General features: G+C 37.8%; 2 protein-coding genes across 3 annotated transcripts; both read left to right on the forward strand.

The window, feature by feature from the left end:
* Nucleotides 1–20,271: 20,271 nt before the first annotated feature.
* On the forward strand, nucleotides 20,272–96,482 carry SPINK5 (serine peptidase inhibitor Kazal type 5). Of its 2 annotated transcripts, XM_057307310.1 has the most exons (34): nucleotides 20,272–20,389; nucleotides 21,693–21,718; nucleotides 25,946–26,073; nucleotides 27,745–27,817; nucleotides 43,325–43,452; nucleotides 45,274–45,337; nucleotides 46,231–46,358; nucleotides 47,864–47,927; nucleotides 51,381–51,508; nucleotides 53,293–53,380; nucleotides 55,442–55,569; nucleotides 56,836–56,917; nucleotides 58,531–58,658; nucleotides 60,422–60,503; nucleotides 60,847–60,974; nucleotides 63,709–63,757; nucleotides 65,434–65,561; nucleotides 67,144–67,231; nucleotides 69,829–69,956; nucleotides 70,604–70,667; nucleotides 71,702–71,829; nucleotides 73,548–73,647; nucleotides 75,018–75,145; nucleotides 78,254–78,326; nucleotides 79,212–79,339; nucleotides 79,492–79,570; nucleotides 83,171–83,298; nucleotides 84,080–84,152; nucleotides 85,250–85,377; nucleotides 86,244–86,340; nucleotides 90,032–90,162; nucleotides 92,545–92,635; nucleotides 95,996–96,048; nucleotides 96,176–96,482. In XM_057307310.1, the coding sequence occupies exons 1-34, from the start codon at nucleotides 20,335–20,337 to the stop codon at nucleotides 96,231–96,233; spliced, it is 3,282 nt and encodes a 1,093-aa protein (XP_057163293.1). In that variant the 5' UTR covers nucleotides 20,272–20,334; the 3' UTR covers nucleotides 96,234–96,482. The 2 variants fall into 2 exon arrangements, with proteins under 2 accessions (XP_057163293.1, XP_044239957.3); XM_044384022.3 differs by lacking the exon at nucleotides 95,996–96,048 and having other exon boundaries at nucleotides 20,278–20,389.
* Nucleotides 96,483–122,664: 26,182 nt separating this feature from the next.
* On the forward strand, nucleotides 122,665–126,066 carry SPINK14 (serine peptidase inhibitor Kazal type 14 (putative)). Its single transcript, XM_026498425.1, has 4 exons — nucleotides 122,665–122,734; nucleotides 123,752–123,795; nucleotides 124,928–125,064; nucleotides 126,021–126,066. Exons 1-4 carry the CDS (start codon nucleotides 122,665–122,667, stop codon nucleotides 126,064–126,066), a joined length of 297 nt encoding a protein of 98 aa, XP_026354210.1.
* The last annotated feature ends 18,113 nt before the right edge of the window (nucleotides 126,067–144,179 follow it).

Consider the following 144,179-nt stretch of genomic DNA (forward strand, 5'->3'; position numbering starts at 1 on the left):
GTCACAGTGTGGAGGCAGGTATGTTAGGAAAACTTGACTTACTGGAAGATTAGGTCGAAAGGAGTCAGATAAGAATCATAGGTTTTGGTTTGAGAAATATATTTACTGAGATACACTCAGGATAGGTGGGATAGGTAACAGGGTACAGTTAGGGTTCAGAGGTCGATGGGCTCAAGTCTAAATAGCTGAACTGTGAATACTGTATGGCTTATTTTACCATTTTCCTTTAGGTGTACGTTTAAGTTGTTATTTTCTTAAGTTGTTATTTTCTAGAGCTATACAACTATCATACTTTTATGTTTAGGTTAGTGAATTTGATCTGTTATATCATTGGCATAAAGAAGTAGATTACAGATTAAGATATGCACTTAAAATAGTTGTGGACTCTCTACCTTGCTCTTCAGAATGGCTGTACGGGTTTCCACAAACTCTTCCAGCATAGTCAGTGTCTTTCTTTTTAAGCTTGTAAATTCAAATTACATCCTATTTCAAGTTATTAAATATTCAGGACCCTCTCTGTGGCCAGCTAATGCTAAATATTTTGGGGGGTTGCTGGCGAGAGGGTTATCAGAGAGAACAAAGAATGAAATAATAATAATAATAGCAGCAAATACTTGTTGAGAGCTTATGATTGCCAGGAACCATTCTAAGTATTTTATATGTGTGCTAACTTATTTAATTTTTTTTTTTTTAAAGATTTTATTTATTTATTCGACAGAGATAGAGACAGCCAGCGAGAGAGGAAACACAAGCAGGGGGAGTGGGAGAGGAAGAAGCAGGCTCATAGTGGAAGAGCCTGATGTGGGGCTCGATCCCAGAACGCCGGGATCACGCCCTGAGCCGAAGGCAGACGCTTAACCGCTGTGCCACCCAGGCGCCCCTAACTTATTTAATTTTAATTATTTATTTAAGAGATAGCTATTATTATTATCCAGAATTTCCATGTGAGCAAACGGAGACAAGGAGAGATAAATTAACTTGTCCAAGCTTACACAGTTAGTGGCTGATGTAAATCCAGACAATTTACTTCCAGAATCCATCCTTCTAATCATCACATTCTGTTGACAATCTATAAGACACCTGATCGGTGAATGTTTTATTTATATAAAGACAACAATGTGAGATAGCCTATGTGGTTCAGATGTCAGTCTGTGTAATAGTTAGGGAAAAATACGTGTGGGTTGAATAAGTCTATATTGATTTAGTTAAAACTCGGTTAAAGTATTGAAAGAAATTTTTTCTACTTTCTGCATCTCTGCTCAGTGGCCAGAAAATCATCTCCCTCATTATCACCATCACTGCCAACTACTGAGTGCCTACCGTGTGCCAGGCCCCGAGTTATAAACAATATAGGTATTAGCAGCAATCCTTACATTACCATCACATTTTCACAGATGGAGCTAGGTTAAGTGAAATGCATAAGATCCCAGAGATATGAAGTGGCAGAGCCTGTATTCAGTCTCAGTTTTTGTGTCTATGACTAGCTTTAAAATCTTTAATCTTTCTACAGTGACAAATGGAGGGTCAAGAAGACAGATTCAAAAGCTAGGTAGTCAAGGTCTAAGGATTCACACAGATTCCCATGTATTCCAACAGGTAAGCTGCACACAGATAATGTGGTCTTTGAAAAGCAAAGGTGAATAGGAAGATTTTGATTCTGAGGCTGGGAGGAGTTCCTGGAAGATTTTTGTGGATGAAATCACAAGGTAAGATTTAAAAATTAAGACTTTATTTTTTAGAGCAGTTTTAGGTTCACAGCAAAGTTAAGGGAAATGTACAGAGATTTCCCGTACATCCCCTGCCAACCTGCACACTCATAGCTCCCCCACTGAAGTGGAACATTTGTTACAGTTGGTGAGCATAAGATATCATCACCCAAAATCCGAAGTTTACGTTCTGGTTCACGCTATGTTGTGCATCCTGTGAGTTTTCAGAAATGTGTAATGACATGTATCCATCGTTATGGTATCATACAAATTATTTTCACTGCCCTAAAAATCTTTTGTGTTCTAATTATTAATTCCTAACCTTACCCCTAATCCCTGGCCACGACTGTTTTTTTGACTTTTTCCACAATTTCATACAATTGGAATCTGACAATACCTATCTTTTTCAGATTGACTGCTTTCATTTAGTAATATGTATTTAAAGTTCCTCAATATCTATTCATAGCTTTTTCTTTCTAAAAGCTAATTTCTTTTTAGACTGAATAATATTCCATTTTTTGGGTATACCAATTTATTTATCCATTCACCTACTGAAGGACATCTTGGTGGCTTCCAGATTTTGGCAATTATGAATAAAGCTGCTGTAAATATGCATTTACATGTTTTTGTGTAAAGGTAAGTTTTCAAATCTTTTGGGCAAATACGAAGGAGTGGTATTGCTGGATTGTATGGTAAGATTGTGTTTAATTTTGTAAGAAACTGCGAAACTGTCTTCCAAAGTGGCTGTACCATTTCACGCTCCCACAAGCAATGAATGAGAATTTTCATTGCTTATATCCTAGCCAGCATTTGGTGATGTGTCAGTATTCTAGATTTTGGCCATTCTAATAGGTATGTTGTGGTATCTTTGGTGGTTTAATTTACATTTCCCCGATGAAATATGATATGGAGCATCTTTTCATATGCTTGTTTGTTATCTATATATATATATATATATATATATATATATATATTTGGTGGGGTGTCTTTTAAGGTTTTTGGCCCATTTTAAAATCAGATGGTTTCTTTTTTTTAAAACAGATTTTATTTGTTTTTTAGAGAGAGAGAGAGAAAAAGGTCATATGCATGAGAGGAGGGAGGGGCAGAGGGAGAAGGAGAGGGAAGGAATACCAAGCAGACTCCTCACTAAGCTTAGAGCTCGTCATAGGGCTCAATCCCATGACCCTGAAATCTTGACCTGAGCCGAAACCAAGAGTTAGATGCTTAACCAACTGAGCCACCAACTGCCCCCAAATCATACTGTTTCTTATCGTCGAATTCTAAGACTTCTTCATAGGAATGTAGATTGGTAGTAGAATGTAGATCACTGTGCAGGATTTGAGACTGTTGGGGGCATCAAACGTAATAATTAAGGTGAAAAGGTTTTAAAATGTCTGGGACCAACATTAATGACAGAAACTATTTTGCATGAACCAGAGAACACATAATTGTAAACACATTCAAGGTATTTAAATTTTTAAATCTGAGAGAACACAAAAAGAAGTTGCCCTTATCAGCAAGTATTCACTGTCTTTAGATACTCTATCACGTATTGTAGTTACCAACGTGTATGAGGCTCTGTTAACTATGTGTCTTCTCAGTTAACTACACACCTATGAAAACAAAAACCAACTCATAATTTAATCATTAAAATAATGCGTCAAATGGGTGATCAAGTCAATATGCTAGAGGAGGTCACTGCAGGGAGTGTTCCCAGGTGGACAGGAAGTCTCTCTGAAGCAGCTGGGGCTCCTCTCCACTTCAGTTTTAAGGTAGCAGCCAGATTCCCTGATTGATATTCTGCTCCCATGATAACATTGCAACATAAAAGTTGGGAGGGAAATGAAAAATCAACTAATCCTACTCCCTCAGTTCACAGAAGTGGAAACTGAGACTCAGAGGGTGCGATTTTTGTGAAATCTAGCTTTTTGGATGATGAAATTATCCTCAATTCTAAATGTTTCTGGCTTTCAGATTAGCATGTCTTTCCTTTACTACAGGGAGTTTTTAAGTTGGGAGACCACTGAAAGAATGAGCTTTCTCATGTTTATGTCACTGTTTATATACTGGCAATTTGATTTAAGTTGAGTTGTGTGCCTTAAATGCTTTTTAGAACAAGGCGGGGTGGAAATAAATTAGCAAGTGAGCAGAAATAGAACATGAGTAGTCCTGGATAAAATGACACTCTTTAAATCTAAGGAAATCCTATATGATGAATCATCTTCATGCATTTCACATTATAATTTGACCTTTGAGAGTCTGATAGATATTAAACACAATGTGATTTAAGTCTTAAAAAGAGGGTGGGTGGGATCAGGAGTGAAAAAAAGAAGAGAAAGATCATGTATTGAACATCTTTTATTTGCCACTTACAGAGCTAGATTTCATTTAATTTTAATCCTCACACTATTCTGTGAGATCGACGTCATTATTGACATAGAACTTCTTATTAGTGAAGTGCCGAAGTTCATACAGCTGGTAAGTGGAGGAGACAAGCATGTGTCCTTTCCTCTGCAATAGTTTGCTTTATATGATTTCCAGATTGGGTGGGATCGTAGGTTTCTGTATCTGCAAAATGGAAATGATATTACCTTTCTCATTTATCTCCCACATTGGAACAAAAATATGAAGATATGGGCTAAAAATATGGAAGTATTTTGAAAAATGTCACATTATTATTTTCAGTAGAGGTGTGGGATAACAACCCACTGGAACTTTACATTTATTTGGAAGGCACCACAATAATGTGGGCTCTGTAGTCACACATTTCTAGGTTTGAAGGCAGTCTATACCACTGTCTAATTTTGTAATTTGGGATAAGAATCTGAGCCTCAGTTCCTAATTTTAAAATGGAGATAATAATAACTTATAGGTTTTTTGAGGAACATTAAATCAGATAGTGGTGGAAAAAATTGTATTAGTTAGTTGTCTTAAGTTCCAAGGAGAAGAGGTTTTACCCAAGGTACCTCTAGTAACAGGAATGTATTGTGAGGGTAACATGTGACAATAAAAAAGAAGGATCCCGGAGGGAAAATGTGGTATATACATACAATGGAATATGATTTCATCAAGAAGGAAATCCTGTCACATTCTACAACAGAGATGAAACTTAAAGACATTATGCTAAGTGAAACAAGACAGTCACAGAAACTTACAGAAACAGAAAGTAGAATGATGGGTGACAGGGGCTGGGGGTTGGGGGAAACGGGGAGTTGTTCAGTGGATATGGAAGTTTAATCATGCAAGATGAAAAAGTCCTAGAGATCTGCTGTAAAACATTGTGCTTATAGTTAACAATACTGGAGTCTTAAAAATGTTTTAAAAGGGTAAACCTCATGTTATGTAGTTTCTATCACAATAAAAGAAAGAAAGAAGAAAGAAAGAAGGACCCTAGAAGGACCCTGGAGGGGCTTTGGTTCACAATCAAAAGCAGTTCAAATAAATGATCCAATAGGAAAGACTGAGAATGTGCTTCAGGGACCTTCATAGACAAGGTACCAGAATTTTTTTTTTTAAGGTTTTGATATTTCATTTCACTCAGAGCATAGTTATAAGGGAAAAACTCAAGTGTGTTGGACTGCTATGCACATGCTTTCATGTTTAGTAATCTTACAATTTTGAATTCTGTATTTTGTAGAGAGGTGTGTCAATATATTTGCAATGCTTAGGACACCTGCCTTCATCTCTGGGAGTGATGGATTTTCTTGCCATCCCTTTCACTTGTTCTTCTGACACCACTATCCTGGCCACAGCTACTTTTCTGTATCTTATTTCTTTTCCCAATTATTGGTATGTTGATTCTTTCCATTTTACACTACTCAGATTCCAGCAGGGGGGATTATTTAGCTAAAATAATATCCATTGCCCCTATTATGCCCAAGCCCTTGTGCAAAGTATCCTCAGCCTATGGATTGGCACCCTTGGACCACATGTCCACCTTTGTCTGATTAGTAGCCGTGCCTCCCCATTCTGAAAGAACAGCCTAGAGCTTCTTTTTCCTCAAAGAAATTGGCTGGGGCAATTTTTTGTAGACATGTCTGACATCATGGAAGACAAAATCACTATTACTGTCATTATTTGAAACTAGAAGTTTTGGGTCTATTCTCAATATGGCATAAATGAGTAATCTCTTTTCTAAGAGGACAATGCAGTTTGTCTGAGGCCAAATGACTTGTAATTAGTAGCCAAGGTTGTAGTTTTTGTCTCTAGATTTCCATTTCCAATGTTTCTCCTATACAAGGTATTATCATTGTGATATCAACATTGTTCTTTTAAAAAGATTTTATTTATTTATTTGAGAGAGAGGGAGAGAGAAAGAGAGAGAGCACAAGCGGGAGTGGGGGAGGAGCAGAGGGAGATGTGGGGATCCACGTGGGGCTTGATCCCAGGACCCTGAAACCATGACCTGAGCTGAAGGCAGACACTTAACTGACTGAGCCACCCAGGTGCCCCTGAGAATCAGCATTGTTAAAGAAAACTAGCATGTGGCAACTTTTTCTTAGCAGTACAAATCTGTTATTGCATTCGTCACATTAGATGTTTATGCCACTGAATGTCTGGATAGATAGTAACAGGTACCAGTCAATATAGACATACAGGTATACAGGTACATTTAAAAACCACAAGCTTGCAGTGTTCTTTTTAAATAACTGATAATTTTTCATTTTACTTTTTTCAAAATATTATTCATAAAGCTTGCCTCATTTTCAGTAAATTGCTAAGTCAGTTCTGTTTTTCAATGTCATTTGTGTTAACTTTGGCCAAGTTCTTTCGTTTAGATTTTATTTATATATTTGAGAGAGATCGCTCGTGGGGGGAAGGAAGGGCAGAGGGAGAGGGTGAAGCCAACTTCCTACTGAGCAGGGAGCCTGCCATGAGGCTCAGTCCCAGGGTACTGGGATCATGACCCCAGCAGAAGACAGACACTTAACGGACTTAGCCACCCCGGCGCCCCATCTTTGGCCAAGTTTTTAGTATTTCCTTATTGATTGTATGTAAGTGATAACCATTCCCACTGATTACATTCTCTAACTTATAAAGATATATTAGATTATTGTTCAATTTGCATGTCAGTGTGTATACTCAGAAAATATTTAAAGCAGAATAATCAAGATATTTATTTTAATAGAACATTAACCCAACCCACAGAGTTCCTGTAAAGAAAATATTTGCTATTTAGAAATATCATGTAGAAAAAGCCATGAGAAATAAAGCAGAATGAGACTCGAGATTTAGGTATTGTGCCTTTTATATTTGGGTCCCAATATCCTATTCTAATTGTATCTATCATTATTTTCATTCACCTTTTATTACAGCCTAATTAAACTCCACAATATCACTTTTCCTCCAAATATACTTCTCCTGAACCTCACCTGCATGTCTTTATGTTCAGATCACTCATCTCTAATGGCTTTTGTCAAATTTTGTATCTCCTATATATCTTTTCTTAATGTTTCAGCTGATAGTAAATTTTCCCAATCCAAACTCCCATGGTACTTTATCTTTTGCCAGTTATCCCTGTTTATTTCAAAGTAGAGCTATATTGGGAATTAGCCTAATCTACCCTATTAGATTAGAAGATCTTTGAGGGCAAGGTTTATAGCTGATTCATCTTTAGTAACTTCCACAGACTTTGAAATTGATGATCAATAATGACTCAGCAAATCAATTAATAATTTTAGTTTATTTGCTACTGAAGTGAGTACAATAAATGAATCATCTTGATACAGATAATGGAAAATGAGAAGTAAAGTTTAAAAATGAAGAAAGAGTATAGGAAATCTCAGTAACATGTTCAGTGAGGAAAGATACAATTCTTCATAACATGAGTAATATTCAACTGATACAGAATTCAACATACTCAGAGCAATTGAGATGTGGGAGAAAATGTAGCAGGGAGAAAAGTCCACATTTGGCATCACTATGATTTTCAAACTGTTTATACCTTTTCCCTCTTTCATTTTGATCAATAAATATGTATATAACTTCTTTGCATGTACTCCCTGTACTAGATAGTAGATATACGCCGGTGATTTAGAAAGTTATCCTCTCTGTGCCCTTGCTGTGATGAGCACTGGGTGATGTATGGAAGTGTTGAATCAGTATATTGTACACCTGAAACTAATATTACACTGTATGTTAACTATACTGGAATTTAAATAAAAACTTAAAAAATTAGAAAGTTATCTTCTATGTAATGAACCGGGAAGCTGGGTGAGGCACACTGGTCTTTCCCTTTCTACTTGAAAACAAAACACTTTCAGCGGTTACATATGTGATGCTTACATTCATGATCTTATTTGAACAAATTTTGTTTGAACATTGAATTCAATATAGCAAAGACAGAAACATGTAAGCCCCAGAGAAAGAACAGAAGACCTGTAGGAAAGTTCTGAAGGAGCAAGAAGGGAGGAAGTTAGGGAAACAGTCTTTGGAGTGCAAATTTGAGATACACCATAGTGATAACAGTGAAGAGAGTCAGAAATACGAATAAACCTTTAAAGTGTGTCCAACTGTGAATACGTAGCTAGCTTGGTGAAGTTTCAGCAAAGGTGAGAAGCCACTCAAAGAACATCCTTGGAAGTTAGATCTCTGAGGAATTGGACTGCAGAGATGCTAATGACAAAATAATGATTGGAAAACAGGGAGGAAAGGGATAGAAAGAAGGCCAAAGTAAAATATCTAGTATTCTACATCTTCTCTTGAAAGTGTGTCTCTGGCTGAGACAGGTTATTGATGGATTCAGGATTTGTGCATGCATTCTGCACTCTTGGAGAAGACATGGTTTTTTAAATCAGAAATGAGAAACTGCCTAATCTAGTAAATCATTAAAAAATAAATATTACTTGGCTTTTCTCTCGGTACCCTTATACCTTCTGTGTGTCATAGCAAAATCCCTTGTTCCAGAAGCAACTGTCTAATCACCAAGATAATTAATAAAACTTTTAAACTAATTCTGGTTAAGAAGTATAGAGTAGGGGGCGCCTGGGTGGCACAGCGGTTAAGCATCTGCCTTTGGCTCAGGGCGTGATCCTGGCGTTATGGGATCGAGCCCCACATCAGGCTCCTCTGCTATGGGCCTGCTTCTTCCTCTCCCACTCCCCCTGCTTGTGTTCCCTCTTTCTCTGGCTGTCTCTATCTCTGTCAAATAAATAAATAAAATCTTAAAAAAAAAAGTATAGAGTAGGGTTTCTGAACATCTCTATTGGAGTTTTGGACTGGATAATTCTTCGTTGGGGGTGGGAGGTGCTGTCCTGTGCATTGCAGTACTGTTTAACAGCATCCTGGCCACTATCCATTAATGCCATAGAACATTCCTAATTGTAACAACTAAAAATCTCTCCAGACATTGCCAATGTCCCCTGGTTGGGGTAGGGGGAGGTAAAATTGCCTCCAGTTAAGGTAGAGTAAAGCTAACTAAAATGTAACCTACAGTCAAACCCATTGCACAAAATTCTGCATATGAGATGAGTCTCAGTTTATTCCCAAAATACAGGGTGATGAAGGAAGAGTCAATATCAGAATCAGGCATGAGTAGGTGATTGAAAAAGTGGTGTGGGAGAAAGCACATGGGGCTGGAAGTCAGGAGATGTGGAATGAGTTCCAACTCTGTCACTCTCTAGCTGTCTGTCCTTGAATCTATGGCTTCCCCTCATTGGCCTTACTGATAAAATGAAAATATTTGAATATACTAGAATGTGCCAAGACCCATTCCAGTTCAAAGACTACAATAAGTTTGTGACCATTCATAAATGTTCACCTGGTTCTTTGGGTACTGAATTCTCTCAAAGACTGTAGACTCTCTTTAGGGCTGAGTGTGTTCTTGTCAAGTCTAACCCAACAGGTTCCCCCCCGCCCCCTTCTATTTATCTTTCCTAACAGGGCTCATTGCTATATCTACCCTTGCTGTTTAATTCTGTGAGAAATGGAAGGGAAGAGTGTGCTCTGCCTAAGGCATCTGTTTTGCCTCACAATATTCATTTTTTTTTTTTCCTTTCTAGAGAGGAAGCCTAGGGCTAAGCAGTTTTGGTTATGCAAGCACTTTTTGCCCAGCTCACAAATGTAATCCGAGTGGGCAAGGAATCAAGGGTGAACTTCCAGGGAAATTGTGGAGCCCAGTTCTCTCCATTTGCCTCTCTTCCCAGAACACAAACATTGGAGGATATTCTGCATTTCTGCCATAAGTAGGCTGCCATTTTCCATTGCATCACAACTTTAAGATGAGAGATGACTGTGACTCCCAAGAGTTGTTTTCAGAGCACACCAGTTAATTAGGTGACAGACAGCTGGGTGGAGTGATACTTTATTATTCTAGATGTCTCCACACCCAAGATGGATTTGGCCTGGTGCCAGCCACCCTCAGAGCAGTGGCATCTTACTATACAACCACACCCAAATGACAACAAATTATATTTTTTAAGAACTAACTTTAGTTAAAATTGCATGTATTAATTAATCTAAGGGCAAAAAAAAAAAAAAGAGTGTTAGCTCTTCCTTTCCTTATTCCCCACTCCCCTTCTTTTAAAGATTTTGAGATGTAATGAATTAGCCTTATAAGTGAATATGATCAAGATAAGAGTTGAGGCAGCTTGAGGCGCACGGTACCAGTGTGGATCAAGAAGATCAATGAGCTTTTGCTTAGCACCTTACAGCTCATGGACTACTTCCACTTTTATTATTTAATTTTATCTTCATGACAAAACTGATTTGTAGATGGCAATATTATTTGTATGTTTTAAATGAGAAAATGGACTCAGGGATAAAAATAAACATGTTTAAAATCACACAGATAAGTTATGGGACCCAGTTTTTTTACTCCAAATCTTATGCTCTTTTTCACAGTGGTTCCCTAAATGACTTGATGATAGAATGTTTTCATCGAAAGGGTCATCAGTTAATTCACTATCTACTGAATGCTGCCATGTACCAGGTATTGCTGACTTTGAAGACAATATTTTAAATTTTTTTTTGTTTATTAGACTTTATTTTTTAGAGATGTTTTAGATTCAGAGCAAAACTGAGTGGAAGGACAGAGGTTTCCCATATACCTCCTGCCCCCACACATGCAGGGTCTCCCCCATTATCAACATCCCTGCTGGAGTGCTGCATTCATTACAATTGATGAACCTGTCTTGACACATCATTATCATCGAGAGTCCATAGTTTATTTTAGGGTTCACTCTTTTTTTTTTAAAGATTTTATTTATTTATTTGACAGAGATAGAGACAGCCAGCGAGAGAGGGAACACAGCAGGGGGAGTGGGAGAGGAAGAAGCAGGCTCACAGCAGAGGAGCCTGATGTGGGGCTCGATCCCAGGACTCCGGGATCACGCCCTGAGTTGAAGGCAGATGCTTAACTGCTGTGCCACCCAGGCGCCCCTCACTCTTTTTTTTTTTTTTTTAAGTTTTATTTATTTCTTTGAGAGAGAGAGAGCATGGGCAGGGGGAAGAGTAGGAGGAGAGGGAGAGAGAATCCCAAGCAGGCTCCCCACTGAGCATAGAGCCTGATGCAGGGCTCAATCCCATGACCCTGAGATCATGACTTGAGCCAAAATCAAGAGTCAGACACTTAACCGACTGAGCTACCCAGGTGCCTCACTTTAGAGTTCAGTCTTGGTGTTGTAGATTCTATGGGTTTGGACAAAAGTGTAATAACATGTGTCCACCCTCATAGTATCATATAGAGTAGTTTCGCTATCTTAAAAATCCTCTATGTGAAGACGGTATTTTTATTATACAGGTTGGTATACTTAATTAGTAAAATTTAATTGGTCTACCTTCTTTTTGTCCCCATTGTCCATTTTCCAGTGTGCCTCACACCTCATCAGTAATTTAGGAATTTAATCCATTATTCACAGTCTTGCTTCAGCTAAAAGTGAGGACTGGAATTAAAATGCAGACTCCCTAATTCTACATTAGATTCTATTTGACTATATTCATGAACTTGCTAATGAGTTAGAGGTCTACAAGGAACTCATAACAATAGGAAAAGGCAGTTCCCCCACCCCCATCCTCAGATGGGTGATAAGACATTTCCTTTCTTTTAAAGGGGGAAAATATTTGAAGATTTAAGAGCTTAGAATGAGCTGTTTGGTTTCTGACCTGTTTGCAAAGGTGTCACTTTTTCATGTCTCAAATAACCTGTCAGTCCATCCAGCCACGTGTGGCTATTGTTCATTGAGGTTGACCCAATTCCTTGCAAAGGCCTTACCACCTAGAGTACAATAAGCTGTCCAAAGGAAGGGGCGCTGATGAGGAAATGACTCTTCTACCCTGGAGGCTATTCGTTTGTGCCCCTAAAATTAGGCCCTGGTTTTTGGCATTTCCCATTAAATATTCAATACTTTCAAAGACCCAGGATTGGATTTCCCCACTGTGATCCCTAATTCAACATTGTCAAGAGACTAACAAGACATTTCTAATAATATCTAACACTGTGCCTCTCCATACACCAGGTATCATTTTAAGTCTTTACATGAATTACCTCCTGTGATCCTCATGGCGGTCACAATTCTCAGTTTAGCAGTGAAGAAATCGAGACAGAGAGTTGAGATAAATTGTCCCTGGTCACACATCAAAAAAGCCAGTTTCTGAACCCAAGTAGTGTCACTGCAAAGCTGAACACTTAACTTCTAAGTTTTATGTCCTTCTGGCTCTCAAGTAGTCTTCACTATATGATTTGCACTGTTACCAATATAATAGTTGCTTTAGGTTTTTCACATAATCATCTCAATCTGCTCAACAATGCTGTCAAGTGGATGATACTCTTATCATGGTTTGCCTGAGGTCAAAATGCCAACAAGTCTCACATTTCCAAAAAATCACTGGTCTATGGTGCAGTTTGGAGAACTGATCTTCTCTACCCAGACATTGTCTGGCTCCACCTGTAGATGGTTCAGGAAAATCTGAAACATTTTATTTCATTTTGGCTGGAATCTTTTGTGCTCTCAATATTTTCTCCTTCTTTTCTTTTTTTAATTTTTTTTTTTTTAATTTTTAAGCAATCTCTGTGCTCAACGTGGGGCTTGAACTCATGACCCCGAGGTTAAGAATCACATGCTCTACTGACAGAGCCAGTCAGGCACCCCTCTCCTTCTTTTCTACCCTTGAGTAACAAAAAATATGGAGAGTAAAAAGAGAAGCATGTATTCAGAAAGAAGTAAAGAGAACAGAAGGACACCACATGCATTGAAAGAGAAAAATAAATATTTAAAAACAAAGTAAGAATTATGCATCTGGTTACAATGGAGTAACAAGGAAAGGATATTTCCTCCCACCTGAAACAATTTAAACAAAACAGAAAAATGACATAGTTTTCTGACATTGGACATGGAATAGTGCAGGTCAGTGATCCCTGGGAGAGGGAACAAATGCTAAGTAAGCTACACATAGAAAACACAGGTAGAAGCTACCAGTCTCCCTGAGATGCAGATACATAGCTGAGAGTTGGGGAGAACAAGAGAGCTAAAGAAGCATAAGTAGTATTTTCTATGTGAGAGAAAAAATAACCCCTATCCTATACCGTAGACTGAAACTAGTTATTGCACTTTACAAGGCTGTTTATGTGGCTGGCAAATAAATGTCCACTATTTACAGCTCCTTGCTCAGAAATATTAAAATTACTTTTAAGGAAAAATATTTTCTTAACTAAATCAGTTTTTTAGTAAGGATTTGGAATCTGTTAATATCATGCAGAAGATATCACTCAAAATAAACCAAAAAACCCACTAAATTAAAAATCATTCCCATATTCAATTTTAATTGTAACTCCCGCAGCTCTGTTGGAGATATAGTAAAAACTGAAAATGTCAGATAGAAGAAATTACCAGAGCAAAATTTTGGTTCTCATAATTATTGAAGGAATGATTCATTCTGATTAGTTGAATTTTTCAGATGGGTGAGTTTATACCTTTTTAATCCCAGTTCATTTTTTTAAATTGAGCCTGATTTCATCAGGGAATCCCCCTCCAGGGGCTAAAACCTGTGTTATAGGTTAGCTTTACTCCATGGACATCTTTTTAAAAAACACTTTCACACTGGGGCATCTGGGTGGCTCAGTCAGTTAAGCGTCTGACTCTTGGTTTTGCAGTCGTGAGATCAAGCCCCGCATCAGGCACAATGCTCTGCACAAAGTCTGCTTCAGATTCTCTCTCTCTCTCTCTCTCTCTTTCCCTTCCCCTCTGCTTTCCCCCACCCTGCTCGTGCTTTCTCTGTCTCTCTAAAATAAATACATAAAATCTTTAAAAAATAAAGAATAAAAACACTTTGACAGATTTGATTGAACAGTGATTTGTATTTTTTCCACCTCTTCCACTAGATTATAATCTCATAAAGATCAGAGATCATGTCTTTTTTATTCAAAAATTTAGCACCAGGCTCTCAAACAGTACCAGGCAAATGTAGGCATTTAGTCAATATTTGTTGTATTCATGTGGGGAGTATTACGGAATCCATTGGAATACCTTAACACTTCACTGTGGACTTACATTTTGAACGTTTTAAATCACATTTTAGGAACTTGGTCCCTTACCTGAGAACTCTATGATTTCTATTCATTCCTTTATTTCCTTTTTCTGTCTAATGAATCAAGATTGTGGCATCAATATGTTACTTGATCGAATGAAATCTAAATCTTAAGACCTAGATATGACTCCCAGGTTAACCACCTACAAGCCAGGTGGCTTGGTGTAAGTCACTGTGCACACACCTCACTGGTATTTCTCTGTGTGTCCAAATTTCTTCTTCTTATAAGGTCACCAGTCAGTTTGGGTCAGGGCCCAACCCTAATGGCCTTATTTTAATGTAATCATCTCTTTAAAGGACCTACCTCCAAATACAGTCACATTCGGAGGTACTGGGTGTTAAGGCTTCAAAATATGAATTGTGGAGAGACACAACTGAGACCATACCAGTTGAGTGTCTGAGCTGAGTTAATTACAGGTGCAGGTGATGTGGTCTCTACAGTGTGTGGTATTTAAGGGCATGGGCTTTGGAGTTTGACTGCCTTTATTTGCAATGACAGTTATCAGTTGCAAAGACTACTGCTTACAGGCTGTATGACCTTGGGAAAGTTACAGTATTTCACCAAACCTCAATTTCTTTACCTGTAAAAAAGAATGAAATATTTACCCTTTAGGTCTGTTGTTATACCTGTCAGTAAGTGCACAATAAATGCCAGCAAATATATTTCTTTGCAAATAGTTTTATAAAGATTTATAAATCAAAAAACACATAAATTATCTTATCCAAATTTTGCTTATAGATATAACAATTTTGTTCTTGCTTACTGTATGCACAAACACATATAAATATTTCACACATAAAATTTGCAGTATTCTTTCCCCAAAATTCCTTATACTAGCTACTTCAAAGTTAATTCACTGTGATTTTTTTCAAAGGACTGTAGCTCCATGAACTTGTTTCCTATAGTTAAAGTGAATCCTAGGAGACTTTGGAATGTATGAATTTCCAGGTGATGGGCAGTGTGGAGTCACGTAACAGAGGTTCCTGTAACATCAACCGTAGAGATGTTGTATTTAAGAACCAAATATAAACTAAAATGCAAAACTTAATCCAATTAAAAATTAGATATTGAGACTTTCTTGTTTTCTTAATCCTAATCTAATAAAAGCAACAATTATATCTATAAATAGCAGGTTCTGTGATCCAGCAGTGCCCATCCCATCTTGTTCTTAGATAAAAAGAGATGTTTATCTCTATAGTTTCTTAGCTTTTGTAGACAAACAGAAAGGAATTCTCAGAGAGGGAGTGAAGTTAGCTGTGAACAGAGAAGTGCAAGATAAGAAGGTGTGTAAAGGCTATTTTCCAGTTAGTGTCTTTCAAAAAAGAGAATACAGACATGCTAAATTAATGGGGGAAAATATGAGAATTCTAGGAAAGGAAATTAAGAATTAAGAAAATAAGAAATAAATTATTTCATCTTCCAAGATCTGTTAGAACATACACTTTTGAGTCATGATCACAACACACTTCTTTTTGCCGTAGTCATTATAAGTATATGGGGTGTGTGTGTGTGTGTGTGTGTGTGTGCATTTGAGCATGCAAGAGAAGGTATTAGAAGAACAAACTACATTAGCAGTAGCACGCTGTCACTAGTTTACAGAACCGTAATGTCTGGATTCTCTCTGAAGCCCCTGTAAGAATCTGGGTTAGCCACATTGGGTGTACAAGGTGAGAAAGTGGCAAGGCTGGGATTACTTTCCTCACTCGTTCCTGCTCTGGGGTTCATTCATGGTACCATTTGGAGCAGGTAAGAAAAGGATAACACCTACTTTGCTACCTCACGTCATTGCATAAACAAATCAAGAGAGCTAATAATGGCAGATCATTTTGAAAGATGTAGGTGATCTTTATCTATAATATAGTTATTTATTAAACTATTGTGATCATCAAGGGTATCTGTACATAGGAAAAGAGAAGATTTGATCAACAGTCTGATAACTTTGGATTTTGGAAATCAACCTCTATGTTCAGTAACTAAACTAAACTACAAAACCTTGTTTACTTTTATAGTTTTCTCATCTCTTCCTTCTGTGTCAATATCCTTGATGTGAATTCAGATTCTGGGTCACTTGATAAATGTTCTGAATTGTAAAGTTTGTACTTCTTACAATCTAGCTCCATTCTCAAAAAAAAAAAAAAAAAAAAAAAAAGGTTCTACATGTCTGATGAATAATTAAAAGAGCCAAAGAAAAAAGATGGAATTTGGAATTTAAGGAAAAGTACTCACACTCGCCGGCTTGTCTGGTTGTCAGGTCCTTGTGTCCTCCACTCCCACTGCCCGCTGGGAACCTGTCCCTAAGCGGCAGGGGGGTGGGGAAGCCAGCAGGGGTGTGTGGGCTTCTGGACCCCTAGGCCCTAGAACACGCAGCCCTTCCCAGACCCACAGCTCTGCATGTCAGTCCCCAGCACTTAAAAAAAAAGAAGAAGAAGATGTGGTATGTATATACAATGGAATATTACTCAGCCATCAAAAAGAATGAATTCTTCCCATTTGCAATGACGTGAATGGAGCTAGCATGTATTATACTAAGTGAAATAAGGCAATCAGAGAAAGACAAATACCATATGATTTCACTCATGTGGAATTTAAGAAACAAAACAGATGAACATAGGGGAGGGGGTAAAAGAGAAAGAAGGAAGCAAATCATAAGAGACTCTTAAATATAGAGAATAAACTGAGGGTTATTAGAGGGGAGATAAACAGGGGTGGCTAAATGGGTGACGGCTATTATGCAGGGCACTTGTTGGGATGAGCGCTGGGTGTTGTATGTAAATGATGAATCACTAAATCTTACTCCTGACACTGATATAACATTATATGTTAACTAACTAGAATTCAAATAAAAACTTCAAACCAAAGAAAAAAAGGAAAGGCACTTGGACAGTGAGGAGACGATGAGAGAATGTGGAGATATGTTAAGGGCTCAGGAAGAGCTAAGGAAAAAACAGAAAATGGATAATTTACATTGGATACAATAAGATGTACAAGATCATTTCTCCTCAAGGGGCAACAGGTGTCAGTGAAGTCAGGAGTGGAGGTAGGGGCCAAAGGGGCTTACATGGTATCCCATATCTTTAATGCCTTTGTCATTTAACTCTGATTTCTCTGGTGCGAATATTGCTGACCCTGCTTTCCCTGACAGGCATTTGCCAATCTACATGCTTTAACCTTAAGTTGAAACTTTGCTTTAGGTGTCACTCTTGTTACCAGCAGCGTTTTCATCCAACCACGGTGTTCCTGTCAGTAGGACATTTTCACTCATGTGACTGGAAGAGATGGTCATGCAACATTGTAAAATAACAATAAAGAAGAAACAGTTTTCAAAACCACACACAAAAAGCACTCTGATAACCCAAACCCCAATTTTCTAAAATCTCAATCCTATTCATTTGAATTTTGTAGTTTTTAGTACATGGAGTGATTAACAGAGTATGCAATGAATCACCTCTGGATTTAAAACATTCCTGAAATGAAATGGAGAAAGAGTCCTGATGCCAAGAGGCAGCTGACTGTCCTTCCAATACTGGGGGTGCTCCTTGAATCCTCTTTTGGCTCCCTCTCCTCATAGAAGAGGTTCTCAGTTCCACGCCTCTTATTCATCATTTCAGGATGTCCTGGGTGTCAGTAAGGAGCACTTTTCCAGTAAGAAGGAAACCAACTCCTCAACCTTTCCTCATAGCAGAGATTCTTCAGAGCTACGGTAATCTTTTAGTTCTTTTGTTCTACCCTCACACCACTTCCACTCCTGGGAATACTATCCATTTGGGCTAGATTTCAGGTTCATCGGAGGATATTACACAGTCACCAATTCTACTGTAAGGAGTTAAGCTTTCTTGCCACCAATGATAGAGTGTATTGTTGGGACTCACTTCATATGATCTGACAGAGCAGATAAAAAATAAAAAATTAGTACTTGTATGTCAATATTTAGAAGACACTTTTACAGAGAAAGCTAAGGAATCAATGCTGATTGAAATCTTGCAATGCCCTTGACAAGTTTTAAACAGCAAATGCTTTGATTTGTTTTAGGTATTGTGGTTTAGAACATAATAACAATGAAAAAGAGGACTTTTGTCTTGACTTTTTAATTTCACTTTAGAATATTTTGAGGATGTCATTACATGCTGAGTAAGCTTAAAATCTATTGGTGGGGTTAATGTCCAAGAGATGTTGCCTTTTCTTGTATCTTTGAAATTACCTAATAATACAACTACATCATTGTAATGACATAAAAATGCAAGACCAGCTATCACTAACTATAAAACTTATCACTATTCTCAAAATTGTTCTAAGCCTCAGATACATACACACACACATACACACAAATTACCTCTAACTCTTACAACAATTTTACAGTGTAATTTTATCACCCCTGTTTTGCATATTGGGAAGCCGAGGCAGAGAGAAGATAAATGACTTGCCCAAGGCAACATAGCTAGTAACCGGTGAGTCAAGATTTGAACCCACGTCTACCATACGTCAAAGCCAGGTTCATTTCCATTACACTGTGTAGTTGCAAAGACAGGAATAGAAACAAATTTCCTGACTCCCTGTTCCATTCTCTTTCTATTAAGCTATGATGGATTCAGTTTTCTAATCTGTAACAATAATGTAGTGTGAACTTGCTTTCCATAGGTACTCATTTTACTAAACCATTGGAAAGAAACAAAGCACAGACCTTGAAACCAATGATTACACTTTTAGAGGAAATAAGTTATTTCATAAAAAAAAAGAAAATATTCTGGGTTTGATGGTGTTCAGAATATTGACATCATCCTCAAATTGTCTAACCTTAGATCAGTTTTCTAGAAGAAACTACAAAAGGGCTTTGATGCCATAAAGGCCCAAACTTTCCTGTTGTGGATGTGGAGACCCTTTGGAGGACTGGAATCAAACCATTTGGCTCTGCCTTTTGCATAATATTTCAGGTGATTTCTTGAGCTATTAGAGTAGAATTAGCTGGTAAACAAAAGGCATTACTTGTAAAATGGATGAAGGAACTAAGGAGAAGATACTTCCTCTGGAAAAATGTTACATTGATAAATTTATATTTTTAAGTATTTAATTCTTTTCTTCCTGGGAGACTAAATAATGAGTCAGTATTGGAGTAAAGTTAATTTAGGGGGAAATTGAGCCACGCTTTTCAAACAGTAATTTAGGGAGTGATGGGCTATAGAAAGTTAAAGCTTGAGCCTCTAATATTTATGAATACAATGTTTGATTAGACTAAAAGATAAGGCTTTAGGATAGAAAATATCCTTCAGATTGAGAATTTTTGAAAGTAGTTATGTGCAAACTTCGATTTCACATAGTTTCTGCCTTTATCAATGTGTGATGGAAGCAGTGTATGGAGTTAAAAAAAAAAAAAGTATTGAACTGTGGTCTTCCTCAAGTACCACCTCTGCCTCTTCCATCTAAACTATGTGCTCTTGAGAAAGTCATTGTCCCTTTTCTGAATTTTGGCTTTCCCATGTACTCAATGTTAAAATCTTTCTGGGTTATCTCTTTGAGTTGTTCACTCTAACTTGTACGTGAGTCCGTGGCACTGAATTGAGTCCTTTCAAAACACCTGCAGATGGAAGCACCAGGAATTCTAGCTTCTCTTACTCTCAGCAACTTTCTCCAGAGGTGGGAATCTGTAAGTCTCGACTTGACTAGTAGGATAACCCATCTGTCTTCTTTCCTCCCCTCCCACTTATGAAGGGAGCCCAGTTAGAAACATGTTTGTCTGCAAAGTTATGTCTGGTCTTGGTGAAGGATTCAATTCTTACATAGGAGTATGGATCATTAAACTTTAATAGAGTTCTTGGACTCAATCTATTGCCTTTTGGGAGAGGTATCATGAAAACATATTAGAACTGTGGAAGTAGACACTATCTGTTCAAATCTGCCACCTTGACAGGATGCTAAAGGATGGAAACTAAATTGATGTGGTATATTAAGTCTAGCATGACCTAGAACAACTGGTTTTGTAATGTTGGTTGTTATTATGGGTGTCACCAAGTATATAAAAAGTGAGCTGCATCGCCATGGGTTCAGTCTTAGAGCACCAGCTGGTGAGCAATGCACGGAGCCGACTTGTAATTGACTTACATCATCTTCAACATGAAGATAGCCAAAGTGCCAATGCTTCTGACCCTGGCCCTTTGCCTCATACAAGGTGAGCAATTTGCATGTAATCTAAGCCTCTTGCCACACATGGCAAAGCCCTGGGCAGGGACTTGTCTCCCTCCCCCTACTCCTCAAATGTGTGTGTGTGTATGTATGTAAGTATGTTTGTGTGATTATACGTATATGTTTATGTATTGTCTTGAAATATCTTGGCAAAAAAAGAGTTTTGAAGAATTATATATGTGGCTTAATAACTATGTTGTCAACTTTAGAAATGGCAAATAGTTTGACATAATCTGAATTTTTATCCATGATAAATCCTTCTATTAATTCTATATTCATTCTGAAAAGCTAATAGATTCTTCTTCATCTTCCCCTCACCAAGCATATCAATTCATACTGTTATGAATTATGTATTTGTACATATATATGATACGAAGCATATAAATTCATACTGATAAGAATTATGTATATGATATTTAAAACTTAGATGTATATTTTATAAATAATAATACTATATACACTATTAAAAAATCAAATTCAATCATCTATTCTTATTTTAAAGTAGTAGTGCCTTCTAGCATATTTTATTTTTGTGTTATCAAATCCTAAATGGATTGAAAGTGTTTCTCCTAAAAGGTAAGAGACTTTTGTGGGATGTAGAAGGTAGGTTTTTGTATTTGCTGTTTGAATTTGAAGGGAACATGAATTTCCTAGACTCAATCTTGCTCTGAAGCATTTGTATTTTTTAAAAGAAAATCTCAGAGATGGAGAGTCAGGAGATCATTATACATAAAAGATGCCACTTTCCTAAAATAAGTGTGTAAGTACAAACGGGAGTCTGTTAATGAGAGAGTATAATAGCTTATATTTTAATTGGATCTTTGTCAGATCTCTAATTTTTGTAGCTTTAATAAGGAGACAAGAAAGAATTTAGAAACTTTCATTTTATGTGCATATATGATATAAACTTTGTGCTACATTATACTTTCAAATTATAATTGACATAATATATTTGTTATATAATAATTTTAAAAGAGGTCTGCCATACTTTGCTGTGAAAGGATCTCTTTGAAATTAGATATTATGAAGGGGGTAAGAAAGAACATGAGTATTATTTTCCAAAGTAATTTGACTTTTATGAGTGACTAGACCTCCGTGAGTACATGTACTGATTTCCTGGTGCAGTGCCCTCATTTTGTTTGCCATGGTGAATTTTAATGTGTTCAAAAGCAATTTGTGGTTTTATAACATGCAGGCATTAAAATAAGCAAAGCACCGCACTGAGTGAATTGTTTGTTTGTTGAATATTTTACATTCCCTTAACTTTGGTTTCTGTACTTTTGTCCCAGATGCTGCCAGTGAGGATGAAAATCAGGTTAGTCCTGCTTCTTCTGTTCATCAAATCCATTCCAAAATCTCTAAAGAAAAATGGACTGTGGCCAACACCTTCACATTAATAATACAGACATATTATACTGATAGGTACTAATTGCTTTTATTAAAAATACAGAAACAGGTCTTTATGAAGGAAGACATGAATCACACACACACACACACACACACGATGTATTAATGATGATGGATGCCTGCAAGAGGCAATCTACCATGCTAAAGGAGTGCTCTCAAATTCCATAAACAAACCAGTGAATTAGTATTGTTCGATTTAATAGCTGAAAAAGTCATGACAGACACAGAAAGCAGAAATTAGTGTCCTTGTGGTCATTGTTTATAAAGCGGTTGTCTGTACCTTGTATATAGTCAGTGTATATATTTCATTCAGTAAACATTTACTGAGCATCTGTCATTTGTCAGACCCTGTTTGAGTTATTAGGAATAATAGAAAATAAAGAAAATAGACAAGAACCCTCCCCTTGTGGCGCTTACATATTAGTGGCGGAAAACAGATACGTTAATGAGTAAATTAGTAAAATATGCAGCACATTAAATAATGATTAATGCTAGGAGGAAAATGAAGCAGGATGGAAGATAGGAATTTTGGGGGATGGAGGTGGTATCAGTTCTTCTTAGGATACTCAAGTAAGTGTTCTATGAAAAGATAGTATTAGACCAAGGATCTGAAGGTAGTAAGTCCTGAAGATTTTTGCAGATGACAGCAGATCAGGGAGAAGAACCTGGGATGGCAGAGGCCTTGACTCAGGAGGGTGCTTAGCCAACTCTTAGAGATCTTTTGTTTGAGCAATAAAAGAATCATTTTCTATAGAAGTTAATTTTTTTATCTATTTGGGGAAAAAAGTCCAGAGCCAAATACACACACACACACACACACACACACACACACACACACACACACCTATGCCAGTAATTCAGCACTTAAAATAGTTCTAGGTATATAGCCAATATGTGCCATGTTTCTTAAAAAGCCATGAACATTAAAATAATAAAACAGTAAAACAATGCTTATCTATAATGAAACTCTTAGAACTATTGTTAAAATACTCTCTTGCTATAGTTTACTGTAACAGTTTTTTAAAGAAACTTATTTCAGGAATGTTCTAGAAAATTTCATCATAGCTTTTATTATTTCATCTAAATTTGCTGTGTAAGGAGAGGCTCGGAAACCTCTATGGAATAAGCAGGGTAATATAGTAGAGAAGGAAAAAAGTTGGATTTGGGGCAATCAAAGAGCATCTTACTTGCATGTTATACTGGCAAAAAGAAGAGTATTGTAAAATTTCACTGTGCATGAAGCCATAGTTTTCTTTTTCAGTCTTTGATAATGGGTGGTGATTCTGGTGGATATTTCTAATTTTGCAACTGTGACTTTTTATACCATTAAACTCTATTTCACTGGAAAATATCTTTTAAAAAAATTTAGCCACCCTTTATGTTGGCATAAGCAAGAACACAAAGAAGTAAATATGTCTCTGGAAATATTTCTTACAACAGTCTTTGTATATTTCATCAGAAGTGAAAACTACTGGGGTGCCTGGGTGGCGCAGTCGTTAAGCGTCTGCCTTCGGCTCAGGGCGTGATCCCAGCGTTCTGGAATCGAGCCCCACATCAGGCTTCTCCGCTGGGAGCCTGCTTCTTCCTCTCCCACTCCCCCTGCTTGTGTTCCCTCTCTCGCTGGCTGTCTCTCTCTGTCAAATTAATTAATTAATTAATTAATTAATTAAAAAAAAGTGAAAACTACTGATTTAGTCTTTCTTATGGTGCTGGAATTTTTATTTTCCAAATTCAGTAGTTTGAGTTCTTACTAGTTCCAGAAAAGCATGTTGAATGTTATAAACGCAAGCCAGCACAGCACAGAAAAGCACCATAGTGCCCTGCAAGGATCTTTACCTTATACTTAAATTTGTCATCACATTATTATAAAGCCAAAAGGAGCTTGTTAGTGCCCTAAGACAGGGTGGGGGTGATGCCAGCTCCTGGGGGATTTTATTCTGCTGAAGGAGGGTGGGCTACAGAGCAGCCAGTTAAGGAAGGAGTTTGGCCCTGGAGGGCTTTAGTTCTTCTGAGACGTGTGGAGAAAATACAAACAACAGCAATAACAAAATGGACATAAGCCAAAAGACCACAAGTAAACACTTGTTGAAAAGCAATCTCTCCACCTCGGGATGTCTTTTCGGTGTAGATCTGCTGCTGTTTCAACCCTCTCTCAGGGTTGGGTAATTGAGAGGACATTCCTTCTTTCCCAGGGAAAACCTACCTCCTGCTTTCAATTTGTATGGCCTTTTCCTGTTTGCCAAGAGAATATGTTGGATTATTTCATAACTCAGAAAAGCAGTATTGAGTTCTATCTTAACTAATTAAGCTAATTAATCTTAACCTTCTCTCTGGGTCTTGGTTGTCCATCTGTAAAAAAAAAAAAAAAAAAAAAAGCGGGTCTTTCTAGAAATTAGGCATTCAGCTGATTGTAATCCTAGAGAAGTCCAATTCAGGACTTATCCTGATTGGTAATGTTCTTTTTCAGTCGACCACTAAAAACTATGAAAAGCTTCATTCTAGTGTTTCATGAATCTTTGTTTTCAATACTTTAAGACCTGCCTCATTAGGGATATGTTTGGGGTTTTTTTAATAATATTTTTTTATTATATTATGTTAGTCACCATACAGTACATCCCTGGTTTCTGATGTAAAGTTCCATGATTCGTTACTTGCGTATAACACCCAGTGCACCATGCAGTACGTGCCCTCCTTAATACCCATCACCAGCCTATCCACACCAGGCTCTTCTCTGATTCTAACACAAAGTTTTATCTAGACTTTCTAGAATCAGTTATATCCAGCAATCTAAGCAGTAACTTGCGAAGTTGGCATAAGATACTGTAGCATCAAGAGGCCCAGTCGTCAGTCTGTTGCCAGAAATTATTGCTGTGCTACTCAGATAAGATCACTGGGTGGTGATAATAATTTTAGAGATATTTTTTAGGTTACCATTGGCAAAATTTCCCAGGGCTAGTCTCTGATATTATTTATTTATTTTTCTTCACCATTAATCATTCTGCAAGTGCTACCAATGGCCTCCCATGTTTAAGAGGCTAGGTGAAGTACATTATTATCCATTCGGCGGTAAGCACAGTTTAGGCAAGGGTGCTTCCGGCTTATTGCTATATCCATGCACCTAGCTATATCTGTGACACCTAGCAAAGTAAATTAATACCATAATGAGCTTTTGTTGACTGATTTAATGATTATTTTAAAGATATAGGAGGCTGAACAGAATTCTTTTCTTTTAATTCAGTCAATTAACATACAGTATATTATTAGTCTCAGAGATAGAGTTCAGTGATTCATTAGTTGTATATAACAACCAGAGCTCATTACATCTCGTGCCCATCACCCTGTTATGGGTGCCGATCACCTGTTACCCCCCCTTTTTTTTTTTTTGGCAAAATCGAAAACCGAGAAACCACAGAACTTAGATTCCAAAGGCCTGCTCTAAAGGCCCACTGGATTTTCTAATAGGGAGTATAACATATTAAATCAGTACTTAGTGAGATAGTGCAAATGCACCATTGATTTTAAGAGTTGACAGATAGCAAGCCTTCCATAAAATATATTGAATTAACCTTTTCAGCAATCATTTTGTGTTCCTTTTGACAGCCATTGTTATTGACCTGCTGTGCAGTAGGTATTTTATGTGTGTCATATTCCAATAATAATAATCACAACAATAATAAAAAAGAGACAAAGAAGAGGGGAGGAGGATAATGTCACTATTGATTATCTACTATGTGTCAGGTACTTTGAAAGTTTTACGTACTTATAATATTTAAACCTCACAATACTTATGGAACCTATGAAATTATATCCTCTATTTTTACAGATAGGATAAGTTAGCCATGGAGAAGTTAATTTGCTAGGACTATTGGGCTTGTAAATGACAAACCTGAAATATAAGGCAGGTCTTTCCATTTCACTAATTGTTTTGGAAGAAAGCTTATTATGTAGATTTGGAAGCTCCAGCAGACAATCCAATCATTGCTTTTGTTTGTGTTATTTGTGTCGATTGAGTGAATGGCTTCTATACAAAGCAGGTATTGGTCTTTAAATAATATTGCTCAAGGAAGTTCTTGGAATGTAAAGTCTTGCTTTAATGAGATCTCAGTAAACATGCTTTTTTTCATCTTTTCCTTAGGTAACATGCGATGAGTATCGGGCATTGATGAAAAATGGAAAATTATTTTGTTCCCAAGATAAAAAACTTTTTCAAAGCCCGAATGGAATAGCCTTCATCAATAGATGTGCCACGTGCAAAATGATACTGTGAGTAAAATTCCCCTTTAAGTCCAGCTATTCTCTGGACTAGTAAATGTATTCTTTTTATCTTCTGTCAAATATATTTTTCTAAATCTTAAAGGTTAATAAATAAAAAAGCTTAGCAGATCATTCTGACACCTTTCATCAGGTGAATTTGGATAAGTGCCACCTATCTGAAAAGATTTTAACAATCACTGAAATGGTATTCCGAAGCATTCCAGAGGGTCCAGAGGGCCCAGGGTTAATACCTTACGTAGCACTTAGTCTTTTGAGGAAGTAGTTCCAATCTGAGTTTCCTGACTCTGGGAAAAAAGAATTCTTGGGTCTGTTAAGCCCTGACTCTGTTGTACCCTCGGACTGAGGAAAGCCCCCTGGGAATGATGCCAAACTCACCTTCTGGCAGCCAACCAGTAGAAAGACTTAAGCGGGACACACCCTGATCCTGTGAGCTGCCAGTGTCTTTAGACATTTTGGATTACACTAGGATGACATGGTCTGAAGAACTGATTTTAGCTTCCACCTCCTGGCAGCTCAGGAAGGGTGAGTGTCCTGGAGGTTTACTGACATCTATGCAATGCTTCTTAGCTTAATTTCCTTCTCTTCAATGACACCCAAAGGTGAAAGAAGGCTTGTTATCAATTGAAAATCCTCAAATCAAAGTGTTCTAATCTGTTTTTGAACAAGGAGGTCATCTTTACTTTCTGACCACCATCAAAACCTAACACTGATACCAAGCCAATACTTAGCTTATCCATTCAAGATAATTATGTTATTATAATTAGCTTTTTAAATGCCAGATGGTATGTCTCAGGGGATTTAATTTGACATAGTCAATAATATTGGGATAATGAAGCTGCGATCACACATGCTGCTCCTAGTGAAGAAATTGTGGAAGAGGGAGGAGGAAGGGAAGATTTAGGGGGTGGGGATGGGGGAGACTCAGGGAAGCTGAGCAGTTTCTTCTTATTCTCTTGAAAGTTGAATGTAAACCACCAGATGTATTATTTACTATAAAGCTTCCTTCTTGTTATATAGGATGTCTTGATAGGAGACTGAAACTATGAATATAGTACATTTACTGAAAAATAATTTAAAACAAAAATGAAATGCCTTGAGACATACAAGGCAAGTTATTTATCTCGTTGAAATCACTCATTCAATTATTGTTTTTATTACCTATTTAAATTATGTTGGAATAAACTTGGTTTCTTAAACTGGAAAGGAGATGTACAAGGCTAGAAGCTATCCTTAAATTTCTGAATTTGCTCTATGGGACCTTACAGTTTAGAACCAAAATCAAAAAAGGCAGATAGATTTTGGTTCCGTGTGAATATGGTATTTCAAAGAGACTGTTCCAACGATGGCAAAGATGGCTTTTAGAGTTGGTGACCACCTGGATGTTGGAAGCATTTAAAGGGGTCGGGGGGCGGGGGGAGTCTGTTGATTGTGCGGTTAAAGGTAGAGATTCTCACCTCCTGTAGAGTCATGTCTGAGATATTTTTCAGCATTGAGGAGAGGTTGATGGTCGCTTAGCCAATTTCTGCACATACCTACCTCCACATCTGATATACTAGATTGAGCTGAGGAAAAGAGTCAAAATTAAGATTGACGTGCATGCTATTATCCCCCAAATTGTGAAAGCGTGTCTAAGCTATGTTACTCCCTGCTGTTCTCCAGGGAAAAAGAAGCAAAATCCCAGAGAAGGGCCGGCTATTTAACGAGAGCCTCCCGGGCCACTGCCCCAGAAAAGGTGAGATTATTTGAAGTCAACTTGTCGTAATTGCTTTCAAGATTATGTTTGACTCTATTTAGAGCTATTTGTTTATTTCCTAATTACTAGGTCATACCTATTGTGAAGCCAACTACTTAGAAGGGAGGGAACATGGCTTAGTCCAGGGGTGGGCTAAATCTCTGGTACATCTTGTCCATATGCCCAACCCATGACCCAACTCTCAGAAAACACTCTGGGCACTGACAGACGCTAAGAGGTGGAGTAAGTGAGCGTGATATCTGCCTTCCATGGCCATTGCTCATTCCTCCTGTCCTGTCTCAGCTTCAGTAAGAACCTTCATGGAACTATCAGAACTAATTCCAAATGTCAGAATTCTTACTGTCTGTCACTTGGGTAATTTATGTATCTCTGGGGTCTCAATTTTTTCATCTGTGAACTGGAATGTGGATCAAATGAGAAACTAACTTTAAAACGGCAGATATAGTGTTTAACATATATTAGCAGGCATTTAATTCATTTTTTTTCTTTTATTCTTTTACTTCCTACTGCATGTCCTTTCTGATACCTGGAGAGTTTCTCTAACTCAACTAGAGTTGCTTATTTACATCTATTTTGCAGTTTGGAAAACAGGCTGATATTTGTTTGAGAAAAGTATTCTGTGGTAAAAAAAAAAAAGGTTTTTAATAAAAAATGGAATAAAATGAAAGAAACTCTACAGATGCAAGCCCCCACACAATGATTTCACTTTGTAATTTTTTTATTTCTACAAAGATTTTTTATTTCTACAAAAAAATAAGAATACTCGACCCAGATTGAGGGAAATTTCTGGCCTATACTATGTCACAGTAAGCTGTTGATGAAGCTGGAGGTTATCACTTTGAATCCTGACAACTATTCATAGCACTCCAGATCTTCTTTCTGTCCCTCCCCTCCTGTTCCTGACACATAATTAAAACAATCAGTCAGAGGAGACACACCCAAATTACTGGAACATCCCGGGTCTAACCAAGCTAAAATTTTCCCTATCAACGTTACTTGGGAATGTCTGAGAATCTTAGCCTCCACAGTAAATCTGCTCAACCAAATTCTTGAACTCAGCTGGTCTCACTTTTAAAACAATAACACAGTCACCATTCAATTGGTCAATCACTGCAGATCCTTTATCTGAGCAAAAAGAGCAGCTTCTATGCTGTACAAAATCTATGGAGATCAGAAAAGTTTCCTGGTAAGTTCCAATTCTGCCTTTAGTTGTCACATTTAGAGAGAGGCTCATTCACTGAGATCTAGTCTCTTTCTCCACCCTCTCTTCCCCATCTTTTTCTTTCATGAGAAACTGATCAGTGATGTTTTAAGATATAAAATACAAGCAAATGACAAACAAAAAAATGAAATACACACACATACCAATTCTAACAAAACTATTTCTAAATATTGCTACTCAGATGTTTTCACATGTAGGCACACATTTACTGAATTTTAATCAAATAAGATTTTTAAGAAATAAAACTTTGGAATTCTAAGACATACCTTTCTGTTATCATTTTCTGCATGAGTTATAATTTTTACCTCTTAAGTCCTTATGGTTACTTGTTTTGCTACCTAGGAACGTACTTACTTATAAATTAAGGTAGTCCATGTTTGGCTGTGGGCCCTTTGGGTAATTTCTGTTTAGATTTTTACTTATGTTTGAATGGATTCATGTAATTACACTGTTTTTGTTGTTACTTTCCCCTATAAGAGAGAAAAATCTACCTACTTTGTCTGCTTAGATTCCTCCCATCAGAAATCAACCCTGTATGCTCACTTTCAGAATAAGGTGCTCTTCCTGTTCAAGAATTTTCCTCCTACAGCCTCTCTCACTTGCATCATCAATTTCTTCTTCACTAGTACGTCATTTTTTCACTTTCCAATTCTAATATCCAATCCATCTCCAACGCTCATTGCTATTGTCTCCAAAGTCTTTCTCAAATATGACTTCTTTTCCCCATTTTCATTTCTATCACCCGTAGTCCAGTTCCTCATAATCTTTAATGTATTTGGTCCATGTAGAAACTTTTATTCTCTAAATTGATTGATTCATTTATTCAGTACTTCTCATTGATGTAGATTGCCAACTGTGCAGGGTATTAAGTTCGTATGTGTGTTTCTGAGTTCCCTATTTTGTTCATATGAGCTCATTGCTTTAATAACTAATAAGGCAGGTCCCCTTCTGTTAATTCATCTTTTTCCAAGTTGACTTACCTATGCATAGACATGTATTTTCCCACATATTAGAAATAAAAAGTTTATTGAGTTTATGTAAAATCCAACTTGAGTTTGGGAACCCAAAGTGATTAGGGTACAAAGAACTTATAAATTAATTGAGTAAAATTGACTTTTTATAATATTAACCTGCCCAACTCAAGAGCACAGAATACTTTATCATTAATTCATGGTAATTTCTGTGTACTTTATGAAATCGATTAAGTATTCTCCACAAATTTTTGTGATTTTTGCTAATACCTAGAAAATTAGTCATTTTATTGATATTTGGTTTGGTATTTTGTTGTTTATGGTATTTCTATCTGGTTATTGTTGGTATAGACAAATTCTGTTGATTTCTACAGGTTGATCTCACATTGAACAGCTTTATGATATCTTCTGTTAATTCTGATAGTTTATCTATTAATTCTATCATTTTTTTCTTGGTAGTTGATCACATTATCTGCATAATAGGAGATAAAAAGTGTTTTATAACTTTCTTTTCCATTTTATCACTCCTATATTTCTCTTTCTTTTCTTATATCATTGGCCAGGATCTAGAATTCTGTAGTTAAACAGTAGTGGTGATAATGAACATCAGATTGCCCTCTCTTCATATATTAAAAGGAATATATCTAGAGTTGCTCCATTAAGTATGTTTACTGTAAGTGTTTTTTAAATAAACTTTAGCAAGTTTAGAAAATTCCTTTCTGTTCTTAATCTTCTGAATCTGTTTTGATCATTATCAAATGTCTTTTCTACAACTGTTGAAATAATTTTCTGATTTTTCTCCTTCAGTCTATTAATGTAATAAATTTCTTGATAAATTTGCTTATGTTAAACTATTAATATTTTCTTAGGATAAATCATACTTAACCATAATACATTTTTAATACACTGTTGAATTTGGATAGGTAGTATTTTTTTAGAAAATTTGAAGCTATTTTTATAATTAAAATAATTAAAACTATTTATATAATTAAAATTATATTTTGTAATTATAATTTAATTCTTATTTTTATTTAGAAAATTTGCTTATGTTAAACTATTAATTTTTTCTTAGGATAAATCGTACTTAATCATAATACATTTTAATACACTGTTGAATTTGGATAGTTAGTATTTTATTTAGAAAATTTGAAACTATTTTTATAATTAAAATACTTAAAACTATATAATTAAAATTATATTTTATAATTATAATTTAATTATTCTTATCTGGTTTTGAAATCAATATAGAATTACTCTGAGTGGTAGCACCTAAGGCTATGGCTGACTAAGGAGAACAGCAAATCCTTTATCCATAAAGCAACTATAAATTGAGACAAAATTGACCAAAACAACCATTATAACACTCTGGAAATTGACCAATAGCCTATGTCACTCTGACAAGCATTTATGCTTGAAAAAGTGCTACATTTTGCATTGAAACAATGAAGGGTCTATGATATTCTTGTTTAAGGATACTCCCATCTCACTCCTGTTGCTTGGTTGGTATGGAGGGTTTACCTTCTTAGGGCAGGCTCTGAGGGTCAGCAACTGCAGTCTTTATTAAAGGAATTTAGAGTAGTGGGCAACAATCATATCCAGAGATGTTTTCAGTGGATGTCATGATCTTCACTAAGAGTAAGGATAGTGGCCTGAAGTTGTAGCATGGTTGAGGCAAGCCTATTTCTGGCTGGGTCTTCACACATGGGCAGCAGAGAGCAAAGATGGACCAAGCAATTCACAGAGTTTTAGTTGACCATAAGACTGTGCACACGCACTTAGAAAACACACATAAAGCAGCTCTTTCTGCCCACTTCCTGTCCCCATACTTTAATAAGACCATTTTTTTTTGCACCGGAAAAGAAAAGAAAAGAAAACACATGTGAAAAAAACCTTAGTGGAAAGCAAATGCTGGGGTGGATGTAAATATATCCTGCATTTTGAATGCCCTCCCCATTATATACAGGCCTATGTATAGGCAGTGGAAGCCTTACTAGCCTGAGGTGTTTGAGCCCAAACTGTGTCTCATCATTGGCCAACCACTAAGTTATAGAGATACAGAAAGAAAAACCTAGAGAGCCAGTCTTATTTTTTTTTTAAGATTTTATTTATTTATTTGACAGAGAGAGAGACAGCCAGCGAGAGAGGGAACACAGGCAGGGGGAGTGGGAGAGGAAGAAGCAGGCTCCCAGCATGGGAGCCTGATGTGGGACTCGATCTCAGGACTCTGGGATCATGCCCTGAGCCAAAGGCAGACGCCCAACAACTGAGCCACCCAGGCACCCCAGAGAGCCAGTCTTAAAACAATAAAACTATAAACATTTTCATAGCAGACACATCAACAGCTGTAAACTATGGGACAGCAAGAAATCAGAGAATTAGCCCAGCCAAATATGCAAATAAGCAATAAGACAGCAAAAATAATCTTTATAGTGAAATCATCATCCAGAATTTCCAATCTTGAACAAAAATTATGAAATATGGAAAGTAACTGGAATGTATGACCCATACTCAGGGGAAAAAGCCAATGGAATCTATCACTGAGTGTCTCTGGATATTAGTCACAAAGACTTGAAGCAGCTATTTTAAAAATATTCAAATTCTAAAGAAAACTATATCTGAATAATTAAAGGAAAGTATAGTAACAATGAATAAACAAATAGAAATTTTCAGGAGTTAGAGATGGAGGTAGACAAAGGTATATATCTCAAGCAGAAATTCTGGAGTTGACAAGCATAACTCAAATAATCCTCAGTAGAGAGGTTCAAAAGCAACTTCAAGGTTGCATAAGAAAGAATTAGTAGGGGCTCCTGGGTGCTCAGCCATTAAGCGTCTGCCTTCAGCTCAGGTCATGATCCCAAGGTCCTGGGATCGAGCCCTGCATCGGGCTCCCTGCTCGGTGGGAAGCCTGCTTCTCCCTCTCACACTCCCCTTGCTTGTGTTCCCTCTCTTGCTGTCTCTCTCTCTGTCAAATAAATAAATAAAATCTTTAAAAAAAAGAAAGAAAGAAAGAAAGAAAGAATTAGCAAACTTGTAGAAAGATCAGTAAAAGTTAATAATAGAAGTAGAGAAAAAAATATTGATGAAAAATTGAGTCACAGAGTCTTTGAGGTAGCAAGCATGCCAAAGCATGTGCAATAGAAATAGCAAAAATAGATAAAATAGACAGAAAGATTATTTCAAGAAATAATGGCCTAAAATGTATCACATTTGATTTAAAAAAATTACTCATTACTTTCAAGAATTTCAGCAAGTCCCAAATAGGATAAATATAAAGAGATTGAAACTTAGGCCTATCATGATCAAAATGTTGAAATCAAGAGAAAATTTTTAAAGTGGCAAAAGAAAAACAACACATTCTTTATACTGGTTACAATTAATGACTGGCTTCTCATCTAGAATAGTGAAGGCCAGAGGACAATGGAATGGCATGCTCAAATTGCTGAAAGAAAAAAAAATGTCTATCAATATTCTATATCCAACAAAATTAATCTACAAAAATTAAGTCAAATAAAGATATTTCCAAATCAATGAAATCTGAGAAAATGTGTTGCCTTCATACCTGTCTTTTAAGTCATAATAAGGATAGTCCTTTAGCTGAAAGGAAATGACTTCTGGGTGGTAACTTGGACTTCCAGAAAGAAATGAAAAGCACCAGAAATGAAAAATATATGTGTTAATATGAACTACTTTATAAATATATTTCCCTTATTTTCACCTAGTTTCTTTTATTTTTTTAAAAATTTTTTAAGATTTTATTTTTCAAGTAATCTCTGTACCCAACATGGGGCTTGAACTCATGACTCCAAGATCAAGAGTCCCATGCTCTACTGACTGAGTCAGCCAGGTGCCCCTCACCTAGTTTCTTTTAAAGATAAAATATTATATAAAGCAATAATTACAATGCTGTTTTATTGGATATATAGATAAAATATTTAAGATAACTATTGTGCAAAGGAGAATAAAGGAAATAGAGCTGTATTCAGGCAAAGTTTCTGTATTTTGCCAGAATTAAATATTAATCTGTAATAGACTGTGAGAAGTTAGGAGGCATATTGCAATTACCAGAAAGAAATTGCAGTTGCAGTTTCTGGTAATTGCAATTACTGGAAAGAAATTGACATATATAGGACACTATTGACACTAGGAACTAACTGAAATATAGAGAGTGTTTCCCTAATGATTGCAGAAGGTACATTTTTTTCAAGGAACAATGAAAAATTCTACAAAATAGACTAAATACTAGGATATAAAATACATCTCAATAAGTTTAAAAGAATTAAAATCATACAAAGTATGTTTCCTGAAAAATAGAATTGAATCGAAAACCAACAAGAGGTAGAAATTAGGGAAATCCCCAAATATTTGGACAATAAGAAGCAGCATACTTCTAAATAACTGATGGATAAAATAAACAATCTTGAGAGAAATTAGAATATAATTTGAACTGAATAAATACAAAAAACACAATTTGAGACTTATGAGTTTAGCTAAAGCATTGTATAGAGCTTTAAATGTCTAAATCAGAGAATTGAAGGAAGGTCACTAATTAATAATCTTAACTTCTATATTAAGAAACTTAGAAAAAGAAGAGCAAACTAAACCTCAACCAAGCAGAAGGAGGGACATAATAAAGATTAGAGCAGAAATCAATAAAATAAAATCAATAAATCAATAAAAATATCTATTGAAATAATAGAAAGTTAATAAACCAAATATTGGTTCTTTGAGAAGATTAACAATGCTGGAAAACCTTTAGACAAATTGATCTTAAAAAAAAAGTGAGAGAGCGAAAACAAAGATTACCAAAATTGGGAATGAAATGTGATAACAATATATAACCCTAGAGAAATTATAAGGATTATAATAGAATATTATGAATAAATTTGTGCCAAAAAAGTGGCCAACTGACATGAAATAGACAAATTCCTAAAAATACATTAATCACTAAAAACTGACCCAAGAAGAAATAAAAAATCAAAATAAATGTATAGTAAGTAAACAAACTGAATCCATGATTAAGTGAAAGAAAAGTTCAGATTTTATTGCTGACTCCCACCAAACGTTGAAAGAAGAAATAATATTAATCTTTTATAGACTCATTCAGAAAATAGAAGAAGTAACACTTACCAGCCAGTATTATTTTGATACAAAATCCAAAAGAAGATATCACAACTACAGAGGACCACTGACAAATATTACTCATAAACATACACAGAAAAATGTTTAAAAAATATTAGCAACGAGAATCCACAACAACAAAACAAAAAGATAAAACCATGACCAAATGGGAATTATTCCAGGAAAGAAAGGTTGGTTTAACAACAGAAAATCTAGTACACCATATTGATAAAGGACAAAACTATATCATTTTTCCAATAGATACAGAAAAGGCATTTAACAAAACCCAACACTCATTCAATATAAAAACACTCTCTCTTGTTTCTCTGTCTCTCTGTCTCTCTCTCTCTGTTTCTCACCCACACTCACACGCACAAAACTACCAATAGATAAAAACTTTCTCAGCTGATAAAGGATATCTATCATAAAGCTATAGCTAACGTCATACTTAATGGTTAGGGAGTGAATACTTTTACCTTAAGATTGAGAAGAAAGCAAAAATGGTTGCTCTCACCACTCTTATTCAACACACCTCTTCTATTCAATGTTGAACTGGAGGGTATAGCCATATAATAAGGCAAAATTTCTTAATTAAAGACGTTTTGCTTAGAAGGAAAGTAATTGTTTTTCATTGTAGGGACATGATACTATGTATAGAAAATCCTAAGAATCCATAAAGAGGAACTAGAACTAATAAATGAGTTCAGCAAGATTTCAGTATATAAATCAGTAATGCAAACTCAATTGTATTTCTGTATACTAGCAATGAACAATCCAAAAATTATCATCAAGATGGCAATTGTCCCAAAATTCATCTATAAATTCAACATATTCCCTACAAAAATCCTGGCCGACTTCTTTTTTGGTAAAAATCGACAAGTTGATTTTAATATTTATGTAGAAATGTTGGGACGCCTAATAGTAATGGACTTCAAAATGTATTATAAAATGACAGTGAACAAAACAGTATGTTATTGGAGCAAGGACAGGCATAAAGATCAGTGGAGTGGAATGGAATTGATATTCTTTACATTTATGGCCAAATATTTGACTGACTTGTCAAGATAAACAAATGCTTGGAAAATTTAATATCCATAAAAATAAACTTAGATTGTTACCTTACATCATACACAAAAATTAACTCAAAATGAATTGGAGTCTCAAATTTAAGAGCCATAACTATAACATTTCTGGACTAAAAGATAACAGAAGAAATTCATGAATTTGGGTTAGACAGACTTTTTAGATATGAAACCAGAAACATGATCCATAAATACAAAATTAATAAGTTGGACTTCATCAAAATTGCAGGCATACTTCATTTTATTGCACTTTGCTTATTGTGCTTCTCAGATGTTTTTTTACAGATTGAAGGTTTGTGGCGATCCCGCATCAAACAAGTCTATTGATGCCATTTTTCCAATAGCAGTGGCTCATTTCATGTCTCTGTGTCACTCCTGGTAATCCTCGTAATATTTCAAAATTTCGTTATTTTAAATTTGTTATGGTTATCTGTGGTCAGTGATCTTCAGTGGAGAAGAACAATGAGATTAATGTTGTTTTTATGGCCTCTAATGCAACATCCATTCTGGAGCCCATAGATCAAGGAGTAATTTTTACTTTTAAGTCATATTATTTAAGAAATATACTTAGTTAGGCTCTAGGTGTCATAGATAGCAATTTCTCTGATGGCTTTGGGAAAAGTAAATTGAAAATCTCTAGAAAGGATTCGCTATTCTAGATGCCGTTATGAATATTCGTGATTCATGGGAAGAGGTCAAAATACAGTATCAACATTAACAGGAGTTTAGAAGTTAATTTCAACTTTCATGGATGACTTTGAGGGATTTAGGACTTCAGCAGAGGGAACAACTACAGATGTGGTGGAAATAGTAAGAGAACTAGAATTAGAAGTGGAGCCTGAGTGTGACTGAATTATTGCAATCTCATGATAAAACTTGAACATATGAGGAGTCACTTCTTTTTTTTTCTCTTAAGATTTTTATTCATTTATTTGAGGGAGGGAAGTGGGGGGGGGGAGGTACAGAGAGAGAGAGAGAATCTCAAGGAGACTTCTCACTGAGTTCACAGGCCGACATGAGGCTCCATCCCATGAGCCTGAGATCATGATCTGAGCCAGAACCAAGAGTCAGGCACTTAACCAACTGAGCCACTCAGGCGCCCTGAGGAGTCACTTAAGTGGGCTCTTGAGCTGGAATCTACTCTTGGTGAAGATGCCGTGAAGATTGTTGAAATTACAATAAAAGATTTAGAATATTCCATAAACTTAGTTGCTAAAGCAGTGGCAGGGTTTGAGAAGATTGACTCCAATTTTGAAAGAAGTTCTGCCGTGGGTAAAATGCAGTCAAATCGCATCACATGCCACAGAGAAATTATTCAAGAAAGGAAGAGTTCATCGATATGGCATACTTGATTGTTGCCTTATTTTAAGAAATTGCAACAGCCATGCCAACCTTCAGCAACCACCCCGATCAGTGAACAGCCCTCAACATTGAGACAAGACCCTCGACTAGCAAGAAGATGAAGACTCACTGAAAGCTCAGATGATGATTAGAATTTTTTAGCAAAGAAAGTATCTTTCAATTAAGGTATATACTTCGTGGTTTTTAGACATAATGCTGTGCACACTTAATAGACTACAGTATAGTGTAAACATAACTTTTGCATGTACTGGAAAACCAGAAAATGCATTTGACTTGCCATATTGCAATATTTGCCTTTTGCGGTATTCTGGAACCAAACCTGCAGTGTCTCCAAAGTATGCCTGTACAAACATTTGGGCTTCAGATGAAATCATTGAGGCAATAGAAAAGCAAGTATGGACTGGGAGAAAATATTCATATATGGGGTAAAAGACTTCCATCTACAATATATAAGGAACTCTTGCAACTCAATTATAAGAAGACAACTCAATTAGAAATAGCCATTACACTAAAAATATCTTAATGGCTAGTGAACACTTAAAAAGATGTTTTACATTCTTATTATGTAGGGACATGCATATTAAAATCACAATGAGGTGCCATTACACACCCACAAGGATGGCTGTAATCATAAAAACAGAAAATACAAAATGTTGTTAAGGTTGTGGACAAGCTGGAACACTTACAGATGACAGGAAGGAGTATTCAAGAGCGCAACTACATTGGAAGACAGTTTGGCAGCTTCTTGAGAAGTGAAACATAATTTACCATATAACCTAACAAATTTGGACCTAGGACTTTACCCCACTGAAGTGAAAACATATGTCCATACGAAGCCATGCATGTGAATATTCATAACAGCATTCTTTTTAATAACCCAAAACTGGAAACAATCTAAATATCTGAAGGTCTGCTGGTGATGGATAAACAAAATGAGCTACGTTTATAGAATGAAATATTACTCAGAAATAAAAGGAAACTACCAATGATACCGTAATGACATGGATGAACCTCAGAAACATTTTGCAAACTGCAAGATGCCAGAATCAAACAATTGCATACTTATGATTCCATTTATAAGAAATATCCAGAAAAGGTAAATTATAGTCAGAAAATTCTGTGGCTGCCTAAGGCTAGAGCTGGGAACTGGGATTAACTGCAAGTGGGCACAGGGGAAACTCTTAAGGTGACAGAAATATTTTAAAAGTGGGTTATGGTGATGGCTGTACAACTCCATAAATTTACCAAAAATCATTGAATTGTACACTTAAAATGCATGAATTTTATGGTATGTAAGTAAAAGCTCAATAAAACTGTCTACAATTATTTTTCAGTTTACATACCTCCTCAATTTTTGGAATAACTTATAAATTATTATTACTCAATGCAAGTTTTCCTTTTTTCTTAACAGTTCAGAAAAATGTATTTTAAAGGTTTTAGTACTTGGGCATTTTGGGGAGGGAATATCTCAGACCGGAATATCAATTGGGTTAATGCTTATTGGTCTATTCATCTTTTCTTATTAAATCACTGTAGGTATTTTACACTTTTTTTATAGCCACATCTCTATTTTAGTTTTCAGATGTTTTAGCATATAGGTACTGATAATATACTTTTGTTGTATGTATATATCAATTTTTATACAGTTAATTACAATGATCATTGCATGTATTTTCATTTCCATCTTCTCTCTTACCAATTGTCATAGAAATCTGAATATCAGCTTTTTTCTCTTCTCTATTGTTTTTGTTATCGGTGTCACTTATTCCTATTTCTTTATGTTTGCTCTGCTGCACATTTTGTAATGGATTGAAATACCTAGTTTTTAAAATTTAAGAATTTTAAGATTCTATGACAAGGGTCTATAAAGACATTAATGATCATCTATCTCAAGATTTGTGCTTGAAGTGTTTCCATTTGTCACTCTTTGCTAAACATTCCTTAATTTTCCTCCCTTCCAAGTAATACATTATTTGATTTTCAAATATGTTGCACTTTGTCTATTTTAAACTAACTGATTTTATTGAATTTTGGGCAGAGAACATAGGCCATATGACTGACATCAGTCCTTTGGAATTTCCTAAGACTTTCTTAGTGGCCTAATAAATATTCCACTTTTATAAATATTTCCTATGTCTTGGAAAAAAATGTTTATTTGCTGTTTCTTGGATGTAGTTTTCTATAAAAATCTAATGGCTTAGGCATCTTAATTTTTTCCTTGATCTATCAATTTCTGAGAAGTATATGCTAAAATCCCTAAGTCCAGTTACTGATTTATCGATCACATTTTTTTGGTTGCAGTCTGACGGAGGTAGAGCCTGTACTATTAAGTGAATGTATGCCCACTGATTATTATACCTTCATGTTCTGTTTTTCCTTTTACTTTATTTACTGTCCTTTGTCCCTTATGAAGCATTTTGGGCTGAATTCTCTATTTTTAGTATTAATATTACTGCATCTGCTTTCTCCTTATTCATTTTTACCTTGTATCTTTTCTTATCCTATTGTTTTAATATCTGTGTGCTCTTTAATTTTAATTTTCTCTTATCATCCATACCTGGTTTGATCCTGTTTTTCAATTCTGACCACAAATTGTATTTTAATTTGTGTGTTTAGCTCATTTACAGATTGTTTTCTGTTGTACTAAGACTTGGTTCTCCCAATTTTTCATATTTTCAGTTACCAGACTTTTAAAAAAATTATTTTAAAAGTAGTTTCTTCCTTCCAGCTTTTCTTTGATGATGAATTAAAGGTTGCATATCTATTTTTGCTCTTAATATGACTCCCCTTAACCAAATATCCATATTTATAAGTATATATCATCACTATTACTAATGTCTTTGTTTATTGTTAATGTCTGTATCTTCTCCCCTAACATATGTTAGCTTGCTTTTATTTGATTAAAAATCCCTAAATTTCTCTAATTTGTTATTGACCAGATTCTTTGAGTTGCTATGGCTCTTTCTCTGTTTCTCTTGTTTTTTCATTTTTCATTGATTCTAGATATGTTCCCTGTTTCTTCAAATATTTTTCCTATATATGATTGCCTCCTTTTTGGGACTTCTAATTCTATTCACCATGTTCTTTAGATTTTCTCTTCTATTTTAAATTCATTTTCCTTTACCATTGCTTCCCTGAGAGTTTCTTGATCTAATCTTCTGGTTTAGAAATTTATTAGGTACTTGTACCTATCCTACTTTTATTCTTTCTATTGTTTTATTTATTACCATTTAAATATTTTCCATGTCTAAATCTTCTACTTTTTTTCCCATTATAACTTCTTTTTTTCTTGTTTCCTGTTGCAGATATTTTCTCTTATCTCTCTAAAGCATAGTTATACTCTTGAAAAATTATTTTTCTATGCATTCCAATAATTGTGCTTCAGCTGATACTGGATATTGCTCACATTACCATATTTCTTTTATTTTATTCTTCACATATACAGGTATTTTTACTCTAAGATTCCATAATAGCTTTAGTTATTTTTTTCTGCTGCAGTGAGTGAGATGGTGTTCAAGGCTACACTCAGTCTCTGCCTCTCCTGGTGAGTGTAAGGAGAGGAAAAGGGATAAAGCCTAGATCAGAAGGTTCTGGAACCAGAGTTGCCCCTCCAGTTTGTTGTCACTCCACCAGGCTGGGAATCCATCTGTAAGCTCTCAGAAACTGTTCGCATTAGGAAGAGGTGTCCTCCGTAGGTTGTGACCTACTAGCCCTTGGAGTTTGGAGGGGGAGGTGGGGGTGGAGTAGTAAATACCCACACCTGTTCTCATCACCTCACAGCTGGGCTTTTTATCTGCCCTGTCATCACCCTTCCAACACCTGTGACCTAGTATGCTGCTGTTGCTTTTGCTGGTGAAGGGGGATAGCAGTGATTGTCCCGAGTTAATAAAATCAATCCATATCACCCATGCTTCGTTAGTTTCTCCAGAAATGACCTTAGAGAGAAAACCAGCAACTCTCCTGCTTTTCCCTTATGCTTCAGCCACACTTCTTTGTGCCCCTTAAACAGGACAGTCTAGTTTCTATCACAAATCCTTTGCAGTTGCATTTCGCTATGCCTGGAGTGTCCTTCCCTCAGATCTCTAGTGGCTGGCTTCTCCTCATTAATCCCATTTCACCTCGAATGTTGCCTTTACAGAGAGATCTTTTTTGATACTGTATTTAAAATAGCCACCATTCTAGTTATTGTTCAGATTATTTTTAATAGCATCTATTTTAATTTAAAATTATCGTATTTATGGTCTTTACCTTCTCATCAGAATGTAAGTTCCTTAAAGCACATATTCCAATTTTTTTTTTTTTTTGGCAGTGTCTTAGTCTAGTAGAAGGCCAGAGCCTAGCAAATGTATAGTGGATTTTGAGGAACAAATGAACAGCCGAATAAATGAAATAACACATATAACCATTACTTATCTCCACTCTATTTTAACTTCTTCCCAAACAGATGACATGAATAGTGGGTTATGTTCCATAGCTTTTTTTTTTTTCTATTTTAAATTCTTTTTCCTTTTTTATTGTCTTTTGGAAGTATTCCTCAATGTAACCTTTTGGTTCACAAATTGACTATGTATTTGTATCCACTGTTCTTTTATTCGTTCTATTGTGTAACATATTAGGTCACAGGTCTATAATCTAAGTGTTCCATATCTATATTTAAAATATTTTTGTTATGACAGTAACATCAAAAATTTATTTCATCGTGCGATATAACTAAAAAATTCTCCAGTGTCATTCTTTGCTTTTTAGATAGAAATTAAATTCAAGTTAAGTCTAGGTCTTCTTTAGTTAGCTCATGTCACAATAGTGTTGCCAAATAAGGTTTCCTAAGTATCCATTCGAGGCTCACCACAAATCTGTAGTACAGATGGGGTGTGAATTTCCATTTGCCAGATAAGTAAAGTAAGGTTCAAAGAGGTGGAGTGAGTGGGTGGCGGATGTGAGAATCAAACCCTAGTCTCCAGTTACCACTTAGTGTAGTTGTTTTCCTCACCATAGAGGTATGTCCCTAAGTATGTGTCCTATTATTTGAGCTGAGATTTGGGAATTTCTTCCATCATCCCCAAAACATGTTTCATGATTGGCTTGATAGTCAGCAGAGAAAATGTTTAAAATAACAATAACAACAGTAAGTGGTTATAATATGCTATGTGCCATTGTAAATGCTGTGCATGTGTTTGTACACCGAAACCTCTTTAAAATGCTTAGAGGTTAATAATATTGTACACATTTTGCAAATAAGGACACTCAAGCACAGAGGGGTTAAGTGACTCCCACATCAGACAGCCAGTATGTGGCCGAGTTAGAATTATGAACCCAGCAATCTGGCTCCTGATCACTACTCTAGTCTATAATAATAAAAACTTTATTGCAGCTTAGAGTTCAAAGAGAGCTTTCCTATCCATTATGTACTAGATTTCATTACCACTCTGTAGAGAAGGCAGGCAGGATGTGACAAACAGTATACTAAGTTTCAGAGGGGTGACTGGGCCTACCTCACCCAGACAGCAAGTGGCTGAAATCAAATAGCAATTCTTTCTCTTGAAATCTAATTACATCTCTGTTCTTGGGCCATGTTTTATTATCCATGAAGTTATTCATGCACTATAGTCTCTTCAGTCTGTTTTGTTCTCTAGTAGGTTATATTGTTGTGGGTTTAAAATGTTAACCGATTTATGTATCTAGGGAATATTTTATCTTTTATTTTGATGTTCCTTCATAATGTCTCTTGCAGTTGAATTGTGATGATTTCAGGAAAGAAGAGAGAAATGGGGATTTTATCTGTACCCTCGATAACGCAGCCGTTTGCGGCACAGATGGGAAAACCTACAGCAACAAATGTGCGCTGTGTGCTGAGAACGCGTGAGTATCTGCAGCAGGCTTTCTCCCTAAAGCATGCTCTCCATATAAGTACATGACACATTTTCCCTTACAGTCTTTAAAATATCAATTCATTTTGTAGGACTTAGCCACCCATAAATTATTAGGACCACTCCTTTTACTATTCTTGAGGGAAAAAATATGTAGCAACACTTTATATTTTACAAAGCACTTTTGTATGCAGTTTATCAGATAGTAATCAGTGTCTCTGTGAAGTAGACATCTGATAGAACTAAATCTACGTATCTACCTGCATGCACATATAAGCACACGTGTATGTAATACCCTTACATACATATGCATATACATACAGACATCTGTCCATTTCTGTCTATCTGTGAGTATATCTTTTTTCACAGAGAATTATTTAATTATCAAATGATTTTTTTAACTCAGTGCTTGGTAATTTATAATATTAGAATGGATAATTGGAACTTTTAATACTGAACTTCTTTTCATTGATTCGACCTTTGTCACATAGCTAAAGCATCTCGCTGTCCAACATTTTGTCCCCGTTTGGTGCTTTCTCCACCCTCAGTGCTAAGTTTGGTTGTCAGTTGTCTTCAGTAAACAAGACGGTACACCTGCTTCACAAGTTCAGGCCTGTGGCCTCAGTCCTGAATTGTCTGCTCTTTGGTTTTTGCAAATATAGTAACAACCTGTGCTTGAAGCTAGTAAAGGATATGATAAATATTCAGTCTTCAAGGTTCTGCAAGCGTTATCCTTCTTTGTAATAAGTACCTTTACCAAAACATAACTGAATCAAATCACTGTGATCCATTGCATCATTGCATTTTCAGAGATGCACTCTGAAATGATGTTCACCTCTCACCGGTGGTCAACATAAACGGAAAACACAGACAGACATAGGGAGAACAGTCAGGTTTTATTAGATATGTATTTTGTAATACTATTATGAGCACACTGTACATTTAATTACTACTATGTTTTATGTGGGGGATCCTGTGATAAATTCTTTAAATCTCTTCAGGTCTAAGTTTCTCACCCCTAATTTCTAGTATGCTTCCTTCATTACACAGTGAGAGCCGTACTGCTCATTGTGTTTCTTCCTTAGCTTTGTCTACTAAGAGACTGTGCAACAACATTGGGTTTCAATTTTTTTTATTGTTTCCCTCAGATGATATCTTTTGACAAACTTTTTTCCTATCACTTTTAATAACTTCATTTTCCTCTTTATCTTGTTTTTGTTGTTTTTTTAATTGTTATACAAATGCTGTGGTTTTAAGCTGTCTTACCTTTTTAAAAAGCAGGAAGTAAATTTTACATTTATGGTTCTATTTTCAGATAGTGTTAAAGCTCTATTAGACTGAATAAACTTAATTCTTGGGACTTTAGGTACTTTCCATGACAACTAAAATATTAGTCAGCATAACCCAAACAAAGAATAATATAGTAGGATCTTAGATCTATAAACTTGTATTTGTTTATTCAAAACAACATCATCAAAAACAGCATAGTTCTTTGAAGGCATCTAATACCTAGTTATAAGGTGTACTTTTTCCTTCTCTTCTGATATGGATCCTCTTTAGACATAGGAAAGAAAATTCTAGAAATAATATTTATAGGTCTGACTCTTATTAGTCCTCCAACATAATTCTATTTCTTTAACTACAAGTTATAAACACAGTCTCTCATTAGAAAGAGTAAGTGTGGAAAAGAACGCAATGTGACATCTGTTTTCAAGGGCAAAGGAGAATCATAATACAGTGACAATAAGTTATTTTTGAATGGTACAAAGTTATGTAATACTAAACTTGTGTGTCTACTAACTTTCAATTCCAGTAAAACCAGGTCCCAAGTTGGCATAAAAAGCGAAGGGGAATGTGAGACCAGTAATCCAGAGCAGGTGAGGACAAGTGTTAAAATGGTGGGAAATCTTGGGAGGCTGACTTCAGAGAGAAAAAAGATGCTCTCCTCTTCTTTCTTTGGTGAGGTGTTAGGACGAAAGCAATTCTTGCTTTACCTAAGATGGGGCACTGCTTGCTTAGATGAAAAGCAGTTGATAGTTCCTGCAACTGGAGCAAGTGACTTTGGTAATTAGACTTTTCAGCTCTATTTCTGCTTTCTATGAAAAAAAAATCCATCCATCCATCCATCAAAAGGAAACTACACTTGTAGTTGAAAGGGCATTATGCTTCAGTAACTTAATCTGTATTGAAACTCTAGCACTGTTACTTGCTGTCAGGAGATTTTGGGCAAATTACTTACCCACACCGTCCCAGTGTTTCCATATCTAAAAATGAGGTTTGGATTAAATAGCTTTTCCCTATGCTAACATTCTGTGAACTTGTGATTATAGGAGAAAGAAATGAGTATCTCAGACATGTCACACTGGACTCTTTCTAGCTGACTGTTTTCCCTAAGTCAACGTTTGGTGCCCTGTCTATGCTCTTATAGCACCTACCAGGACAGTTAGCACGTCATATTATAAATATAACATATAAATATTTCTTTGTGTCATCCAGTAGATTGTGAGCAAGTGCAAGGACTGTGTTCCACCTTAGTTCTAGCCATACTAGGGTATCTGTGTTACTAATAAATGAATAAGTAAATGAGCACCATACGTAACCTCATGAATTATGCAACACTTACTGAGCTACTTCTAGGCATCTGGCACTGCTCTAGGTGGCTAGTGTGCATTGGGCAGAAAAGCACTGAGTACTATAAAATTTCTGAAAACAGTGTGGAAGGCATTACATTCAGGATGATGAATGTTAAGTTCTTTTCCCTGTTCTTCAGGATCTATGTAGTGCGTTTCGACCTTATGTGAAGGATGGAAGACTTGGATGCACGAGGGAAAATGATCCAGTCCTTGGCCCTGATGGCAAAACACATGGCAATAAGTGTGCCATGTGTGCTGAGCTTTTGTAAGTATCATCATCACCACGTAGCCCAAGTAGGTGGATTTGATGAGGACACAGTTGGTTGCTGTCGGAGAAACGCTCCACAGAGAGATACAGTCCCTTTCATGAAGCATACAATTCTTTGTCTTCGTGAGGTGAAATAGTCCTTGCTCTCCGAAGGGTTTCTTTTCTTTTTAATTCATAGTATCTGCTAGAGTTTCTTAAAAGGCATGGATAAGGTAATTATGTTAATTATTAAATCCAAGACTCTTAATTTGCTTAATTATAACGATAGGACAATGCACAGTATTTTATAAGGCGCAATATTTTACAATTTAGAAAACACTTTCCTGGAATAATCTAGGTCAGTCTTTTGAAGTGCAGTGCTTCATTTGAATATGTAGAGACTCTTACTAAAAGCGACAGTCTAATTTAAAATAATAATAATAATAATAATAATAATAATAATAATAATGTCATGTGGCTGCCTTCATTATTACTAGAAAAGGTGGAACTTTAGGAAAGGGAACGATAAGCTTAACTCTCTCTGAGTGCCTGGACATCTGTGAGTACTGAGGCTGAGATGTGAAGAAGATCCAATGAGTCTTTAATATTCTGGCTGTTAAACAAGATACAGACACTCTCTATGTCAGCAGGCTTTAAGGTGCTCCATTTACTTCCATGGATCTTTAAAATCAGGACAGAAGAAGATCTAACAGATTAATAAATTTCACACCTGCCTTTGAAAATTACAGTGTGCTGCCAGAGAATTCAAGGGCACGTCCTGTCAGGTTTACAAAACAGTGATTATATCTGTTTTCCACACAGGAAATAAGCCTAATTTCTACTTTCTTATCTAGGAGACATGTGCTTTTAGTTTTCCAACCGCCCCAATTCTGTGACTTTCTGTTTGTTTTCATGCACTAGCTAAAAAAAGAGAATTTGACCTCTCTAACTCGCGGTTTCTTCCTCTGTGGAACTAATAATGCCTGTCTCTGGATGGGACTATAATTAGGTAATAGATACCAGAGGACTTAAGCTCAGTTCAGTGTCACTTTTTTTACAGCAGTGATTTTACATAAAGGCAAGCAAATACTTTACAAGGTTTGGAAAAGGTTTACATAAGGGTGTGGATGGCAGTACTTCAAGTGCTGAGTTTGGTTTCACCCTTGTCACAACACTGTGTTAAAAAGCTCTTGGTTCTGCCAGTTAAAGGGAATTTTCCCCAATGATCTTCTGTTTGTTTAAAGGGAATTTTCCCCAACGATCTTCTGTTTGTCAATCAAGGAGTCACACCCACCTACTTTTACAGAACAAAGCTTCTAATTGACTGTTAGTGAGTCAGTGTCACACCCTTCCTTATCTTTGGCAATTTTCTGGCTCCAATTCCAGACTGGGAAAAGCTTGTCTCACGTTAAGTGGATTGGTGTAACAAGCTATGGCCAAGGATATGAAAGTGCCTAGCACAGAACTGAACACTGAAAATATGATTGAGACATAAACTGACCAACTGTTCTCTTTCTTAACAGCTTAAAAGAAGCTCAAGAAAATGCCAAGAGAGGTGAAACCAGAATTCGACGAAGTACCGAAAAGGTAAATTCCTCACCAACATAATTTGATCTTGTGGCCAAAGTATTAACAAAGTTGGGCTTGAATCTTGGAAGTAATTCAATAATGTCATTGTCCTTAATTTTTACAATAAATTGTTTCCCTTAATTTCAAACTTCCCCAAGTTGACTGTTTCAAGTATATTAATCATTAGATTCAGAATTAAAATAGTGTTTCCCACCTAAAGTTCAAAAGCTATTCTTAAGAAAAAGAAAGAATATAAATCAGAAAATATGCAAATTAAATTCTGCTTAATTTCCACCAGACTTCTCTCTGGCTTAGATTAATTTTGCTTTGAATAATTTTTTTAATAAAACATAATATAAATTAGACAGGAATAACTTGAAAATAATTCTAGAGTCTTTTGAACAGTGTATGCACTGGTGCCATTTGATGTATCCTCCCACTGATGTAAATTGGACTTATTTGGTTATTACAGTGAGGCCTGCATTTATAAAGGTCTTGCTTCTGTTTAAACAAAAATATCAAATATTGACATTGTGGTTTTTAAAGTACCCTTAAAATTGAGTTTTTTCAAATTATTATATGGTTTAATTGTTTAGTATAAAAAATTATTCCTTTTAGCAAATGAATAAACATTGTAGGTCATAGCTTGAATTTCCTAAACCGCCAAGTTTATTAAACCCTACTTTCACTGTAAGTGATAGCAGTTACTTTACTTAAATGACGACTTTTTTGTTGAGAAGTCAGAACAATTTAGTTTTACCCCTGGTTTTGTTATGCTCTGGCTGTGTGAAACTGACCAAGTCATCTCTTCTCTCTGGGCCTCAATTTCTTTGTCCCAAATTAAGGAGTTTGGAAAACAATCTCAATTTTACTTTCTTGTTGGAATGTGATTCCATATCCTGTACTCTTTTGTGTTAATACAAGTGTAGAGGCCTCTTTTAGGCAACAGGCTTGAACAATGGAAACTTGATCAAGGCAAAAAGGCCCACAGCAATCCCCTGCCTGAATACAAACAGGCCCATCAAGCAACCACCTCAAAATATCCATCAGCCCTAACTATCTAATGGGCTACTTAACACCGGGACATAGGTACCAAAAAAAGAAAATTCCGTGCATTCCCATACCTCCTCTCCTTCCTTCTTTATATACAGCCCCCACCCAGTGCCTCATGGTCATCTTTGCTGTCCTTCCTGCCCTTTCTTGTGGTGTATCCAACAAACTTTTGTCTCTTTTGTTCTGCCCTAGGTGAATTTTTTCACTTGCCTATGCCACCAGCCCCCACTCCATCAGGTTGTCCCATATTGGGGGCCCCCATCCAATCGGGAGAGATAGCACAACAAGTATACTATTTTTTTGGATGATGGTCATATGTTTTCCTAAGGATAGACACAATTCCAGTTTTTGGTAGTCAAGGACTAAACTTCTACATCATGGTGTTATTCAGTCAAGCAAATTTCCCACCCTAAATAGGGTGTTCGACAGAGTTTCAATGAATGAACATGGAGCAATCAGTCCTCAGTAATTTGTTGAATATTAACTGAGATTTGAAAAGCGATTCTTTTGGTTGTTAAATTTCAGTTAAAAACTTTGGGTCATCTTGTAATATTGAGCATTTTATCACTCGATAAACACAGACAGTTTTTTTCCATTATCTATCACTAGGTCTTGTTCATTTTTCTCTCTTTTTCTCTGTGGCTGGGGTCGTTGTTTTGGTGGGGTCACTGGACATGATTGTGTTGAATACGGCTGCTTTATAGTGATGTCTCAATATCTGCCCCATAATTAACCTGTCATTGGGTTGCTCACAAAAGCATTTCTTCAGAATCTCCTTGGATGAATCACAACTTATAAACTGAAATTATCATTGTTTCTCTTATGGGAACCATTGAACAATTTTCTTACCATGCTATGATTATCAAGTGATTGTCTTCCGTGTCTTTATTCCTAGATTGTTACAACCAGGAAGTTTGGAGCACACCCATTGCTCCTCCAAAAACAAATGTCTTCTTATTAGGAGTCAATTAGGATTCTCTTGTAAAGTGTCCTAATGAAATATGAGTTATTTTTTAAAAATTGAGACTATTACATCTAGAAAAGGCCCTAAAGAGCATTATTCCAAAAACTTCATTGTATAGTTGATAAGATTGAGGTGTCTAAGGTGATGGGCCTTTGCTGTGATTTCCCAGTTAGAGGCATAGTCTAGCTGCTCAGGTCTTCCAGCTTCAAACCATACTCTTTATGCTCATGTTTTCCTGGCTGAAATGGGAAGATTTTTCACATAGTTGAAAAAGGCTTAGAGAAGCATTTTTTTGTAGGTTGTGTTTTGTGGGCTATGTAGTAATATATGCCATTATAAAACATGTTTATTAACATAGAGATTCCTAAATTTAGAGTAATTTGGAGTAGATAGACATAATTATAGCTGTAAATATAAAGTTTAGCCTTCAATTCAGATAGTAGAATTTTCGAAACACAGAAAAACCCAAAAGTACTAAACCAAAGCATTGGGAAACCTGGATACAAACTTTTCTTGAGTTATTTGGGGAAGTCACAGCCTTTTAAATTTAAATTTTAGTGTTGGTGTTTTACCTCTCTCTAGTGGGGAGTGAAGGAAAATTAGATTCACTCTCTGTGCTTTCCACCTACTGTATTAGAAATGGACATCCATAAATCAAAGTGGACATCGGTAAAGGATGCCACAGTCACAGAGAAGACAATGGATGCCCCCTTATTCTTTTTCCTTGCAAACCAGATTGGATTGTTCTTTATTTGATCCATATTAAATAGTGTTTAAGCATCTCATCTTATAGATTATTTATTCTGCCTGTTGGCAACTTTTTTCTTTTGTCTTGACAGCTGCATTTTGTTATGTCTTTCTTGGAATTTGTTGAAAAATCTTTTATTTTTTGTAATCCTTTTTTCATAGACTTGAAAGTTAATAAGAACTATCTGATTTTATGAGATATTTGCTCAGCTTTATTCTTTATAAGGCTCTTTTACCTTTTTTTTTAAAGATTTATTTATTTATTTTAGAGAACACGTGTGCAGTGGGGGAGGGGAGAGGGAAAGAAGCAGACTCCCTGCTGAGTGCAGAGCCCAAGGGGGGCTCGATCTCAAGACCCTGAGATCATGACCTGAGCCAAACCAGAGGTTGGCCACTTAACCAACTGAGCCACCCAGGCACCCCATGGTTCTTTTATCTTTTAATAAATATACCACATAGTAGATACAGGTAACTAATAATTTATTATTAGTTATACTAATAAAATATATACTAATATATTAGTAATAAAATATATACTAATAATAATTTCATTACATAATTGCTATTTCTTATTAATCCTCCTTAATATGTTATACATTTACCAACACCTTCTAGGCCTGACATTCTTTGACTATAAATCCATGATATACATTTTCTATGTGAAAGAGTAGAAAAGTGCTAAATGTAATTACATACCTTTTTTGCAGGATTTTTGTGAAGAATATGAAACCCAAGTGAGGAATGGAAGACTTTATTGTACACGGGAGAGCGACCCAGTTCGTGGCCCTGATGGCAGAATGCATGGCAACAAATGTGCCCTGTGTGCTGAAATTTTGTGAGTACAGATGTGGGTTCTTTGGAGTGATGGGACAGGTAAAGTGGAGATTAATGGGAATGGTGAGTAAGAACAATGTTGAGGTGCAGCTTTGTTGTTGAAAATTTTTGAGCAGTTTTCTGTTGTCTGCAAATCCTGATATCACCTAAAATAGATCCTAATGATGTATGCCTGAGTACAAATGGATTCTATTTTCCAGTTAGAGGACTGGATTACAAAACATTTCTTAATATTTCCTCCCAGCACCTTTGTGAGCCTTTTTACGAGATAGTTATAATACAGAATGAGGGTAAAAGTTGGTACCAAGACTTTGACTGTTTTCCTTCAGTAATTATCCCATTGTGACATAATAGACGTTGTCTCCCACAAAAACTTCATGTTTATATGTGACTTGCATTAACTTTATCTTTTCATCTTGGGCATCTGATCTGGGGGGAAGGACAAATCCCACAACATATAAATTACAGCATTTATGGAGATGTCTCAGACCAGGTCTCATCACTCTTTCAGATCCTTGAACTCTCGAAGCTCTCTCCTTTACGCTGTCCTACTACCAGTTTGTCTCAGTCTTGGCCAGCTAGTGTCTCTTCTTCTGTGGATCACATTTCAAGATTATTCTTCTTTGGATAAGACCTCCTGAAAATTTCTTAATTGAAATCAATCTTTATAACTCATAATAATTTTATTTCATAGCAGTCATCACAGCTAGTAATTGTGTAATTATTTCTATGATTCTTTGTTGACTGGGTTCTAAGTTCCAAGAACACAGGGTATGTGTCTGTTTTATATATAGCACCAGGCCAGCACTTGACAAAATATAGTTACTAGCCAAATGTTGAATGAATGTGTGAATGAAGATCCCTCCTCTCAAGAAGCTTAAAGTTAAATAGCAGAAATAAGCCATGGACACACACACACACACACACACACACACACACACACACACATACACCCACACACGTTGCAAGACAGAGTGAGAACTATCCCATAAGAGAATATTCAGCTATGAAAATATAATGACAGATATATTGTTCATTTCCACTTTGAGGTCTGGAATGTCTTCTTGAAGGAGGTAGAATTTAAGTTGGGGAGATTTAAAAGAAGGCAAGATGACAAAAATGGTCATTGCAGTGGAAGGAAATGTCATACGCGAAGGCAAAATAAAAGGGATTCTTTGGAGAAAGAGTGAAGATTTCAATCTAATAAGGAGCCTTAAGATGATTGGAAAATGTTTGTTCTAGAACTCATGAACACATGGCTGTTTTTCCACCTGCACCTAAATGACTTTAAAAAAAATTTTTTTTTTTAAAGATTTTATTTATTTATTCGACAGAGATAGAGACAGCCAGCGAGAGAGGGAACACAAGCAGGGGGAGTGGGAGAGGAAGAAGCAGGCTCACAACGGAGGAGCCTGATGTGGGGCTCGATCCCATAACGCCGGGATCACGCCCTGAGCCGAAGGCAGATGCTTAATGACTGAGCCACCCAGGCACCCCCTAATTTTTTTTAAAATAAGATTTGCTTATTTATTTGAGAGAGAGAGAGTGAGAGAGAGAGAGAAAGCACAAGCAGAGGGGGAGGGGCAGAGGGAGATGGAGAAGCCGACTCCCTGCTGAGCAGGGAGCCCCATGTGGGCCTTGAGGCCAGGACTCTGAGATCATGACCTGAGCTGAAGGCAGATGCTTAACTGACTGAGCCACCCAGGAGCCCCCTAAATGACTATTTTATAACACAAGGATTTGAAGCATCTGTATTCATTTATTTATTTTGGGTTTTTTCTCCAGCAAGCAGCGTTTTTCAGAAGAAAAAAATAAAGCACATGAAAACCTGAGGAAGACTGAAGAAAAAGTCAAAATTAAGAGAGAAACGGAGGTGATGATTAGTTTGATCGATTTAGTTATGACTCTTGTGGGGGGGGTGTGCATTTTACTCTAGAATGCATTTTCGATATTGGTTCTTTTTCCTCCACTACTGATGGATTCTCTGCAAAGTAGTTTATGGTTGACATTTCATAAGATTTATAAGAATAATTCGACATTACAATTTTTAGCTCTATTTGGAGGAAATTAATCAAGTCATATTAGTAGAATAGTTCCTAAACAAAGGTAATGTATCAAAGCATTATCTGAATTCAAAGTTTGGTATGTGTGGTAGTGTTCTGGAGGTCTTCTTTGTAACATTTTAATATTCTCCCTTTAAAATCATACCACATTCTACTCTCCAAACACTTCTTAACTAGTCATTTGTCTTTTTCCTCCTGCTGCCAACTTAGCTCATACATCTAATGGATTTCCTTTGTGTTGATTCATTAGCATCCTGCCTGGTCTCTATGCTTCTCGCCAACATCTTCCACAATCCTCGAGATTCAATGCATCTTCCACATTGTTTTTATAGAGTGGGAAATATTTCCATGACTCAGTGGCCTTATGAAAAGCCAACATTTGAGGGTATCCTAGAGGGTATCTGGACCATTTCACTCCTTATTTTTAACAGCAAGTGTTCTCCCACCTTCTGTAGTGTGTAGTTCACAGTTTCATAAAACAGCGTGCTTCAGGAGTTCCCCTTCTGACTTCATGTAATTCCATCGTATTGTCTAGGCCTCACTTTCAACTGATTTCTTTCCCTCAATCCTTTAATTTTATTTCTCAAATCAAAACATTCCTTTTACCTTTCATTTCCAGTTTCTCCCTTCCTCTTTGTCTTCCTGGTTCTTTTTTCTTCCTTCCACACTTCCTCCCTCCCTTCCTTTCCTTATTTTCTTCTATAGTTTCTCAAACTTCAGTTTCCATTCACTCAAATCCTCACATATCTGGCTGGGTGGTCTTTCTAAAACAGAGATTTGCTCATATTCTTCTCTTCCATAAATATTTATCATTTTCCAATTTCCTAAGAGTAAAGTCCAAATTCCCTTCAAGGTTCGGTGATCTAGTTTTGACTTATCTTCAAGGTCTCCTTTTTGACCACTTCCCAAACCTTCCTCTCTTTATCCAGCTAATTCTTTATTCCTGACAATAATAGATTATCTCAAGATAACATGGTCTTTTATGCCCCTCTGTGTTTGCACATATGTCATAATTCCTCTTGGAGGACCTTTTGCCACATTGTTTACCTAGACACATCCTAAAGATACAGAACTCAGCTATAAACTCTTCTCTGTACTTCCATGAATCATTCTTCCCTTTGTGCTTGTACAGATTTAACTCAGACCTGTGTCAAATCTCTTAGTTTTTTATACTGTAATTCCTTATCCTGTCCACTTGAGTGATAAAAGAGCTAAATCACATTTATATTCCCTTAATACATTTGTTGAATACTTAAATGGGTGACTTTTAACACAGAGAGAAATATCTCAAAATTTTGGGATGATCCTACATCCTAAAAGTTTTATTTTTTATCCTTAGTTCCTCTTCTCTGTTATCTTTAGTTAACAGCATCTAAAATGTATAAACAGAGGGCATATGGGTGGCTCAGTTGGTTTAGTATCCCACTCTTGATTTTGGCTCAGGTCATGATCTCAGGATTGTGAGATTGAGCCCCATGTTGGGCTCCATGCTCAGCATGGAGTTTGCTTGAGATTCTCTCCCTTCCTCTCCCTCTGCCTCTCCCTGCCCATTCACTCTGACACTCTTCTCTCTCAAATAAATAAATAAAATCTTTAAAAAAAATGTATAGGGGCACCTGGGTGGCTCAGTCGGTTAAGCATCTGTCTTTGTCTCAGGTCATGATCCTGGGGTCCTGGAATCAAGCCCCATGTTGGGCTCCCTGCTCGCAGGGAGCTTTCTTCTCTCTCTCCTCCCTGCTCTTGTTCTCTCTCGGTATCTCAGTCTCTCGCTCTCTCAAATAAATAAATCTAAATAAAATAAAATAAAATAAAATAAAATGTATAAACAGAATAGGGAACTATATCTAAGCTGTCTCATTTTCATTATTTAGAAACTCTGCAGTGAATATCAGGATCATGCAAAGAATGGAATACTTTTCTGTACCAGAGAAAATGACCCTGTTCGTGGTCCAGATGGGAAAATGCATGGAAACTTGTGTTCGATGTGTCAAGCCTTCTAGTGAGTATAGAACGTCAGAGTGTCTAAAGAATGCCAGAGAAGGGACTTAACAGAGAGTCTAATAGAACTCTAACTACTTATGTAAATGGAGAAACTGTGGCTCAAAATAGGAAAGGGAGTTGAATAAGTTGACTACTTAACATTGAAAATGTTAGCAGTAGAGTTGGGAGGAGGGCCTAGAGCCATTTACTCCAATATGTCTGCTTCCTGACACTCATTCTCTTACCACTGGAACATCCTGACAGCCATGAGCTTGTGCAAGTATCACATTCTCCCTACTGCTGAAGCTTCATATGTGAACCTGTGGTACAAGTTTATAGGCATCTCATCTTCCAGAGAGGTTAGGGCCCAAAGGAAGCACTTAATGCAGATATTGATTATTAGAGTTAAGGTTGCCCATCAAACAATCATGAGCCCTTACAAAATTAAAGTAAATATTACTTTATATAATGTGACATTTCTCAATAAGTTAGAATTGGCAGTTTGCTTTCAAAATTTGGAACTACTCCCAGTTTATTTGATTGAACTCAGATTAAGTAGTTGATTTACATTTCGAATCTATGGTCTTTTGTTTTGATTGATAGCCTTGTGTGTTTGAAATAGCATCAGTTAACTGTACATACCATGCAATTCTGTTGTAAAAAGCAAATATAGGCTCATTTGGTTTATCAACGTATGGAAATTATTGGCCTTTTTCCACCCACACTGCATTTTGTCTTTAGATAACACAGCCATGAGTAAGCAATACATTTAAGGTGTATTAATAAAGCTAGGGTGTGCATGATGTGATAGACTATAAACTTGAGAGGAGAGACCTCGGTTAATTTAGTCCTTTCCTAAAAAGTATAGCCAAAGCCCTATCTGCCTCAGCTGCTCTTTGTAAAACAAGGGAACCAGTCTATGTGCTTTGTAAAGGTCACTTTTAGCCTCCAGGTATAATGTCGCAATGATACTAGTTTTGATATCTCCTTGATGGACATTGATGCTATTTCTTTTTTGACCACAGGCAAGAAAGGTATTTTATAGAAAACAAGCTTTCCAGATCCACAATCACTATCTTTCTTTCAATGTTAAGCAAAAAGTATGAAGAAGTTATGGTATCTTACCATACTGGAGGCTGTTTTTTTGCTTCTCATTGGTATGTAGTGATAAAAGGACAAAATTGCTCTTCCTAAGGAGGGAGGACAGATTAGCAATGCAAGAATGTGGACAAATAATTGCCTATACCTGGGCCAATGGATTCGTCTCATTTTTTCTCTCATTTAGCCAAGCAGAAGCTGAAGAAAAGAAAAAGGTTGAAGCAGAAGCAAGAAATAAAAGAGAATCTGAAAAAACACCCTTATATGCAGTGAGTGGAATGCCCCCATTGAGTCACACTTTGCATTCTAATTTGAACATATTTCAGAGTCTAAAGGGTGGAATATTGGCACTTGGGTGGCTCAGTCAGTGAAGCGGCTGCCTTCGGCTCAGGTCATGATCCCAGGGTCCTGGCATCGAGCCCCACATCGGGCTCCTTGCTCAGCAGGGAGCCTGCTTCTCCTTCTCCCTCTGCCTGCTACTCTGCCTACTTGTGCTCTCTCTCTCTGTGTCAAATAAATAAATAAAATTTAAAAAAAAATAATAAAGGGTGGAATATTGTCCAGTAAAAATTGCCAGGAAATCCTAACCATTTAATCTGGAGATGACATTGAGATGAATGCTATGGGAACTTGATCAATTCTTGCTGCTTCCAAGACTAACCTTGTCGAGTAAAAATTATTTGAAGTCTGAAAAAACTAGGTTCTAGCACTGGTTTCATCACTTATAGACTGTGTTAGCTTTTGCAAACCACTTCCCAGAGACGGTACGTGTATATTTTCTACATATGAATTTTTAAAATTTCACATCTGAATTGGGATAAAAATACCTTCATTCCGCACACGGAAAGCCTGTTTTTACCTCTGAGATGTTACAATATTTGTTTCCATAGCCTTCTATAAGTTGTTACTACTTATTTTTTAGAAGATGAAAGTCTCCTGCTTTTCCCTCTAGGTTCTATTCTTTCCCTTATTCAACTATCCTCCCTAACAGAGCTAAGAGTAAAGCTTCACATAGTAATCAGATCACAATACTGTTCTGCTTAAAAGCCACGAAAGGCTCATCATCAACTATAGGGTGTACCTCAGTTTCCTTCTCTCTCCCTTCTTATTTGGCTTATCTTTAATCAGAAATTCATATTCTGCTATATGCCCGTGTAGTTTCCTACTTTGTTTCCCAGCTTAATGGTCTCTTATACATATTCCCCAATCCTTTTCTTACCCACGAAAATGCTGTTTACTCTTCAGTCTCACTCAAATTATTCTTGTTATGTGACATCTTCCCGGGTGTTCACAGTCAGATCTCATGGTCCTAACCTCTGTGTTCTCAGATTTTCCTGTACGTGTATGTTTGCATTTACTTTATTCTTACAAAAAATTTTTTTAAGATTTTGTTTATTTGCAAGAAAGAGGGAGAGCGCAGGAGAGAGAGAGCATGAGCAGGGGGAGGGGAAGGGCAGGGAGAGGGGCAGGGCAGGGGGAGGGACAGAGAGAGAGGAAGAAGCAGACTCCACACTGAGCTGGGAGCCTGACCTGGGGGTCCATCCCAGAACCCTGGGATCATGACCTGAGCCAAAGCCAGACTCGTAACAGACTGAGCCACCCAGGCTCCCCAGCCCTTATTTTAGTGTGTTTAGATGATAGTGGAGTTTACTTGTCCACGTCTTTTATTACACTGTGACATCCCATTATGTCTTACGTGTTCCCGTCTGTTAGCAAATGATGAGTTCTGTTTGTTGTGTTAAATTTTACTCTTGAGAGAAACACAACTAAAGTCCTGGTGTCAAAGAAGCATAATATTAGTTTCTGCCAAAGTTGATGTTCCAGTCTTCTGCTTGGAATAGGAATAAAACGTATCCCCAGCTTGCTTTCTCTGTCTTGGCAGGAGCTGTGCAGTGAATACCGCAAGCTTGTGAGGAATGGAAAACTCCCCTGCACGCGAGAGAACGACCCTATCCAGGGCCCAGATGGGAAAATGTATGGCAACACCTGTTCCATGTGTGAGGTGTTCTTGTGAGTAGCACTACGCCTGGGAAAATGAGGGAGAGTTTTGTCCTTTCTGCTTCATTTTTTATTTTTTAATTTTAACTTTGTTATATTTTATTTCTTAAATTGTGTTTGTTTCCTGTCAACGGCATCTTTACACAATGTCATAAATATCAAAGAATAATTCCTGCTCTGTCCTGAGAGAGGGGCAATGAGGTCCACATGTAGCTGCTTCTCGTACCCTTCTAATGCAGTCTGGCTTGGTCACTGAGGTATGGTGGGTACTTCAGCCTCGTCCCTGTGTTCTGGGATTCTCTCAGTCATGTCATGTTCTTGAATACAGGTTGGTTGTTCTGATGAGGGGAAGGGAAGTTAGGAACCATCTATGTTGCCATCATGGTGAGATCACTCCTATTCAACTCCAAAGAATCATTCTTGCTTATCAGTCACTGGTTGAGTTCCTTTGGAAGTGTACAGGATGTAAAACAAGGATCTTACCCTTGCAGAGCAGGCTGTGAAGTCATCTGAAATCACACAACACATCACAAAGCAAACATATCGATATGCAAATCGGTACATTAGTTCATACACAGGACCTGGGGAAATGACTTGGAATAGAAATGATGAGTATCTGGTGAAGTGAACCCCTCCTATGTGTCTCGTCAGCTTAAACAGCTGTGGTAAAGCCTTGTCTACATTCCTAACCCCACAGTTTCTCCTTCATGGTGATCAGGATTTTGCTTCATAGCACTAAGCACAGTTAATAGCTGTAAATTAGTACGTGTGACTATATGTTCAATATCTCTCTCTTCTACTAGACAGTTGTTGTTATGGAAGGGATTCTAGAAAATGTAAGCAGTGAGTTCAGATTAACTTTCTGCTGCATTTCTGTGTTCCATTATGAGAGGACCACTTCAGCAGGAAAGCAAAAACTATTTAGAAGAAATGAATAAAAACCATGTCCTTCGAGGACTGTTAAGGCTTGGTACATTTATCAAGGGGGGAGTCATGGTCTTGAAATATCCAAGTAGCTTTTGTTTTTAAATGTGGAATCAACACTAGTTCTAGGTTGTCTCTGTGGATGAAAGTGGGAACAATGAGAGAAAGCTCTGGAAGGGGTCTGGCTCAATGCCAGAAGCAACTTCCTAACCGTCTGGGGACTTCAAGGGTAGAATGACCTGTGTGGGGTTTCAAGGATGATAGAGGTAGAGAATTTACTAGCAGATTAAAGCAAAGCTAGACAGTAACCAGACATACTGAGTATTAGAAGTTGTGAGTAGTGGGAGATCAAAAAACTTCCTGTGGATTAGGGTTTAAATATGTGGGGTACATTTATCAGTTCTGTGTCCTTGGGAAAGTGATCCATTCTGTCAGTTTTCTCATTTGTAAAAGGGGTTATAAATAGTAGTTTTGTAACATGCAGTTGGGAAGATTTCATGGAATGAGCCCCAGGTCAGGCACATAGTAAGAATTTAGTAAGTTGTGTTTTTGTTGTTGTTTGTTTGTTTTGTGTTTTTTGTTTTTTAAAGAGAGAGAGAGAGAGAGCACAAGCAGGGGAGGAAGGTGGTGAGGAGCAGAGGGAGAGGGAGTAGGGAGCTCAATGCAGGGCTCAATCCCAGGACCCTGGGATCACAACCTGAGCTGAAGGCAGACATTTAACTGACTGAGCCACCCAGGTGCCCCAGAATTTAATAAGTACTAACTGTAATAATTAAATGGTATTTGAGGTCACTTTCAACCTGGACATTCTATGATCTTTACTGATCTCTTTTTTAATCATTCTTTTTTAGCCAAACAGAGGAAGATGAAAAGAAAAAGAAGGAAAGTGAGTCAAGAAATAAGAGAGAATCTGAAAACACAGCCCCCTTTGAGGTGAGGGGAACTTCTCCAGAAGTTGGAGGCGGAGGCATGTGGACCTGGCCTCCATAGATGGCATTCAGGAAACTCATAAATCCCCTGAAACTGTAGGAAACATTTGTACAGTCTGTGTTTGTTTATATGTGAGCATATACCCATGTGCATATGTGACTATTTCTAGGTCGAGGATGTGTAACTTTTATCATTTAAAAATAGTCATGTCTTCCCAGTTAAGAACTATTCTAAAATAAGCCAATTGCTGTTCCCCATTTAAGAAAAAAAGTCTGAACTTCAGCTATTTTTCCAGTCTGCCCCCACCTGTGTTCAAAACCTCAAACTTCCTTCCTCAATTTCACAGGAATTGTGCAGTGAATACCGCAAGTTAAGGAAGAATGGACAGCTTCTCTGCACGCGAGAGAATGACCCCATCAAGGGTCCAGATGGGAAAATGCATGGCAACACGTGCTCCATGTGTGAGGCCTTCTTGTGAGTAGAGCTCAGGACTTCAGAAAGAGAGGGAGAAGGAACTGAGGGAAGTTTTTAAACAGTTGCAAATAATGCATTTTCCTCTTCAGGGCAGTGATCATTTTTGGGTGTCACATTTAAATGAACTAAAACACACACACGCACACACACACACACACAGAAGAAAACACAAAACGAAAAAGCAAGTGGAGAGCTTTCAGATGATGATTACTGTGATCTGAAGAGAGCCATAATAATTTGTTTTAGGATATTTTAGAGGTAACTCGAGATCTTTTATTCAGAGAAGAGAATACCCTATGATAACCATAAGAATTGCTTTTAGTTTTCTGAAGGATTATCAGCTAAAATAGGAAATGGATGAGATTACATATAAAATATCATTATGGTGCATGGAAAATTTTAGGAAGAAGGTTTTTTTTTCTGTTTTAGTTCACTACCTTTCTTCTTACTCACTCTGTGTGACCTCAAGGAGTAGAATTAAAATGGTTGAGAGCTTTAGGGACACAGATTTGGGTGCAAAATGAAGATGAATTTTATAATAGTTGAAGTAGGTGAAGACTATTTTAGAAATGGTAAAAGTTGGATGCTCATTTTCAGGCGAGTAAAATACAACTGTAGAATAAATGACAAGATGTATCCTCTCAAACAAAAGTCTATGATATTCCTTAAGGTTTTTTTATCTTATTCCCAAGGGATACTCCAGTTGATTTTCTATATACCCAGAATCTCTGAAAGGATTCAGTCATTCAGTCTCCCCTGGTGGAGAGCATTATAACCCTGAAGATTTGTCCAGTAGTGTTTGGGCATAGAAGCACTAAAAACCAAATCATCATAACCATCATTTATTGAATGCATGTAATCGGCATATACTTGCTAAAAGTTTTGCTACCTTAATCTTCACAATAAACACATGAAGTGGATCTTTCTTGTATTATCGCAAGATGACAACATAAAGGCCCAGAGAAGTTGGGAATGAGAAATAGCCGTGCAGAAAAAAAATGAAGAAAATGATGTTTTCCATTGTATGCTGTAAATGTAATACAATCATTTAGCAATGCCGTTATAACTTCTGGCAATTAATTATATTTGCCTGTAGTTAGGTTTGTCTCAGTCTCTTTTTCTTTACATTTCTTTATATTTATCTTTCGGTGACAAGGAAGTAATTCTGCCACCTAGTGGTCAGCTCTGTTGCTTCCTCTGATAATTTCCCGGTATGGAAAGAAAATGCTTCTTTAATTTTTTAGTCAACGTAGACTCATGGTAAAGCTTAGATCAGTTTCCATATAAAGAAGTATGAGAAACATCACAGTTGGAGGTATTTTAGTAATTTTCTCCCATCACTATAAAAATTCCTTATCAAAAAGAAATATTTACTGTCATATTTTGTGGGTATGTTAGCAAAGGCTCTTGCCTTTTTTGAGAATAATTTTTCCCTCCATAGTCTTTTTTTGCACATTTTAATACCATATGCAAACTGCCTTTTCACCTTTTTTTTTTTAAGATTTTATTTATCCATTCGAGAGAGAAAGGGAAAGCATGAGCAAGGGGAAGGGATAGAGGGAGAAAGAGAAGGAGACTCCCTGCTGAGGTTCGATCCCAGGACCCCGGAGATCATGACCTGAGCTGAAGGCAGACGCTTAGCTGACTGAGCCACCCAGGCACCCCGTCTTTTCACCATTTAAAAAAGTTTTAATTTAGGGGCGCCTGGGTGGCACAGCGGTTAAGCGTCTGCCTTCAGCTCAGGGCGTGATCCCGGCGTTATGGGATCGAGCCCCACATCAGGCTCCTCCGCTATGAGCCTGCTTCTTCCTCTCCCACTCCCCCTGCTTGTGTTCCCTCTCTTTCTGGCTGTCTCTATCTCTGTCGAATAAATAAATAAAATCTTTAAAAAAAAGTTTTAATTTAATCAATGAGCAAGTCTTATGTTGATTGAAACGTAACATTTTTACATATTATTTACACATTTTTACCTTTTATGGTGAAAACTTTATACATATTTAACAGGATTAAATTGTTTAGATTATAGATCCAGTTGTGCTAAACTTGATTTGCAACACTGTTAGTTACCTAAAATGGTTAAGAGCTATCACCCTCACTTTATTTCCTTCATATGCCTTTTTTTTGGAGGGTTCACTCTTAATAATAACTACAGTGATGATGATAGCGATCATTTATATCACCTTTGTCAATCATTTCATTATGTACCAGATATTTCCTCTAGTTGCTTTACACGTATCAGCTCACTTAATGCTCACAGCAATCCTATGAGAAGAATGTGGTTATTACTCCTCCTATCCCTTCCTTCCCCTTCTGCATTTAAAGATGAGGAGGGCACAGAGAGGTTCAGACATCTGTTGTGTTCCTTATGGCTCTGGACTCTGTCCTCTTTACCACCATGCTATACTGCCTCCCAGAAGCCAAATATTAGCACTTTGTAGAGAGCTGTTGCAGATGTAAAAGAATCAGCCAATAGGAAAATATTACTGCAGTGTACTTGCTGGCAGCTAATGGGTTTACTCATTAAGGGACTTTCTCTTGCACACTAGTTTCTTGAGGTGAAGTGAATCATTTCAGTTTATTTTCCAATAAAATTACAAATTGCTGTGAGTGGATCCTTGGGGGTGCTTGAGAATTGTCAAAGCAACGAATGATCAAACTGTAAATGTTAAGAATCTACTGTACTGTATTAAGACCCATTTCTTTTTCCCTCTTTTTCTTCCCCTGATCCTTATAGTCAGCAAGAAGAAAGAGCAAGAGCAAAAGCTAAAAGAGAAGCTACAAAGGTAATTTTTCTCGGGACTGCTAATGCTATGCCTTGACATTTTTTTCTTCTTGAAGTATTCTAGATACCTCATTAGCAGAAATGTTTTCCTTTTCAATTGCCATGCCTGAAATGAACAACAGCAGCAAAAAGCCTGTCACTTGTAAAAAGGGGTCTCAAGTAGAAGTTTCTAGAGTACTAGTTTTATTGCATGATAATTCACATTTTGAGTTTCATTTTATAAGAAGGAGAGGGTTAACTTACTCCGTAAGGCATATTCTCCATATTTGGCTTCTCACAAGTAGCACAATAAAATCTGACTGTGATGTCAGATTACTCTCATATAACGGCCATAAACAAAATTTACCTTTATGGATTTTATTACCTAATAAATGCAAAATATAGCCTAATATTTATTTGGGAAAAGTAGACACAGTTTAAAAGTCTACCTTTAAACTGACTCACTTTCTCATGAACTTTCTTTCTGTTAGTTGAAACCATCCTTTTATTGGTAATTTAGAATTGGACACTTGTTTTATCCATAATATCTGATGAGCTGCTAAATCATCTTAGATTTTCCAGTCAGTCTTAACACATTTTTTTCTTCCCTCTGCTCCTACTGTACCTCTCCTGTTTGAAATCCCCTATCCCTCTTCTTTTTCAAGGAACTCCCAGAAAGGTGTCAGTTTCTCCAAGGGCTCATACTTTTCCTCTCCTCCATATCTTTATTTTAAATATATCTTTATTTCTTAATTTAAGCATGTTTTTCTTTTCCTTCTGAGCCTTCTTAAAGACAAATTGAGATTCACTAATTTTTTTGCACATTATTCTTATTTTAATTTTTCCAGGTTTATTGAGATATAATTGACATACAACATTGTGTAAGTTTAACATTGTGTATATTGTCTTGGTTTGGTACACTTATATATTGTAAAATGATACTCCCTTAGCATTTCCTAACACTTCCATCACATAACGTTATTACATAAATACATCTCTTTTTTGTGGTGAGAACATTTAGGAGCTACTCTCTTAGCAACTTTCAATTATACTGCGTAATACTGTTGTATTGTTAACTATAATTACCATGCTGTAAAGCAGATCTCCAGAACTTATTCATCTTATAACTGGAAATGTATACCATTTGACCAGCGTCTCCCTATTTCCCCCACCCCCTGGCAAACACCACTCTACTTTCTGTTTCTATGAGTTCAGCTTTTTCAGATTCCACATATAAGTGAGATTGTACTGAATTTTTTTTTCTGTATCATTTATTTCACTCAGCAGTGTCCTCTAGTTTCACCCAAGTAGTTGGAAATGCAGGATGTCCTTCTTTCTCATGGAAGCTCAGCAGTATTCTCATTCCTCCAGGAAGCCTCTTCTTCTAGGTCCATGGAAGCCCCTCCCCTTTATAGACTGTGACATGTAACATAACACAAACATATACATTGTTCTCTGCTAATTTTGTCAGCCTTCTTCTGCACCTAGAGTGTGAGCAGAATGATGATGAGAAATATTTCTGTATCCAGTCTAGTGCAAGGACAATTCTGAGTCCATGATGGAAGCTTTGTAAAGACTTATCGATTTACTGCTCCTTGTGATCGCTTTTTGTTTTTCTTCTACTCTGCGTCACTTATTCCTCAGAAGAGGCAAAGGTGCAGAAAGGGTAGACAGTCATTCTGAGAAAATATTTTCCAGGAGCTCTGCAGTGAATTTCGGAACCAAGTGAGGAATGGAATGCTTATATGCACCAGGGAGAATGACCCTGTCCGCGGCCCCGATGGCAAAATGCACGGAAACAAGTGTGCCATGTGTGCAAGCCTATTGTGAGTACCTACCCTCGTCTGTCCCACTGAATCTCTTCATCATTGATCACGTCTGAGTCTCAGTTTCCTCAGAAGTGTGTAGAATATATACCATGGCTTGTATGCTATGTAAGTTTAAAAGCACAGAGACAAGACATGAAGTAATAATGAATCACACAGTGACAATGTGATTCTGTATCCAGTTATCCTTCTATCCTCTAGTTAAGTCATGAGAAAGTCTTAATTTATATTTTTAACACTTGATAATCATCATTCATAACTGAGACCATAAGTTTGATGATCTGGATACAGTAATATCTTTGTCTCTCTCACCCCTGACATTTTATGATTCTGTGAATATATTCAGCTCTTGGCTAAGGGAAAACCAGTTGCATAGAGGTTTATGAGGCCAGTAGGAAAGAAGTGTTAAAATAACCTGAATGAGAGAAGGAATGGAGAAAGTTGCATTTATCCCTTCAGGGACATTACTGTGCACAGCTGAAATAAACACTCTGTTAAGTGGTTTAGCATAGAGAGTAAAACCTGTACGAGGCAAGCCCATACAATACATGTTTATTGAAATGTCTTCTTGTGAGCCAAGTCCAAGGGACTCTTAGGCCATTGTCTTGGTGAGTGGGACCAAAACTCCATTGAGTGAGACAGTATAGGAGAAATTGACTATTACCTCCTCAGGGTCTCCTCCTTCTTAGATTCCTCATCCTCTACAGAGTCTCAGGCTAAGGTAAATGCTGAGGAAAGTGTTTAAATAATATCTGTTGAAAAGCTGCAAAGTTATTGTTGTCCCTTAACTTTCACATGTCCTTGTCCAGTCTCAGGTATGTGCACATATTTCCTTAAAGGCGAGATTGACAGACTATGCCAGTAGTGTACACAGTGACCTGAGATTCAGGACATCAAGGCTCTTTTCTCACTTGATCCATTTGTCCATGCTGTGCTGATGACTAAATGAGATGTGATCAGTGCTACAGAGTTTCCAGCTTTGATAAGCTGTGTATCAATAGAAAATGGCAAGAAAGCCAGAAGCTTAAGCTCATGATCAACCTATCATATTAATTGTTGAATCTTCTTAGACTTGGATAATTATTCTAAAACTTGAACTTCAACTTGAATATTAATCCCCTTAAACTAATATCTAAAATTTTAATTTTATAGTGAAACATGGTTTATTTTGACTATGGGCCCATCGTCTGTCTTGGTATCACCTCTGGCTTTCCTCACTGATATGGTTGCTATTTACATAGGAAAAGTTGCACGATTTTTAGAAATCAAGGTGACTGTGGCTTCTTTCAGATCACTGAAGTCACTGATTGATGGAATAAGACTGATGGAGTCAAAACTACTTGAGGGTTTAATACTGATAAAAGATCATGTTAGTTTTTTTTTAGGGTGGATTGTATTTCATTATTATTTTGTTTATTATCTGCATTATTTGGCACAGTGATAGTATCTCTTAGACTGGGTAGATTTTTACTGAAGAGTGAATCTGACCTTGTCTGGAAGATCCTCATCCCTTTTTAAAATACATTTTCATAGAGAATGGGAAATCCTGCTTAGCTTGTATCTTTTTTGTTTTTAATTGCAGCAAACTTGAAGAAGAAGAAGAGAAAAATAATGTCAAGGAAGGAAAGGACAAAGCAAAGCCTGAGAAAGTGAAAAGAGAAGCAGCGCAGGTAACTGTTTTAGATTTTAGAACACGTAAATATTCCATTCCCCTAGACTAGCCTCCCGCTCCTGCCTCCTCATCCCAGTGTCCTTAGTGACTTTACAGACTGAGAACATTTATTTGGATCCTTGTGTATGAGAAGATTCCTTCTTCCCTCTGATTTAGTTGCTTGTGTATTTGAGAAGAGGTCAGTCACCATTTTCTCCACTGACCATGTGAATTGTATTATCCCCAAGAAAGAAGTACATATAGATGGCTATCTTGTTTGAATACAAACCAATTGAGGCAGATTTCAGATTTTTCTCTATCTTTTTATATAAGGATGGGTAGTTCAAAACAAAACAAAACAAAACATACAAACCCTAAGTTTTAATCCCAATTAATTTCCTGTGAGATTTTGGGGAAATTACTTAACAGCATTTTTGAGCCTTGGGTTTGCATTCTCACATCATGATGATGATGATGATGATGATATGATGATGATGATGATGGCTATTAATTATTTAGTTGCTGCTATACGCCATAGGGTATAGCAATTTTAGGGCTGATCTTTGTAGTAACCATTCAAGGTATGTATTATTGTCTGTATTTTATAGAAGAGGACTCAGAGGCTCAGATAAGAAGTTAGGAAATATATAAAGTTAATAATTTGAGAGCCAGCAGTTGGACCACAAGTTCTGGCTATAATGTCCATGATACACCTTAGATCTTGCACCCTGTCACCATTTGTAAGATTCTGACGGGGTGTGCCTCAGGTCTTCATTTCTCCTCTCCTGTATCCTTTTATAATTTGGAAGACCTGACTTCTTAACTGTTCTCCCTGCTCTCACCTTTGTTTCTTACAATCTACCCTCAACTCAGAAACCAAAGTAATTATTTAAAAACATAAGGCAGGTTGTGCCACCCAGTGGCTTCTCATCTCACTCAGAGTAAGAACCAAGGTCCTTCTAGTGGCTTACAGTGCCATGCATGATCTGACGTCTGCCACCTCTCAGGCCTCATTTCCTACTTTCTACCCATCGCCACCCTTGTGCCAGCCACAGTGGCCGCCTTGTTGCTTCTTGGACACACCAAGCATTGATTCAAGGTATCCGTCTTATGGACTCAGTCACGTTATGGTAAAAAACCTGAACTCTGGACTTATGCTGCCAGGGCTCAAATACTGGCTGTGTCTCCCTACCAGCAAGGCAGACAGTTTTGTGTCTTATTTTCTTCACTTATAAAATATTATTATGTGTATTATTTTTATGAAGTCCCGAGGAACTTACCCATGTGTATCAGCACATTCCCTCACATGCCTTAATTCTTCAGTATTATACATGCAATGAACTTTACTTTCTGTATGGCCCCCTCATACTCAGACATAACTATCCCTTCCTTCTGTCAAAATTCTGGTCACTTTTCATGGCTCAGAATAAGTATTAGCTGCCCTCCAAAGATTTTCCCCATTTATACAATATACTTAATAGCTCTATCATCTATTATGCCAGCAATTTTCCTTTATTTCTCAATTACATTGTTGGTTTTATTCTAACTTATAGATGCTTCTATGCACTTTCTCCAAAGACTCTAAATACTCTATATTTGGTTTTTATGGTTGCTCTAATAGATTACCACAAACCTGGTGGCCTAAAGCAATACAAACCTATTATCTTTGGTTTTTACATTAGAATTCTGACCTGGGGGTGCCTGGGTGGCTCAGTCAGTTAAGTGTCTGCCTTTAGCCTAGGTCATGATCTCAGGGTCCTGGGATCAAGCCCCACATCGGGCTCCCTGCTCAGTGGGGAGCCTGCTTCTTCCTCTCTCTCTGACTCCACTCCCCCTGCTTGTTCTCTCTCTCTTTTTCTCTCACTGTCAAATAAATAAATAAAATCTTAAAAAAAAAAAAAAAAAGGCTGACCTAGATCTCACTGAGCTAAATCAAAGTGTTGGTAGGGCTCTGTTCCTTTCTGGAATGTCTAGGGGAAAATTTGTCTCTTAGCTTTTTCTCACTTCTAGAAGCCATCGTGCTCCTTAGCTCTTGGACCCCTTCCATCATCTTCAAAGCCAACAACGTCGCATCTCTGACTGTTCTTCTGCAGTTGTAACTCTCTCTCATTCTCTCCTGTCTCACTCTTCCAATTTTAAGGACTGACCCCTGCAGTTACATTGGAGACACTAGGATAATCCAGGAGAATCTCCCCATCTCAAGGTTCTTAATTACATCTGCAAAATCCCTTTTGCCCAGTAAGGTAATATATAGGATCTGGGTATTAGATTGGACAAATTTGGGGGGTAGGAGCTATTATTCTGCCAATCACAATTTTTTTTTTTACAAAAGGAACAATAGATAATTCTTCTTCGTATATCTCACGGTACCTAGCCCTGAATAATATTTGAGTTGAACTGAAGGTTTTCTAATGATATCAGTAACATAATCTTACTTTGCAGATAATGTGTGACCTGGGTTCCTGAAAAGTATCTTGGTAATATTGACCTTCTACATCACCATTTTGATGCATCCACTACATTTGGGAGCATTCCATCACAGTTTTCAGAGGGGTGCTGTGGAGGAGTTATCCAGTATTTAATTACCTGATTCTTAAATCCACCTTCATTTGGCAGGAGCTGTGCAGTGAATACCGTAACTATGTGAGAAACGGACGACTCCCGTGCACCAGGGAGAACGACCCCATTGAAGGCCCAGATGGGAAAATGCATGGCAATACGTGCTCCATGTGTGAAGCCTTTTTGTGAGTCGAGCCTCAGCCACTGCTGCTGAGTGTGGGAGAAGATAGGCCTGGGGCAGGCAAGGGTAGTCATACTGAAGGTTTTCTCGAGGAAGTAGATTTGGAAGCTATCTTTGTGTGGTGTTCAAGGATTTACAGTTATAAAGCCATATACTTTGTGCATTTCTTTGAGGTATTCTCAGTGTTCTAAAATGTACTTGAATTGCTCCAGGGAGGACCATGTGCTCACAGCAGATTCCCCCAGAGTTAATGGCATATAAGGACTGGGATACCTGTTCCCTGCATACATACTACCATGAATAATCCAAAGATGTGATTACTAGGCACTAACAAATTGAAAATTTGCTGACATCTAGTAAATATTTTCAAGCATCCTCGTTGCTTTTTGGAAAGAAGAACAATATCTTTATTTTCCAGAAGAATGTGGTGCTAAAAATTTGTTTACTGGTTGCTATGACCCATGTGTCTTATTTTTTAAACAACATTAAAAACAAAAAACAATATGGAGAGCTGTGCATGTACCTTCCTACTCCCAAGCTCAGTTGATAGAGGTATGGAAATAATGAGATATTTCTATCTGGAGAGATTTCCCCTTTAGGATAATAGGTAATAGGTGCTAGGAATGATTCTCCCCTCTCCCCCTCCTACAGCCAGCAAGAAGCAAAAGAAAAAGAAGCTGAATCCAGAACAAAAACTAAGAGAGAAGCTGAAAAGGTAGTTATCCTGGAAGGTTAATACCACAGTGAAGGATGAGTTTTTGCAGTTTCTCTATGAAAACAAACAAACAAACAAAAACAAAACATAACAAAAAAAAACCATGGAATTACTGAAAGCCTATGTAAGAGAACTCAAGGTTCAACTAGTCTAGGATTTGACAGAATTTTCTTAAAGGACCAGATAGTAGACATTTTAGGTTGTGGCCGTTCAGTCTCTGTCCCAACTCTGCTGTCATAGCTGTTAAGCAGCCATAAGTAATAATGCAGATAAAGGGGCGTGGATGTGTTCCGAGAAGACTTTATTTACAAAACTAGGTGGTGGGCCAAATTTTGCTTATAGACCATAGTTTGCTAACATCTGATTCACCTCATTCCCATATTTTTAATTGAAGATTTAAAATCCAGAGAGAAGGAAAAAACTGCAGTGGGACTGTTGGCATCAGATTCCACATCTTTATTTTTCAGAGTTCTCACAGTTAAAAAATGGAAACAAAAGAGTTCAAACCTAGACCTCTAGACCCAAATCTAGCATTATTCCTAATCCACTGTGTCGTTTTGAATGACCACATTAGATCACATCAGTTGTGTTCTTCACTTTATCTTTAATTATTTCTGGTGCCAGCATTTTGGGGGAAATAAAAATAATACATTGGCACACTAGAATAATCTGGGATGATATGTTCTGGGTTTCAAAAAGGTTAATTCAAGTAGATTTTTTTCAAGTTTGAGGTCATTTGTTTGTCCCGATCAAAGATGAGTGGCCAGTTCTCAAAGAACCCAGCTTATTAAGGGCTTCTTTCTTATGTGTGGGTGCAGATTCAGTATGGATTTGGGGCTAAATCTCAAGGAAAAAGAAAGAGAAACTTCTTTTTAAGTCATGTGTGTTTAGTAGGAATTGTATGAAACAATTGTCAGGAAGAAAAATACCCAGAGGTCATTTTCTGTTCCTGTTTTACTGGGAAGCACTTGGAAGGAACCTAACAAAGTAATTTATAAAAAATACCCACACTCTTGCCTTTTCTCCTCCTTTAGGATACATGCAGTGAATTTCGGAGCCTTTTGCAAAATGGAAATCTTTTCTGCACACGAGAAAATGATCCCGTGCGTGGCCCAGATGGCAAGACCCACGGCAACAAGTGTGCCATGTGTAAAGCTGTCTTGTGAGTGCACAAATGAAGCTCGTGCCGGGGGGGTTGGCAGAGTTGGGGAGACAGAGAGCCAGGAAGATAATGTCTATTGTGTTTCTCCTTTCTTCACATATAAAGGGAGCAAATGATTCCCTGTAGAGCATTTTTGGGCAAATCTTTCTTTATAAAGGCCAAGTTTCACAATTCTAGAACTAGACAATATATGACCAGGGTATTACATTCTCTATAAATTCTGGAATAGAGCCTACCTATTAATAGATCACAACATCTTTCTTGGTAAGATTTTAAGTCCTTTGCTGTCTGATGGATCACTTCTTTACATTATCTTTTAAATACCTCTGGGAAGATAATAAACATATTTTACTGTCAGTTTAACTTTCTACCTGTGTTCTTGAAAATATCACATTTTTCGCAAAATGAAAAAAGTTCTTTACACAAAGTTCAGAAGTACACATAAAATATTTCAGTCATTCAATAGCCATTTACTGAACATCGACAACGTATAATGGGAATAATGATTGTACATAGATGGCTGAAATAGACTTCTCAGAAACCATACAGTTGACTAAGGATTACACATGGGTACAAGTTCACATAATACAGTGGAGGATGGGCGCCCAGGTGACTCAGTCAGTGGAGCATCTGATTCTTGGTTTCGGCTTAGGTCATAATCTCAGGGTCTTGGGATCAGCCCCACATCAGACTCTGCACTTAGTGGGGAGTCTGCTTCTCTCCCTCTTCCTCTGCCCCTCCCTCTGCTCTCTCTCTAAAATAAATAAATAAATATTTTTTAAAAATACGAAGGAGGACTTACTAAATGATAAATGATGTATTCAATGTGTTCTAGTACTTCAAGGAAGAGAGAGTTAATAAGTTTTATGGGAGAGTAGACCTGGACTTTATAATTTGGATAAGAAGGGAACAGTCCAGGAAGGAATGGGAGGAGAAGAAGGAAAAAGCATAGTAAAGCTCTAAAACTTAGGAAACAGTATTAATAGTAAAGAACAAGTCATTTAATTTCATTAGAACTTAGCCACTTTGCTGGGTTTGAATGCCAGATCATGGATCTATATATCGTGGGAAGCTGCTAAAATTTTTCAGGTAGGAGAGTAAGTGGCATAAATATGGTTCCTTTGGGAAGATTGATATGTTGGCAGTAAAAAGGGAAAAAAGAGAGGGAAAGGACTGAGATTCGGAATGCTGCTGGTGGTGGAAGGGGTTTGCAGGAATCCGGAGCAGTAACTAGAGTGAGAGAAATCAGAGAGAAGGTGAGACGTGAAATAAGTGTCATGGTGGCAACAACTGTGGGAGCTGAGAGGCGGGAGCAGGGCCATTGTTTTGTTCTTCATGAAAGGTAGAAAATCCAGGAACAAGAGCACATCTGGTAGAAAAGATAATTATTCTTGGACCTCTTGGCTCCGAGGTATATGAGAAGAATCCAGGTGGGAGTCACAGTGAGCATTTATGAAGGGCTGATAAGTCGCTCACGTGGTCTCAATTGTGTTTCCGTACATGTTGGTTTTCCTGTACAGCAGGGAGAGCTCTTCCAGGCAGAAGGACTCCACGTAATTCATCTTTCTGTTTTCAGAGGAGGGCCTGCAACATGGTAGATGTTCGGTAAATGCTGGTGAATTCTATACAAATCTAATTTGGTCACAGGATGAGGAACTCGCAGAAATGCAGTCCACTGTTAATCTATTATTCCCTACCTCCCCCTTTCTAATCTCCAGCCAGAAAGAAGATGAAGAAAGAAAGAGAAAAGAAGAGGAAGATCAGAGAAATGCTGCGGGGCATAGCTCGCACGGCAGCGGTGGACGAGGGGAAGCTCAGGTGAGAGAACCTCTGATTTGCACAAGCAGGGTGGACGCAAGTCACTGACGAGGGGAGCGGATGCCATGCTGGGTGTGAAAGCGTCCTTGGAAGGACAGGGGACTTCCCCCTTGAAACTGTAGGGTAATATCTCGGTAATTTTTCATCTCTCTAGGGCTCATTTTGACTTCTTTAAACCTGGAAATAATTAACATGTTGACATCATCCCAGTCTCCTGACCCTTTTTTACATAATGTAGCTCTCATGCCAATAATTGATCACAGGAGAGACCATGGCATTCTCTCAGGAGAGACTTCTAGGCGTTCCACGTCAGCATCACATGCTCTTCCTTTTCTATTATTATTCTCTCTTTCCCTCAGCGCAGCTGGGTGTTAGAGGCAGATTTTCTGTTGGGATCCAAGGCAGCACAATATGGTGACAGCAGGGTTTTCAGAGCCAGATAGTCTGGGGTACGACCCTGCCCCTGCCAGGCAGGACTCGTGCAGCATGGAATGAATTACTTCATCTCCCTGAACTCTAGTTTCCCTTCTTCAGCAGCACTCTTACAGGGATAAAATAAAATAAGTTAGGCAAGTTTTTAACACATTTGCTGAGACATTTTGAAGGGTCAGAATGACAGTAATTGCCTGTAAGCCCCCTCCTCGGGCCTGTGCACACCGCTGCATAAGATGACAGCTTTGATTTCTCTTCTTACGACCTTGGGATATCAAGACCATCTTTTTGCTTCCAAATCTGACACAGGCTCAACATATGTCTTTGATAAATTCTGGCTCTTCTGTTTTTCCATCTTTCTCCTTAAGGAGGCTACATCCTCACTGTTAGGGAGAGCTGGTAAGGCCCTTTGTCTCTCTTCTCCACAGTTGGCTTGAGCCTGTCTTCCTTAGCAACTTTTTTTTTCTATAAACACCAGATAACAAATATTTTAGGCATTCTGAGTCATATAGTCTTTGCTGCTTCTATTCAGTTCTGCCGTTGTTGTCAGAAAGCAGCCATAAATATACCTGAGTGAGTGAGGTTGTGTTTCAAGTTTTATTTATAAAATCCCATATATAAAAACAGGCAGCAGGACAAATTAGTCCTGTAGACTATAGTTTGCGGACCCTTCATACATGCTATTAAATCACAGCCAGCTTGATAATTTCCCTGTGTAGAACCTTAAAAGCAGTGTTATTATCCATGACAACTGACATCTTAGAATATGGGTAATTCCAGCCCCCTTTCTCTGTGGAGAGCAGTGGTAAGGTGTTACATATAAGAGGAGGTATATCAGAACTTCTCTTACTCAAGTGGTTTTGAGTGAAGTTTGTTAAACTTAACAGCAGTACACTAGTTCAGGTAATCCAGAGACCGACTTTCCTCTCCTTTTTCAGGACCAATGCGCAGAGTATCGGGACAAAATGCAAAATGGAAAACTCAGCTGTACTCGGGAGCGTGATCCCGTACGTGATGCTGACGGCAAGTCGTACAACAATAAGTGTACCATGTGTAAAGCGATACTGTAAGTACTTCTGTCCACTGGCAGTGCGAAAGATAGTCACCACCTCCTCCTGAATGACTGGCTCTTTCTTGTTTACTTACCACTCCCTCCAGGAAAATTATTCTTTTTTGTTAATTCCCAATTATTGTCTCTTCTTCATGTATCCCCTAAGGAACAACAAGCCCTAGAACTGGCAGCTAATCAATGTCTGATTCCTAGTCTATTTTTTCTATCATAATTCTGTGACCTGTCAGTGCCATCATGGTAGATAGTTGTGCCTTAGAACATATAAGGCCTAAATCCTGTGGAGAATTTGTGAAGGTCATTTGGGATAGTTCATAGGCATAGTTGAAGAGGGTTGTTTCTTATGTGTATACAACACATTTATTGTATAATCCAAGGTGTGTTTCTTCTATTTTCCCATCGTGAATGGGAGTCCCCTATTACCCAACTCAGCCACACCTGATTTGTGGTACTGAGGCAAGTAACAGAATCACTGCTGTGTATTAAGGTAGTTTTCTAAGTGACCTCGATGGGTACTCGTAGTTCTAAAATTTGATGCCTATAGCATAATGCTATTAAGTATAGCATTTAATTGATGTGTGTTTAACAAGTAATGCTTCTCCACACATACACCGTTTTCACCTTTCTCCTCGAAAAGAAATTACAATCTTGTGACAGTATAGGCCATGTGAGAAAATCTAATTAATGCAAATGTTGCATTTGACAGATGAGAAAACCTGAAATTTTTTTTAAGTTCATGGGGGCGTGAACTTCAGAGCTGAAACCAGAATTCAGTTCCTCTGAATACCAGCCTAATATTTATTCACATTATGAGAAGTCTTTAATAGAAGCAGGGCAGTAGAGCAGAACAGTGCTGGGCTTTTAGCATCAGATGATTTCAGCTTCATGTTCCACGCCAGGTTATTTCACTTCCCCAGGCTTCCTCTGCTTGTAATTATAATGGGGGTAGAGGCAACAATAATCATCAGAGCCACATAATATTTCTTTTGAAAGTTCAATGAGAAGAACCATGTAAAACTCTTAATACAGTGCCTTGCACAAAGTAGGCACGCAGTAAATGTGAATTGTCACTCTTAACACCATCATTCGTGTTCAGTAATACGTAACAGCATAACTAATTTTATGATCTCTTACACTATGCTGTTACCCTTTTGCACAACTTCTACTTTGCAGATATGACTAACATAATCGAGATAGCTTTTTACTTATGACTTTGTTTCTTTTTGCATCACATATTAATAGTAGATAATTTGGTTAAGGAACAAATGATTCTCAGATGCAGAAAATTATGAGGACCAAATTTTGCCATTGTAATCAGTGTCTTCTACGTTATAAGATACTCACCTGGAGTATTTAACAAAACACAACACAAATGGAATATTTTTTACGATCTTTGGAAATCATTCATCTGACAATAAATGATTTTTGATTGTCTGCTATGCAACAGGCACTACTCATGGACAAGCATTCTTGATGTGAACAAAACAAAGTTCCTGCCATGGAACTACAATATAATATAGAAAAGACAGATTATAAACAAATAAGGAAATAACTACATGGCACAAGGCCTTTTAGTAATGAGGAAAATAAAGCAGAACAAGGCAACAGAAAGGGATTTCAGTTGCTGCTTTGTTTGTGGTGTTCAGGGAAGGCCTGATATGTGAGGGATACCTGTAAAATTGAGTGAAGTGAACCATCTGGACATCCGGAGGAAGAAAGTTTTGTTTGTTTTTTTTTTAAAGATTTTATTTATTTATTTGACAGAGATAGAGAAAGCCAGCGAGAGAGGGAACACAAGCAGGGGGAGTGGGAGAGGAAGAAGCAGGCTCATAGCAGAGGAGCCTGATGTGGGGCTCGATCCCACAACACTAGGATCACGCCCTGAGCCGAAGGCAGACGCTTAACCACTGTGCCACCCAGGCGCCCCTGGAGGAAGAAAGTTTTAGGCAGAGCAAGAACTAATGCAAACTTCTGAAGATGTAAAATTACCAAGCTCAAGAAACAGAAAGGAGGTCATCATGTCCCAAAATTATTACATGGAAAATTGTAGAAAATGAATTTGGAGAGATCAAATAAGGCATTTTTAGGCCAAGAGAAGGACGTTGGATTTTATTCTATATGTGATCAGAGGTCACTGGAGCTTTTGATCAGAGCCGTGATTATCACTAGAATTCCACTAAACTGAATCATTACTGTACCCTCTTCTTCCTATAGTACTTGATTAAAATGTCATGACTTTATATATGTTTGAATCTTCAGGATATGTTTTACTACCACTTTACTACACAAAGGGAACTCCCTAAAAAATATATATATATTCGTGTTATATACATTCATACACATGTTTGTTTTGTGTACAAAACCAAATGAAACTTTGAAAGAAGAATGACCTGGCTTGTTAAAAATCAGGCTAGAATCCCAGTCTAGATCTTGTCAGTAAACCTGTTGGGATGGTCAGTGGATCTGAATTTTTAAAAATCTCAGTGTTTCTTAATGCACATGAAAACTTAGGGGACCACTGACATAAATATTTTATCAGAAAAGTAAGAGATTAACAACAACAACAACAACAAAACATGATCCTAAGGTACTTTCTAGATTACTTGTTTTCTATCTTGGGCTCCATACTTTAAGAAATAATATTCTAATGGGTTGCCTTACTCATCAGAGCATTAGAATGGTGAGTTGGTGGTGAATTAAAAACCACAACTTATGATGAAAAGATGAGGACACTGGGCTTAAGACCTGAAACTTGCCTCTGAATATCTGATGGGTTAATATCAAGAAGAGGTAATGGAATCAGCAAACCTGTTCTGTGTTGTCCTGGGATTGTGAATGAAGTAAGGCTGAAGGACAGAAGTTAGACAGAGTTAAATCTGGACACAAATAAAGGACACTTTGAAATTACTTGAGTTGATCTACCTATAATATCTACCTTACATACCCTATGATGAGGAAGATTCCTAATAACCGAACTGACTATCTGCCTCAGGGATGCACAGAGATTCTCTGTGAAGGAGGTGGTTTAGGATACCCAAACTTAAATGCTACTTCCAAACCTAAGTCTGGGTTAACAGGATGACCATTGACTCTTTTCTCTTCCAGGGAAAGAGAAGCAGAGGAAAAAAATCAGCATTCCAGCTACAGATCAAATGGAACTGAATCTGCATCAGAAAAGGTGAGTCGCTAACTAGATTTTGACAAGAATGGTCTTTCTGTAAGTCAATGCTTGGCAATCAAAAATATGGAAAGAGAATGTCAATGTTGCCAACCAAGATCTTTGCCCTAAGAAGGTCAGAAGCCATCATACACGTCAATATTGCTGGTAACTTGTTCAGTGTAGAAATTTAATGCCAAATGGGAATCTTTCAGTCTAACATTATTGCAAAGCACTTTTAAAATAGTAGTTTACTTTATTGTCTCAACAACCTGGTCAAATACATTTTTTAACTTTATTTTATACATAGGGAGAATGAGGCTCAGCTGCTGTAACAAATTACTATTAACAGTGCCTTAAAATGACACAAATTCATTATCATGCCTTTCTGGAATTTGGAAGTCTCATTGTGTTAAAACCAAGGTGTCAGCAGCACTGTGTTTCTTTGTGGAGACTCTAGGGAAGATCTGTTTCATAGCCTCTTCTAATCACTAGAGGCTGCCGGCATTCCTTGGCTCGTGGCCACCTTTAAAATCAGCAGTGGCCAGTTGAATTGTTTTCATGCTGCATCACTCTGATACTGACTTTCCTGCCTCAATCTTTAACTCATGAGAACCTTTGTGATTACACTGGGCCACCCAGATAATTCAGGATAATATCTCCATGTTAAGGGCAGCTAATTAGCCATCTTAATTCTATCTTCAGTCTTAATTTTTCCTTACCATATAAGACTAATTTTTACAGGTCCCAGGAATTAGAATGTGGATGTGTTTGTAGGTCATTATACTGCCTCCCAGCAAGTTAAGTGGCTGCCTAACTCTAGAATCAAAATCTTCAGATTTTTCAAGCCCAATCAAATACTATGTGAAAACAGTCATTTCCAGTATAATCTTTCTGTCTTTTTAGGACACGTGTGATGAGTTTAGAAGCCAAATGAAAAATGGACAACTTATCTGTACCCGAGAAAGTGACCCTGTCCGGGGTCCAGATGGCAAGACACATGGCAATAAGTGTGCTATGTGTAAGGACAAACTGTGAGTATTTTCAAAAATGGGCCTTTAATTGTGAATATTGAAGTATGATAATCATTTCTCAGCAGTTTGAGAGAATGACTTCTTTTTAAAAACAGATCTAATCACTAATGAGTTTGCTTTGGCTGAAATGTTCTTTCCATTTTTTCTTCAAGGGAAAGGGAGGCAGCTGAAAATAAAAAGAAAGACAAGGACAACTTGAGAAACACAGGAGAAAAAAGCAATGAAAACCAGGTAGCATGTGTTAGATATACTAATATCTAAAGCTGGAAGCTTGGTTGTAAGGTTAATTCGTTAAACAAATATTTATGGAATGCTTACTCTGTCCCACTCATTGTGTATATAATAATGAACAGGAGAGCATGGCCAGATCTTGCGAAGAAATAGCATGCTATTCAATGCCCTGAAAGCAGCTCTGATACAATTACCACCTATTTGCAGGACCAATGACAATCAACAAACTATTGATATTATCAAAAGGATTTCTTCTCTGAAGTTTTATTTTTTTTTAAACATTTATTTATTTATTTGAGAGAGAGCATGTGCGTGTAGGTGCGGGGAGGGGCAGAAGGAGAGACTCTCCAGCAGACGCCCCGCTGAGCACAGAGTCCAACATGGGGCTCCATCTCACCACCCGTGAGATCTCCACCTGAGCCAAAACCAAGAGTCAGATGCTTAACTGACTGAGCCACCCAGGTGCCCCTCTTCTCTGAAGTTTTAAAACAAATAATTAAGCAAATAGATACCAAAATTACAAACAAGAAAGCAAATATCAAAAACTTGAAGCTCCAGATCATAAATTCTTGACTTGGCGTTCCAGTGCCATCTTGTATTCAGTTAGGGCTTTAAAAATAACGTTTGATGCTTTACAGCACTAACACACAGAATATGACACAGCACAATCTCTTCTAATCCATCCATGGACCCCAGATAGAAAAGAGAAATCATCAAGTTTCCCCAGGGAAGTTTTCTGGTTAATGAATGTTCATGAGGGAACTTTTCATTAGGTCTTCTACTGACTTACAAAATGAACCATTAATAGTAATTTTCTTTCTTAAAAAATATGTTGGGAATATCTATTATGCATTTTGGTAAATGACTGGTCTTGAGATAAGATTTTATTGTACAACTTCAAATCATCTGTACTGGCCATCTATTCTATTTATAATCTTGGTCAATATTTTTCTTTTTTTAATATCCATTTTAGAAATTTCAAACAAAAAAATGCTCTATATATTCATATATGAAAAATATCCATTTTGTGTGTTTGTGTGGCAAAACGAGAGCTATGGTCTTATCTACATCTGCAAAGTTAAATTTTTTACAAAGCACATGCATTATCATATTTAAGCCTGCTGTTCTGAACAAAAGATTCACAACAGCTATGTTTCAGTTTCAAAAAGAAAAGAAAAGTTTATTATTAGTATAGAAACCTAATAGGAACAGAAGAGGAAGGCAGCTGAAAATAAAAAGAAAGACGAGGACAACTTGAGAAACACAGGAGAAAAAAGCAATGACATAGATGAAAGTCATAGTAGGCAATAAATGAGAATAAGGCAAAGTTACATCAAATCAGGTGCTTACAACATCCAACCTTCTTAGCTGGGGAAGCCCATGGGAACAGCCAGGCTGGAGTCCCGGCTGAGAGGCCTGGGCTGAACATCCTCCTCTCAGGTGAGACTTCCAACCAACCCTCCCCATAAGGGCCATATTTACAGGGCAAATAATAGGGTTTGAAATTAAACATTTGTCTGCCTACCTGCAGTTTACAGTGAACTTCATTTCTATGTTACCATGTTTCTATATTTTCAAGGAGCCTGGGCTATGTCTGTCTGCCTCCCCTCCTGGATTCCCTTCTAGGGGTCCAGCCCAGCCTTGAGCAGGAGGGGGTGTGAGACAAGATTTGTGGCTCTTGGCACCCAGAACAGAAGGGCCGTATGGAGGGCAGATAATATATTTCAAACAACCAGGCTCCCAAGGTTATTCACACAGCATGAGTCTCACAAACAGCGTTCCTTAGCCTGCCTGTGTACATGTGGGTCCATGTGGTCGGTTATGAGGGACAAATCATAATAAATTTATCCATACAGGCCACCTACCCAGTACAAACTTCCAGTTCTAGAATAAATGTCAGGGAGATATAATGTCTACATGGAAATACAGTCAGTAACATTGTGGTAACTTTGTATGGGTACAGATGGTAACTAGACTTATTGGGGTGGCCAGTATGCAGATGTCAAATCACTATGTTGTATATCTGAAACTAATATAGTATCAATCATACCTCAGTGAAAAATAAATAAGCCTTCCCCAAATCTATGCAGTAGGTGGTATTGTTCCAGTTTTTCAGTTGAGAAAAATTCAGATAAGTTAACTACACAGAGATGATCGATAGAAGAGCCAGAGATTGCACCCATAAAGCAAAGACAGAAGTACGGGCAGACGGATGTTATCATAAACATATATGTGTGTGAGATTTTGTGTAGCTGGAAAAGTAAATAATTCTAGCAACTTCCAAAAATGATGGCTGTGAGAAATTTAATATTTTGATCAAGTATTTAATTCCAGAGAACTTTTTTAATGCTGCAGATAAAAGTAGGTCTAGAGTTTTCATGGGTATCACAATTTAAAGAAAGGACAGGGGCACCTGGCTGGCTCAGTCAGTTGAGCGTCTGACTCTTGATGTTGGCTCAGGTCATGATCCTCAGGGTCATGAGATCGGGCCCCACGTTGGGCTCTGCGCTCAGCGTGGAGTCTGCTTGTCTCTCTCCCTCTGCTCCTCCTCCCAGTCACCCTCTCTCTCTCTCTCTAAAATAAATAGATAAAATATCTCAAAAGAAAGAAAGAGAGAAAGGGAAAGAAAGGGAGGGACGGAGGGAAGAAGGAATGGAGGGAGGGAGGAAGGGAGGAAAGGAGGAAGAAAGGAAGGAAGTTGGGAAGGAAGTGAGGAAAAGAGGGAGGGCTGGAGGGAGAGAGGGCAACTGCCATCCACGTTACTAGCAGTATTTTTCAAGGTAATTTTCTCGTCTTTCCTTTGGCTCTTTGAGCTTACAGGTAGTTTATGACAAATTTCTGTAGATGTCCAAAAATTTCATTAGAGGCCAGATCCTGTGGATTCATTTTCACTGTCTTCTTTTTAAGGTTCTTATTTTTCAGTGAATATAAAAGGCAGCTTTATCTTTTTACAAGTGTTTAGGAGTTTTATTCTCTGCTAGGTAAAAGCACAGAAAATAACAAAGCTTGTTAGCAGATCTCTGATCACAATTCCAACATTGACTTTACTTAATCACTCTGAGCCTTATTTTCTCCTCTATAAAATGAGAATAATGAGGGTTTATCATCTATAAAATGAAGATAATGAGTGTTTTATCTTGTGTACTCGTAAGTCCATTAGGGCACACAACAAAATGCCTGGCATATAATAAAATATTATTTTGTTCTTGAGGAACAGAGCTAAATGTCTTGCCAAAAGAGCGTCTATCAGTTCATTCCAGGGCTTTCTTATGTGTGGAGTAATGAGTACAGCTTCAGGGAGATAGGTTTGGAGCTCAGCCTGCTAAAAATTATGTTAATACAGTACAGGCTGCCTGACGCAGTAGTGAAATTCCCCTGAGACAAGGTAATTATTGGAGAGGGATGCTATGGAGAGGATTCTAGCTTCCTAAGCAGATATTGAATAAAGAGCCTTTGAAACACATTCCGTCTCTAAAATTTTGTTTTCTCTAGATTTTTATTCCCCCCACCCCCAAGTATTATGTTATATCTCACAAATCATGTTTGAGTTTTAGAGATCAAACTATCATGGTAACATCTTTTTTCTGTTTCTCTTGGCAGGATCAGTGCCACGAGTTCCGGAATATGGTGAGAGAAGGGAAGCTTATCTGCACCAGAGAAAATAACCCTGTTCGAGGTCCATATGGCAAGATGCACGTCAACAAGTGTGCTATGTGTCAGAGCATCTTGTACGTGAAGAGGTTTATTGATCAGTGTGATGGGGTGTGCTTGTTTGCAAGAAGATCTTTTTAATTTAAAACTTAAAAGGCCCTGGGCATTGCACATGAAAAACATACTAGGCCTTCACTTTAGAAGAGGACAGTGAGCTTCCAGGACACTCTTGCCAGAAATGTTTATTTTGATGATGAGAAGCATAATTAGACCCGGAGCATCTGGGACAGGGAGACAGCTGTTGGATGGTGCCCAAATCCCTGGCCTTCAGAGAGGAAACACATCAGCTGAGTCATGCCCCATGTGCCACATAGTTCCTCTTGTATGTAAAGGAAAAAATTTCTACATGATAGACTTCTCGTAGGGATTCAAGGAGATAATGTTTTTCAAATATTTATAAACTTGAAAGCAATATAAGTACATAAAGAAAATCAATATTAGAGAGTTCAGTTCTAAATTAATATGAATAAGAGAAAGGAGAAATGAAGCAACTCTACATGAGAGCCATATAAATATTTTATTAAGGAAAAAATGCAACGTCCTTTTAGGAACATAGCATTCTGGATGACAGTGTAGTAGCCGAATTTATGAAAGTTGATAGCATTGCCCCAAATGCACTATGAAAATTCCAATAGTTAAGACTCAGTAGTTACCAAAAAAAAAAGTATTTTAGGTATTTTTTAGATATGAGAAAATAATGTTAGATTTGCTACGGTTTAGAATTAGAGAAATATTTCATTTAAAAAACTCGGCAAGAACCCTAAAAGAAAAACAATCCTATCCTTTTTTATTCTGCAGCGAGCGAGAAGCTAGTGAAAGAAAAAAGAATGACGAAGAGAAATCAAGTGCCAAGCCCTCAGATGACGCAAAGGTCATTTCTTAAAAGATGCGAAGATAACTGTTTTACCTTTCATCCTCAGAATCTGACATTCTCCTCCAGTTTTTTGGATAATAAAAATGCCAATGTTTTGCTTCAAAGAAAATAGACTGCTAATATTTCATTTTGGTTATAACAACATTTTTGTCTGGCTTTAAGGTTTAATATTTTTCTCAGTTTTGTAGAGAATTTGCCCACAGTGTGCATCAAGTATTGCTCTCCTCTTTGGGAGAAATATGGATTGAAAAATAGAGTGTTAAATTCTTTACCACCTCAACTGCATGCTTTCTTCTGACACTAAATGTGAAATGAGGCTTCGGGTAGCTTGTTGACATTGATTTTTACAATTCAGGTAATATACACTAATTTTCCCCTTTAGCTTCTCTCCTTGATGTCTTTTTTTTCTGTTTCCTCCAGATAGCCTTCTTGGCATCAATGAATCAATAGTGTGTATGTGTGATGCTGCCTTTTCTATTTACTTTTCAAGACTGCAAAGAAGACATCTTCATTCAGTCCTTTGCAGTAATAATCACATTGTAGCATTAGATTCCTGTGATATTGTCCTTTGGTCAAGAGTACAACTCATGGGGGACGCCTGGGTGGCTCAGTTGGTTGAAGCATCTGCCTTTGGCTCAGGTCATGATTTCAGGGTCCTGAGATTGAGCCCCCGCTTCGGGCTCCTTGCTCAGGGGAAGCCTGCTTCTCCCTCTGCCTACTTCTCCCTCTGCCTGCAGCTCCCCCTGCTTGTGTGCTCACATGCTCTCTCTCTCTGACAAATCAATTTTTAAAAAAATCTTAAAGAAAAAAAAAAAAAAGAGTACGGCCCATATGGAAAATGAGGGGAAGGAAGGAAGCTAGGAAGGAAAGGGTGAGGGAGACATGATCTATCAAGTGTTCGCCCCTGCATTTCCAGGCCCCGGGCAGAGAGGTTCAGAATGAAGCAGGGGATGGAGAGTTTAAAGTCTGGGCGTTCCTTAGTCTCCATTGCCAGGATAGGGGCAGTGAGTCTGAGCTAGCTAAGAAGGGACTTTCTAAAACCAAGTTTTAGAAAGGGGAAAAATCCTGTTCGTTTTCCCTTTCGCATTTTCTAGGACGAGTGCAGTAACTTTCGGCAGTACGTGAGAAATGACCGGCTCATGTGCACTCGAGAGAATGACCCTGTGCGTGGTGCTGATGGAAAACTATACAAAAATAAGTGCCACATGTGCAGAACAGTCATGTGAGTAAGAGGATCTTGTTACCCCTCCAGCTAGTGGGGAATTGCATTTTTTTTTATTTAATTTTTTTTTTTCGGTGCAAAAGGTGTTTTTATTAAAGCATGGGGACAGGACCCATGAGAACTGCATCTTTAGAAGTTGCCAATTAAATAAATGTGTGCTCATGAATCCATGGCGTCTTTAAAATAAGTCTTTAGATTCAAGGCCCTTAAGTTGAGAACACCTGATACAGGAGACAGGAAATCCAGATGTGAGTTCTAACCAGCATAGTTCCTAGCTGTGTCCCTGGAGAAAATGTTTTTTTAAATCTCAGGATCATAGCTATAAGAAATTCTTCCAAATCTTTGTTCCACAACTAGATCAGACTCAACAGAGAATTCTTTTTCAGAAATACAGATTTTTACCCCCAAAATTTATTTGGCAGAAAATTCAGGGCTAAGGAATTTGTTGTTTAGAAGGGGTTTTTAGGTTATTTTGATGAACTACCATATTTGGGGACCAATAGACATGATAGATACTGATGACGATGGTTATGAAAACACTGTGAACACAATTATAATAATAAGCATTTTTTTTAACTCTTTGTAATATGTTTCTGGAGACAGGAATTACCAATACTACCCTCTTTTGATGTTCTAGAAAAGCTAAGCTCAAGGAATTTAGGCAACTTGTCCAAGGCCATACATCTATTAAGTGATGAGTGCTCTAAACCAGTTCCCCATTGTGTACTTTTCTTTACACCATCCTCTGGTTGAATGTTCTGTAGTTCTGTCATATTTTATTTAGGATTGCACAGCTTCACACTGGAAGTTATAGGTGCTAGTCTTTGTGCCTATAACTGTAAATTACTTTTTGTCTTCTTCTGCAGTCAAAAAGAAGCTTTGGAAAGGGCAAGAATTCTAGAGAAATCATTCCACGTTAGATCTACAGAGGAAAACAGCCCGGCTTCCTCCATTTCTTTTCTGGTAAGAATGACTGCTGAAAAGCTACGTGTTAAGTTAATGCATTTATGTTTGGGGTCTGTTGACACTCCCCCTCCATGAGCTTCATTTCCATAGAGAGGCCTTGGAAAGGCGAATTCAGCATAGTTTCAAACCCTTTGTAGGTAGTTCCGTGCTCAGTGAGAGTTCTGGGATGACTCATCAATGCAGTATTCTGTACTCTTTTAGATTATTAGCCCTGTCCCAAGCCAATTTAGTACACGATTGAATTTTAAAACGTGGATGTGTCATGAATGTGGCTTATTGCACATATGGTCAAATAAGTAGTTAGGAGCCTCAATTCTGTCATTTCAGCAGGCCAGAAACACTCCTCACCCAGCTTCCTCTCTTTCCCCATCCCCAAATCAGCCCTCTTCCCAATAGCCTAGAGAAGTGTGTGGAGCATTTTCAGACTTGTGAAATTCCACTAATCCACGATTCACAGTGGTTAAAACTTGTTTATTCAAAATACAAGCTGATGGCCATCAGTAACATATACCTTAGTGTAAATTAGCCTAACAGGTTTGCTTTTTTAGAGCTTTGCCAAGTCAGGAATAGAAAGGAGCAAAGGGAATAAGAGCATATTCATGAATATATTCATGAAGTAGCATATCAAATTGGCCTCTAAAAGTGAAACTTTAGCATCTAATCTGATGACCCAGAAAAAAAAGAAAGGAAAGTATCAAACATGAATTTAATCTTATTATTTGCCCAATTTAAGCAGGATAGTAGATGACTTGTACTAGTGAAATATATACTAATTACAGATTTCTGGTAAATTAGAAATTTACTACCCTAGGAATCCCATAAACATGAAAAGAAACTATTCACAGAATCTGTTCTTTTTTCCTCTAGCTTTATTGAGATATAATTGACATATAACACTGTGTAGATTTAAGATGTACAATGTGTTGATTTAGTACACTCTAATGTTGCAAAATGTACCACTGTAGTGTTAGCAAACACCACCATCACCTCACATAATTACTATTTTTGTGTGTGGTGAGAACATTTAAGATTTATTCACTTGCCAAATTTCAAGTGTAGAATACAATATGATTAACTATAATCACCATGCTGTACATCACACCCCCAGAACTTATTCATCCTGTAAGTGAAATTTTGTACACTTTGACCAACGTCTCCCATTTCCCCCAGTCCCCTTCCCTGGTAATCGTAATCGCCATTCTACACTCTGTTTCTGAGTTTGCATTATTAGATTCCACATGTAAGTGATATCATATACAGTATTTGTCTTTCTCTGTCTGACTTATCTCAGTTAGCATAATGCCTTAAATATTCATCTAAGTTGTCATAAGTGGTAGGATTTCCTTCTTTCTCATGGCTGAATAATATTCCAGTGCTGTGTGTGTGTGTGTGTGTGTGTGTGTGTGTGTGTGTGTAACATGTATTCTTTATCCACTTACCCACTGATGGTTGTTTCCGTATCTTGGCTATCGTGAATAATAAAATCTGTTCTTTTTTAAAAAACATTTTACTGAAGTATAATAGTCATATATAAGAAGTATGCTTAGCATGAGTGTGCAGCTAAATGCAGTATCACAAAGTGAGCACAGCTGTGATATTAGCGCCTACATCAAGAAATGGGATACGGCCAGCAGATCAGAAGCCTCATCAAGGTTCTTCCTAATGTACAATCTGGTTTTGAGCTGAGCTTTCTCTTGGAGAAGAGGACCACATTCATTATTCATTTTGTCACCCATTCATTCATTTTACAAATGTTTATTGAACACCTATTATTTTCCAAACATTGTTCATGAATATGAGAACAATAGTCATAAGCAAAGCAGACAGAACTCTCTACATTCATGGAGTTCATGTTTGAAGAATATAGATAGTAGATACTATGAATAAATAAAATGTAACTCCAAGGGGAAAATAAAATAAAATAATGATATAAATACTGGGATCAGAGTGGGGCAGGGAGTACAATTTTAAGTAGACTGTACAGGAAAGCATTCTGAGGTGACATTTACGAGGCCTAAACGGATTAATACCATACATGTGAGGTGAGAGAACAGGATTCCAAGAAAAGAATAGCAGAGCCCCAAGGAAGGGGTCAAAGGACAACAAGGAGCCTGGTGTAGTGAATTAGAGGGACCTCAGAGAAAGCCATAGGAAGCCATATTATGTAGGATTTTGTAGACCATATTAAAGATATTGACTATTATTCTGAATGAAGGTTTTGAAAAGAGGAGTGATGTAATCTGATTTATTTTTTAAAAGAATAACTCTGCCTCTTATATTGAAAATATACTACAGGGAGGCAAGAGCAAAATCTGGACAGCTGGTTAGTCATAGCAGTAGTCAATGGAAGAGATGATGCTAGTTTATACCGTGGCAGTAGTGGTAGAAGTCACGAGAGGTGCTTGGATCCTGGGTCTGCTCTGAAGGTGGAATCAACCACAATTGGTTCAGAGTTGATAGACTACGTAAGAAAATACTAAGGATATCTCCCTGCCCCTCTCCCCACTTGCATGCACGTGTGTGTGTGTGCAGTTGCGTGCTCTCGCTCTCTCTCAAATAAAATAAATAGTGGGAAGAGAGGCAGAGAGGTAGGGAGAGGGTCAGACCAACTCCACACTGAGCATGAGCCCAAAGTGGGACTCCGTCTCATGACCCTGAGATCCTGGCCTGAGCCGAAACCGAGAGTCAACCACTCAACAGCCTGAGCCACCCAGGCATCCCTGGGTGTTTGAACCATTTATCAAAACAAACTAGCAAACAAGTACTTCTTTATGCCTCTGGAATGAATACCTGGAATGAATGCCTCTGGACTATTAGATTTCCTATTTCTTTGTTTCAGAAAGTGGTTTTGAAGGAATTTTTAAATTTCATCTAAGTTGTCAAGTTTATTGGCATATAGCTATAACGTTTCCACATTATCCTTTTAATATCTATATATAGTGAAACCCCCATTTTATTTTTAATATTGGTAATGTATATTTCTTGCCTTTTTATCAATTTTGCAAATGGTTTATCAATTTATTAATCTTTTCAAACTACCAGTGTTTGACTTTGTTCTGTTTTCTATTTCATAGATTTCTCTTCTGTATTATTATTTTCTTTAAGCTTAATTTGTTTATTATTTGCTAGCTTCTTTTTTTTTTTTAAGATTTTATTTATTTGACGGAGAGAGAGAGCACAAGCATGGGGAGCAGCAGGCAGAGGGAGAGGGAGAAGCAGGCTTCCTGCCGAGCAGGAAACCTGACCCGGGGCTCGATCCCGGGACCCTGGGATCATGACCTGAGCCAAAGCATCTGCTCAACCAACTGAGCCCCCCAGGTGCCCCTATTTGCTAGCTTCTTGACATGGAAGTTTAGATCGTTGATCTTAAAGCTTTCTTCTTTGCTAATTACGTATTTATTTACAACTTTGCCTCAAATCACTGCTTTAGATGCTGTGATTTGGTTGTTTATATTTTTATTATCATTCAGTTTAAAACATTTCCGCATTGCATCATGATTACTTTGAGTCATGAGTTATTTATAAGTGTGTTTGTTGATTTTTAAATAGTGAGTTTCTACGACCTATGTTACAGTTCCTTTACTAATGTTGTATTCAGATGTGATTAAGGAAATCAAAAAAAGATTTTTCCAAGACCATCCCTCCTGAGTGCCATTGAAAAAATCTAATTTATGTTTTACTTCTTCAGGACTCCGAGATGTGCAAACAGTACCGAGTATTGCCCAAGATGGGTTACCTTTGCCCAAAGAATTTACAGCCTGTCTGTGGTGATGATGGCCAGACATACAACAATCCCTGCATGCTCTGTCATGAAAACCTGTAAGTATACAGGTTGCACTATCGTATCTTTGAGTGTAGAGGTTCTTGACTACGGTGTTGACCCACAGGACTGCATTCCTATCAATTGGAGTTGCATTGCACCAATTTACTGATCGTAGCGATTAAAAATTCAAATTTTGTGGATGATCTTATTCAAATATAAAATAGAGAGGATTGAAGATGATCCTTTTGATTAAGTTGCTTTTATATACTTTACCGAGTATAGAGAAAGGAAAAGGTGGTGGGGTTACAACAATTAGATAAAGTTTCTATTAGCCCGTGTACAGTCATGGGAATGTGAATATCATCCACATGTTGTGTAAAAAGAAAAAAGGTGAGAATCATTGCTATGTTGAGTCTGTGCAGCCTGTAATCTCTTTTGGGCCCTCTGACTACCTGATAGTCACATATTTCTCATCCTCTCCAAGTCTTCTTCTTGGAGCAGAGGCAGTATCATTCAAGAGAAAGCCCCCTGGAACAAATGGCGGCCTAGGGTGGGCTCTCAGATTTATTGCTGTCTGTGCATCTGTGGGCATAGTATCTCATCATTATCAGGTTCACTTTTTCCACTGGGGAAGTGCAGACCATTCTGTGAGCCAGCTGGCTTCACTGGGTTTTTTAGAAGAATTGCCATTTTTATTTAAAATTAAATAGGAGGGATTTATTTTACTACTGTCATTATGGGTTTTAGCTTTTTGCTTTTCTGCTCAAATACTGTCTTACCCTCACCTCCATTCACATGCTTCATGTTTGACCAGCTGTCAGTGAACGCGTGGTGACAAATCTTGACTCTTCCATCCCACTCCCACCCCGCCCCACCCCAGATTTACACTGTAGTCCGTGTATGTTCTTGCCTTCTGGGGACACCATAAGCAAAGCCCAGAATGTGAGGATGGGACACTCTGCAGTTTATACACTTAGAATAATATCTGAATATGAGTGCTTTATGTGTTCTGACATGTGTAGGTAAGACACTCGCACATTCATTCTCTCGCTGAATCCTCACTACATGCTATAAGCGCTATTATCTTCATTGTACAGAGGGTGAATCTGAGGTTCAGAGAGTCCAGGTAATTTGTTTAAAGTCACAAAGCTAGGAAGTAGATCAGATGAGATTTTCACCTTGTTGGTTTGGATATAAATACAGTTCTCTTTTCTCTCCACTACACTACTGTTATATCCAAAGTAGTAGTTCTTTAAACATTTAGGGCTATGGAGAAAGTTACCTCTTTCCAGAAAAGAAAAGAAAATGAAGCAATGTTAACAATTTGTGTGCAGGTATTAAGGAGGGCATATACTGTAAGGAGCACTGGGTGTTATACGCAAACAATGAATCATGGAACACTACATCAAAAACTAATAAAGTACTGTATGGTGACTAACATAACATAGTAAAAAAAAGAATTAAGAAATCTCCATTTAAGAAATGAATGCAACCGTTCAGGAATTTGTTACTATGTATGCCTTATATCTTCAGCCCAGAAATTCTTCAACTTCCTTTATTGCAGATGTCAGGGCCTAAATTATCCACCCAGTGTTCTTTAAGTATCCCATTAACTGTGTAAACCCATAACAAGTGATACTCTAGTCAAGGGAACTTTGGAGTCAGAAACTTCAATGGTAAAAATATTAACAAATCATGCCTCAGGATGGATTGTTTAGCTAAAGGAACTGGTAGTATATATTATAGAGGAAAGATCCAGGCTATCCCAGGCAAGAGGAAAGAGTATTGGTTTCTGTGGTTTTAGAGGGAAGCCATTTCAACTTGAGCAATATCCAAAGACAAGTCAAACTGCCTTGATAGTGAGTTTCCGATCACCAGAGGCAAACAAACAAATGTTTGCTATGCAATATTTCTTAAGAGAGAGACATTGTAATTCATGCCTTTTAAGATTTTTTCCAGCTATACATTTCAAACTGTATGATTATGTATTATTATATTTTATAAAATCAATAGTCTAAATATATTTTATATATTTTTATTATATATATGTATTGTATTTTGTAATCCCTCATTATAGGTATTCAGTAAAATGAAGCTTCTTCATGGGATCCAGTTTTCCTGTCTGTAAAATAATGGCTTTTGGAATAGATGGTCTCCAAGTTTATTTCTAACATTGAACAATTTTATGAGTATGTAGGTGAATGAAATGTGATGGAATGAATCCAGGACTGGGGAATGAATCTGGAGCTGAATCTGAAGAGAGACAAAACCTGGGTGATTCCTACTGGGAAGTAGTTGAATTCAGATCCCGGGTTCTACCTGTAATTTCAGTTCTGGTTTGATGCCCAGATGTCACCCACATTGATCCTTGTTTGTTTTCTTTTCTCATCATAACTGTCAGTTTTTCCATCTTTTTAATTTCCTCTACTCTGTTTTAGAATACACCAGACTAATACACACATACGCAGCGAAGGGAAGTGTGAAGAGAACAGCATCCCGGAAACAACCCCTCCCAATGTGCCAGCATCTGTAAGTACACTGCATTCGCGGTTACACTGCCAGAGCCGATTGGTTCCGCTTCTGTGTCTGCCACCGACTGATGGACATTTCTCTGGCTAGGGCAATGATACTGGGTCAGATAACCCCAGAATTGGTCATGTCTTCATTGTGAAGATCATTAAGTAATTACCGAAATATGCAGGGATAATAATATAATAGTTAATATTTTTAAATGTTTACTGTTAACTGGGATCATTAGTAGATTGTTTATGAGCAATGTCCCTCACATAACACTTTTACAAAGTAGGTTTTATTTCCTGTGATTTTCTATAAAAAGATGAGAAAAGATTGAGAGAGGTTGCATAGTGACGGAACTGAATTTCAGCCATTTCCATGTAACCCCCATGTTCTTGCACTTCGCATTGCATTCAACTGTTTCCCAACATGAAAAGTTGGCCTTTTCATTTAAATCCCTGCAAGGATGTTTTGACAGACATTATTGAGTTTGATTCTCCCTGGCAACTGCATTCGAGGATGCTCTTCCTCAGGCAAGATGATATGTAACTTGGGGGGAAATGTAGGAATTTTCAAAGAAGAGAAAATGTTTGTTACCAGGCAAATATGGGTTTAAATTCCAGTTTTTTATATCTCTCATATATGAGACCTTTGGCAAATCAAAGATCTAAACCAAAGATCTCACCAAGTTATTGAAAACACTCAATAAATACTGACTTTTAAACATTTGGCACAGTGTCTATGAACTAAGGGCATTTATTATTATTATCACTATTATTATTATGCTAAAGAGACCAAAGTATGAACTTAGACAAAGAGAAGAATCCATAGTGTAAACTTAGAGAAATGGATCCTGGCATAGCACTTATGTATGTTTAATAATTATAATGGATTATAGTTTAATAACCTTATATTTGATGTTAAAATATATTTACATTCAATAAAAACAAAATATTGTAATAAATTACACTTACTAAATAAATATTTATTATTATTCACAACTGGTTTCACTCCATGCCATGGCCACAAAAAGCTCTGGCAATAATGCAATTGGAGACTACTCTGCCAGATTTGGGGCTCCTAAGCAACACTAGATGAGACCACATTCAGAAGAACTACTCAGTGAGTCTTGATATGGAACACTGGAAAAACAAAAGATGGAAACTAGGTGGTTTTGGTTTTACATTAGCAGCTGGAAGGCAGAGTATTGGGGTGAAGCCAGACGACCTTCATTTTCCTCATATGCACTTGACAGTCATCGGTATATTCGAGGTCTTTACATATCCATAAAGAGACAGTTTCAACTTTTGCTCTATCCCCATATTGTGTTTGCTGTCTTATTACATATAAACTCGTAGTGGTTTGCTCCTTATTTTATTAACAGAATATAATATCCCTTCCATCTCACAAACATACCTGATTACATGTAATTCAGGATGGTAGATAAAAATAATCTTTATGTGAATCCTAAAGATCATACTTTAGACCACATCTTGCTGTGATCTCATGTAGACAACTTGACAAAACTACTTTATGAGAAATTTGCCGTAGGATAAAAATGATAAGATGTGTTTATTCAAATAAGGAAGAATCTTGACAGGGCTAAGCATAAAAGGTTTTATAAGAGAGTTTCTTCTTTTCATTTTTGGGTGTTTTCTTTCCACTAGAATTATGTAACATATTATTAATGATAGGACTTACTTATGGTGTTAGATGATGGAATAAATCATTAGAACAAAAGGTGTCCTGAACATGGGTTCAGTTCCCTCTGTATGATTCAGGGGTGTGATTTTGGATACACTGAAGTGGGACAAGTGGGTGGGTCATGGCCCAGCATTGCTCTGATGACTATGACGCATGCATATCCTGGAGGCTGAAGGTGATTGCCTGAACTTTGTTCCTGTATAGATTCTCTAAGAGAGTCCGGAATTTGAAGAATGAATACAAGGCCAGGCAGTCAACAACTTTCCTAGAAAAATAAACTGAAGATCCTAGAATGCATACTCATGCTTAAGACCTAAGAAGTATTTTCTGTTATTCAATAACTACTAAGATTTATGTAGCTCAGAATTTTATGTGCTCTTTCCTGTATGCACCCTCACAGTAGGCCTGTGGTTAGGACAGGGATTATTATCTTTCCCATTTTACAGAAAATCAGCCTGGGGGAGATCCTGCTATTATCAAAGTTATTCAACATTCTATTTTGCATCTGGTGTAGATTTTCTGGCTTCATAGCTTATACTCTGCCACCATCCCTTAGTTGTCAGGAAATTCTGAAAACCAGGGGCTCTAGAAAAGGGATTACATATCTCAATTAAATAAAAATTAGCTACCTTGAAAGGACATTTCTCTGTTAAGGAAAATACCAGTACTGTTTTGTGAGATGAATAAATGACTATTCTCAATTCCATAACAAAGATTTTCAAAGATATCACAAGACCTTCGATTGCCACCCTCAAACCGAAGGAAATCTCCTGGGGTGGATGTGAGAACTCAGATGGAGGTCTGGGCTTGGAACGATAGTGCTGCTGGTGTTCCAGGTGGTACTGGCTGACACTGTGAGGTTATATTAGCAGAGTAAGTTATGATGTTAGCAGCAATATGAAAATGCTATGAGTGATGAACCATAAGGTATCTTTGGGAATGAGCTTATTGGTTTGGGGGAGGGTGGATTGTAATAATAACTTATTTAAAAGTATCATTTTATCTCACTTTGTACAGAAAGCTAATATTGGATGTCTAGTAGAAATTATCCCTCTGAATTTTAATTGTCTGTTCATTATCGATTCCTTGATGGCTTGTCCTGACTTCTTGACAATCCTTGCTCTGTAACCTAGCACATGCCCAGAAGATACTAGAGAGCAAATGAATAAACATGTTTTGGGGGTGGGGGGAAGCTTCCTGAGGCCCTTACCTTCTTTTGAAAAATGTTTAGGTGTTGATTTGATGTTTTGAATGTCAATTTCAAGAGTGTGTGAATATTGGATAAGTTAGGCAAGGAAGATAGCTGATTAAATTCTTATAGCCTCAAACAAATTATAATAGCAAAGCATTAGTTTTGGAGGAATTGGATTTAAGTTCTGATCCAGTGTGAGACCTTGGCAAGTCACTAACCTTCTCTGGAGCTCTGTTCCCTCCTCTGACATTTACCTCTTTTCATTACCATGAGGGTCACATGTGATCAAGGGCAGAATTAGTGTGGTAGTGTGTAGGTAGTGTGTACTAGGTGCCCGGTATTCACTGAATCAATTGAGTAAAATGCGAAGTGATCATAAATGGTGAGTCCTTGGCAGACTGAAAGGATGTATGGATTTCTTTGACTGAAGTACACCTATAAATGTATAATCCACATTTCTATAATATCTCTGTTTCTAGCACCTAACCTATTCACTGAATCAATTGAGTAAAATGCGAAGTGATCATAAATGGTGAGTCCTTGGCAGACTGAAAGGATGTATGGATTTCTTTGACTGAAGTACACCTATAAATGTATAATCCACATTTCTATAATATCTCTCAGTTTCTAGCACCTAACCTATCCATCTTCTCTTCCAGGACAAATAATGGAAGAATTGGTGAAAGCCATGAGGGAAAATATATGCCCCAATTCTGAATCGCCTAACCCTCACCATCTGTATAGAGAAAGAATTCTTCAGAGCTTTTCTTATTTACTATAGAAAACAATACAGAGCTGTTGGGGGAATGGACTCACTGACTTTCAGTCTTTCCCGTCTCTTTCCTCCTAGATTCTGTGATCTGAGTACACAGAGACATCTCCATTTGTCTGTACTTGAAAACCTCCTGGTCACAATGCTATCTGTTCAACTACTTGTTCAATAAAAGTAAACCCAGCAGAACACCATTTCTGGGATTTCTTCATCACTGCCTGGATAATAGGAACACTGTTTTTTGTTTGTTTGTTTTTGGTGTTTTGTTTTTTTTTTACAGAAGCCGAAAACTCTACCCTTTTGTCTTGCTAAGCTATTGGTGGACACAGAATGCTCACTTCTTTTCAGATTCAAGTTGTTGTCATAGTTAGGAAGACATGTTTAGATGAGAGGTAGGGAGGTATGGGCTCCCCGGCATTCAAGAGCTGTATAAGACCAAACCAGCTATGAATCACCTTCGGTACCTGTCACCTGGCAGCTCTCCTGCCTCGCTTCTGTACTTCCACAGAGCATAACTACCTGTGTCACACAGATACCGTCCAAAGACACAAACCAGTAGTTTCTCATATTCAGTCATGTTGCGTATTGACTATTTCCTCTATCAGGGCCTCGGACCCATGGTCTGGGGCAAGACTAAGGAAATGAGAATTAACAGTGTGTCGCATATCTCTAAAGCAGCACGGTCCATTAGAAATAGAACTCAAATCATGTGTCATCTCCAGTTTTCAAGTAGATACAAAAGAAATGGGTAAAATCAACTTTAATGATATATTTTATGTAGCCCAGTATGTCAAAACTATTATCATTTCAAAATATAATCAATATAAACTTTTATTTTAACCAGGTCTTTGATATTAGTATATGTATTTTATATTTCCAGCATATCTGTTTGGACCAACCACATTTCAAGTGCTTAATAGCTACATGTAGCTAGAGTCCACTAAACCAGACAGTGAGCTCATGCACGTGAGAAATCAACCAGGCAATACAAGCAGTAGGTAGGGGTGAGACGGAACAGCTTGTAAGCTCCTGCCTCAGTGCTGAAACTCTGTTGTGCTCAGCATCTTGATACTGGCGTCCTGTGACTGTACCTAGTTACGTTGTTCACTTACAGATATTGGGCTGGTGCTGAATACATCCTAGAGAGGGGGAAAGCTATGCAGAATCCATCATGATTGAAGTTATTCTCAGCTATAGAAGAACTGTACCCAGAATGGCAGGTCTACTTGGTTTGGGGAAGTTAATTTTGTATTTTTCACCTCTGCCCTTGTCTTTTAGGTAAGTTGTCCCTAGGGCAAATGTAGTAGGATTTTGTGATCTTTGTCCTTTGTAACTGTGTGAAAAATCAATTCCACACTAGTTTTTTTCCCTATGTTATCATCAAGAAAACAGAAAAAAAAAAAAGGCTTGTAAATCATTTTTCAAGCATGAAAATACTGTCATTTCAAAAAAAAAAAGTGAGAAAACAATGTTGCTATTTTCTTTGGCAATTCCAGAATATAAGGGAAGGGTTTAGGGAGTCTGTAACATGAGATTGTATCTCCTTCCTGGGTAGTTCTAGGAAATCCAGAAACTCTGGATGGCTAGGGTGTCCATGACTAAGACATATTATTTTTTGAGAAGTAGTTGCTTTTTTAGTCATTTTGAACATTTTATTGAGCTATAAACAATAAACCCTTTACCTTCTTTCATTAGTATTTTTATGATGATTATGATTATTAGGTAATATGCACATAAGCCTTTGTTATCGCACACTTAAGACTTAACCAATCCTTGATAATCATTCTGCGCCCCAGGGAAAGTGTGGCTTAGGAATAGGGTGAGGTGGAGGATAGGATGGTCTGAAATGGAATGACATATGGGGATGGAGAAAGGCCCAGGGACCCAGGGAAGGTCAAGGGTAAAGTGGAAGGAACAGACATCAGGAATGGGATGGGGACCAAGAAAAATAGACAATGGACTGAGGTACAGGGATTGGGGTTGAATGTGAAGGTGTTGAACACATTACTTGGGATTCCTAAAAAGCTGAAAGTTGGTTTTTTTTTGGCAGACACAAACAGATGAATATAAAATGTCATCTGTGTCAAAATGTTCACAACAAAATAACTGCATTAAATATCAAGTAAACTAATTTTTTTTTGAAGTGAACTAATTTTTTTAGTTGCTTCTTGAGTTATGGCTCAATGGATGGGAGGCAAATGAAAACCAGACCCATGTCACTGAGATTTCACAAACCAGCCCTAAAATTCTAGCCCAGGAGGTGACAAATGATCCTGAGTTGAAACTGAAAAAGCAAAACTATATCACCTCTACTTGGTCGCTATCACAGACTTACACATTGCTCTATATAACTGATGCTGTTTCAGATTCCATTTTAAGAATATAGGTTTTCAGAGGTCTAATACTATCAAACTCCTTATTTTCTCATGTAAGGAACTCACCTGAAGTTTTCTCCTCTCTCAAGGCTTCAAAAACACCCAAGGAGAGCATTTGTCTAGGCTATGGGTAGGCGGATTTTTTTGGTAAACAGCCAGATAGTAATTATTTTCGGCTTCGTAGGACATATAGGCTCTGTCACAACTGCTCAATCATGCTGTTGTGTAAGTAAATGAATTTACACTATGTAAATAAATATACCTGTCTGTGTTCCAATAGAAGTATATTTATAAAAACAGGTGGTGAGCCAGGTTTGACCTGTGGGCTGTAACTCAGTAATGGGTGAGAATCTGACTCTTGTCCTTCTTTGTAATTTACTGGTCTTCTCTTCACCCTCTTTTATGCTCTTAACCACCAACCACACTTCTCAGTCCATAATAATAGAAAATAAAAATAGAATAGTTGAGTAGAATTATAGAAAATAATAAATGTTGACATTTCTAAACATTTAATATGTGCTTGAAGCTGAGACAAGCACATGGCAAGACTCAGATTTGTACCCCAATCCAATATTCTTTGTGGCCTTCTTGTTTGACTTTGACCAAGGCCAGTGTCATATATTATACAGAGAGAGAATGGTAAATAAAGTGAGCATGTCCTGCAGCCTTTACAATGACAAGGGCTGTTTACCTCCTGGGGCAAAAAGCATAGCAAGACATTCTTGTTCTTTCTTTGATGGCATATGGCACACAGGTGCCTTTTTCTTTCCAGTATTGAAATTAAAGTTCTATCTAAATAGCATGTGACTATAAATCACTTTTGAGCATGAAGAAGGAACAGAGAGGACTTTGTCAAATGAGGATTAGTGACAGGAAAACAGTCAAACAAAATATTTGTCATCCTTGATGGAAATTTCATATGACCATAGAGCTCCTTCCAGATTATTTTGAGGGATGATGCACTGTCTTCCTTTAGTTCATTCTATGCCATTAACTAGTTTTCCTTGTATCTTTCCTTGCCCTCTATCACAAAGCAATCAGCAGAAAACAGTGTATACTTTTCCCATTCTTATCTGTTACAGTGCTTGTAATATTTTTTTTAATGAATTTTAGACCCTCTTTTTTTCTCCAATGGACTTTTCTAATGGCCTTCGAGCTGACTGGCTTGTCTCCATCCTTTATAGCTCTCTCTTTAAAAAAAAAAAAAAAAACTCCAAATGACCTCTTCAAAGCACTGATCTGTTTAATTCCCCAATTTAAATTGTTGAAAACTCCTACTAAACCACCACACTGTACTAGAACAAAGCAAAACGAGACAAACCTGAAGCCTAGGCATTGGCTTCGGTCTACTTCCACCCCTTTCATCCTCTATAGGGTCGATCACCACTGATAAACTCTGGTTCAAGCCATCATCATCACTTCATGATCATCGCTAATAAATGATCTCCCTCCTTCATCCTTCTCCCTTCCACTGCATTCTTTACTGTACTTAGAATAATGGTCTGAAATCCAGATCTGATAGCATTATTCTTAAAACCTATAAGTGGCTTCTCTAACGCCCAAGATAAAGTCCAAACTCTTCTGACATGCAAGGCCTCTGTTCACCTCTCCAGCCTCCACTGTTATATTGTCTTCTTTCCCTTGAATAATTTTCTTGAACTTCTTCCTTCATGTCCCCTCCTAACATACTCTTTTTATCTACCCCTGGTCCTTCTCCCAGTTTTTCTTCCATCTCACAAGATCCATCCCTCCAAACTCTAATTTGTTATTGCTCGTTGAAGGTATAGCTTTTTTCTGGAAACCTTCCATGACCTCTTTCCCCTTAGAATATGATTTAGTTGGGGGCACCTGGCTGGCTTAGTCAGTAAGGCATCTGACTTTTGATATTGGCTCAGGTCATGATCTCAGGGTTTTAGGATCAAGCCTCACAATGGGCTCTGTGCTGGCTGTGGAGCCTGCTTAAGTTTCTCTCTCTCCCTCTGCCCCTCCCCACCCCGCTTGTGCACTCTTTCTCTAAAAATAAATAAATAAATTTTTACAAAAGAATATGAATTAGTTATTCCTTTCATATGCTCCCATAATATCCTCTCCTTACACCTGCATGACCAGCTGTGTTGTGTACTTGTTTATCTAGAAATCTATCTCTCTCTCACTAGACCGTGAGTTTTTTAAGAGGAAACCGTTTAACATTCATGATTATATCCCCAATGCCTGGTACAATGTCTGGCATGGAGCAATTGCTTCTTAAAAGTTATTGAGTAAAACTAGACCCTTAAGAAAAGGGAATATAGGACAAAACTCTCAGTTCTGGTCAATGACATAAAGCCTACAAGGATAGGGGAAGACCATTATATTTCAAGGAATTTAGAGAAGGAACTGCATTCCCTTCCTGGTACAAATAAAAAAATGCTGACACTAATAGCTGGAAACAAACTAGTTACATGAAAACATGAACTTCTGTGTCTCTCCACTTTGTCCCCGCCCTGGAAGGCTAGATTCATGAGGTATTTTTCAGAAATCCTAGCAAAAGCTGCAGCTAAAGAGGAATGCAATGAGTAGCATGATCCCAGAAAAATATGCTGTGAAGTGTACTGTTGTAATTGGCATTGTACTTCCAAATAATTAATTGGTTTTTATCAGCTAAATATGTAATACGTACTGATAAGGTCACAATCGGGAAAAGATCATTTTATTTCAGGTTGATAATATCCCAGAGCAACAGGGCTAGAGAAAAATTAAAGATAATTTATCCAGCATGTTTCAAATATGGGAATTCTGAAACCTGGAGAGGGAAAGTGATTTTCTTTTTTTTTTTTTTAAGATTTTATTTATTTATTCGACAGAGATAGAGACAGCCAGCGAGAGAGGGAACACAAGCAGGGGGAGTGGGAGAGGAAGAAGCAGGCTCATAGCGGAAGAGCCTGATGTGGGGCTCGATCCCATAACACCGGGATCACGCCCTGAGCCGAAGGCAGACGCTTAACCGCTGTGCCACCCAGGCGCCCCGAAAGTGATTTTCTGAGCTTATCCAAGTTGGTCTAAATCAGAAATACAAATTCAAGTAAGTGTGTTTTAATCTCATGTTCCTTATACCACCCCCTCTGGCTTCATGAACCCCAGTTCCATGCTCTTCAGACAAATAATGTTATCTATCTTCTTATGTTTGCAGACAAAACAGTTATATTTTGCATATGGTGATCCAGAAAATTGCTCATTATCTACAGAAATGGTCACTTGTGTTTATTCGTGGAATAATTCAATTCCAAATGTATGGAATGTGTGGCAGGAGAAAGTAACACATGCTGATTTTTTAGCGTATAGGAATGGGATTAATAATAATGAAAAGTGAATTCCAATGGCTTGACTTATGTGAAAGAAGTCCTGGGAGCAGTAATAAAATGAAAAGTTTTCAACAATTATATTTTTACTTCTGGATCCATTTTGCTCCTGGAATTTTAAGTGAGAAAGTTGCCAGAACTGCTGTTGCCAAGGTCTCTAAAAATGAGTTAATGGACAAGTTGTGTTCACAGGGGATATTTGCTTAAGTCTCAGCCTTTGATCACAGGACAGATATGGCTACATCAAGCAGGAAATGCCACATCCTTCTCCACCCAGAAGCTGTTCCTATGCATTCAAAAGAGCAATAGATAGTTGAATGGGATCCAGATATAAGTGCCCACTGAAGGATTGCTGGTGGAACTGCAAAACCCCAGATTAGCACTTACCCAGAAGCACAAGATAATATTCTAAAGAAGAATGGAATGTTGATAGTCATTTAATATCAATATGTCAAACATGAAATAATAACACAACATCAACAATAAAAGCAATAGTTAAAAACTGTTAACTACTCTTCCCTGTATCTTTCCTTCCCCTCTGTCACAAAGCTATAAAACAGTGTGTACATTTGCCTTAGAGAATATTTGAGTTAAACTGGACAAAAACAAATAATGGGAAAGAAATGATTCTTAATGGCTTGTGTGCTTTGGAAAGTAACCAAAGGAGAAGCAATAAACTTTTCAAGAAAAATGAAAGGGACCAAGTTCTAACACTGACTAACACTGCTGATTGGCAGCAGCCCCGAAAGGCAAAAGACTGCCGAGTGTATGACTATAAAAGGTGTCTGCCAAACCCGGATTCAAGAGTTCTCAATCGCAACCAAAAGTCACCACGTCCCATAGGTGGCACAGAATCAAGGAACTAACTACCTCAGGGAAGGAAACCATTTACAGCTGGCTTGGACCATCAGGATTCGGGCAGCAGCCTTGACTATCCAGAGCTTAGAGGGCCTCTCCTCATTTTCTTGTGCACTCCTTAATCATCTCAGATCATCATCAACTTCAGTAATGAATGAGACCAAATGTCCCCAAAGCCCAGCAGAAGACTTGGAATCAGACACAATTTTATTTAGAGCAAAAGGGGGAATAGATAGTTTTGTACATCTACACTTATTGATCACCCCTACTATGTGGGGGAATCATACTGGAGGTTGCTAAGAATTCACGTGCAGTGCACATCCACCTCGAGGGCTGGCTACCCTAGAATCACAGCCAATCAATTCTTTCTGAGATAAAATCTTAAGCCTGTTAAAGAACTGGTAACAGAAATGGGAGTGAATTTGAAGTCACTTTGAAGTAACTTTTGATCTAGGCAATGTGTTGTGATGGTATTGAGTTTACATAATCCTACATACTGTTATTGTTTTTTATTTTTATTTATTTTTATTTAAATTCTATTTAATTAAAATGTAGTGTATTATTAGTTTCAGAGGTAGAATTTAGTGATTCATCAGTTGCACATAACACCCAGCGCTCATTCCATCAGGTGCCCTCCTTAACGCCCATCACCCAGTAATCTCATTCCCCCACCCATCTCCCCTCCAGCAACCCTCAGTTTGTTTCCTGTAATTAAGAGTCTCTTATGGTTTTTTTCCCTCTCTGTTTTTGTCTTATTTTTCCTTCCTTTTGCCTCTGTTCATCTGTTTTGTTTCTTATATTCCACATATGAGTGAAATCATATGATATTTGTCTTTCTCTGACTGACTTATTTTGCTTAGTGTAATACCCTCTGGTTCTATCCATGCTGTTGCAAATGGCAAGATTTCATTCTTTTTGATGGCTAAGTAATATTCTATCGTGTATATATACTACATCTTCTTTATCCATTCATCTGTTGATGGACACTGGGCTCTTTCCATAGTTTGGCTATTGTAGACATTGCTATTATAAACATTGGGGTTTATGTGCCCCTTCAAATCACTGTGTTTGTATCCTTTGGATAAATACCTAATAGTGCAATTGCTAGGTCGTAGAGGAGTTCTGTTTTTAACTTTTTGAGGAACTGCCATACTGTCTTCCAGAGTGGCTGCACCAGCTTGCGTTCCCACCAACAATGTAAGCGGATTCCCCTTTCTCTGCATTCTCATCAACATCTGTCCTTTCCTGGGTTGTTAATTTTAGCCATTCTGACTGTTGTGAGGTAGTAACTCATTGTGGTTTTGACTTGTATTTCCCTGATGCCAAGTGATGTTGAGAATTAAACTGTTAGACAGTTACTGAGTAGGGGCAAAAAGAAGAAAGAAAAATGCAGTCTTACTAGAATTTCTTGACAGGGTTAAACTCTCTGTCATTCTGATTGGAATTTCCAAAAGGAGGAAACATGGGAAGTAGATTTTTTTTTTTTAGAGATAGATTTATAAGCTGTTACTCTTGAACTCTGAATTTTAAAAAATAATAAACAAACAAACAATACTTATATTCTTCCTGGAGAGAAAGGCACACACTCAAATGAAAACCTAGTTGGTGAGAGATTAGGTGTGAGTGTGAAAATCAGAGAAGAAATGACGATTCCTAAATTTTCCTGGATTGGGTTGCTACTGACAGATATTAACAAAGTGAAACTGAAGAGAAGCCACTAAAAATGAGATTTAGCAACAAGGTCTTCTAGGAACATGTTGAACTGGAAGATCCTTTGGGGTGTCAGGAAGGTAATATCCAATAAGCAGTAGAGAACTGAGTCTAGGGCCCAGGTGGCAGATACTTACTCACGTTCTCTGGGAAAGCAAGTAGGGGCAGACATCCCATGTTCGCGCAGGGCTGTGTAATGGTGTGACAAGATATGGCATAGCAGAATCGATCTTGTACTAGAATCTGGGGATCTATGTCACTGAATGGACAAGATACTCTCCCTTCCAGGGCCTCACTTCCTTTTGTGTGTGTCTTCTAGATTAGTTTCCAACTGGATTTGCATGGAAACTCACGCTATGTGGTGGAAATGCAGGCCCTCTTGAATCCTGTCTTGCTTCTATTTAAGTGACTGCCTTTTTAAAAATCTGTTTCATTTCTCGCTCGCCTCATAAAATTATGTTTAGGGAGAGGGAAAATTCCATTTCTTACTTAAATAACAGTGATGAAAAGTTTGAAAACCACAGACCCAGGTGCTTGCCCCTGACCTAGCCAGCTCTACCATCACTGAGCCATTTTTCTTTTCTTTTTTTTTTTATTATGTTGTATTAGTCACCATACAGTACATCATTTTTGATGTAGTGTTCCACGATTCATTGTTTGCGTATAACTCCCAGTGCTCCATGCGATACGTACCCTCCTTAATACCCGTCACCGGGCTAACCCATCCCCCTACCACTCTCCCCTCTGAAACCCTCAGTTTGTATCGTGGAGTCCGTAGTCTCTGATGATCTTATTTCCCCCCTTTCATTTTTCCCTTCCTGAGCCATTTTTCTTATTTTTGTCATCTACTCAGAACTTGGTCACTCTAATCAGATGCTCCACTATGACTTAGGAAGAAGATCATTTATCCGATTAAGAGAAGTTTCTGGAGCACATTTCAATGTAGTATACATATTTCAAATGCTGAAGAAGCACTGAAATATGGGTGAGGTGTAAGTATTCAAATTCCCCAATAGAATAAACCAAAATTATAGAATTATGTTGGAGAAAAAGAGGTGGTATTGGAGAATGGAAAGTATGAATGAGAGAGACACGTCTTAAAAAATTAGAAATAAATGCAACCAGTTACTAGGAGATCATAAGTTCTGAAGTTGAAAGATCTGGTTTTGGTCAAGATTCTGTCACTCATTAGCTGTCTGCTTTGGGCAATTTGCTTAACTCCTCCAATCTTTGAGTTTGTCCTTTGGGAATTGACTCTAGCTTAACTCTGTATTAACTTTATCTTCTGGAGAGCTGATGTCTTCACATGAGATAGTGTCATCCACATGAGATAATAGAGGTGAAAGTGCTAAGTAATTGGAAATCATTAGGCCTGCATTATTTTTTTTTAAAGATTTTATTTATGTATGCGACAGAGAGACAGCCAGCGAGAGAGGGAACACAGCAGGGCAGTGGGAGAGGAAGAAGCAGGCTCCCAGCGGAGGAGCCCGATGCGGGACTCGATCCCGGAACGGCAGGATCACGCCCTGAACCGAAGGCAGACGCTTAACGACTGCGCTACCCAGGTGCCCCATAGGCCTGTATTATTGAAAGAATGTTGGTTATGTGAATGGACAGAACATATATAGATGTGAGCACAGGAGAACATGTCAAACAGAATATCACAGTTATAATCTTAAGAAACATGAGACACCATGCTAAAATCTGGATTTCAATATAAATATTGGTTGCTGTTATTGAAGTAGCATATCTTAGTAAAAAAAAAAAATAGGAGAGAAGTATAGGTCTAGAATTCTAGAGAACTGGCTCTTCCAACTGTGACTTTGTGACTAAATAGAAAACACTTAATCTTTCTGTGTTTGTTGTCCCATCTGCTAAGTAGCAATAATACTGGTCTGCATATTTCACAAGTTCCTTTTAGTCACTTAACAAGCCTTCATAGAACATTGTAAATTATCTTCGAACTCTAGAAAAGGTATTACAGTGCTAAGTATTCGTGTCGTATGCTACTGTACATTTTTAAGAAATGCTCTCATTGCTCCTGTTTTCTATTTCAACTTTCCTGCATTTCATATAATCTTAAAACCCTTCATACATGTCATTTTATTGTTTATTTCTCTTTACTACACCTAGGATTTTATTTGTTCTCAGATACAGCCATGCTGTTGTATTTGCTAAGAAACCAGAGGATTATTCTGCAAGACGGTTCTGGTAGGTGAATTTCAGGGTATAACTCTTCCAGCTGCCTATAAATCAAGTAACAAGGAAGCTTTCCTTGACAAATGAAATTAACATCCTAGCTTGGATTAACAACCAATCATCAGTGAAAAGGTCAGTCTTGAGGAAGGTGGGACCCTGTCTTACGCATGTGCGTATATATACGTGTATGTGGGCCTCAGAGCAGCCAGCCTCACTCGTCATCACTATGAAGACTGTCACTGTTTTCGCCATCTTTGCTCTTGTAGCCACTGCGTGGGCTGCCCCTCCACCTGGTGAGTTAGGACTCCTTTAAACATCAATGGCTTTGTGTTAATTGTAGTTTGTTCAACCTTCAGTAACAATAGATGTTAAAGTCAGAAGAAAAATTGAGAAGTTAATTATTTGGATTTGTCTGATAGCAAAGGGGGGCGTGAGGCTCAGACCTTTTAGAAGAGGAAGAGTGACTGAGAAGGAAAATAAAAGGATTGTCATGGGAATAAAAAGTACAGCATAGGGAAAATAGTCTGTAGTACTGTAATATTGTATGGTGACAGATGGGAGCTACAGCATGATGTGGTGAGCACAGCATAATGGATAGACTTAGTGAGTCAGTATCTTGTACACCTGAAACTAATGAAACACATTGCCTTGGCTATGCTTCAATTAAAATAAATAAATAAATAAATAAATAAATAAATAAAAGGACTGTAGGCAGCCTGCTCAATTCCTGATCAAGACTCCAGGTTTCTATGAGAGACTATGGACTATGAGAAACAAACTGAGGGCTACAGAGGGGAGGGGGGTGGGGGAATGGGATAGACCGGTGATGGGTAGTAAGGAGGGCACATATTGCATGGTGCACTGGGTGTTATACACAACTAATGAATCATCGAGCCTTACATCGAAAACCGGGGATGTACTGTATGGTGACTAACATAATATAATAAAAAATCATTATTAATGAAATAGGATTCAGTCATACTGGGTCCCTGATCAAAATTAATTAAATAAAAAAAATTAAATAAAAAAAAAAAATTATACTGAGTTAATACTAATTTTCCTTTAAAGGAAACATACAACAATAAACCAATATAATTTTAAAATATAAAAAAAAAATAATAATAATAATATTTTTCCCAGCAGTACAATGATGAAAATCAATGAATGTATTTTTCAGAAAGAAAGAAGAATTCTCAATAGTCATTCAGCAATGTCAGATCATAAATTACAGCCAGAATTCACGGAGACACTACATTGAGCCACCAAATTATACTTTTTACCTTAAAGTCTATTTATTAAAAATCATAAATAGAAAAAAAAAAAAAAAAAAAAAAAAAAAAAAGACTCCAGGTTTCTGACTTGCCTTTCAGAAACAACTTATGCAGCTTTGAGACCTTAACCCAACCCTACCCTGGACTTGTTCACAGGAATACTGGATACCTGTGACAGCCCTTTCTCCAATGACTAGGGATTTCCCCCACGTTGTTGTTTTTTGAAATCAGAGTCACATACATTTCTGGCTTCGTCCTGAATTGGCCCTGAGTAAAGAAGTGACCTGTCTTAGGTTTGGCCTGGGCAAGGGATGGCAGAAATGGGTTCTAGTTACTGTGAACGATGAATTTAACCTTGCATTTCTAACTGTGGAATTTGCTCTTTCTCCGATTCCTTCTGTTCTAATGCATCTCATGCCAGTCTCTTCCGGTGATCAAGCAGTGGTAAAAAAGGTGAGTGTAACCTTCTCTGTGGGGTCTTGGTAAAAATGAAATCAGAGCTGATGTGTAAACCGAGCTGTGAAAGTAGCGAAGCTAGCTCACTCTAGATGGAAATAATTCCTAGGAGGGTAAGATCATTCCTACTCCGCTTCTCCTGGTGGTGGTTGTTTCTTTAAAAGTCAAAAAGGAATCTCTTTGCAAAAGGAGAACAGCAGATAAAGTAAACTGTTACTTTAGGTGACATTTTAAACTGTTCTGAGTATTCTTCCCTTTCATTATTCCATCGTACTCTCACTGTAACTCAAAAAGGAGAGACTAAAATTTCCTTCTGAAACAGCTAACTCTAATGTTATTTACGGAATGTTTCACGTCTGACCTGTCTGACCTAACTACCCGGAGCACAGCACCTGATCCAGATAAGGTCTTCTAGACGTGTTTGCTGAAAAGTTAAAGAGGCTAGTACTCTTTCCACTCTCTTCTCTGTCTTACCAACTTGATACGAGAAAGACTACAGAATTGAAGGAAGACAATGTAAGCCATTATTTTTTGTTCCAATTATAGGTGGACTGTTCCAGATACAAAACAAAAGGCTCTGACATTCCATGCCCAAGGCACCTGGACCCAATATGTGGCACAGATCATAATACTTACAGTAATGAATGCATGTTTTGCATGCTAACTAAGTAAGTATCATACTCAATTTGGATCCCCTCATTTTTAAAGATCATGAAGTCCATATTGGCCAAAATCTGGTTGGTTTCTAACAATGTGGTTTGATAAATCCTACCTTTTGTCGTGCTCCTCCAATACCCTTTGGACATTTGCTTTGTTCAAATAAAAAATAAATAAGTCTAGCTGTATCTCTAAAGGAGATATATTTCTTTGCTATCCAGCCAAATTCTCGTTCACATTATACACTATTCCTCAGGCATTAGCTGTTACCTATAGACATTTTATTCCCTCATTACTTTTCAGGAAGCTGAGTCTCAGGCAGAAGATGTATTTGGTCAAAGTTCCATAATCTTCTGTTGTGCCTTTCTTTTTTTTTAATGTTTTTTTATTATATTATGTTAGTCACCATACAGTACATCCCTGGTTTCTGATGTAAAGTTCGATGATTCATTAGTTGTGTATAACACCCAGTGCACCATGCAATACGTGCTCTCCTTACTACCCATCACCAGTCTATCCCATTCCCCCACCCCCCTCCCCTCTGAAGCCCTCAGTTTGTTTCTCAGAGTCCATAGTCTCTCATGCTTCATTCCCCCTTCTGATTACCATCCCTTTCTTCCCCTACTGATCTTCCTAGTTATGTTCCATAGATGAGAGAAATCATATGATAATTGTCTTTCTCTGCTTGACTTATTTCACTTAGCATTATCTCCTCCAGTGCCACCCATGTTGCAGCAAATGTTGAGAATTCGTTCTTTCTGATAGCTGAGTAATATTCCATTGTATATATGGACCACAACTTCTTAATCCAGTCATCTGTTGAAGGGCATCTCAGTTCCTTCCACGATTTAGCTATTGTGGACAATGCTGCTATGAACATTGGGGTGCATATGGCCCTTCTCCTCACTACGTCTGTATTTTTGGGGTAAATACCCAGTAGTCTGTTGTGCCTTTCTTACTGCATAATGAGAGCTCAGAAGACAGCTCTCTCTACGTAGGCTCTTTGCCACGGGTGCTATTTTAAGACTTTGATCTATCCTTCCTACCCCAGAGAAAATCCATGTTGCTTCTTATGGTTATCTGGAAAAGTCTAGGGAGGAGATTGAAAGTACAAATGGATAGTTGGGACCCCCACCACCAGCAGCCCACAAATTACATATGAGTTCCTCACTGTAAACATCTCAGCTTCTAGGAGAATGAAAGAATGGTTATTACCAGCCATTCCAGAAATTTGGAATTCACTACTTTATGACTAATGATTAAAATCATGGGCTTTGGCGTCACACATCTGCATTAGAATCCAGACTGCACTTAGGAGATGTGTGACCTTAGGCAAATACCCAATCCAGCTCATGCTTCAGTATTCTCATCTGTAAGATAGAAATTATAATAGTGTTTAGGATCCATGGTGATAAAACACGTCAAATCTTAGCTATGCAGCTAATTCAGACTGAATACTTACAGGAATGAGCTCTTCTTCCTTCTCATCATTCTCTCCTTCTTTTCTCACCCTTCTGAAATTTTATAGTCAAATGTAATAACAAGTGTTATTCAGAATGAAGTCTCTCAGGATATGCAAACTCATGTACCAATAAAAACACAAGAGACTAAAGATGAGATTTTACTGATTTTATCATCTCATAGCCTCCTTTTAGAAGACAGAAATCTTATAGAAAGAAGTGACTGTAACAAAATTACATAGACTATAAATGCCAGAGATGGATTTAAACATATTTTCTTTTTCTTTTTTTTTTAACCTTTTTTTTTTTTTTACAGATTTTATTTATTTATTTGACAGAGATAGAGACATCCAGCGAGAGAGGGAACACAAGCAGGGGGAGTGGGAGAGGAAGAAGCAGGCTTATAGCGGAGGAGCCTGATGTGGGGCTCGATCCCATAACGCCGGGATCACGCCCTGAGCCGAAGGCAGACGCCTAACCACTGTGCCACACAGGCGCCCCCCATATTTTCTTTTTCTTAACTGCAAAAAATGTTTTCACACTATATTATGCCTTTGATTTCCACCTGAATATTCATGGACTAATTTTTTTAAATGCCCAACCTCCTCTTAGTGTTGATCTTATTTTCTTATATTTTCATTCGTTTACAAAAATGATCATCCATCAAAGGTGTTAATGGTCAACATTAGCCAACCTGGGTAGAATATTAACCAGAGCTCCTCATCCTCAGTACAAGACAGAGAGTACAGAATGATATATGACTATATTTTACTCTGTGGATTGTGAAATGTCAAGTAATGCATTACCCTTTCAATAAAATCTTCTCTTTCAGAAACAAAGGATTTCAAGTCAGAAAACTTCAGGATAAAGAATGTGTAAGTATACACAGAAATTTCATTTATTCTTAATATAAAATGTTACAATAATTCCTCCCTTTATGAAAGTTTTAAAATAGACATTCTAGAAATTGTCTGTGAGAGAAAGACAATTACCATATGGCTTCACTCATTTATGGAACATAAGGAATAGCCAGGAGATTGGTAGGAGAAGAAAGGGATAAAGAAAGGGGGGTAAACAGAAGGGGGAATGAACCATGAGAGACTATGGACTCTGGGAAACAAACTGAGGGCTTCAAAGGGAAGGGGGGTGGGGGAATGGGATAGGCTGGTGATGGGTAGTAAGGAGGGCACATATTGCATGGTGCACTGGGTGTTATACACAACTAATGAATCATCGAACTTTACATCAAAAACTAGGGATGTACTGTATGGTGACTAACATAGTATAATAAAAAATATTATTATTAAAAAAAGAGAAATTGTCTGTGAGTATGTATAATGATGGATAAGTCATGTGGCCAGCCTAAACAGAAGACCTGACCACAGTTAGTTTACTTCTCCAGAGGAAAACTCCACAAATTTTACTCATAGCTCTTAATTGGGGCAGATTGGTATACATGTGGTTGTTTTCTAACACTGCAACTAATTACCAGGTTAAGAAAGGACATTAGGGATTCCAGGACACTCTCATAACAATAAAGGAAGTTATTTTTTAAAAAACAAAAAAATTCAAGAACAAATGTAAAGACAGTTCAGGAGTAAAGAACTAAGTGAACGGATGTCAATGATTTTAATAGAGGTTGAAATGTGACAAGAGAAATAAAAACCGGGGGTTGTAAAGACAGTTCATTTTAAGGAGTGGCATCTGACCCAATTTGAGGGAGAGAAATGTTGTCATGAAACTGTAATAAAAATAGTTAAGCTGATTTCTAAGGAGGACTAGGAGTCTTAGGACTTGTTCTGAAGGGTACAGTGGGTAAGGTCAGCTAAGATAGAAAAACAGCCTAAGCAAAGGCACAGAAATGTATAGGAGCAGGAAACACTCTGGGAATTCAGTCAAGTTTAGCTGGAGTTAGATGCTGAACAGATGGGAGAAGTAAGCACGGCTCATGAGGGAACTTTCTGTAGATGGGGAATCAGTTAACTAATCAAAAAAACAAGATCTGATTTGGTTTTTAAAAGATCACTCTGACATTAGTGTGGAGGGTGACTGAAATCTTAGCTAAGCATGGACGTTGGGCAGCAAACTGGCAGACACCTGCAACTATGCGGGCAAGATATCCAGAGGGCCTGAAAAAAGTGGATAAGTGTGTGGCAAGGAGAGGACTGGTTTGGAAATTAGGTACAATATAGAACCCACTGGATGTACTCTATTCACCTGTTCCCGGTGGAGAATGAGTGAGAGGGAAGCCCTAACCTCAAGCTAAGCTATCTCTTACTGTGACAAGATTGCCACCATGGTTGGGTCAGATTTTGTAAATTGAAGAGGATGTGTCTTTTGGCCTGTAAGATTGAGGGCTAAATGACCTCTTGCGGCCTTTAAAAAAGCTTATTTTCTATAATTTAACAATTTGAAGTTGTTCTTTCTTTTTTTTTCCTTTTTTTGGACTGCAGGATATTGAGTGCACCCGATATTCTGAGATATGTACCATGGAATTCTTACCTCTCTGTGGATCTGATGGACAGCAGTATGCCAACAAATGTTTATTTTGCAATGCTGTTGTGTAAGTGCTGAATTTAATGTACTATTTGCAGAAAAAGCCTTTCCCACAGAGCCAGAAACCATCCTACCTAATAAGCAAGATGCTCCTACAAAACAGAAAAGTGAGATGGTTCACTGGTAAGTATAATATTTTACAAAAAGAAGTAAAAAAGAGAGAGAGAGGGCAAGAGAAAGAAAGTGGATAGTAGGAAGAAACTGAAGCTGGAAAAGGAGACTTGATCAACATCATAATATTACTAAGTGGCAGATAACAGAGATATTTATAGATTTTTTGGCTCCTAACACTGGCTTTGACTAGTACATTGAATTGCTTTTTCTACCATGCTGGAGCTCAGTTACTAATTACTTACCTTTCATGCACTGTGTTCATTTGGCTGGCTTGATCTAAGAATATTAAAGTCTCAATTTAAGATCTCCAGAGCCTTCCCTTAAAAAAAAAAAAATGATTTCTCTTGTAGGAATAGTCGTGGCACACTTTGGCAAAGCAAGGACTGTGCTGAGTCGCCCTGATGCTCCAGGGCGCAGAGTTCCCTTTGGCAAATTCCACGTAGAGAACCAATCCCTCTTGGACAGCTATGGGAGGAAATATATGGATTTGATTCTTCAATAAAAGATTCTCAGCAGAAAGCTTTCAGGTTTGTCTCTGGATGTGACTATTTCTTAAGGAGAATGTCTATGGCCGTTTCCCTCATTAGGTCACATGGAAAGATTTCCTCTATTTCTACTCAAGTTGAGAGCTGGAAAGATTGTATACACACTGGTGAGAGAAGAATCTACTCTTAGCATCCAATTTTTAAAAACAAACTCACAATTTTTAAGTAAACGTGAATCAAGGGGCAGATCTGACCATGAGTCTAACATTAGTACCTTTAGCCACAATAGTGAAAAGTGGAAAATTCAGCTTTGGAGAAAGATAAAGAATCCATAATACTGTAAACTAATCAGATCAGGAATAACATTAGACGTTAGATATCTATTTAAAGAGGACTCAGTCACAAGTGGCATGCACAAAGGAAGACATTTTGTTGATCATGTTGGGAAGAGAATAAAAACAGTATAATCTGATTAAATTGTTGAAGTCACTAAAAGGCCCAAGGAAAGTTCAAGGTAACTGGGAAAGATGAGGGTATATGCGGGAGTATTATAAGATAGAGAGATCAGAACTTTCTCATTTCTGGGGCTCCACAGAGAGGAGTCATGTCATTAATGTAACATGCAAAGATAGATATTTTGCCTTGGTAAAGAGAAGAATTTTCTAACAGTAAGTCTTTAAATAGGAACAAAGTTTTGCCGTATAAATTCATCTGTCCAAAAGCACAGTGCTTTTTTTTTTTAAGATTTATTTATTCGTTTGAGAAAGAGAGAGAGAGCGTGCACATGCAGGAGGGGAGGGGCAGAGAGAGAGGGAGAGAAAGAACCTCAAGCAGACTCCCTGCTGAGCATGGAGCCCACCACAAGGCTTGATCTCACGACCTTGAGATCATGACCTGACCTGAGCTGAAATCAAGAGTCAGATGCTTAACTGACTGAGCCACCCAGGCACCCCAGCATAATGCTCTTTTAGTGAAGACTAGTCAAGTGCTTGCCAGCTATTTTGTAGAGATTTGTGTGTTTTTTCTAACAACACACATAGAAAGATCACCATAGGTCAAGCAATCTGTTGTGTAGGGAAAGGTAATACAAATAGGAAAAGAATCCATGCCTTTAAAGAGTTTGTAGACTAATCAGAGACACACTTTTGAAGTTGATTATTATAAAATGTAAAAAAGGCTATACTCAAGAATTATTAAAGGTTCAATAAGAACTGGAAGGAAGACCTGACTCTTATGACTTCATTTAACCTTAATTACCTCCTAAAGCCCTATCTCCAAATACAGTCACAATAGGAATTAGTGTTTTCACATTTGTATTTGGGGGGGACACAATTTTGTCCATAGCAGCTAGGTTGCCAGAACTTTGTTTTTATTTTTTATATGTGAAAATAAAATGCATGACAACATAATGAAAGAAGAAAGAAATGAAACTATTCTAAGATTCTGTGCTAAGTTAAATGGTATAATACCACTTAAAGGTACACTGTGAGAAGCTAAGAATGTATACTAGAAATCCTAAAGCAACACTAAATATGCTGCAAAGGAGATAAAATGGAATAATGAAAAAATACTATATTTGTGTGTGCAAAAGAAGACAAAGGAGATGAGGGGAAAAACAGATTGAACTAATAGAAAGCAAGTAGCAAGATGGTAGACTCAATATAATTGTGTTAGTTAGGGTTCTTTGTAAAAACAAAACCAATTGTGTGTGTGTGTGTGTGTGTGTGTGCGTGTGTGTAGAGGGAGAGAGAAAGAGAGCGACAGAAAGAGACAGAGACAAGAGAGAAAGAAAAAGATTTATTTTAAGTAATTGGCTCATGTGATTATGGGAGCTGGGAAGTAGGTCAGCAGGCTGGAGACTCAGGGAAGTGTTGATGTTGCAGCTCAAGTCTGAAGGCAGTCGAGAGGCAGAATTCTCCTTCCCCAAGAGGCCTTAGGCTTTTTCTCTTAGAGTCTTCATCTGATTGAGGGAGGCCCACCCTGCAATAGTGTGCTTTACTCAGAGTCTACTGATTTAGACACCTCACCAAAGAGGAAATCCAAAAGGCTAAAATATCTTTTTAGGGGGGCATATATAGGTAGTAAAACTATTAAAAATGCCTGTGAATGATTAACATAGAAGTCAGAATAGAGTCTGTGACAGGGGGCTGTGGTTAGGCAGTCCCTTAGTCTGTTTGGGCTGCTATAACAAAAAAACCATAAACTGGGAGGCTTAAACAACAAACATTTATTTCTTATAGTTCTGGAGTCTGGCAATTCCAAGATCAAGGTGCCAGAAAATTCAGTACCTGGTGAGAACTGTCTTCTTGCTGTGTCCTCACATGGCAGAAAGAGCAAGGGAGCTCTCTAGACTCTGCCTTCATACCTAACCACCACCCAAAAGTCCTTCCTCCTAATACCATCACATTGGGAATTGGGTTCAACATATGAATTTGATGGGGACACAAATATTCAGTGTATTGCAGGCAATAACATGGGGGAGGTTTTTAGGGTAATAGCCATTCTAGCTCTTCACTAGAGTGGTGGGTACATGGGTGTTGACCTCATAATAATAAATAATTTAACTACAAACAGCAATAATAACAACAAGATCAACTGACTTAAATGTTGACTGTATCTGAAAAATATCTTCACAGTGACATCTAAACTGGTGTCTGACCAAGTATCTGGGCACTGTGGCCTGGCCACATTGACATATAAAATTAACCGTTATGGTAAGTATATCAGTTATCATATTAAATATGAATGGTCTAAACACTCCAATTAAAGGATGAGATTGCCAGACTGGATTTTTTAAAAAGATGAGATTTAAAAAAAAAACAAAACCCAAGTGTGTTTATGAGAAAAACACTTTAAAAATAAAAGCACAAGGGCACCCACCTGGCTTTGTCAGTAGACCATACAACTGTTCAGCTCAGGGTTGTGAGTTCAAACCCCATGTTGGGTATAGACATTACTTAAAAATAAAATAGTAAGTAAGTAAGTAAATAGGTAAGTAAGCAAAAGCACAAATAGAATAAAAATAAAAGGATAAAATAAGATTTACCATGTTAACATTAGTGAAAAGAAAGCTGGAATGGCAATGTTAATATAAGCAAAATAGATTTTAGAGCAAAGAATAATTGAAAGGATAAGAATTCATTTTATAATGATAAAGTTGTCAATTAAGGAGATATAAAAATCTTAAATGTTTATGAACCTCATAACAGAACTTCAAGATTCACAAATCAAAAATGAACCAAGTGCGAAGAAAAATAAACAAATCCAAGATCATAATCAGAGATTTCAATATCCATCTCTCAAAAATTAATAAAACAAGAATATTAGCAATCATGTGGCAGAATTGAGCAATACTATCAGTGACATGACCTGAGAACACCCCTCCCCCCAACAACAGCAGTGTAAACATTCTTCTCAAGTACACGTGAAATATTTACCAATATTTACCAATACTTTCTTGGCTATAAAACAAGTATGCATAAATTTAAAAGAATTCAATCACATGGCACATGTCCTCTGACCACAACTGAATTGAATAAGAAAACAAAACAAAACAAAAATCTCTGGAAAATCCCCAGTATTTGGAATGTGTATATCACAGCAATAAATAAACCCTGACTTAAAGAAGAAATCAAATTAGAAACTATAAGTACTTTGAGCTGAATGAAGAGTAATATAACTTGTGGAGTCCTCCTAACGCAGTGCTTAGGGTAAAATTTATATTGCTATATATCAATATTAGGGGAAAATTATCAAGATGGAGCATATTCTGTGCCTTAAAACAAGTGTAAATACATTTATCCAGCATTAATAATGCCAGTACTTGATTTGAAAACCCATATTCCTGGCACATTTTGAATTACAATTTCTCATCTGCTTTTTTCCTCTGTGCCAACCCCACCAGACTATACAACACCCGAGGGCTTAGGCTGTTCATAATATCAATGTGTCATTTGAAACATTTAGCACAACACTTTGCTTTTTTCCAATGTTGGTACAAGTTAGATTGATTCTGGGGGATAGCATGGTATGTTGCAACTAGAGGAAGTTTTCATTCAGTCCTTTAAGAAACGTAAGCTTATTAAGTGCCTCTGATGTTCCAGTAACTATGAAGGGGAAGACAGAAGGGTTCCAAGTAGGGATATAAGAAATGCTTGCTGAATTGCTAAGAACAAACCACTATATCAGGCTTTCGGCCGGAAACATGAAAAAAGACTTTATTTTCTCCTTGCAAGAGGTACACAGCTTGCAGATAGCAAATTTTTGTTTCCTTACCTGTAGATTTATTCTAGGGGTTTTGAAACGTTACTGAATGTGACTCGCAGTAAAAAAAAAAAAAAAAAAAAAAAAAAATTGTATTCTATCTCAATACCTAGAAACACACACACTATTGAAGTTACACTGTAATTTTTATGTTATTCTACTCTATTTACTCCATTTTACTATATTTTATTTTAAAATGGTGGTGGTAACAAAATAAATCTCACACCCCACTAACGGGTCATAATATAGAATTTGAAAACTTGTACCGTCTGAGACTTAATGCTTAATTTTGGCGAGCAGAAGTGTGTCTGTGTATGTGTGCTTGTACCTGTGTGTCAGGGGCAGCCCTGAAAAGAAAGTGGGATGATCAGAACTTTGCAAAGGAGAGCTGACTCAAAGTGCCCACACTTAACCTGGGCCCCCACGGTTTCGACGGTCAGACCCTGTCCTCCAGATGTCCCGTAATAGATCATGGGCAGGATTTGCTGCCCCAAAGTGAAAAAAAGCAAATCAGTCTTTGAAAAGAGATAGAAGCCTGAGGGAAGAGGAATCAGATCAGACGCTGGGCGAGCTCACCGTCAGTGTCTTGCCCTAAGGATTTATTTTCCTTCTCCTCTTTGAAGAAACTCATCTCTGTCCTACCGGCTTTTTACCTTCTCCCCCTTCTCGGTAATTCGCTTTAAAGATTTCCCTTTCTCCACCCTTATAGTAAACAAATTCATGTACATCTGTACAACCAGGGGTGGGAGTTTTAGGGAGAACGAAAGATGAGGACACTAAAAGGGAAGCATGACCTGTCTCAATTCCACCTCTTAGTTAATCCTAGGGGACAGGGAGTGGCAGCCAGAAGTTACCAACAGGGACCAGGAGACCAGTGAGTGCATAGTGCAGGGAGGATCTCTGAATGCTAGAGAGGAGTAAACAAATGGGCAGTTAAGGAAAGAAGTAGGATTAACAAGGAGTAAGTGCTTCCATTTTATGCTAGAAGCGTGCATCCAAAAGGTAGGAAGGCCGACACCTGAATTCTGCAAGGTTGAGTGTTGGTGTTAAAAAGATAGGAAATAGCAACAAAACAGTGTTTCTGTCCAAAGAAAAGAGACAAAAAAATTTGTCTTTTTGGGCATGTGGGATGCTCCTGTCAAAACGAAAATTACATCAGGTAAGATTAAATAGGCAAAGAAGACTTTCCCAATGCTATTGGGTAAGAGAAGCCAGAGCTCAGAATGAACTTAATGCTGCTGGGGCAAAAAAAAAAAAAAAAAAAAAAAAAAGGAAGATTTTTAAGGTCCGGGTGAGCTAGTGAGAAAGTACTGGAGGAGGGTAGAGGAAAATGGCTTTATCTAAGGAAATATAAACTCGGTTTTATCTAAAGGAAATATAAACTTCTCGGTCTTTCCTGATGGCTAAATTTTAAAGGGACACCGCCCAGGTCCTCAAGAAAGACTTTTCTGGTTGTAAAACTGGTGAGGGGTTTCCGAAAAGAATTACATCTCAAGGCAACAGAATTCACAGTTACAACATTTCTAAAGTAAATTCTCTAAGATAAGGGAGGTCAGGGGAATGGAGTCAGGTAGAAGCCTGAGTAAATTTTTTGTCAAGCTGAGGGGAACTTGAAGGCCATTAAGGCCATCTTGGTCAGTCAGGAGAACAGGTCAGGAATTCTGTTACCCCAGTCAATGCTCAAGACCGGAACAGGAGATTATGCGAGTCTGGCTAAGGGTGTCCTACGGCTTCTGTAAAATCCTTAAGAAGAAAAAGACTTGATCCTATAGCCTGGGGTTGGACTGACATCTGTGTGGTGGCTATTCTGCGAGGGAAGGACAGCTATTGGAACATAAAGGAAGGCAGTTCAGTGCTCTGGTGGGAATATAATTAGTTAACAGAATGGGCTAGACAAGAAAGCTCTGTAATTTGAGTAGTGGAGTTGAAACTTTCCTTTCTGCAGGAGAACACCGGAGCTGTAGGTTAAATCTTGTAGAGGATTTTGGTATCCCTGAAAGGTGATAAGCAAACATACAAATCAAATCATTTCATAACTAGGAAAAGGAGCCTGCCATCCAGGGAAAATCCCCAAGTTATAGCTTTTAGCATAAAGCCATGGGTATGATCAATGAGGAAGTCATAGACTAAGGATTCTCTGAGGGAGATGTGATTACATAATTTTATTTATTCTCCTCATCCAATATTATTAATTCAACTGGATTTTGGGAGAGTTTGGAAAAGCTATAGATATTTCAGCCTTATTTGTTTCCTATGATGTTTTACCTTTTCTTCTATAATGCTTTCTATGCAATGGAGTCCCTCTATCTATCTCTCTGAATTGAGGAAAAAATGATTCTTAGTAAGGTGGCACTGTATTTTCAAAATGTTCCATGTTAGATTACAAGCACAGAACCCACAAATTGGGTGAAAACCACCTCTTTCATATTCTAGGTGACTCGGGTCCTTTCTGGAAGTGTCCAGTAGGTTTGTTCTTAGGCACTTATTAAAATTAATAAGAAATAAAGTAACTGAGGTAAATAAAAATTTGTTCATTCTAGCATTGTTAATAATGATGAAAATTGGCTTTAACCTAATTGAGCAACAATGGAAGAATATTAATATAATAAAAACCCATATATTGACAGAATACGGCAACAGGCATCTAAATTCAGGTACTATATGACTACATTTAAAGATCAAGAAAACGTCACAGTACATTTCTAAGCAAAAAAGGCAGGAAACAATATACAATACTACAAAAATTTGGTTTTTAAAAACTGGAACAATATAATTCAATATATGTTTAACGTCTGGGTTTTGAGATTCATGTCTTTTTATTTCTTTTTTCAAATTCCTGTTTTTCCAATTTTCTCAAGTTCACATATTTCCTTGGTGGAAGAACAATTGTTCTTTACTAGAAGGAAGATGGAGACAGGAAGTTCGGATAAGAGGAAACTCAGCCATGACCACAAATCTTCCAGGTCACAAAGCTGCAAAGTCTCTGGCTCAGCTCAAGAACAGGGCTAGACCCACGGAAAATGGCATCCAGAGACCTGATTCAGCACCGACCTCCTTTCTTGCACGCTGGCCAGAAGTACTAACTCTTGGGGAACATACTCTGCTTTTTGCCTCTGTGCTCTTTCCAACTGTGGTACGTTTCCTCATGCCATTGCCTCTTTGGGTTGCCTGCCAAGGGCTGCCCTGTCCGGTGTCCAGTGATCCATTCCCACCCCCAAGTCTTCGAGGCAGCTCTGTGCTTCCTTCCCCAATGCCTCCTGCAGAGGTTTGACTTTTATTTACCCTGAATCTGGGGCCTCCAGGGCCTGCTCCACCCAGCACACAATGCCTCAGTGCCTTCTCTCTCCTACATCGCTGTTCTCCCCCCTCCTGCAGCCCTAATACCTGCTCCTTAAAAGAGACACAAGCCACGAAGGAGCATGTTACATCTCTCTTCCTTCTGTCTTCTTTCTGAGGTGGGTCGAAAGGGACATAGTGACAAGGGGAGTGGGCATCTGGCAAGATGCTTTCATGCAGCGGGATCTTCCTCTGTTGCTGCTTCATTCCCAAAGGAAGCCAGGGACGATGTCAGGAAGAGATGGGGTGTTCTTAGCAAAAACATGTCCTACATTGTCCCAGGAGCAGGCAAGGTAGGCAGCTAGGCAGCTCCAGACACTGCCAAGAACCTCCAACCATCTTGGGGAATGGAGTACCCTGGAGACTTTACAGTGTCTCGGATATCACATATCACACCGTAGCATCTGGGAATTTATGTCAGTTGCCTAGTCATATATGGTACAGAGCAGAGAGGAAGGCCAGAGCACGTAGGGAGGACCAGGTCACTTTTATAGGGTTAAGAAGATAGGGGAGTTCAATGTGGTCCCTTGGTCAGGCCTGGAACCTGCCTCTACCATTCTCTAGGGTCAGAAAGGCTGCTACCAGGGAAGGCAATCCCATAGGAGGATTTGCTCACTGACTTCTCCCTTTCCAGATGTCTAGTTGAAAATAACTTTGGGGCCCCCATGAGATAGATGGAATGGTATTTCTCCCTATGTACTCTCTCAGAATGCTCCAAGAAAGTTGAGCAGTCCATGTCAGAAGATTCTCAGCACAGCCAAGTATGCCTAAAATATAATCTTTGTCTTATTGCAAAGAGGTAGTCTCTGCTTTGTGAGCAAGTACAGACCTGCTTACTCTGTTGAGAAGGTCTTGTTGTCCAGAAGCCTCTAGTGGCCTCATCATTTTCTTTGTATCCCCTCAAAGAAAAAAATTGAGGTGAATCTTCAGGTAAGGGGTTGCCTTTTCAAGACACTTAAAATATCTCCCCACTAAAATAATATAATTCTGTCCAAAGAGTAACCTCTGATTTACTTCTTTCTTCTAAGTGGCCACAGATCTGTCACTGAGTTCTATACTTTTATTTCTGATGAACCAAGTTTAGGTTTTTCTGAACTTTTGTTCTTGGGGAAGGATGAAATAATAGGCTTTCCAGATGTGGTATACAGTGGTTACAGTGGGAAAGCTAAGGATGGCTATTCACTCCAAAGATGGTCTTACTGTCTTGATTACCTTGCTCTAGTGATTGTACTGGAGGGGAACATCCCGAGGCAATATCTCAGAGCATCATTCTAAGAACACACACGCCAGGAGGAAACATGGCCAAATATCTTCTAGTATTCTGCTCACTTTTGTTCTTCATCTTGATACACTGGGCATTATCTGCTGGTGAGTAATTTTTTTTTAAGATTTTATTTATTTGAGAGAGCAAGAAAGCACAGCCAGGGGGAGGTGCAGAGGGAGAAGCAGACTCTCTGATGAACAGGGAGCCAGACTCAGGGCTCGATCCCAGGACCTTGGGATCGCAACTTCAGCTGAAGGCAGATGCTTAACTGACTGAGCCACCCAAGCGCCCCTCTGGTGAGTGATTTGACTGGTTCTGGCTGTTATGTAGGGTTGATTTGTGAGCTCTGACATTGTAATCTGAAAGAATGCTTCGGAATTATTTTCAATTTATTTATGTAAGGGTATCACTTTACTATAGAGAGAAAGGCAATGGAGTGTGGTCCCAAGAAAAGGCTCCCAGCCAATGTACAAGGGCCTTTGTTTTCCCATCTATTAATGCAGATTATGAAACCTAACTCATGGGGACTCAGTGAGGTATGATGTTACAGTGGTGGGCAACATGCTCACAGCACAGCACGTCTCAAAGACGTAAAACTTTTGAAATTGCTTTGCCATGAATTTGAGTGGGTGTTACCTTTTTTGTCCTCTTTTAGAGAAGAGCTCTGTAGGGAGTTTTAAAGAGACTTAGGCTCAAGGACTGAAGAGCTTTAATTTTCACCTGTCTATCATGACTTCCTGGACATTAACAAGTGTCCTTCCCCTCTCTGTAAAATATGGGGATTGGGCTAACGGTCTCTTTACATTTCTTCATGTCTTTTATGTATTGGCTGCCAGTTCTGAATCATCTCAAGCCCAGGCTAACTCCTATTAATCAAAAATTTATTTGGTATGCTGGACTGACAACATTTATGAGAGCAGTGGCTGCTTGCTAATTATCTATCAGGAGTAGAAGAATTATTCCACATTTTTGAGGGAAAAAAATGAATGCACGTATAAATAAAAATGTGTTCATATTGCAAGCTTCCTCAGTAACAAATTAGAATTTTTTAATTCCGTCAACATATTAAGCTAGGATTTACCAGATACTATGTTCTGCAACTATTCTCCTGTATGTCTTAGTTTCAGGCCGTCGAGAGTGGTGGCCACCACATGGAACTGTTAAGGTAATCTTCCACTCTGTTTCTCAGGACTGACATTCTAATCTGAGTTTTCTTTGAACTTGCTATGTTATAACCTTACTTCAGGAATGCCCTCTGTGGCATTCTTAAGGGTCCACCCACAGAAACGTGGCAGGTACGCTGCTGGTACAAGAGCCCCGAGTAGAGTGATCTAAACCGGGAACCAAGCCAAGATTTGGTCCTCTGACAACCAGAGAACCCTCTCCAGAGCCTAGGAGATGTTTATGAACACTGACAATTGCCAGGGGACTAGAGGAAGTGGAGGGGTTCTCTGGGTGACACACATACAGGAGGAGATGATGGGGCCTGGCCATGGTGCTGATGTTGGATAAGGAAAGAGGAAGAAGAGTGTCTAAGCTTGGATATGATCCCTCTTTCTCTAAATACTCAGCCAAAACTCTCTCCTACCTTGTATCAGAGGCACGTTATCAATGTGTCTATGGCTCTCATAGAGCCCCTGAGACCACCTTCTCAAGTCCCAGCAACCCCGTGTCACTGCTTCCAGCTGCCACTGACTGCAGCACTGTGAGTGGACATGGATTCTCCTCCCTGATGAGACACATCCCTTTTGTTTTTCATGTTCCCTACAAAGGCAGGGCATTATGCTAAATGCTTTCACATTTCACAACTTCAAGAAAAGGGTTGACTTGGGGATTTTGAGAGTGGATAAAATTTTTAAATCATATTTTAAATCAAAGCGTATGGGTTTCAGTGAAGCATCTTCTCCAATTATGGGCTTTCAGGGTTTTTTTGCCCGGTTGGCACACAAAATCTCTAAGACTATTCCCATGTCTGATACTCTGGGAATAAAGGAGATTGAGGAAACTAAATTTCCCAAGTACATCCTGTTTATCCACTCTTCTCTTTCCCACCAGAGGGTAGCAGGCCTCTGTGCCCTGTGACTGGCAGGAACTCCTCACAAGGAGGGCATCGTAGTTGTCAGATGGGGTGAACATAGGTTCTGCCTCCACTGCTTTGTGGAGGGGCAGCTGTAAGCACTTTGTGTGACTGTCATGGGATCCTGACTGTGTTTAGATTTTCCTAATCAAGTCCAGACGTGACCTACCTGTCTGTGGGAGAGATTGTAATCATATCATTCTTTTCAACTGAATTTCAGGTGAAATGTCCATATAAGAAAGTAGACTTGAGTTGGTTCACTGGAACCGTGAACCCCTGCCCTGATTTATATCAACCCATCTGTGGCACTAATTTTGTAACCTATGAAAACCCCTGCATCTTGTGTATTGAGAGCCTGTGAGTACTCTTGGGGTGGGGGGAGGAGAGAACAAAGACAACTTAGCCTACAGAAATGACTATGTACCTCTTCTACCAAGTGCATCAGCCTTGAAGCCAGGAATTTGCTCCAGTTTGCCCAGATACTAATCAGTCCCCAGTCAGAAGAGCGTGTGGTAATAGAAAGCCCTCTGGGGTGGAACACAGACTCCATGTACTCTGTGGTGTTTCAGGCCCTTCTGGCTGAGCCCTCACACTCCCATACGCCAGGTGATGTCAGTTCCCATAGGCCAAGTCAAGCTTCAGTTACTCCATTCAGCCCTGAAATTCTTTTATTGGAAGACAAATTGCAGTTTTGCCTTCTCTCAGATACCTTCAATCTCTTACGTGTCTGAAACTCTGAGCTAGGATGAGGTACTGCAAAGTTTGTGTCCTTTTGCTAAGAATCAGTGTTTTTAGGTTTTTGGATGTATGGGACATGATTATCAGTGATTAGACGCTGAGGTCTCCCAAAACCATGGTTTCAACTTGATCTCTGTGTAAGCCAGTATAGTTCACAGGGCTTAAAATTCTCCTCATGGCATCAGACTGGAGCCCTCAACCCAACAATCATTTTGTAGTTTTGTACAAGGAACAATGACAGGAATGTGTAATTGGGCCAAAGCATGAGAGTGTTAAGAGAATAAGATGAGGACTGATGTATCTTCTAGATCACAAGCTCAGGCCAGACTGAATAACTTATTTTCAAAGAGATTGTAGCACAGGTCATAATATCGTCCATGGTATATTAGAATCATGGAAGGATACCTGGGTAGGAAAGCCAATAACCTGACTCTTGTATGTAGTCACTTCCCTTCGTGATTTGGCTCTTAGTTTCCTTGAATATAAAATAAGGATGATAGATAAAATAATTTTAAAGAGTTTTTGTAGTTCTGACATTTTATTCATGAAATGTTGATTCTGCTTTTTTCCTTTAGGAAATCTCAGGGGAAAATTAGGTTTCAAAATGATGGAAAGTGCTAGCTGAGTGCACTTGGATGCCCAAGAGGATATCTTTTTTCTCTTCATCATGACAATCCTTCTCTTAGAATTCGTCCCTCCTCCCACGTGATGGAGGCAGAGACCTGCCCCTGCTGAGCTTGTATCAGATAACTGAAGGCTCCTTAGACCTCTTCCCTCCTTAATAAATAAACTTTTCTGAAAGCCTGATTTAACTTGGTCCTCAGATCTGTGTCTCAGTCCTCAGAAATAGAGCAAAATGAACATTTGAGCCAAAGGTCGAGGACAAACATTGGGATTCATCAGCTTCCTGATAACTGTGAACAGTGAAGTAATCTGTAATATAAATGCTCCAAGTTGTCTTCCAAGGAACACAACAGAAATCTCTTCTATATTCCTAAGGCATTTCTTAAAAACCAGTTCCTGGGGACTATGGAGCATTGTGCTCTTCCTGGCCATTCCTCCTGCCCCTTGCTGCAAACCCCTTGTTAAACAAGGTCACTTATATTTGTTTTTTTTAAGATTTTATTTATTTATTTGTCAGAGAGAGCACAACCAGGGGGAGCGGCAGGCAGAGAGGCAGAAGGAGAAGCAGACTCCTTGCTGAGCACAGAACCCAATGTGGGTCTCGATCCCAGGACCCTGAGATCATGACCTGAGCCAAAGGCAGACACTTAACCAACTGAGCCACCCAGGAGTCCCACAACCTCACTTTTAGACTCAGCATTGAGAGAGAGAGGCATTTATACACATCTGGCATTTGCACACCCCTAGTCCATGGACCCCACTTTTCTCCATAGAAGGAGGCCTACATCAGTGGTGTCCATAAATGTCTCATTGTTTGTTTGTTTGTTTGTTTCGTGACACATTCTCTTGACACATTTTAACCTCAGAAACCTATCGGGATATGTTCTTCTTTGGCTTATATTTCTTCTGTGTATATATACATTCCTAATATGCAGAGAAAACTAACACACACTAATATGCTGTCTTGCCCTGCTGGCTTGGGAAGAGCATCTCTTCTGCCTCTGAATATCGTTGTAAGACTGTGGTCAGAGTGTTTATCTGTTCTGTTAGCTCTTTGACCTTGACTACTATGCCAATGACAAGGCAGACACAGGGCTCCAACAAAAAGGGAGAAATCACCTTTGGTCTATCATCTTTAGAAAATGAAAAGCAAATTGCTCTGGGGGAAATGAAATATCCTCTATCTTGATGGTATGTCTATATGCACTCTTCTAAGTCCTGGGGGTGCAGGAACAGCAAGAACTGCAAGGAGGATTGTTTTCTAACACGATCACCTTGACTTCGTGTTTACAAATCTCTTCTCCTCTGATTAAACTGCCATGGGTGTCATGCAGTAGATTTTTCATCTCAAACATTTCCATTTTCATCTCTACAAGTTTGATCTATCTCTCATGTTTCTAACTTTTTTGACATCTGGAGTATAGTTTTAATAACTATTTTTATGACTACTAATTTGAATATTTGTGTCAATTCTGGGATGGTTGATTTTCTTCTCATGATGGATGACATCTGAAAGTATGAATTTTTGTGAATGAATTTATGAATTCATAATTTTATGAATTTTATCTTGTTCTGAATATTTTGATATTTGGAGAAATAGTCTTGACCTTTGTTCTGAGACACAGATCAGTTACTTGGAAATAGTTTGACCCTCTGGGATCTTACTTTTAAGAGTTGTTAGGTGGGACCAGTGCAGTATTCACTAAGTGGCTAACTGTGGCTCATTACTGAGGCAAGCTCCTCTTGGGTACTCCACTCAGTTCCATGAAATCTAAGTTTTTCTAGTGTGACTAACAGGAACAGGCACTATTACTGGCCTGATATGAGGTCTGGACTCTGCTATCTCTAATCCTCTCTGGTGGTTCTTTCTTGGCTTTGAGTAGTTCCCTCACACACAAGCACCGATCAGCGATATGCTGAGCTTTCTGTCCAGCTCTTTCATGCTGTGGTCCTGCGAACTATAGTCACATTGGTCTCTCTCCTCTCAGCTCTGTCTCCTCAGTTCAGGGAATCCACTTGCTTCATCTGGGCTCCTCTTTCCTGTTCTGGGAATCTCTTACAATGCTGAAACCAAGATCAATCATAGAGCTCACCATATTTATTTCTCATCTCTCTGGAATTGGTGTCCTTCAGGGCCTGATGTCTAGGAGTATTACTTCATATATTTTGCCTGATTTTTTTGTTGTCTTTTCAAGTAGGAGGTATATCTGGTTACTCTTACTACCTATTATCTAAAGGTAGAAGTCAGCTTTATCTTTATCATTGTACTTAGATTTTCCTCTGTTACCTTCTAAAGTGTAGAATATATTAGTCAATGTATTTAGTAGTCATTATTCTACTGTTTAATAGAATTCCTGGGTCACCTGGGTGGCTCAGTAAGTTAAGTGTGTGAGTCTTGATTTTGGCTTCAGTCATGCTCTTAGTGTCCTGAGATTGACCCCACATGGGGCTCCGTGCTCAGTGGGGAGTCTCCTTGAGGATTCTCTTTCTCCCTCTTCTTCTGCCCCTCCCCTGCCAAGCACACTGTCTCTCTCTCTCTCTCAAATAAATAAATAAATCTTTTTAAAAAAATTCCAAAGGATAAGACTTGTGTTCTGTAATAATACAAAATTTTTCAGTGGATAATAAAGCATTTACTTAAATGTACTATTCACAACAGTAAAAGGGACTTTAATAATGACATTTTTCTGTCATTTGACAGTAGCCATTTCCAAAGAAGCAAAGGAGGGCAGCATGTTTATCTAAATACAGACTTTCCTCCTTTCAGCGCCACCTCTAAAAGCTGACCATTGCTGCACGTATCCTCTCACAGCCAACATAAAAGGAGCTCTCCCCCGCCCGTTCCTTGCTCTGGCAGCTACTGCCTGAGCTCGCTCTCTCGCTCTCCCTTTCTCGCTCTCCCTCTCTGGCAGCTGTTTTGAATTTTGAACTCCCTCTGTCACATCCCTTTATTTTGTATTCTCTAATTGTTGATCCACCTCAGGTTTCTGTCATTACTACCTTCTCTTTCCCCATCTTTCTCTGCTTGATGATCCCACTCACCTCTGTAGTTACTCTATTGTCTATATACTTTCAACTCACATGTTCACATGATGAGACTGTACCCATAAACTTAGTATCGGTACTACACATCTTAATTTCATGGGCTCATAGACTCTTTAAAATCAATAGAGCTAATCTGAGGCCTATTTTTTTCTTTCTAAATGTACTCCTCCATGTGTTTTGTTTTAATTAGTCAATGTTACATTCTCTTTTTTCACTCAAACTCAATTTCAATATACAACTTTTATATATCTCTTATTTCATCCTAAGTATAAATTAAACCCTTGAATATTTCTTTAATGCAAGCCTTCATTAGTGGGTTATTTTTATATTCTTCTTAATTATTGTCTCCATTCTATTCTCTCAACCATAATCCTGCCTCACTTCTAGAAGCATTTAAACATGATGTATTAAAAAAACCATTATCTTTTGTGAGTTAGAATACAAACATCCTAGTATGACTTGTAAGACTTTTATTCATTTATTTCAGCCTAAAGCCTGACTTCACTCATGATGAGCTCTTGTAGGACTTGTAATGCACCCTATTTGTCCAGAAGGTGGCAGTAAAGCACTGCCGTTTAAACCGGTAACTGCGTTGGCCCCTCATCGCACAGCAACATTGTGATTTGGGCAAGTTGCTAACGCTCTATGAGCTACAGATTTCTCATCATTTAAAATGATAATAATAACAGCACACACCTGATTTTGAGGAGAAGTGATGCTCCAAAAGGGTTTAAATAGGGATGTCCAGGTGAGTAACAAATGCGGGCAAAACCTTAGGTAGAAAGAAACAGGAGAGATCTCCTTCACTGCCTGCATAGGAATCCCTGTTTCTGAACCTAATTAAGGAACAGTTTGAGATGAAGGGAGCTTTCAGCAATTTCTGATGTTATTTTTCTGTTTTTTCCCCAGGAAGGTGAAATCTAACATAGTAGATGCAGAGCTCTTATTCAGCTCTCATATTGGATGAGAACGTTGGGAAATGTTTCTATCTAAGAGACTAAATATTACTCATATAATTCTGTGGAGTTCTTTTTTTCTGATTAGATTGGTTTTACCCAAAGAAAGTTAACCAACTCAAAGACACAGACTTGATTAAAAGTTGATCATTATACTCTCTAGCTCCATCTATGTTGTTGCAAATGGCAAAGTTTCACTTTCTTTTTTTTTTTTTTTTAAAGATTTTATGTATTTACTTGTCAGAGAAAGAGAGAGAGACAGCATAAGCAGGGGGAGCTGCAGGCAGAGGGAGAAGCAGGCTCCCTGCTGAGCAAGGAGCCATATGTGGGACTCCATCCCAGAACCCTGGGATCATGATCTGAGCCGAAGGCAGACGCTTAACCAATTAAGCCACCCAGGTGTCCCAAGATTTCATTTTCTTATGGCTAATATTCCATTGTGTGTATATATATATATATATATATATATATATATATATACACACACACACAAAAATTGGGAATTGCTTGGAGTTTGGGTATGCGTAGGCAGCCAAAGAGATTCATTGAAATACCATGCAAACCACAAGACCACCTTATACCATGATTCCTTTTAATTTAAATTTTAAATTTGTATTTTAAAATTATTTTGCTTTGAAATATTAATATATACTCTTCAAGAAGAATTCGGAAATAAAAGCAAGTTTTAATTGAAAAAGTAAAATCAAGCAAAACATTACAGCCAAGACTTACTGTCATTAATTTTAGATGAAAATCTTCCCTGAACTTTCCTCTTTGTCTCTTAATGATGAAATATGTAGATTAAGAGTGTGATAGAAATAAAAACAGGATCATACTACACATGCTACTTTTGAAATGAGAATTAATGAATAGTAGGTCAATACACCATAGAAAAAGAAATTATATTCTAAATGTATGTGATAAACTAAAGTGAAACTTATTTAAAAGATATTATTTCCAAGAATATCAAAAATAGCAAATGTATAAGGAAAAACAACTCTAGCAAAGGTATATATAATCTCTACTGTGAATATTATAAAATAGTAACCAAAGATTTTAAAGAAATCCTAAGTAAATGGAAGTGCCCCATTCATCAATTTAACAATTTGATATTATAAAGAAGTACATTCACTCTAAATAGTTTTATAGATTCAATATAATCTTACCCAAATAGGTAGCAGGGGTTTTTTTTGAGAGAATAACAATTTTATTTTCAAATTCGTATGAAAATGTAATAGGATGTAACGTGCAGAAAAAGGAACACTCTTGAGCTGTTGGTGGGAATGCAAACTGGTACAGCCACTGTGAAAAACATATAATACGGAGTTTCCTCAAAAAGTTAAAAATAGAACTACCCTACAGTCCAGCAATTGCTCTATTAGGGATTTATCCACACCCAAATGGGGGAATAAATGAATCATGAAACTATTCTTTTCATGTCCATAAGATATATTACCACTCATGTCAATTAAAAAAAGGAAGAGAAAGCCGAGAGAGCCTAATTCTCCCAGCAAAGGCCATATTTTTTTCCAGCTGAGCTCTCCCTATTTAATCCCAAACTTCACACCACAGGAAAAAGTATAGAGAAACAAAATGAGTCCCTAATTTATAGATCCAACAGCAAGACAGTAAAGTTGCAAATAATAGTATGCAGATGATTAAGGGAAATTAATTCACTCTTCATCAGATCAAAGAGAAGTATGGCTAGAGCTGCACATTTTGAGGTTGAAATTAAAATGGGAAAACTGGGGTGCCTGGGTGGCTCAGTCGGTTAAGCTTCTGCCTTCGGCTCAGGTCATGATCCCAGAGTCCTGGGATCTAGCCCGCATAGGACTCTTTGCCCAGAGGGGAGCCTGCTTTTCCCTCTGCCTGCTGCTCCTCCTGCTTGTGCCCTCTCTCTCTCTCTGTCAAATAAATAAAATCTTTAAAAAAATAAAAAATAATAAAATGAAATGGAAAAACTGAAACGTATGCCAGTCTCTAATTATAATATAGCCCAAAAAAATTGAGGAGAGCAACATGTTATATGAAAGAAACATGGTGAAGACTGTCTGAAAGTAAAATAATCCAAGGAACCAAATTATGTTTTTCTTAAGTAAAAGAGCAGGATTTATTATAACATCAAATCAAATAGTAGATAATGAAAAAACCACTGAAATGTAAAGAAAAATGGAGATAATGCATAATCTATTAGCTTTTTGATAATTTCTTTATTTTGCACATTTTTCCATTGGGCTGTTGTATTTTTCTTATCTATAGACGTTCATATATTTCTCTGAGCCACTTGTTGGATATGTGTCTTGGAAATATTTTCTCTTAGTAGGTGATTTACCTTTTACTTTACTACTTTTACTAGTTTAATTTTCTAATTTTCTAAAATTTTGATTAATATTAATTTTAATGTTGCACAGTTTACCATACTTTTAATTATGTTTCATGCTTTTTTTTTTACTATTGCACTACTGTGTACTTACCCAAAGAAACAAAAACACTAATTCAAAGTGGATACATGCACCCCTATGTTTATAGCAGCATTATTTACAATAGCCAAACTATGGAAGCAGCCCAAGTGTCCATCGATTGATCGATGGATAAAGAAAATGTTACACACACACACACACACACACACACACTGGAATATGACTCAGCCATCAGAAAGAATGAAATCTTGCATTTGCAACAACATGGATAAAGCTAGTGACTATAATGCTAAGCAAAATAACTCAGAGAAAGACGAATACCATATGATTTCACTCACATGTGGAATTTAAGAAACAAACAAGCAAAGGGGGAAAAAAAGAGAGGGGGAGACAGATTAAGAAACCGACCCTTAATTGTAGAGAACAAACTGATGGTTACCAGAGAGGAGGGGCGTGGGAGATGGGTTAACAGGTGGTGGGGATTAAGGAGTGCCTTTGTTGTGATGAGCACCAGGTGGTGTAAGGAGTTGTTCAATCACTGTACTGTGTACCTGAAACTAGTATAACACTATATGTTAACTGGATTAAAAATTTTTAAAGATGTATATTCTTCTAAATCAATGATGAGTGAGAGCAAGTTGAAGAATAAATTTTTCCTTAGTTATTACATAAAATCTAGGTTATTTGATGTTGTGATGGTTGGAAAGAGGTCCTTCCTGAGGACTGTTATTATAGCCCAAATTGTAATAAAATTCTGCTCCAAGTAGTTGTGGTTATGATAGGTAGGGCAATAGTTCTTAGGACAGAAGACAAGTGAAGTTAATTTCTATTTTCTTTTTTTAGACAGAGTGCACGCACACAAGTGGGGGGGCTGGGGGGAAGGGCAGAGGAAAAAGGAGAGAGAGAATCCCAAGCAGGATCTAAGCTCATCTCGGAGCCTGACTTGGGGCTCCATCTCACAACCTTGAGATCATGACCTGAGCCAAAATCAAGAGTCGGTTACTCAACGAACTGAGCCACCCTGGTGCCCTTCTTCTGATTTTCTAAGTGCCCCTTTACTCAGACTACTCTGTCTGCTGTGGGTGATTATAGCGCTCTGTTTAGAAGGCAGCATTTGCAGGAGTCATGAGGCATTTTGATTCTTTAAAATACGAAATATTCGTGAAAGCCTCTCTCTGAATCAAATTTGTACATCTCCTTATTCTTGTGATTTGATAGAGGTCCAGAGAAATAAAATGACTTAAGTTTCTTGCCTGCAAAATGTGTTTCTACCTTCATAATAATTACCTTTGGAATTTGAAACACCTGTTGGTAGTGTGAACTAAAGGTCCTTGGAACTACAACACCTGTCTTATATAGCTTAGTAAATTGCAGGCAGTTTATTAATAAACTATTGAGGGAGGAACAAGGAAGAAAAGTGAGGAAAAGAAGAGAGAAAAGAAAAAGTATTATGAAGGTGTTAAAATACATAAGTGGGGAAATGATTCAGAGGGAGGGTGAGTTGGGTGTCTAGTGTGCAGACTGAGGAAACTGATAGCTCTGCTAAGTTCTATTTTGATGAAGTAGCTTCTGGAATATTATATATTTCATAATATATATATAGGACTATATATACAGGAGTAGTATGTCTATGTGTATGTGCATGTATGTGTAGTTATAGGTAGGAAACTTTATGAAAAACAGAACATTTGGAAATTGTATAGAAAAGCTTGATCAAAACAATGAAAGGACTAAATTATTCCATTTTTAAAAGGCAAAACTGCAGGGGCATCTGGCTGTCTTGGTAGGTAGAGCATGTGACTCCCAATCTTGGGGTTGCAAGTTCCAGCTACACACTTGCTGTAGAGATTACTTTAAAAAATAAATCTTTTTGAAAATTTAAAAATTAAAAAGAAAAAAGCAAAACTGGAGATACTTAGCCTGTGGAAGAGAACAATGATATAGATCATGAAATACAGGAAGGAAGGAAAGAAGCAAAGAAAGGACGAAGGAGGGAGGAAAGAAGAGAGGGAAAGATCCTATGAAGGGACAGAGAAATACTCTCTGATCAGTGTGGCTTCACGGTGGAAATTAGGATAATCGAATCATCAGAAAGACAGGTCTCAATTAAAATTAAGGAGGCTTTGTCTAATTGTGTAATCTAACAGTGGAATGGGCTTCCCTGAAAAGGAGCCCCTGTTTTAACAATACTCAAGCAAAGGTTTAATGACTGCTCTTACAGAGGTTGCAGGGAGATTGTAGCCAGGTGCAAGCTTTTTATATCTAAAATGTTTCTTAGCCCTTAGAAATTATGTTCATCTTCTATAAGCATGCAACTGTGCCACCTGAGGCAAAACTTAGGACAACCAAGCACAGAGCAAACAGAGTTTGATCAGTGACCTGAGGAGGACAGATTCTGTAGGTATCCAGTTCTTCCCATCCCATACTAGCACCGGAGAGGCAGGCTCTCAGGAGGAGCTGGGTGGGAGAAGGATCTCATAGTTCCTGCTGCTAACCTAGGGTTGATGTCTAGGGATGCAACCTTCGGTAGTATCCAGGGGAAGCAGAAACATGTGAATCACAGCCCAGTTCCCAGAAGAAGAAAGTATAGATCTGGGAAATAAAATAGCGCATAGATCCCACATAGATCTGGGAAATAAAATTGCAGGTTACAATATTTTTGCTTGTCGCTACAGGGAGGAAAATGAGGAAGAGTAAGATGGGAAGCTTTTTCTCAGGCTTTCTTTTCTTCATGGATGTTGTTCCTGAGTCCCAAACTAAATCTAACCTTATTGTACCTATCACAGTACTAACTTCCTGTATTTCAGAAAATTAAGCACAGATCACAAGGATAATTTTACTAACCTCTTTTTCCATAACTAGACCATACGCTATAGGGGAGCAGGAACGTTGCATATGGTATTTATTGTTATGTTCCCTATACGTACTCTAGTGCCTGACATAAGGTAGGGGCTTATTCAACAAACGAATAAAGAAATAAATGAAAAGGAATTAGGCCCTTGAGATCTAGCACATCAATGAGGTCATAAATACCAACATGACGTTTGGTTCTAAAACAGTTTCGTGGTATTTTTTAAACTAAGACATGGCAGAACCTTCTCAGATTGCCTCAGGTTTCAAGTCCCGTTGTCATGATGGCAACTGCATAACAAAGGAGTAGGAAGGAGGAACTTCCTCATATTATCTGGTCCTTGTTAGATGGAGAACTTCAGCTTTGTATTGTGAAGATTTCAACTATCCCTCACACATGCTTGTAAGTAGATCAGGCCCTTACTAGCAGGATTCAGAAGATGACAGAAATAGAAATAATTATCAAGGAATGACTGTAAAATTAGGAAAGCAATTAAGTATTTGGAATTGATTTAAAAGTTATGCAATACTTATGTATTCAGAATTTTCTGCGTTGTGTGGCATATTCGACATCTGTATTATTACTATCAGATCTTTGAAAGTATACCTTCGCAAACTTCATGGTTTACGATTCCTCCTTACTTAGAGAAACTACTAAGGAAGAATATGCCATCTTAATGACTGGATAACATACAGATATAAAGACGAGGTAGGGGTATAAATCAAATAGAAGTCGGAGATGAACATTCATCCATATGATACTGCTAATCAAGTAAAAAGACATGGAAAAGATGCAGATTCTGCAGCAATCAAGAGGAATTTAGTTTTTGATATCATATATCTTAGGAGCCAGGACTGGCAAATAGAAGGTATTTATACACTGACATGACTAAACAATTCTTAATTTCTTTTTTTGTTGAATAACCTATATCACCAAAAGTAAGAATGGAATGTGTGCGTTCCTATGGTGAGGGCCAATGTTTGTTTGTTTGGCAAACATTTTCTGGCATTGAGAGAGGGACACAGGAGACTGCTCTTAAGGAAAGATGAATATAATATCGAAGTGAGACTTTCGCATGTGTGTGTAATAATGACTTAGCTCCAAGGATTACACATTTACTCAACCTCCTCCTACGTCAGCATGCCAAGGGAAATTATGACTTGTTAGCATCATGACTAAGTTTTAGGAGAGGAAACATCCCCTATTGCAAGGTTGCCTCCTAATGAGTCAAGCAGAAATTCTGTGTCTTATTTTCAGGGAGTCTCTGAAGAGTTCACTCTTACAGAATAACTCCTGAGTAAAGGGGAATTCATTATACCCTCCATAGGAACATCTACTCCACTTTCCTAACACATTTGTTAAGGGACTACATATTTTGTCTTCCACATAAGAATTCTATGCAAGCTGATGTTATGTCAATTAGCACCCTTTGGGCTGATTCTAGGAAATACTGGGTGTTTAATATCCATTATTAAGCTACTTCCAATCTGGATAGTCTGTTATTGCACATGGTTCTATTACATGTAAAACAAGATAGTACCTTACCTGTTGGTAAGTACCTCACAGAATTGTGAGATTCAAAATGAGACAACCCAACAAATGGGCTTTTTTAATTTAATTTTTTTTCATCATGCTAAGTATATTCTTTAATCCCCATCACCTATTTCACCCATCCCCCACCCACCTGACCTCTGGTAACGATCAGTTTTTTGTCTTTAGTTAAGAGTCTGTTTCTTGGTTTGTCTTTTTTTTTTTTTTCCTTTGCTCCTTTGTTTTGTTTCTTAAATTCCACATTAGAGTGAAACATATGGTATATGTCTTTCTCTGACTGGCCTATTTCGCTTAGCAGTATTCTCTCTAGCTCCATCCATGTGGTTGCAAATGGCAAGACTTCATTTTTTTATGGCTGAATAATATTCATTGTAAGCATATACCATACCATATCTTCTTTATCCATTCATCTATTGATGGACATTTGGGCTGCTTCCATAGTTTGGCTACTGTAAATAACACTACAATAAACACAAGGTTGCATGTATCCTTTTGAATTAGAATTTTTGTATTTTGGGAGTAAATACCCAGTAGTACGATTATTGGATCGTAGGGTGGTTCTATTTTTAATTTTTTGAGGAAACTCCATATTGTTTCCCACAGTGGCTGCACCAGTCTGTATTCCACCAACAGTGAACAAGCGTTCCTTTTTCTCCACATCCTCACCAGCACTTGTTGTTTCTTGTGGTTTTGATTTTTTTGTGCTTTTTCAAATGGCATACATAAAGAAAGGTGAATGCATAAGAATACCTTATTTTATGGAGAAAGAGACAAAATAGCAGCTGTTCTACTTTTCTCACATTTTAACAAGTATTCTTGTGTTCTGAAATGTGGTCTTAGGTCTGAGTAACAACTCCTGTCTAAAATATTCAAACTCAAATCATTCGTCTGTGACAACCAGAGCACCAAATCTGATTTTTTCAAAATGCAAATAGTTGAAATGACAGAAATAATTAAAATGGCAATCATTACAATAAATATAGTACTAGAATCTCTCCTGTACAAAAAGAGGAAAACTGTTAAAAAGTCACATTACAAAAACAATATTTAATAAAAAACTGAAAAACACAAAGTATGTCAAAACTATAACCATCAAATGGGAAAAAGGAAATAAAGTGGAGATCATCAAGGTCAATATTGAACAAAGCTGAATTCAAGTCAGAAAGCACTTCATGTGTCTCATTCAGCGTCCTCACTCTCAGAAACTTCCTCCTTGAGAAAGTAGAAGCAATCCTGAAAGACCTGTGCTAGCCTCCCGCCACCACCAACCTGCAGATTGCACTGTCTCTCGTTACTGTGACAGAACACTCCACCGGATCCTGAAAATTGTCTTCTTTTATTAAGAGAAGGATGATCTCAAGTCAATGACTTCAAATTCCACTTTGAGAAACTAGAAAAAGAAGAGAAAATAAATCAAAAATAAGTATAACAAAGGAAATCATAAATATCAAAGTAGAAGATAATGAAGTGAAAAACCAAAATCAGTACAGAAAATCAGCAAAACCAAAAGCTAGTTCTTTGAGATTAATAAAACTGGTAAAATTCTAGTCCGCCTGACTGAAAACAAAAAGAGAGAGGACATGAACAACCAATATGAAGAATGATAGCAATAACCTGTTGTTGGAAATGGCAAGATTTCCTTCTTTTTTAAGACTGAATAACAGTCCATTATTCATTAATCCTCACTTCAGTGTACATTTGATGCGATTAAACACTTCCTCCTGTAGGAAGTACATATTTCCCCCATCATGCTTCCAAGATGCTCCATCTTAACTTCTGCGAGTCCCCTTCCTCACGTGGCAACTGTAGGTTTTCAGCCTTTGGACCCATTCTGGATTTTACCCATACTTCTTCTCTTAGTGATCTTCCCCCGCTACCAGATTTATGCTTCCAATCTGTACTTCTTCCCCAAAATCCAGAGTCTTATATACAACAGCCCACTCAGCACTTTTACTTGAATATCTAATCAGACTCTCAAAGTTATGGTGTCCCACACTGATCTCCTAACATTCTTTCCCTCCACAATTGTTTCTTCCTCATTGCTTACCAGCTCATAAAATGGTAACTCCAGTTTTTCCAGTCGTTAAGCCAAAAACCTTATAATCATCCTGGACTGCACTCTTTTTCTCACACCCAGCATCTGGTCCGTCAGCAAAGTCTTTTGGCTCCATCTTCAAAATATACCCAAAGCTAACCACTTTTCATCACCTCCCTGTTAATTCCTCAGTGTGGCCACTGTCTTATTTCACTTGAATTATTACAATAATCTTCTAATTACCATCCTTGCTTCCACTCTTTCAGTATGCATTCAACATTCAGCATTACACATCAGCATGATACGTTCAGCCAGAAAAATTCAGTCTAAATAAACACTTTTTATTGTGGCACTTCCTCATTATAGGTCTCCAGTAATCGGGCTCAAGTTGCTAGTTTTTCATAAAGGCCCCACATTGCTACCTGGGAGTAATTCTGTTTTCAGTCCTATCCTCTGGTCTCTTGGTTATTTGCTCTGAGTTATCTTCCCTGCCCACCCATCAAAAACACACACCCCATAAAAATGGCCTGTGTTTACAGATGAGTAGTTTCCTGAGCCTGCCTCCTGCCCACAGATGTTTTGTATCATATTGCCCAAAACAGGGCCTCTTCATTTCTTACTGTCTCTTTCAGTCTAGGCTTGTTTAATTTCTTCAAAAATGTTTTGGATTCTTTATGCCTCATTTGCCTAACACTTTATTGAACAAAATCTATTCAATGTGTGCACCAAGATGGAACATCCTAAGAGTAGGCATTGCAAGACAGCCGGTGCACACTATAGGGACTTTTATGACCCACCCTCAGAGCTTACACAGCCTCACTTTTGGCATACTCCAGTGATCAACAAAATCCCAAACCTGCCCAGGTTGAAAGAGATGGACTGTGAACCTTACCACTTGATGGGAAGAGCGTGAATAGCTTTGAGACTGGATTTTACAACTGTCACACCACGATGAATCAAGAGCTACCCCAGATGCCTTCTGAGCCTGTAATTCCAGGGGGGAAGATTGGAGAGAGTCACAGTGAGAGTACATTCTGGTTTTTCTTTTCTTTTCTTTTCTTTTTTTTTTTTTAAGATTTTATTTATTTTATTAGAGAGAGAGAGCATGGGCGGGGAGGGGGCAGATGGAGAGGGAGAGAGAGAATCTCAAGCAGACTCTGTGCTGAGCACGGAGCCCCATGTGGGGCTGGATCTCATGACCCTGAGATCATGACCCCAGCCGAAACTAAGAGTTGGATGCTTAACTGACTGAGCCACCAGGAGTCCTCCAGTTTTTATTTTCTTATTTTAACATGATGAAAAAGACGTGAGTTGAGAAAAGTCTTTGGAGGCTTACTAGTAGAAATTAAAGGGAATTTAGGGAACACCCAGAAATGTGAGGCTTCCAAGGAAATTAAAAAACTTTTTGCTTCTGGACCCACCCAAGGTAAGAAACACACTGAAAAAACCCATTAGTAACAAAAGTCATACTCATTTTCTCCATTGAAAAAAGTCGTTCAGGTTTGTTCCCAAGATCTTATTAAAGATGTTACTTTCCCACCTAAGCCTATTATTTCAGATGGCCACAAACTACCCATCCTTAAATGCAGAGCTAGAGACTGGAAATCAGGGAAAAAAAGACATAAGGTAGGCCTTAGAATTACAGCTATAGGAAAGGACTTTGAATGTAGTCCCCAAAATAGAAACAAGTAAAAGGAAATAGTTCAGGAAACTTTGAGGATACTATTTTTTTCTTCTTTCTTTCTTTCAAGTGGAATTGCCGGAGAAACTATAAGCCAAGATAAAAGAACCACTTACCTTAAATAAACTTTAAGCCCCTGAACTTGACCATGAAGAAGTAGTTTGAAAGTAGTGTAGCCCCAGAGTTAAACATGTTTCCAAACTTAGATTGGCCCTTCATGGAAGAAAGGCAAATAAGATCCTATCAGAGGGCATAGCCAGAAACTGCAAAGAACTAGGGAAAGGACATTTTGTTCAGTAATAAAATCAGAATATTATCAAAGAATGTGCCCCATTACCAGGGCAGACTTCACTAGTCCAGCTAAGCAGATTTTGTCAGTGATTTTTGCCAGTGATGGGCCTATGTATCTCATCGCTCTTGTTTTCCGGCAGGAGCCTGAATTGTGGTGACCCTGTGCAAGGTCCTCCGTTATGTATTAGTATGGCAGAGGAGATAGGGGCTGGCAGCATTCCTTACAATGTATAGGTCTCCATAAAGAGCTACTCTCAGAAATCAGGACTTTTTGCTGGTTGCAATGACTGGATAACACTTTAGAATGCCTCTTATGAGAAGTCAAGTGTGTATGTCCTTAGAGTGGGAAGAGGGGTGTGCATGGTTATTTGGTAGCCATGGGGACTAGTTATCTACAAAATTCATACTCCACTGATAGAATATAGAATCACTGCTGGGAAGTGAAAGCCTAACAAGGAAATTGGTTTTTCTACCCTTGCTTCATGTAAGTGTAATCATGTGACTTGTTCCCAGCAATGGTGTGTGATGTTGCACTTTTAAGCCAAGTTGGTGAAGAATCATGTGTGAACCCTTCACAATATTTTTCTTTTTTGTTTTTTAAAGACTGTGTTTATTTATTTTAGAGAGAGAGAGAGAGCATGAGTGGGCAGGGCAGAGGGAGAGGGAGAGAGACTCTCCAGCAGACTCTGCACTGAGCACAGAGACTGACGTGGGGCTCCATCTCACGACCTGAGATTATGACCTGAGCTGAAATCAAGTCGGATGCTTAGCCAACAGAGCCACCCAGGCACCAGGTATTTTTCTTCTTCCTACCACCTCAATGCAAATGAGCATAGCAAATATAAGTCACACGTGGAAGCCCAAAATGAAAGGAGACTGGGTCTCTTCATCATTGTTTAGAGAAAAGCTGTCTGGAAATCAGACAGTCACCAGGACATTACACAATTGAGAAGCACTTCCTCTTGTGTAAATTATTTACATAGAGGTAATGTGTTATATCAACTGGGATTATCTTACATAAAACAATTTGTAATAAGAGGTATGGTGCAAATTTACCTGCATCAAGGTTATGAGGATAAGGGAGTTACTGGGTTGTACTATCTGATAGATACAGGATTATTTGTCTTATAATTAGGCTTTGAACCCAAGTCATACACATTGCCCTTTATATGCAACGTAACCAAATACAATAAATCTAGCTTTTGAAAATTGAGTCATACAAACTGATTCTTCCACCCAACATAGTTATTTAGCCTCTCCTAATTTTTTTACTATTATTTTTTTTAAGATTTTATTTATTTATTTGACAGAGAGAGCAAGAGAGCACAAGAAGGGGGAACAGCAGAGGGAGAGGGAAAAGCAGGCTCCCCTCCGAGCAGGGAGCCCGACATGGGGCCCCATCCCAGGACCCTGGGATCATGACCTGAGCCTAAGGCAGGCGCTTAACCATCTGAGCCACCCAGGTGCCCGAATTTTTTTACTATTATTAAACTCTCATTTATAGTTCCTACTATTTTTGACCAGCATATGTCAAATAAATCTCTACTCTCAAAGGCTATATAGTATCTTAAGTAATAATGAATAACTTCTATAAGGTAGATATAGACTTATACCACATGCTGTATGCCATGAAAGATAAAATGCTTTTTATTATAAATAAAATGCTTATATTTGAATATAAGTTAGAAGAGAAAGATTGATTCCTTCCTGGGCAACTGCGGAAAACATTTTAGAATAGGTTTTACCTTAACTTAGGAAAGTTGAGTCGGGTTGTGATAGGCAGAGGTAGCAACACTGTGTTTAGGCAGAGAAAATATTAGTGGGCAAAGTATGGGAAGAGAAAAAATGAAGATTACTCAGGATTTTAGTGGTTTGAGCCTCTGCTATTTGGCAAGGACACTGGGAGATGAAATTGAGACAGAAGATACGCCAGATCACAGAAGAATCTTGAATCCCGAGCTAAAAGCTCTTTAATTTTATTGGCTAGGCTTTGTTAAGCAATGGGGCGGCACTCCCACTTATTTTTCCCTAGGGTAACTGCCCCCACCCCCCAAATTGATAGTCTTGGGAGAGAACGCAGATAACAGAAATAATGGGGTTGTAGAATTTAGAAATAAAAATCTTGCAGAAGCTTTTCCCCCAAATTTAGGACAAACCAAATAATGATTTGTTTGAACTAAATCACCTGACCTGGGCAACACTGCTTCCTTGTGATTTTAAGACTTTGGCGAACTTTCCCCTTGTATTGTACTGTTAGCAAACATTTAAGAAGTTTCTGATGGTTATAATTAAGCTTCAAAGAGAACAGGAACAGCCAGACATTTGGTTAGGCTGAAACTATTTCTTTTTTTCCATTGTTACCAATGTGCAATTCACCCTAGCTTGTTTCCCAGAGGGTGAATGAATGTTTCAATTTAGGGTGGTAGGAAAAGTCAGTGTGCCAGCAAGAATTTTTATTACCGTCTGATTCAGAGCTAGCTCGAAATCACCTTGGGCCACTGAACTCTCTGAAAACACCATGACATTCCAGGAACTACTTGGTCCTGGCTCTTCAACCGTCTTGATCACATAGCCTGTGTTTCAGCCTACAGAGCTATTTGGTGTTCATACGGCCAGTAGTTTTCCCACACTCATGTCTGTTTGCCTGGGTTTTAGTTCAGTTGTACCTCTATCTGTGTCTTCCTCCTCCTCTTCAACATCCCCCCTCCCGTCTTACTTTGCCACAGAACTCTTATTTGTCCTTCAAGACTCACGATTGTGCAAGCGTATCTTTTTTTTAATGAGCCCTTCTCTGATGATACTGTCTTAGAAAAATTAATCAAATCTTTATGCACTCATGGCACTTCAAAAACAATATATTTTCTAGAATGTTACTGCATGACACTTGAATTGTGTGTATCTTACTTGTTAAACTGCGAGCTCCTAGAGTACAGGGCTAACACAATGTTGCAGGCACTATATTCAGAACCGGCAAATTGCTATGAGAAGGCAGAGGGAACAAAGCCAAACAAACCTATAGAAACCACGGAGGAACCTCGGCTTCAACGAATGGCAGAGAAAATTAGGAGGCCCTTTAGATAAAAGAGCCAAAAGATTAATAAGTGAAGGATGTAAGTAAAGATGAAAACCATTTGTACTTTCTCATTCAAAAAATAGCAGGAGAATTTAAAAGAGAATAAGATAAACCTCTGTCTTGCTTTCAAGATCATTATAATCTCGTGTTGTAGATAAAGCAACAGAACAAGACTCATCAGTCAGTAACATAACCTAGCAATCCAGT

This window comes from Ursus arctos, unplaced genomic scaffold (assembly GCF_023065955.2).
Source record: "Ursus arctos isolate Adak ecotype North America unplaced genomic scaffold, UrsArc2.0 scaffold_5, whole genome shotgun sequence".
In the NCBI taxonomy this organism is placed as follows: domain Eukaryota; kingdom Metazoa; phylum Chordata; class Mammalia; order Carnivora; family Ursidae; genus Ursus; species Ursus arctos.

Coding starts and splice junctions, on each gene's coding strand:
- SPINK14 (XM_026498425.1), top strand. CDS start 122,665: ATGGCCAAATATCTTCTAGTATTCTGCTCACTTTTGTTCTTCATCTTG. Junction 122,735..123,751: donor ACACTGGGCATTATCTGCTG/GTGAGTAATTTT, acceptor TGTATGTCTTAG/TTTCAGGCCGTCGAGAGTGG. Junction 123,796..124,927: donor CACCACATGGAACTGTTAAG/GTAATCTTCCAC, acceptor ACTGAATTTCAG/GTGAAATGTCCATATAAGAA.
- SPINK5 (XM_057307310.1), top strand. CDS start 20,335: ATGAAGATAGCCAAAGTGCCAATGCTTCTGACCCTGGCCCTTTGCCTC. Junction 69,957..70,603: donor TCCATGTGTGAAGCCTTTTT/GTGAGTCGAGCC, acceptor CCCCTCCTACAG/CCAGCAAGAAGCAAAAGAAA. Junction 70,668..71,701: donor CTAAGAGAGAAGCTGAAAAG/GTAGTTATCCTG, acceptor CTCCTCCTTTAG/GATACATGCAGTGAATTTCG.